This window comes from Hyla sarda, chromosome 5, assembly GCF_029499605.1.
Source record: "Hyla sarda isolate aHylSar1 chromosome 5, aHylSar1.hap1, whole genome shotgun sequence".
Classification (NCBI taxonomy): Eukaryota; Metazoa; Chordata; class Amphibia; order Anura; family Hylidae; genus Hyla; species Hyla sarda.
Genome location: NC_079193.1, coordinates 18,722,819 through 18,866,997, shown reverse-complemented (window position 1 = coordinate 18,866,997; position 144,179 = coordinate 18,722,819). Strand labels below are relative to the sequence as shown.

The following is a 144,179-nucleotide window of genomic DNA, read 5'->3' as shown; positions in this document are numbered from 1 at the left end:
TATACCTCACTTCCCCTGCACTCCCTCGCCGGATCTTGTTGCCATTGTGCCAGTGAAAGCGTTTCCTTGTGTGTTCCTAGCCTGTGTTCCAGACCTCCTGCCGTTGCCCCTGACTACGATCCTTGCTGCCTGCCCCGACCTTCTGCTACGTCCGACCTTGCTTCTGTCTACTCCCTTGTACCGCGCCTATCTTCAGCAGTCAGAGAGGTTGAGCCGTTGCTAGTGGATACGACCTGGTCACTACCGCCGCAGCAAGACCATCCCGCTTTGCGGCGGGCTCTGGTGAAAACCAGTAGTGACTTAGAACCGGTCCACTAGCACGGTCCACGCCAATCCCTCTCTGGCACAGAGGATCCACCTCCTGCCAGCCGGCATCGTGACAAGGAATTTGTGAGCCAAATACAGAAGGTAGACACATAAAAAGACATGTAAAGAATCTGCTTGGCCTAGTGAGTAACATATGGAAGAATATATATATATATATATATATATATATATTTTTTTTTTTTTGTGATACGTGAAACAGCAGAAATGTCCTGTGTTTTGCAAGGGGGAAGCAAACTGTGCAACACTTTCCTGGGATAAGCCTAAAGAAATGAATGAATGCACCAGAACAGAATATGTGTTAGACCGGGTTCACAATGCGGAATTTCCGGACGGAAATCCTCTGGAGATTTGGCAGGCAGCTCTAGGACCGCGAGGAGTGCATTACAGTCCCCATAGACTGCAATGCATTTCTGAGCGGATCTTTCATGAATCCAATCAGAAATGGATTGCCGTTTATTGGGGATGGTAATGCAGTCCGCGTGGTCCTAGCGCCGCCCGCGGGTTCTATGGCGGGAAATTCCATCCGGAGATTCGGCAGTGTGAAACTGGCCTTATGCTGACTTGAAATGACCATCCAATGCTGATCTTCAAACTCAAATTTGTCTGAACTTAGATCCCCACAATCAGGGCCATATATTTAAAGGGGTACTCCGGTGGAAAACTTTTTGCAAATTACTTCCATTAAAAAAATCTTAATCCTTCCATTACTTATTAGCTGCTGAATACTACAGAGGAAATTATTTTCTTTTTGGAACACAGAGCTCTTTGCTGACATCATGATCACAGTGCTCTCTGCTGACATCTCTGTCCATTTTAAGAACTGTCCAGAGTAGGAGAAAATCCCCATAGCAAACATATGCTGCTCTGGACAGTTCTTAACCCCTTAAGGACACATGACGTACTGGAACGTCATGTGTCCACTCCCGATCTATAACGCGGGGCCACGGCGTGGCCCCGCGTCATAGCGGGTCGGGCCCGGCCTCTAACAACGGCCGGGACCCGTGGCTAATAGCGCGCGGCATTGATCGCTGTGCCGCGCGCTATTAACCCTTTAGACGCGGCGTTCAAAGTTGAACGCCGCGTCTAAAGTGAAACCGAAAGCATCCCGGCTAGCTCAGTGGGCTGTTCGGGATAGCCGCGGTGAAATCGCGGCATCCCGAACAGCTGACAGGACAGCGGGAGGGCCCCTTCCTGCCTCCTCGCTGTCCGATCGCCGAATGACTGCTCAGTGCCTGAGATCCAGGCCTGAGCAGTCATCCGGCAGAATCGTTGATCACTGGTTTCTTATGAGAAACCAGTGATCAACATAGAAGATCAGTGTGTGCAGTGTTATAGGTCCCTATGGGACCTATAACACTGCAAAAAAAAAGTGAAAAAAAAAAGTGAATAAAGATCATTTAACTCCTCCCCTATTAAAAGTTTGAATCACCCCCCTTTTCCAATAAAAAAAAAAACACAGTGTAAATAAAAATAAAAATAAACATATGTGGTATCACCGCGTGCGGAAATGTCCGAATTATAAAAATATATCATTAATTAAACCGCTCGGTCAATGGCGTGCGCGCAAAAAAATTCCAAAGTCCAAAATAGTGCATTTTTGGTCACTTTTTATATCATTTAAAAATGAATAAAAAGTGATCAATAAGTCCTATCAATGCAAAAATGGTACCGTTAAAAACTTCAGATCACGGCGCAAAAAATGAGCCATCATACCGCCCCATACACGGAAAAATAAAAAAGTTATAGGGGTCAGAAGATGACAATTTTAAACGTATTAATTTTCCTGCATGTAGTTATGATTTTTTCCAGAAGTCCGACAAAATCAAACCTATATAAGTAGGGTATCATTTTAATCGTATGGACCTACAGAATACATATCAGGTGTCATTTTTACCGAAAAATGTACTACGTAGAAACGGAAGCCCCCAAAAGTTACAAAACAGCGTTTTTTTTTTCAATTTTGTCGCACAATGATTTTTTTTCCCGCTTCACCATAGATTTTTGGGCAAAATGACTGACGTCATTACAAAGTAGAATTGGTGGCGCAAAAAATAAGCCATCATATGGATTTTTAGGTGTAAATTTGAAAGAGTTATGATTTTTTAAAGGCAAGGAGCAAAAAACGAAAATGCAAAAACGGAAAAACCTCCGGTCCTTAAGGGGTTAAAATGGACAGCCGAGAGCACTGTGTTCCAAAAAGAAAATAATTTCCTATGTAGTATTCAGCTTCTAATAAGTACTGGAAGGATTAAGATTTACAGTGAAGTGATTTACAGATTTGTTTAACTTTCTGGCACCAGTTGATTTAAAAAAGAAAAAAAAAAAAGTTTTCCACCGGAGTACCCCTTTAATTAGACACCAAGGGCAAGTGCCTGGGGTAGCAGTGTTTGTGGGTGGCACTTAAAGGCGTGCTCCGCTGCTCAGCATTTGGAACAAACTCTTCCGCATGCTGGAGCCGTTGCTGGGAGCTTGTGACGTCATAGCCCCACCCCCTCATGATGTCACACCCTGCCCCCTCAATGCAATTCTATGGGAGGGGGCGTGATGGCATGAGGGGAGGGGCTATGATGTCATAAGCTCCCGGCGCCAGCTCCAACAGTTTGTTCGAAACGCTGAGCAGTGGAGTACCCCTTTAAATGAATGGACAAAAATAAGTTGTTTTGTTTTGCTGAAAATAGACCTTAGTTTGTTTCCTATTTAGATCCTCCCCCACTTGCTGCCCTCCTGCCAGTGTTCTAGTTGGTAGAAACAAATGTCTTGGGCATGCTGGGAGTTGTAGTTTTGACAACAGCTGGAGCCACTCTGGTTGGGAAACGCTGCACTATAAACCAAGCAATATCTACCCGTATCATATAAACTTGGTGAGAAACTCGCCTCTGCTACATCTGGTCTGACTTTACAGGAATTTGTAGTTTTGTAACAGCTGGAGGCACTCTGGTTGGGAAACACTAGTCAAACACTGTGCAAAAAAAAAATAGTATTATGTGGCACACACCAATTCATAAATTTGCGCAAATGACAGAAAGCCCCCTGAATAGTGCAAATAAACTCCCACACATTCACAGGACTACATTTGAGCAAAATGTTTTGGTGCTAGTGATTAAATTCAGCGCACCAGCCAGTGCACGTGCAAACCGCGACCCCCATCACCCACACACACACGAAAACCGGCGTACGCCAGCTGATAAATCCCCCTCCCCCCCCCCCATATGTTCTCAAACGTTGCCTGATGCACATTATATACTGCAGTGTTTGCCAACTGTTGCAAAACTACAACTCCCAGCATGCCCGGAAAGCCAAAGGCTTCCCGGGAATGCTGGGGGTTGTGGTTCTGCAACAGCTGGAGGCACCCTGGTTGGGAAACACCAGGCTGTAGAATGAACTGACAGAGGATGGAGAAAGTGAGCGAGAAACAGAGAGTGAGAGATTGATAATAGCTGAATTTTGTAGTTGTGTAGTTCTTTCCAGTCTGACCACAGTGCTCTCTGCTGTCACCTCTGTCCATGTCAGGAACTGTCCAGAGCAGCATAGGTTTGCTATGGGGATTTGCTCCTGTTCTGGACAGTTCCTGATACGGACAGAGGTGTCAGCAGAGAGCACCTTGGTCAGACTGGAGAGAACTACACAACTTCCTCTAGAGCATACAACAGCTGATAAGTACTGGAAGGATTAAGATTTTTATATAGAAATAATTTACAAATCCACCTAACTTTGTGGCACCAGTTAATTTGAAAACATTATTTTTTCCTCCGGAGTACCCTTTTAAATGTTAGCTTTTGTTATCTGTTATCAGCCACTTAAAGGGGTACTGCCGTGGAAAACTTTTATTTTTTTATTTTTTTTATCAACTGGTGCCAGAAAGTTAAACAGGTTTGCAAATTACTTCTATTAAGAAAAAATCTTAATCCTTCCAGTACTTTTTAGGGGCTGTATACTACAGAGGAAATTCTTTTCTTTTTGCATTTCTCTTCTGTCACAACCACAGTGCTCTCTGCTGACCTCTGCTGTCCATTTTAGGAACTGTCCAGAGCAGGAGAAAATCCCCATAGCAAACATATGCTGCTCTGGACAGTTCCTAAAATGGACAGCAGAGGTCAGCAGAGAGCACTGTGGTCGTGACAGAAGAGAAATCCAAAAAGAAAACCATTTCCTCTGTAGTATACAGCCCCTAAAAAAGTACTGGAAGGATTAAGATTTTTTAATAGAAATAATTTACAAATCTGTTTAACTTTCTGGCACCAGTTGATTAAAAAAAAAAAAAAAAAAAAAAAAAAAAAGGTTTTCACCGGAGTACCCCTTTAAACAGATTTGTAAATCTTAATCCTTTCAGTACTTATGAGCTGCTGAAGTTGAGTTGTTCTTTTATAAGTTTGAGTTGTTCTTTTAAAAGTTTTCCACGAGAGTACCCCTTTAATTACTGCATTATGATCTGAGTTTACTAGAAGACAGTTTAGACATTTGCATAATTCTGTCTCTGATATATTGACAATTGTAACTGCTGAGATTCCAGCCAAGGACTGTGCTGAGGGAGAACAACAAGTCTCAGCAGGGGCTGAGCTGTAACATGCTGAGGGTTGTGGTTCTAAGAAGGGCATTTGTGACAGTAATGGCCGGTGGTGTGTTTTTTTTTTTTCCAAAATTTGCTTTTTTTTACATTTCTTTTGTGTTTTTTTTTTTCCCCAAAATTTGCTTTTTTTTTTACATTTCTTTTGTGTTTTGTTATTGTGTGAGAACTACAAGAAAGAAGTAGGTTTACGGGTGAGAGAACAGAGTTGCTGCAGATGGCGATAAAAGGAAATGGTCCCGATAACGGATCTGCAGAATTGTTATGAACATTTGTTCAGCTGTTACAGTCGGATGTCATCTTCCTGCTCACCTGCTCACAACTAGGCTTACTAGCTAAATTATGAGCCTGTACCTTTAAGAGAGGAACCAGAAAATTCTATTTAAATAAAAACATGACCCTAAGTTAAATAACTTCCTAATATAATGTTATCACAAATTGTACTGGCTTCAGCATGATCTAGCAGGATTCACCCCTGACAGGAAGTTGTGTAGTCTGTTCAATGTCAGTGTGGTGTTGTCTCAGCAGCCCGCCCTCTCTCCTGGCAGGAAGTTGTGTGGTCCTCTCATTGTCAGTGTGGTGTTATATATATATATATATATATATATATATATATATATATACAGTGGTCCCTCAAGTTACAATATTAATTGGTTCCAGGACGACCATTGTATGTTGAAACCATTGTATGTTGAGACCATAACTCTATGGAAACCTGGTAATTGGTTCTAAAGGCATCAAAATGTCATCCAAAAATAGGAAAAAGTGAGAATTAAAGAAAAATAAGTAGATAACTAATAAAGATATATCAAGTCCTTACATATAAAAAAGTAATAAAGATCTGCTGGGAGCTGTAATCACTGTCTATGTCAGTGTTTTACAAGCAGGGAGCCTCAAGCTGTTGCAAAACTACAACTCCCAGCATGCCCGGACAGCCAAAGGCTGTCCGGGCATGCTGGGAGTTGTAGTTTTGCAACAGCTGGGGGCACCCTGCTTGGGAAGCACTGGTCTATGTAGAGGACAGGAGCTTCTTCGGGGTCCTGTACAGTACACAGTGTCCTAAAAAAAGTAACATGGATCCCCCCTCACCTGGTGTCCAGCAGCTAACCCTGGCCCAAAGAGTAGTACAGAACATGTAATACCTCCCTGTACTGTAGGGGGCGCTACCAGACACCAGTCAGTGCATACGCTTCAGTAATACAGGTATTTTACCAGTGAATGCCCATTCTGATTGGTCAGTTCATTGACATGATTCACAGATCGGGACTGTTCATAACATTGTATGTTGAGTCTAGTTTCAACTTACAATGGTCCAGAAAAGACCATTGTTTATTGAAACTATTGTATGTTGAGGCCATTGTAAGTCGAGGGATCACTGTATATATCTTTAATGGGTCCTTTAGGTAGAATGAGGTGTTTTTTTTACAGCATGCTGCCTTGTGCTGAGCAATGCCATAGACAGATGAGCAGTAAGGAAATGAATACAGCAGGTGCTGTAACTTCACTGATTATGCAATATTCTGCTGTGAAATGTGATGTTCTTCAGCAGCTCTGGGGGGGGGGGGTTGAGGGGAGTGACAAGAGTGCTGTAGGAGGGAAGTAGGCAGGATGGGATGACTGTGATGAAGAACTGAGGGAAGGCAATGCATTCTGGGAAATTATAGTGCTGAGCAACTACTCAGCCAGGAAGTAAAACCAGAACGTGATGCCATGAGATAATGTGAATTGATCCATAAATGAAAAAGAATGACTCTTTGATATAATGAGAATGACCCTATACATGGAAGAGAAATCATATGAAAGAAATGACAATGAAATTCTTTTCTTTTTGAATTTTTTTTTGTCTTGTCCACAGTGCTCTCTGCTGACACCTCTGTCCGTGTCAGGAACTATCCAAAGCAGGAGAGGTTTGCTATGGGGAACTGTTCCTGCTCTGGACAGTTTCTGAGGTGTCAGAAGAGAGCACTGTGGACAAGACAAAAAAAGAAATTCAAAAAGAAAAGAATTTCCTCTGTAACATACAGCTGCTAATAAGTACTGGAAGAACAAATATTTTCTTAATAGAAGTAATTTACAAATCCGTTTAACTTTCTGGCACCAGTTGATAAAGACATCACAGCTTTTTCACAACCCACCATTCCAGTCTTAGATTTACAGATTTATTCAGTCGCGGATATTTTCGTGCGCGGTCTTGGCATGTTTTCCCAAGCCGCGGTCTCTAATCTCTGCATTCATAGTTATGTGAGTGCCATTGAGAAGCTGCAGGACAGTTGCACCCGGCCCTCGGACTATATTGACTTTGCACAGTTCGCATTCCGTGGAATGGATACTTGTTCGTTTTGCCAAAGCAACCTCTCATCTTATCGCCTAAAATAGCTGGAACATTAGTCATGAGAGTTTGCAGTTTTTTTTACACAAAGACAGATGGCATCGCACCAGCGTGAAAACTGTAAACATTTGCCGTTGCGGATTCGTTCTGACGTATTCTGCATGTACAGACTAGCTCATTGTAAGGGCACTGGCGGAACGGATAGGATTCAATACAGACAAGAATGCTCTTCAGAGGAAATGAAACCCACAGGAGGGTAATGTTTATTCCATCACAGAAAATCGTATCCACGACCGGCCAATCGTACGAGACTACGTCATGCGCTATAAATTACCTAAAGTGCAACTCCAGTCACAGCAGATTAAAACATAAGCAATGATGAAAAGACAAAGTATGCTAAGTACCAAATGTAATTTTATTAGCACCTCCATCGTATTTCAGGATGGGGCACAGATTCAACTTCACCTTCACTGTGGGTGAAGCTTTCCTATAGCTACTGTAATACTGCCCCCTATGTACACGTATATAACAACTGTAATACTGCTTCCTATACACACAAATATAAATACTATAATACTGCTCCTATGTACAAGAATATAACTACTATAACACTGATCCCTATATACATGAATAATACTACTATAATACTGCCTCCTATGTTCAAGAATATAACTACTATAATACTTCTCCTATATACAAGAATATAACTACTATAATACTGCTCCTATGTACAAGAATATAACTACTATAATACTGCTCCTATATACAAGAATATAACTACTATAATACTGCTCCTATATACAAGAATATAACTACTATAATACTGCTCCTATATACAAGAATATAACTACTATAATACTGCTCCTATATACAAGAATATAACTACTATAATACTGCTCCTATATACAAGAATATAACTACTATAATACTGCTCCTATATACAAGAATATAACTACTATAATACTGCTCCTATATACAAGAATATAACTACTATAATACTGCTCCTATGTACAAGAATATAACTACTATAATACTGCTCCTATGTACAAGAATATAACTACTATAATACTGCTCCTATATACAAGAATATAACTACTATAATACTGCTCCTATATACAAGAATATAACTACCATAATACTGCCTCCTGTGTACAAGAATATAATTACTATAATACTGACTCCTATGTACAAGAATATAACAACTATAATACTGTCTCCTATGTACAAGAATATAACTACTATAATACTGCTCCTATGTACAAGAATATAACTACTATAATACTGCTCCTATGTACAAGAATATAACTACTATAATATTGCTCCTATATACAAGAATATAACTACTATAATACTGCTCCTATATACAAGAATATAACTACTTTAATACTGCCTCCTATATACAAGAATATAACTACTATAATACTGCCCCTATGTACATGAATAGAACTACTATAATACTGCTCCTATATACAAGAATAGAACTACAATAATACTGTCTCCTATATACAAGAATATAACTACTATAATACTGCTCCTATATACAAGAATATAACTACTATAATACTGCTCCTATATACAAGAATATAACTACTATAATACTGCCTCCTATATACAAGAATATAACTACTATAATACTGCCCCTATGTACATGAATATAACTACTATAATACTGCTCCTATATACAAGAATATAACTACAATAATACTGTCTCCTATATACAAGAATATAACTACTATAATACTGCCTCCTATATACAAGAATATAACTACTATAATACTGCTCTTATGTACAAGAATATAACTACTATTATACTGCTCCTATGTACAAGAATATTACTACTATAATACTTCCTATAGACTTGTGTGGTGACTGGGTGAGGCAATAGTGTTACAGGGTCTGGTGGTATTAACCCTTGATTTGTCGTTACGCCAGGGTGCGGTTGCTTTCTGAATAATGCCCTGCTGACAACCGGCCCAAAAACGGCAGGAAATAAATGGAATGTCCACAGCAGGATGTATGAGGTAACTGGAACTTTTACTTAAACTTCTTAGAGAACAGTCTTTACAATTATGCAGTTTCTCTTGAGGTAACCGCGATGCAGGATACCTCACAGGCTTTGCTGGGACTTGTAGTATTGAGATTTATGCAGACCACTGTGCTACTAATTATATGCTTTGAGTTGAATAGTAGTCACTAAGAATTGTAGATAGGGCTTGATAACTCACAGTTTTGTAGTGGCTGCAGGTTCCTTAGGCTTCGGCCTAGTTGAGAGGAATTTAGTATATATGCTGCTGGAGTGTACAGGATGAGAAGCAGGAACCAAGAGAGAAGAGCAAGAGAGAGAATTTAGAGACTACAGCCCCTTATATACTGGGGGGGGGGGGGGGCTGGACTAATCCCATTGGTAGTCAAGCCTGGAGGTTCTGTACCCAGGGAACTCTGAGTACATCACATGACATTATCACATGACCTAGAAAGGTCCTAAACATTTATACCATCTCTATGTACATACTGAACAATAGGTACAATACATTTATAATGCATTATATGAGGGAGTAATTGATAAGCAAGGGGGAAACAGCCCTGCAAGAGAGCCCTGGGGAATGGAGTGACTCTAACTGAGGAACAGGACAAGGGCCTGTACCGGGACACCACAAACCCCCTTACTTAAAAAGAGTCGTCCTCGACGTAGGTCCCCTTAGGGAGAGGAACGGAATTACCATAGGGTCGGATGCAGTCCTGAAGCATTAATCCAAATGTCCAAGTTCAGGCTGATGACAACAAAATGATGAAAAAATATATAGAGTCTCTGTACATTTAGATAATGTCCATACATGCTCTAGAACTGATACATGAACAGGTTTAGCTAGAATGTATTCACGAGCAAGATATAACAGAATGATGGGAACTCATTTGCGAAAACGATGGTACTAGCACTTACTCACAAACAGGATGAACAGTATGGGATAAGTAATTTTCTCTTTACAGCTTACTGAATGATATTAGCAATACTAATTATCAGATTATTGGTGTTACTACTATGTTCAAACCTTTGGTATCTTTACTTTACTTTGGTTTATTAGTTTATGCATCTAATGACTATGCATGAAATGTAATTAGTTATATTCTAGCTATAACATCCATCTATAGCTGAAAATGTTATCAACACATGACATTTGATATTTGACTTATGTCTGACATTTTACTGACATGTAGATATTTGACTATAAAATCTCTGACTGATACTTACCATAAAGTATGTATAATTACTTTAATGCTTCTACATACTGAAATTACCGTATTTATCGGGGTATACCACGCACCGGCCTATAACACACATCCTTCATTTTACCAAGGATATTTGGGTAAAAAAATGTTTACCCAAATATCCTTGGTAAAATGAGGGTGTGTGTGTGTGCGCGTGTATACCCCGATACACTGTTTCTGACCCCGCAGAAGCCCTCAGGAAAGGCAGGGGGAGAGAGGCCGTCGCTGCCCGCTTCTCTCCCCCTGCCTTTCCTGGGGTCTAGAGCCCTGCTGCTGCCGCTTCTCTCCCCCTGGCTATCGGCACCGCTGCCCCATTGCCTCCCCCATCCCCGGTTTTATAATTGCCTGTTGCCGGGGTCGGGTCCGCGCTGCTTCTGGCTCCGGTGTGGCATATCCTGTGTCGTTGCTATGCACTGCGAGGCGCAATGACGAGTGACGTCTTCAACCCGACGTCACTCGTCATTGCACAGCGCATAGCAACGACGCAGGAGACGCCACACCGGAGCCAGAAGCAGCACGGACCCGACCCCGGCAACAGGTAATTATAAAACCGGGGATGGGGGAGGCAATGGGGCAGCAGCGCCAGCAGTCTCAGGACCCCAGGATAGGCAGGGGCAGAGAATCGGGGAGCCTTTTTTTCTGGGGCTAAAAATTTTAGCCCCAAAAAATTGTGTTATACGCAGATAAATATGTAATTCCACTGTTACCTTTTTATTGACATGCATTTGATATAATACCACATATTATTTCCATTTGTTATACACTGGTTGCGGATTGGTTTGCCTGAGGCTTTCTGCCCAATGCCTTAGCTATCGGTACTACACACTTACCCCTAGAACTCTGGATCTGTTACCTTACTGGATATGTGTATTTTTTAGTTAGCTACAGGAATACCTTCTGGCCAGAAGGTACCTGCTGTTGGTGTGCAAAATTTTGTGCACAAAAATATATTACCATTATAAAATTTACATTAACGGTCATGGAAGGATCTACAGTCCACCTACATTATAGAGTCCTGAAGGAAGACACAGCTATGCCGGATGCCGGGTACAAACTTACTAGAATCTCCTCAGGCAAGGAGTCTCTCGGCCAGGGGCTGGGCACAAACTTGTGAAGGTGGTTACGTTGCTTAACAGGTGAACTTCTGGGCATAGTCCTGCCAGGCACCTCATCTTGAACGGGTTACAAAACTGGAAAAAATCTGTAACACAAGAGGGTACTAAAAAAATACCACACAGTTAGCGATGAGCATAACACTTTAGAAATAGGATTTTCTTGACTCCCAACCTCGCCTATAAGCGTGCTTCCTACTCTGTGACATATAGCGAGGAGCACAAGGTTGGGATTCCCTGATGGGATTTACGGTAGTGTCCCAAGAAACATTTGTGAGCCGGGACTGTGCCACTGATGGACTGACGCTCACAACAACATTAATAGCAGCGGCTGAGGCCACTGGGACTACAGTTGGTGCCGGTTGGTTCGGCCTCACCTCCTTGGGTGAAGTAGGCCGTGGCACATCAGTCGGTGCCTGCTGGTTAGGCAACACCTCCGGGACTGGAGTAGGCCTAGGCACATACGTTGGTGCCCGCTGATTAGGCCTCACCTCCTCATGGGGAGTAGGCCTGGGCACGTTCTCTGTTACAGATGATGCTGAACTGGACCTTGACATGTACTTGGGATCCATGATGGGCTCTTTGTACATTTCCTCTTCACAGGCTGTGTTAGGTAACCTCATCGGCCGAATTCCATGGGGATCTGCGTCCCATTCGTCCGATGGGAAGTATGTGAAGGGCATCTGTGTTGGATTCTTGGGCCTAGTTATGGCTGAAGCCCATTCACCTCACAGACTCTTGACTGGGGTGTACTCCACAATCTCCCCTCTCTCTAGGGAGTGGTGTCTTCTGGGGAGGTAGTCCCGCTGAATGGCCCTTCTATTGACTAATATGGTCCCTCCATGCCGGCAGCCCTGGAGGGTACCAAAGCCTCTGACTTTATCAAATTTGACAACTGTGGCGCGTCAGCGCTCTAAGGGTGGCTCACCCTTTTGAGGATAGTCCAGCTGTGGGGACCGGTGGTTGGGACCTCCCTGGCTGGGGAAGGACGTGGTCCCGCATGTACTGTATGAGCGCAGGCTTGTTGCCGAACACCCATTTTGGGAAACGGGTTGATCGCAGGCGTGCACTGACTGGAACTACTTGTGACAAGGGGACCTCTCTCTCTGGGCTTGAGGAAGAAGAAAAGACGGCTTCGGCCGGTGTACTTACGTCGTATTCTTCGGTAGGAATCTCGGCCCAGGATCCCCATGTCCTGTGGTGAGGGGACAGTCTCACCAGTGATGTCGTCGCTGGTGTCCCTGGTGATGCCCCTTTCAGGGTAGCTGGCCACTCATCATCCTCTGGTAGCAGGGGCAGGTCGCAGGCCTCCTCGGCCGCAAGAGACAACAGCTGCAAGTGGTCAACGAGTTCCTGGAATAGTTGCGCCGCGGCGACTTTCGGCGCCATCTTAGGACTCTCCTCACATGTCTTGGTGGGCTCTGCAAACTCTGTACTCCTTGCTGCCTGTTCCAGACTGGAGAGCGCTGGCCACGTATCTTTTATAAGAGGCTCTGACAAAATGGCGGCCGGCCGGAAGGACGTCATCAGTGCAGCGCTGACTTCCTGTCCCCCGGCAAACACAAACAGAAGATAACAGTTCCACTTCGGCATAGGAACAGCTACACGATGTCCACGCCCAGGGGCGGGACGCAGACCAGCGCGGGACATTTTTGCGCGTTTTTTAAGTAAGTCATTAACTCTTGCTGCATGGCTTCGCTGCGGATTTTGCACATGGCCACAGAAAGACAATCTTCACCTCCCCCCTTACTTTTTGTAGCGCCCCAGTTAAGCACAATTTCAATAGCAATGTCCCGCACACTTATGGGTGCAATTTTAATCGCTACTTGCGATACTTCTGGGCAGTTCATAAAACACATGCATAGGGGGAGGACTATGGCTCTTGCAATAACGGTATACACCTGTTTTACGTTGCAGGTGATCAGGGTAGCAAAGTTATTAAAGGCACACCCCCGTATCCTGTTCGTAGGATGCCAAAAGAGTTGTTGTGAATGGGTGAGGCAATGGTGTTACAGGGTCTGGTGGTATTAACCCTTGATTTGTCATGACGCCAGGGTGCGGTTGTTTTCTGAATGAGGCCCTGCCGACGACCGGCCCAAAAACGGCAGGAAATAAATGGAATGTCCACAGCAGGATTTATGAGGTAACTGGAACCTTTACTTAAACTTCTTAGAGAACAGTCTTTACAATTATGCAGTTTCTCTTGTGGTAACCGGGATGCAGGATACCTCACAGGCTTTGCTGGGACTTGTAGTATTGAGATTTATGCAGACCACTGTGCTACTAATTAAATGCTTTGAGTTGAATAGTAGTCACTAGGAATTGTAGATAGAGCTTGAGAGAGAATTTAGAGACTACAACCCCTTATATACTGGGGGGGGGGGGGGGCTGGACTAATCCCATTGGTTGTCATGCCTGGAGGGCCTGTACCCAGGGAACTCTGGGTACATCACATGACATTATCACATGACCTAGAAAGGTCCTAAACATTTATACCATCTCTATGTACATACTGAACAATAGGTACAATACATTTATAATGCATTATATGAGGGAGTAATTGATAAGCAAGGGGGAAACAGCCTTGCAAGAGAGCCCTGGGAAATGGAGTGACTCTAACTGAGGGGACTTAGGACAGGAACAGGACAAGGTCCTGTACCGGGACACCACACTTGTATTGAGGGGGCATGGCCGTGACGTCACGAGCCTCCACCCCGCATCGCCAGTCATCCAGCATGGAGCAAAGTTTGCAGCTGAAATTGTGAGGGTCCCCAGCAACGGGACCCCCGCGATCAGACATCTTATCCTCTATCCTTTGGATAGGGGATAAGATGTCTAGGGGCGGAGTACCCCTTTAATCAAGTTCCTCAAAGATTTCTATTAAAGTCTATGGTTGGATTCACACAACGTAAATTTCTGTTGCATATTGTATGCTAATGCTAATTTGCATAATTAATTATATATGTGTAACATGACAGGATACACCTATGTGGGGAAAATGTTATCCTATTCTGGCCTCTATAACTTTTTATTTCTCCTTATATCCTCTGTATGAGGGCTAATTTTTTTATGTGACTTTTTGATGTTTATTATTTTTTTTCTTAAATTTGTTAATAACTACAACTCCCATCATGCCCTGATACAGCCTGTGGCTCAGCAGCTGCCCCAAATTAAAACTACAACTCCCAGAATGTTGGACCATATAGTAGTATATAGTATAGGTCAGTGTATCCCAACCAGGGGTGCCTCCAGCTGTTGCAAAACTACAACTCCCAGCATGTTGGACTATATAGTAGTATATGGTATAGGTCAGTGTTTCCCAACCAGGGGTGCCTCCAGCTGTTGCAAAACTACAACTTCCAGCATGTTGGACCATATAGTAGTATATAGTATAGGTCAATGTTTCTCAACCAGTGCGCCTCCAGCTGTTGCAAAACTACAACTCCCAGCATGTTGGACCATATATTAGTATATAGTATAGGTTAGTGTTTCCCAACCAGGGTTGCCTCCAGCTGTTGCAAAACTACAACTCCCAGCATGTTGGACCATATAGTTGTATATAGTATAGGTCAGAGTTTCCCAACCAGGGGTGCCTCCAGCTGTTGCAAAACTACAACTCCCAGCATGCCCGGACAGCCGTTGGCTGTCCGGGCATGCTGGGAGTTGTAGTTTTGCAACAGCTGGAGGTCCTCTGGTTGGGAAACACCGGTATAGTATATGGTGCAACATTCCAGGAGTTGGAGGATTGGTTGAATAAATACCGGTGTTTTAAAACTGTGTTTTAATATCTTGTCCCTGAGCTGAGATATGATCACAAGAAGTTACAGGCCTGAAGCCTGAGGCTGCACTACTGTGACATTCTGATGACATCACATGTCAGGTGTTGTGCTCACCTGGAAATGTTGGGCCCAATTTACCGAAAACTCTCTAAAACATAAACCGTCCACGCAGCCAATCAGAGCTCAGCTATCATTTCGAACACTGCTCTTGAAAAAGCTGTGTGGTGATTGGTTGCTATGGGCAACTAAGAAATCTTTTCAGAAAATGTTATACATCTGCCCCCATAACTGGTTCATTTAAAGGGGTACTCCATTGCTGGGGACCTAAGCGATCTCCCTGCTGCATCCAGCGTTCGTTTAGAGCATCAGGTGCAGCGCCGGAGGCTCGTAACGTCATGGCCATGCCCCGCTCTTGAGGTCACAGCCACGCCCCCTAAATGCAAGTCTATTAGAGGGGGCGTAACAACTGTCACGCCCCCTCCCATAGACTTGCATTAAGGGGGTGTGGCTTTGACCTCACGAGCGGGTCGTGACCGCAACGTCACGAGCCTCCTCCCCACATCGCCAGTCATCCGGCACAGAGCGAAGTTCGCTCCGTGCATCGGATGTCTGGGGTGCCACAGCCGAGATCGTGGGGGATAGATGATAAGATGTCTGGGGGCGGAGTACTCCTTTAACTCACGATCTCCAGCACTATTTCCATACTTTACCATAGGCGATGCCATGTTTCTATGTGGGGACATTGATGTAGGGAACGTTAAAGGGGTATTCCACAGGATATGCCATACTGTAGGTGTCTAATGGATGTAGGCCCAACCTATCTAGAGACACCAGGCCGCCCGGCCTCTTGGGAGTTCCAGAAACAGTATAGCTTGTCGTGCCGCGCTGTTTACACAACTACCATTAATCTCCATGGGAATTGTCTAAAGTGCGTAAAACAGTCAGCGTGGCCCTTTCTGCTTCCCAACAGCCATACACAGGCCGGAGGAGGCCCTCAATCCCGAGATAGTATGAGGATTTATTATATGTGTATAGGATTAGGTCATATGGGTGGACAGTATGAGCAGGACATGATATATGTGTATATAGTATGAGGGCATATAATAAGGGTGTATAGTATGAGCAGGACATGATATATGTGTATATAGTATGAGGGCATATAATAAGGGTGTATAGTATGAGCAGGATATGATATATGTGTTTATAGTATGAGGGTATATAATAAGGGTGTATAGTATAAACAGGACATGTTATATAATATTGTGTATAGTATAAGCAGGACATGATATATGTAATATTGTGTATAGTATAAGCAGGACATGATATATGTGTATATAGTATGAAGGCATATAATAAGGGTGTATAGTATGAGCAGGATATGATATATGTGTTTATAGTATGAGGGTATATAATAAGGGTGTATAGTATGAGCAGGACATGATATATATACAGTATACTATTGTGTATAGTATGAGCAGGACATGTTTTATATAATATTGTGTATAGTATACGCTGGACATGGTATATATAATATTGTGTATAGTATAAGCAGGACATGGTATATATGATATTGTGTATAGTATGAGCAGGACATGTTATATAATATTGTGTATAGTATAAGCAGGACATGTTATATGTAATATTGTGTATAGTATGAGCAGGACATGTTATATGTAATATTGTGTATAGTATAAGCAGGACATGTTATATGTAATATTGTGTATAGTATAAGCAGGACATGTTATATGTAATATTGCATATAGTATAAGCAGGACATGTTATATATAATATTGTGTATAGTATAAGCAGGACATGTTATATGTGATATTGTGTATAGTATAAGCAGGACATGTTATATATAATATTGTGTATAGTATAAGCAGGACATGTTATATGTAATATTGCATATAGTATAAGCAGGACATGTTATATATAATATTGTGTATAGTATAAGCAGGACATGTTATATGTGATATTGTGTATAGTATAAGCAGGACATGATATATGTAATATTGTATATAGTATAAGCAGGACATGTTATATGTAATATTGTATATAGTATAATCAGGACATGTTATATATAATATTGTGTATAGTATAAGCAGGACATGTTATATGTAATAGGGATCGACCGATATCGTTTTTTTAGGGCCGATACCGATAATCGGTGCAGGTTAGGGCCGATAACTTATACCGATATTCCGGTATAAGTTATCGGCTATTTAACCCCCTGCGACACCGCTGCAGATCATTGATTTAAAGCGGGCGCTTTAAATCAATGCACTGCAGTGGCTTTTGCAGGGCCATAGACCGCCGCCGCCACCACCCGCTTCTCTCCCCTACCTGTCAGGGTGGTCCGGGCCATCCATCCATCGTTCATGTAGTGTCCGGGGGCGTTCCGGGTGGTCCGGTCCGGGCTGTCCTTCTTCTCCCACGGTCTTCTTCTCCACTCCGGGCAGGCTCCGGCCTAGGACGCTGCATAGACGTCGCTGCACAGTGACGCCCGTGCGCAGCGATGCACCTGACGTCACGGCGTAGCGGCGTCTATGCAGCATACTAGGCCGGAGCCTGCCCGGAGTGGAGAAGAAGACCGTGGGAGAAGAAGGACAGCCCGGACAGGACCACCCTCCACCCGGAACGCCCCCGGACACTACATGAAGGAAGGATGGCCTGGACCACCCCCATTACGGGTAAGTTTAATTTTTTTATTGACTCGGAGGGTGGGGGAGGGGCCCGACCGGTATAGCGGAATGGGAGAAAATCCATACCGGTATACCGCCTAGCATTACGGTGGGTCGGGGGTGCGGTGCGGCGGGTCGAGGGGGTGGCGGTCGCGGTGCTGTGGGGGCGGTGCGGGGGGCGGGGCATTATCGGCTTATCGGCAAGATAATTGCCGATACCGATAATGCCCAAAATCGTGATTATCGGCCGATAATATCGGCCATACCGATAATCGGTCGATCCCTAATATGTAATATTGTGTATAGTATAAGCAGGACATGTTGTATGTAATGTTGTGTATAGTAGAAGCAGGTCATGGTATATGTAATATTGTGTATAGTATAAGCAGGACATGTTATATGTAATATTGTGTATAGTATGAACAGGACATGTTATATGTAATATTGTGTATAGTATAAGCAGGACATGGTATATGTAATATTGTATATAGTATAAGCAGGACATGTTATATGTAATATTGTGTACAGTATTAGCAGGACATGTTATATGTAATATTGTATATAGTATAAGCAGGACATGATATATGTAATATTGTATATAGTATAAGCAGGACATGTTATATGTAATATTGTATATAGTATAAGCAGGACATGTTATATGTAATATTGTGTATAGTATGAGCAGGACATGTTATATATAATATTGTGTATAGTATGAGCAGGACATGTTATATATAATATTGTATATAGTATAAGCAGGACATGTTATATGTAATATTGTGTACAGTATTAGCAGGACATGTTATATGTAATATTGTATATAGTATAAGCAGGACATGTTATATGTAATATTGTGTACAGTATTAGCAGGACATGTTATATGTAATATTGTGTATAGTATAAGCAGGACATGTTATATGTAATGTTGTATATAGTATAAGCAGGACATGTTATATGTAATATTGTGTATAGTATGAACAGGACATGTTATATGTAATATTGTATATAGTATAAGCAGGACATGTTATATGTAATATTGTATATAGTATAAGCAGGACATGTTATATATAATATTGTGTACAGTATTAGCAGGACATGTTATATGTAATATTGTGTATAGAATAAGCAGGACATGTTATATGTAATATTGTATATAGTATAAGCAGGACATGATAAATGTAATATTGTATATAGTATAAGCAGGACATGTTATATGTAATATTGTGTATAGTATAAGCAGGACATGTTATATGTAATATTGTGTATAGTATAAGCAGGACATGTTATATGTAATATTGTATATAGTATAAGCAGGACATGATATATGTAATATTGTATATAGTATAAGCAGGACATGATATATGTAATATTGTATATAGTATAAGCAGGACATGTTATATGTAATATTGTGTATAGTATAAGCAGGACATGTTATATGTAATATTGTATATAGTATAAGCAGGACATGATATATGTAATATTGTATATAGTATAAGCAGGACATGTTATATGTAATATTGTGTACAGTATGAGCAGGACATGTTATATGTAATATTGTGTATAGTATAAGCAGGACATGTTATATGTAATATTGTGTATAGTATAAGCAGGACATGTTATATAATATTGTGTATAGTATAAGCAGGACATGTTATATGTAATATTGTGTATAGTATAAGCAGGACATGGTATATGTAATATTGTATATAGTATAAGCAGGACATGATATATGTAATATTGTGTACAGTATTAGCAGGACATGTTATATGTAATATTGTATATAGTATAAGCAGGACATGTTATATGTAATATTGTATATAGTATAAGCAGGACATGATATATGTAATATTGTATATAGTATAAGCAGGACATGATATATGTAATATTGTGTATAGTATAAGCAGGACATGTTATATGTAATATTGTATATAGTATAAGCAGGACATGTTATATGTAATATTGTATATAGTATAAGCAGGACATGATATATGTAATATTGTATATAGTATAAGCAGGACATGTTATATGTAATATTGTATATTGTATAAGCAGGACATGTTATATGTAATATTGTATATAGTATAAGCAGGACATGTTATATGTAATATTGTATATAGTATAAGCAGGACATTTTATATGTAATATTGTATATAGTATAAGCAGGACATGTTATATGTAATATTGTATATAGTATAAGCAGGACATGATATATGTAATATTGTATATAGTATAAGCAGGACATTTTATATGTAATATTGTATATAGTATTAGCAGGACATGTTATATGTAATATTGTATATAGTATAAGCAGGACATGATATATGTAATATTGTATATAGTATAAGCAGGACATGATATATGTAATATTGTGTATAGTATAAGCAGGACATGTTATATGTAATATTGTATATAGTATAAGCAGGACATGTTATATGTAATATTGTATATAGTATAAGCAGGACATGATATATGTAATATTGTATATAGTATAAGCAGGACATGTTATATGTAATATTGTATATCGTATAAGCAGGACATGTTATATGTAATATTGTATATAGTATAAGCAGGACATGTTATATGTTATATTGTGTACAGTATTAGCAGGACATGTTATATGTAATATTGTATATAGTATAAGCAGGACATGTTATATGTAATATTGTATATAGTATAAGCAGGACATGTTATTTGTAATATTGTGTATAGTATAAGCAGGACATGTTATATGTAATATTGTATATAGTATAAGCAGGACATGTTATATGTAATATTGTATATAGTATAAGCAGGACATGTTATTTGTAATATTGTGTATAGTATAAGCAGGACATGTTATATGTAATATTGTATATAGTATAAGCAGGACATGTTATATGTAATATTGTGTATAGTATAAGCAGGACATGGTGTATATATAATATTGTGTATAGTATAAGCAGGACATGTTATATGTAATTGTCAGGATTCGGCAGGCTGGAAGTGGATCCTCTGTGTCAGAGCGGGATTGGCGTGGACCGTGTCGGTGGACCGGTTCTAAGTTGCTACTGGTTTTCACCAGAGCCCGCCGTAAAGCGGGATGGTCTTGCAGCGGCGGTAGCAACCAGGTCGTATCCACCGGCAACGGCTCAACCTCTCTGACTGCTGAGATAGGCGCGGTACAAGGGATTAGACAAGAGCAAGGTCGGACGTAGCAGAAGGTCAGGGCAGGCAGCAAGGATCGTAGTCAGGGGCAACGGCAGGAGGTCTGGAACACAGGCTAGGAACACACAAAGAAACGCTTTCACTGGCACAATGGCAACAAGATCCGGCAAGGAAGTGCAGGGGAAGTGAGGCAATATAGGGAAGTGCACAGGTGAACACACTAATTAAAAACCATGCGCCAATCAGTGGCGCACCGGCCCTTTAAATCGCAAAGAACCAGCGCGCGCCCTAGGGAGCGGGACCGCGCTCGCCGGGACAGCACAGACGGGGAGCGAGTCTGGTAAGCGGGTCGGGATGCGCACCCCGAGCAGGCGCGTCCCGCATCGCGAAGCGCATCCCGGTTAGGGACATTTTCGCAGCGCACCCGGTCAGCGGGTCTGACCGGGGCGCTGCGAACAGGAGAACGCTGTGAGCGCTCCGGGGAGGAGCGGGGCCCCGGAGCGCTCAGCGTAACAGTACCCCCCCCCCCTTGGGTCTCCCCCTCTTTTTAGAACCTGAAAATTTGTAGATAAGGTCCTTGTCAAGGATGTTATCTTCGGGTTCCCATGACTTTCCTCCGGGCCGCAATTCTCCCAATCTACAAGAAATTTTTTTTTTACCTCTGACCGTCTTGGATGCCAGAATTTCTTTAACCGAGAAGATGTCTGAGGACCCGGAGACAGGAGTAGGAGCAACAACCTTAGGAGAGAAGCGGTTAAGGATAAGTGGTTTAAGGAAAGAGACATGAAAAGCATTGGGAATACGGAGAGAAGGAGGAAGAAGGAGTTTGTAGGAGACAGGGTTGATTTGGCATTTGATTTTAAAAGGTCCAAGATAAGGTGGTCCCAGTTTATAACTGGGGACACGGAAGCGGATATACTTGGCGGAGAGCCACACTTTGTCTCCAGGAGAAAAGACAGGAGGAGTTCTTCTTTTTTTGTCAGCATGTTTCTTCATCCGGGATGAGGCCTGTATGAGAGATTTTTGAGTCTCTTTCCAGATGGTGGAGAAGTCCCGAGTCACCTCATCAACAGCGGGCAAACCAGAAGGCATGGGAGTGGGGAGGGGGGGAAGAGGGTGATGGCCGTACACCACAAAGAATGGGGATTTAGCGGAGGACTCAGAGACTTTGAAATTGTACGAGAATTCGGCCCATGGTAGGAGATCGGCCCAATCATCCTGGCGGGAGGAAACTAAATGTTGCAAATAGTCACCAAGAACCTGATAAACTCTCTCCACTTGCCCATTGGATTGGGGATGATAGGAAGACGAGAAGTTTAATTTGATTTTAAGCTGATTACAGAGGGCCCTCCAGAATTTCGACACAAATTGAACGCCTCTATCCGAGACGATATGCGTAGGAAGCCCGTGAAGGCGAAAAATGTGCACAAAAAATTGTTTCGCCAACTGTGGCGCAGAAGGAAGACCTGGAAGAGGAATAAAATGTGCCATCTTGGAGAAACAATCAACGACCACCCAAATAACTGCGTTGCCATGGGATAAAGGTAAGTCTGTAATAAAGTCCATAGCAATCTGAGACCATGGTAGCTCAGGAACAGGCAGAGGATGAAGGAGACCGGCAGGCTTCTGGTGAGGAGTCTTGTCCCGGGCACAGACTGTACAAGCCCGAACAAAATCAGCAACATCTGCTTCCAGGGTAGGCCACCAATAAAAACGAGAGATGAGCTGGATGGATTTTTTGACGCCAGCATGGCCGGCGAGGTGTGAGGAGTTTCCCCACCTGAGAATCCTGAGGCGCTGGCGTGGAGGGACGAAGGTCTTTCCAGGAGGAGTTTGTCTGATGGAAGCTGGGGAAGCAGAGATCAGACAGTCAGGAGGAATAATGAGTTGCAGGGAGGCTTCCATTTCAGAGGCCAATCCAACACGGCTGATAGTTTATCTGGGTCCATTTGGAGTCCCTGGCCAGAGACTAAATATCCTAGGAAGGGAAGAGATTGGCATTCAAAGAGACATTTCTCCATCTTGGCATATAACTGATTGTCCCGAAGTCTCTGAAGAACCATGCGGACATGCCGGCGGTGTTCTTCTAGGTTAGAAGAAAAAATCAAAATATCGTCCAGGTAGACCACAACACAGGTATATAATAAATCACGAAAAATGTCATTTACAAAGTCCTGGAAGACAGCAGGGGCGTTGCAAAGCCCAAAGGGCATAACCAGATATTCAAAGTGTCCATCTCTGGTGTTAAACGCGGTCTTCCACTCGTCCCCCTCCCTGATGCGGATGAGATTATATGCACCTCTTAAATCCAATTTGGTAAAGATGTTGGCGCCACGTAGGCGGTCAAAGAGTTCCGAGATAAGAGGCAGGGGATAGCGGTTTTTTATAGTGATTTTATTAAGACCGCGGTAATCAATGCAAGGGCGTGAGGAACCGTCTTTTTTGGAGACAAAGAAGAACCCTGCTCCTGCAGGGGAGGAAGACTTGCGGATAAATCCCCTTTTTAAATTTTCTTGCATGTACTCCGTCATGGCTTGTGTTTCCGGAGCAGACAGAGGATAGATTCTGCCCCGGGGTGGAGTAGTACCAGGGAGGAGATCAATAGGACAGTCATAAGGCCTGTGAGGAGGCAAAGTCTCTACTTGTTTTTTGCAAAAAACATCAGCATAGTCCAGATAGGAATTGGGGAGACCTGGTATCGGAGGAGCCATAGGGTTTTGACTGGCAGGACTGGGAACAGACATAAGGCATTTTTTGTGGCAAGAAGTACCCCAGTTCTTGATTTCCCCGGTGGTCCAGTCAAGGGTAGGGGAATGGCGTTGTAGCCAAGGTAGTCCAAGAAGAATTTCAGAGGTGCAGTTAGAAAGTACCAGAAATTCAATCTTTTTGTGATGCGGTCCAATGCACATTAAGAGGGGTTCTGTGCTGTAACGTACAGTACAGTCCAATCTTTCACCATTAACAGAGGCGATGTAGAGAGGTCTGGCGAGACTGGTCACTGGGATGTTGAACCTGTTAACGAAAGAGGCCAAAATAAAATTTCCTGCAGATCTGGAATCCAAGAAGGCCACAGCTGAGAAGGAGAAGGTAGAAGAAGAAATCCGCACAGGCACAGTAAGACGTGGAGAAGCAGAGTTCACACCTAGAGCTGTCTCACCTTTGTGCGGAATCGGAGTGCGTCTTTCCTGACGTGGAGGTCGGATAGGACAATCCTTCAAGAAGTGTTCGGTACTGGCACAGTACAGGCATAGGTTCTCATTGCGGCGGCGTGTCCTCTCTTGAGGTGTCAGGCGAGACCGGTCTACTTGCATAGCCTCCACGGCGGAAGGCACAGGAACAGATTGCAGCGGACCAGAGAAGAGAGGAGCCGGGGAGAGCAACCGCCTCGTGCGAACAAAGTCCATATCCTGGCGGAGCTCCTGACGTGTTTCGGAAAAACGCATGTCAATGCGGGTGGCCAGATGAATAAGTTCATGCAGGTTAGCAGGGATTTCTCGTGCGGCCAGTACATCTTTAATGTTACTGGATAGGCCTTTTTTGAAGGTCGCGCAAAGGGCCTCGTTATTCCAGGACAATTCGGAGGCGAGAGTACGAAATTGGATGGCTTCCTCGCCTACTGAAGAATTACCCTGGACCAGGTTCAGCAGGGCATTCTCGGCAGAAGAGGCTCAGGCTGGTTCCTCGAAGACACTTCGAATCTCCGTGAAGAAAGAGTGTACAGAGGCAGTGACAGGATCATTGCAGTCCCAGAGCGGTGTGGCCCATGATAGGGCTTTCCCAGACAGAAGACTGACCACGAAAGCCACCTTTGACCTTTCAGTTGGAAATTGGTCCGACATCATCTCCAAATGCAGGGAACATTGCGAGAGAAAACTACGGCAAAGTTTAGAGTCCCCATCAAACTTGTCCGGCAATGATAAACGGAGGCTGGATGCGGCCACTCGCTGCGGAGGAGGTGCAGGAGCTGGCGAAGGAGATGGTTGCTGTAGCTGTGGTAGAAGCTGTTGTAGCATAACAGTCAGTTGAGACAGCTGGTGGCCTTGTTGCGCTATCTGTTGCGACTGCTGGGCGACCACCGTGGTAAGGTCAGCGACAACTGGCAGCGGGACCTCAGCGGGATCCATGGCCGGATCTACTGTCAGGATTCGGCAGGCTGGAGTTGGATCCTCTGTGTCAGAGAGGGATTGGCGTGGACCGTGTCGGTGTACCGGTTCTAAGTTGCTACTGGTTTTCACCAGAGCCCGCCGCAAAGCGGGATGGTCTTGCAGCGGCGGTAGCAACCAGGTCGTATCCACCGGCAACAGCTGACTGCTGAGATAGGCGCGGTACAAGGGATTAGACAAGAGCAAGGTCGGACGTAGCAGAAGGTCAGGGCAGGCAGCAAGGATCGTAGTAAGGGGCAACGGCAAGAGGTCTGGAACACTGGCTTGGGATACACAAGGAACGCTTTCACTGGCACAATGGCAACAAGATCCAGCAAGGAAGTGCAGGGGAAGTGAGGCAATATAGGGAAGTGCACAGGTGAACACACTAATTAAAAACCATGCGCCAATCAGTGGCGCACCGGCCCTTTAAATCGCAAAGAACCGGCGCGCGCGCACTAGGGAGCGGGGCTGCGCGCGCCGGGACAGCACAGACGGGGAGCGAGTCTGGTAAGCGGGTCGGGATGCGCACCGCGAGCGGGCGCGTCCCGCATCGCGAATCGCATCCCGGTTGGGGACATTATCGCAGCGCACCCGGTCAGCAGGTCTGACCGGGGCGCTGCGAACAGGAGAACGCTGTGAGCACTCCAGGGAGGAGCGGGGCCCCGGAGCGCTCGGCGTAACAGTAATATTGTGTATAGTATAAGCAGGACATGGTATATGTATTATTGTGTATAGTATAAGCAGGATATGATATATGTAATATTGAGTATAGTATAAGCAGGACATGTTATATATAATATTGTGTATAGTATGAGCAGGACATGTTATATATAATATTGTGTATAGTATGAACAGGACATGGTATATATAATATTGTGTATAGTTTAAGTATGAGCAGGACATGATATATGTAATATTGTATATAGTATAAGCAGGACATGTTATATGTAATATTGTGTACAGTATAAGCAGGACATGTTATATGTAATTTTGTATATAGTTTAAGCAGGACATGTTATATGTAATATTGTGTATAGTATAAGCAGGACATGTTATATGTAATATTGTATATAGTATAAGCAGGACATGTTATATGTAATATTGTATATAGTATAAGCAGGACATGATATATGTTATATTGTATATAGTATAAGCAGGAGATGTTATATGTAATATTGTATATAGTATAAGCAGGACATGGTATATGTAATATTGTGTATAGTATAAGCAGGACATGGTATATGTAATGTGTGTATAGTATAAGCAGGACATGATATATGTAATATTGTATATAGTATAAGCAGGATATGTTATATGTAATATTGTGTATAGTATAAGCAGGACATGTTATATGCAATCTTGTGTATAGTATAAGCAGGACATGTTATATGTAATATTGTGTACAGTATAAGCAGGACATGTTATATGTGATATTGTGTATAGTATAAGCAGGACATGATATATGTAATATTGTATATAGTATAAGCAGGACATGTTATATGTAATATTGTATATAGTATAAGCAGGACATGTTATATGTAATATTGTGTATAGTATAAGCAGGACATGTTATATGTAATATTGTGTATAGTATAAGCAGGACATGATATATGTAATATTGTATATAGTATAAGCAGGACATGATATATGTAATATTGTGTATAGTATAAGCAGGACATGTTATATGTAATATTGTATATAGGATAAGCAGGACATGATATATGTAATATTGTATATAGTATAAGCAGGACATGTTATATGTAATATTGTATATAGTATAAGCAGGACATGTTATATGTAATATTGTGTATAGTATAAGCAGGACATGTTATATGTAATATTGTATATAGTATAAGCAGGACATGTTATATGTAATATTGTATATAGTATAAGCAGGACATGTTATATGTAATATTGTATATAGTATAAGCAGGACATGATATATGTAATATTGTATATAGTATAAGCAGGACATGATATATGTAATATTGTGTATAGTATAAGCAGGACATGTTATATGTAATATTGTATATAGTATAAGCAGGACATGTTATATGTAATATTGTATATAGTATAAGCAGGACATGTTATATGTAATATTGTGTATAGTATAAGCAGGACATGATATATGTAATATTGTGTATAGTATAAGCAGGACATGTTATATGTAATATTGTGTATAGTATAAGCAGGACATGATATATGTAATATTGTATATAGTATAAGCAGGACATGTTATATGTAATATTGTATATAGTATAAGCAGGACATGTTATATGTAATATTGTATATAGTATAAGCAGGACATGTTATATGTAATATTGTGTATAGTATAAGCAGGACATGTTATATGTAATATTGTATATAGTATAAGCAGGACATGATATATGTAATATTGTGTATAGTATAATCAGGACATGGGGGAGATGTATCAAAACCTGTGCACAGGAAGAGTGGTGCAGTTGCCCATAGCAACCAATCAGCTCGCTTCCAACAATTTTAGAGAGGCCTGTGAAAAATGAAAGAAGCGATCTGATTGGTTGTTATGGGCAACTGGAGAACTTTTCCTCTGGACAGGTTTTGATAAATCTTCCCCATGGTGTGTATATATAATATTGTGTATAGTATAAGCAGGACATGGTATATATAATATTGTGTATAGTATAAGTATGAGCAGGACATGGTATATATAATATTGTGTATAGTATGAACAGGACATGGTATATATAATATTGTGTATAGTATGAACAGGACATGGTATAAATAATATTGTATATAGTATGAGCAGGACATGGTATATATAATATTCTGTACACTATGATCAAGCCATGTTATATATACACTATAATGAGGCCATATTCTACTTTATATTACACTCTGTATACTATATATGCTATATGTGTGTGTATTATACTGTATATTATACTATATGTGCTATATGTGTGTGTATTATACTGTATATTGTACTATATGTGTTATACGTGTGGTATTATACTGTATATTATACTATATGTAGTGTGGTATTATACTGTATATTATACTATTATACTGTATATTATACTATATGTGTTATACATGTGGTATTATACTGTATATTATACTATATGTGCTATTTGTATGGTATTATACTGTATATTATACTATATATGCTATTCATGTGGTATTAAACTGTATATTATACTATATGTGTCAATCGCGTGTTATACTGTATATTATACTATATGTGCTATATGTGTGTGTATTATACTGTATATTGTACTATATGTGTTATATGTGTGGTATTATACTGTATATTATACTATATGTGTTATACATGTGGTATTATACTGTATATTATACTATATGTGCTATTTGTATGGTATTATACTGTATATTATACTATATATGCTATTCATGTGGTATTAAACTGTATATTATACTATATGTGTCAATCGAGTGTTATACTGTATATTGTACTATATGTGCTATATGTGTGTGTATTATACTGTATATTGTACTATATGTGTTATACATGTGGTATTATACTGTATATTATACTATATGTGCTATTTGTATTGCATTATACTGTATATAATACTATATATCCTATTCATGTGGTATTAAACTGTATATTATACTATTTGTGTTCTTCGTGTGTGTTATACTTTATATTGTACTATATGTAGTGTGTATTATACTGTATATTATACTAAATGTAGTGTGGTATTATACTGTATATTGTACTATATGTAGTGTGGTATTATACTGTATATTATACTATATATGCTATATGTAGTGTGGTGTTATACTGTATATTATACTATATGTAGTGTGTATTATACTGTATAATATACTATATGTAGTGTGTATTATACTGTATATACTATATGTAGTGTGGTATTATACTGTATATTATACTATATGTAATGTGATATTATACTATATGTAGTGTGTATTATACTGTATATTATACTATATGTAGTGTGTATTATACTGTATATTATACTATATGTAGTGTGGTATTATACTGTATATTATACTATATGTAGTGTGTATTATACTGTATGTTATACTATATGTAGTGTGGTATTATACTGTATGTTATACTATATGTAGTGTGGTATTATACTGTATATTATACTATATGTAGTGTGTATTATACTGTATATTATACTATATGTAGTGTGTATTATACTGTATATTATACTATATGTAGTGTGGTATTATACTGTATATTATACTATATGTAGTGTGTATTATACTGTATATTATACTATATGTAGTGTGTATTATACTGTATATTATACTATATGTAGTGTGGTATTATACTGTATATTATACTATATGTAGTGTGTATTATACTGTATATTATACTATATGTAGTGTGTATTATACTGTATATTATACTATATGTAGTGTGGTATTATACTGTATATTATACAATATGTAATGTGATATTATACTATATCTAGTGTGTATTATACTGTATATACTATATGTAGTGTGGTATTATACTGTATATTATACTATATCTAGTGTGGTATTATACTGTATATTATACTATATGTAGTGTGTATTATACTGTATATTATACTATATGTAGTGTGTATTATACTGTATATTATACTATATGTGTAGTGTGGTATTATACTGTATATTATACTATATGTAGTGTGATATTATACTGTATATTATACTATATGTGTAGTGTGGTATTATACTGTATATTATACTATATGTAGTGTGGTATTATATTGTATATTATACTATATGTAGTGTGTATTATACTGTATATTATACTATATGTGTAGTGTGGTATTATACTGTATATTATACTATATGTAGTGTGTATTATACTGTATATTATACTATATGTAATGTGTATTATACTGTATATTATACTATATGTAGTGTGTATTATACTGTATATTATACTATATGTAGTGTGTATTATACTGTATATTATACTATATGTAGTGTGTATTATACTGTATATTATACTATATGTAGTGTGGTATTATACTGTATATTATACTATATGTAGTGTGGTATTATACTGTATATTATACTATATGTAGTGTGTATTATACTGTATATTATACTATATGTAGTGTGTATTATACTGTATATTATACTATATGTAGTGTGGTATTATACTGTATATTATACTATATGTAGTGTGTATTATACTGTATATTATACTATATGTAGTGTGTATTATACTGTATATTATACTATATGTAGTGTGGTATTATACTGTATATTATACTATATGTAGTGTGTATTATACTGTATATTATACTATATGTAGTGTGTATTATACTGTATATTATACTATATGTAGTGTGGTATTATACTGTATATTATACAATATGTAATGTGATATTATACTATATGTAGTGTGTATTATACTGTATATACTATATGTAGTGTGGTATTATACTGTATATTATACTATATCTAGTGTGGTATTATACTGTATATTATACTATATGTAGTGTGTATTATACTGTATATTATACTATATGTAGTGTGATATTATACTGTATATTATACTATATGTAGTGTGGTATTATACTGTATATTATACTATATGTAGTGTGATATTATACTGTATATTATACTATATGTGTAGTGTGGTATTATACTGTATATTATACTATATGTAGTGTGGTATTATACTGTATATTATACTATATGTAGTGTGATATTATACTGTATATTATACTATATGTGTAGTGTGGTATTATACTGTATATTATACTATATGTAGTGTGTATTATACTGTATATTATACTATATGTAGTGTGTATTATACTGTATATTATACTATATGTAGTGTGTATTATACTGTATATTATACTATATGTGTAGTGTGGTATTATACTGTATATTATACTATATGTAGTGTGATATTATACTGTATATTATACTATATGTGTAGTGTGGTATTATACTGTATATTATACTATATGTAGTGAGGTATTATATTGTATATTATACTATATGTAGTGTGTATTATACTGTATATTATACTATATGTAGTGTGTATTATACTGTATATTATACTATATGTAGTGTGGTATTATACTGTATATTATACTATATGTAGTGTGGTATTGTACTGTATATTATACAATATGTAATGTGATATTATACTATATGTAGTGTGTATTATACTGTATATTATACTATATGTAGTGTGTATTATACTGTATATTATACTATATGTAGTGTGTATTATACTGTATATACTATATGTAGTGTGGTATTATACTGTATATTATACTATATCTAGTGTGGTATTATACTGTATATTATACTATATGTAGTGTGTATTATACTGTATATTATACTATATGTAGTGTGTATTATACTGTATATTATACTATATGTGTAGTGTGGTATTATACTGTATATTATACTATATGTAGTGTGGTATTATACTGTATATTATACTATATGTGTAGTGTGGTATTATACTGTATATTATACTATATGTAGTGTGTATTATACTGTATATTATACTATATGTAGTGTGGTATTATATTGTATATTATACTATATGTAGTGTGGTATTATACTGTATATTATACTATATGTAGTGTGTATTATACTGTATATTATACTATATGTAGTGTGGTATTATACTGTATATTATACTATATGTGTAGTGTGGTATTATACTGTATATTATACTATATGTGTAGTGTGGTATTATACTGTATATTATACTATATGTAGTGTGGTATTATACTGTATATTATACTATATGTGTAGTGTGGTATTATACTGTATATTATACTATATGTGTAGTGTGGTATTATACTGTATATTATACTATATGTAGTGTGGTATTATACTGTATATTATACTATATGTGTAGTGTGGTATTATACTGTATATTATACTATATGTGTAGTGTGGTATTATACTGTATATTATACTATATGTAGTGTGGTATTATACTGTATATTATACTATATGTGTAGTGTGGTATTATACTGTATATTATACTATTATACTGTATATTATACTATATGTAGTGTGTATTATACTGTATATTATACTATTATACTATATGTAGTGTGTATTATACTGTATATTATACTATATGTAGTGTGGTATTATAGTGTATATTATACTATATGTAGTGTGTATTATACTGTATATTATACTATATGTAGTGTGTATTATACTGTATATTATACTATATGTAGTGTGGTATTATACTGTATATTATACTATATGTGCTATATGTAGTGTGGTATTATACTGTATATTATACTATATATGTAGTGTGGTATTATACTATATGTGCTATATGTAGTGTGGTATTATACTGTATATTATACTATATGTAGTGTGTATTATACTGTATATTATACTATATGTAGTGTGTATTATACTGTATATTATACTATATGTAGTGTGGTATTATACTGTATATTATACTATATGTGTAGTGTGGTATTATACTGTATATTATACTATATGTAGTGTGGTATTATACTGTATATTATACTATATGTGTAGTGTGGTATTATACTGTATATTATACTATATGTGTAGTGTGGTATTATACTGTATATTATACTATATGTGTAGTGTGGTATTATACTGTATATTATACTATATGTGTAGTGTGGTATTATACTGTATATTATACTATATGTAGTGTGGTATTATACTGTATATTATACTATATGTAGTGTGTATTATACTGTATTATACTATTATACTGTATATTATACTATATGTAGTGTGTATTATACTGTATTATACTATTATACTGTATATTATACTATATGTGTAGTGTGGTATTATACTGTATATTATACTATATGTGTAGTGTGGTATTATACTGTATATTATACTATATGTAGTGTGGTATTATACTGTATATTATACTATATGTGTAGTGTGGTATTATACTGTATATTATACTATATGTGTAGTGTGGTATTATACTGTATATTATACTATATGTAGTGTGGTATTATACTGTATATTATACTATATGTGTAGTGTGGTATTATACTGTATATTATACTATTATACTGTATATTATACTATATGTAGTGTGTATTATACTGTATATTATACTATTATACTATATGTAGTGTGTATTATACTGTATATTATACTATATGTAGTGTGGTATTATAGTGTATATTATACTATATGTAGTGTGTATTATACTGTATATTATACTATATGTAGTGTGTATTATACTGTATATTATACTATATGTAGTGTGGTATTATACTGTATATTATACTATATGTGCTATATGTAGTGTGGTATTATACTGTATATTATACTATATATGTAGTGTGGTATTATACTATATGTGCTATATGTAGTGTGGTATTATACTGTATATTATACTATATGTAGTGTGTATTATACTGTATATTATACTATATGTAGTGTGTATTATACTGTATATTATACTATATGTAGTGTGGTATTATACTGTATATTATACTATATGTGTAGTGTGGTATTATACTGTATATTATACTATATGTAGTGTGGTATTATACTGTATATTATACTATATGTGTAGTGTGGTATTATACTGTATATTATACTATATGTGTAGTGTGGTATTATACTGTATATTATACTATATGTGTAGTGTGGTATTATACTGTATATTATACTATATGTGTAGTGTGGTATTATACTGTATATTATACTATATGTAGTGTGGTATTATACTGTATATTATACTATATGTAGTGTGTATTATACTGTATTATACTATTATACTGTATATTATACTATATGTAGTATACGCGTGTATTAAACCTCCTGCTTACTTTGCTGACGTCATTGAACTATTTTGCGCTACAATCTCCACGTGGCCCCGCCCCTCCCCGCCTCTCATTGGCCGAGCCCCCTACGTCAGGCTGTGATTCCGCCCTCCCATTGGTTATGACGCGCCGCCTGCCGCCCAGAGCTCCGCCCCCTTCCTTCTCTCCGCTGTGTGACAGTCTCCGGCCATTCGGGGGCAGTGGAGGAGCTGCGTCACCGGCGGTGGCGGGGGAGACCGCGCATCTCGCCGCCGTCATGTCTTCCACTCACCCCCGAGTGAAGCGCGGCTCCGTCTCCCCTCCGAACGGCTCAGCCCGCCTCCTGCAGCCCATCCGGGCCACCGTGCCCTACCAGCTCCTGCACAGCAGCCCCAGCCGCTCCCCGTCCGCCTCCGTGGGGAGCAATACCGAACCGGGGCCCCCGAGTCCTTCCCCGCCCTCTCCGCTGCTCCCGCAGCCTCACAGCAGCCCCGAGGCGGCCAGGACCCGCAGGAGGAGAAGCACATCCCCGGACAGGAGGAACGCGGCGTCCCCCGGGAGCAGAGGTGAGGGCAGCATGGCGCCCGGCACACGTCTACAGGGGCACTACAACGCCCAGCATGCACCGGGGAGCCTGCACAGCATGCTGGGAGTAGTGCTAGCCCTGCCACAACTTCAAGTTACAGGACACAGATGACACTTTACAACTTTTGGTTCTAGAGCAGGGGGTGTGGAGCTTCCGGGTTCCAGAGCAGGTGCTGCCACATGAGGTTCTAGAGCAGTGGACATCCAGCTGTTGTGAAACTACAACTCCCAGCATGCACAGACAGCTCACGCTGGGAGTTGTAGTTGTGCAACGTTTGGGGGGGGCCCACTGTTTGGAGAGCACTGTTCTAGAGCAATCCTAAAATCTAATGGTGTCTGGAGTGGATGCTTCAACCTTTCTAGGTCAAGGTCAGGTACTAGATCTAGATCAGTGTTTCCCTACCATCGTGCCTCCAGCTGTTGCAAAACTACAACTTCCACTATGCCTAAACAGCCTTTGGCTGTCCAGGGATGCTGGGAGTTGAAGTTTTGCAACAGCTGGAGGCTCCCTGGTTGGAAAACGATGATCTAGAACAAGATTTGTACATGTAAGGCAGTGTTTCCCAAGCAGGGTGCCTCCAGCTGTTGCAAAACTACAACTCCAAGCATGCCCAGACAGCCTTCGGCTGTCTGGGCATGCTTGGAGTTGTAGTTTTGCAACAGCTGGAGGCACCCTGCTTGGGAAACACTGATCTAGTGAATGGTTTTCCTTCTCTTTTGCATGGGTAGAAGGGTCCCTCCTACTTAATAGCCCCCCTCAGGCTCGCAGCAGCTGGAGGCACCCTGTTTGGGAAACCCTGATCTAGAACAAGACTTGTACGGCAGTGTTTCCCAACTGGGGTACCTCCAGCAGATGCAGAACTACAACTCTCAGCATGCCCAGACAGCCAAAGGCTTGTCTGGGCATGCTGGGAGTTGTGGTTTTGCAACAGCTGGAGGCACCCTGGTTGGGAAACACTGATCTAGTGAATGGTTTTCCTTCTCCATGGGTATAAGGGTCCCTCCTACTTAATACCCCACTCACAGCATGCTGGGAGTTGTAGTTTTGCAGCAGCTGGAGGCACCTTGGTTGGGAAACACTGATGTAAGGGGATCTGGAGATTAAAACAGATGCACTTATGGTTCTAGACACAGTGCTTGCATTAGTACAGTAGATCTAGGTTGATCTATAGATGTACAGTAGATCTAGGTTGGGGATGTAGAGGTGCTGGCACTTGCAGTTCTAGAGCAGGGATTGCGTTAGTAACCTAAGGCTTTACTGAGGATGCTGGTCCAGGACAGTCTTGAACTTGTAGTTCTAGAACTGAGTTTGCATTAGTGATGTGAAGGTCTAGAGCAGGTGCTGGTGTTTGTAGTTCCGGAACAGGGCGTGCATTTGAAATTTTGAGCTTTTTATATAAGGATCCAAGGGTCTAGATCAGTGTTTTCGCACCAGGGTGCCTCAGCTGTCGCAAAACTACAACTCCCAGCATGCCGTTGGCTGTCCGGGAATGCTGGGAGTTGTAGTTTTGCAACAGCTGGAGGCGCTTTGGTTGGGAAATCTGGTCTAGACCAAGTGCTTTTAACTTTTTTTGACCTTATATGTAAGTAATGCAAGCACTTTCTGAGGAACTGGAGGTCTAGAAAAGGTGATGGCACTTAAAGTTCTAGAATGGTGTTTGAAATTGTAATTTAGAGCTCTGCTTGGAATCTAGAGCTGCTGGCACTTGTAGTTCTCAAAGTACTTGCATTTGTTAAAAAAAAAAAAAAGGCTATCATGGGGATCTGGTGGTCTAGAACAACTGCTTGCACCTACAGTTCTGGAACAATACTTGCACAAGTAAGGTGAGACTTTGCTAGGGATCTAGTGGTCCTGGTACTTCAAGGTCTAGAATGGAGTCTGCATTTCTAATGTCAGATTCGGATGGTGATGTGGACGCCTAGAACAAGTGCTCGCCCTTTTAGTTCTACAACTGTGTTTACATTAGTAATATAGACCTATTCGGTGCATCTGAAGTTCTGGTACTGTCACTTGTAGTTCTAGAGCTAGATGTACATTTGCAAATTAAGACTAAGGATCTGACAATCTAGAACAAGCATCGATACTTGTAGGTCTGAGTCTGCGAAAGTATTGTTAGATTTTTCTGTTGGTCTAGAACAAGTGCTTGCCCCATGGTGTTCTGGAACCAGAAGTTTCCGATCTGGAGTTTCCATTAGTAATAAGCATAGTTTGAGGACCTAAAGGTCTAGAGCAGGTGCTGGCAGTTGTAGTTCTAGAACCATGTTTGCACATTTTATGTAAAGCTTTACTTGGGTACAGAAGGGCTGGATATTGTAGTTCTAGTACAGAGCTTGCGTTAGAATCTGTGGTCTAGAACATGTATTGATACTTGTAACTCTAGAACTGGGCTTGCAATTAGGATCTGGTGGTCTAGAACACATATCGATACTTGTACTCTAGAACTGGGCTTGCATTAGTATGGCAGGCTATGTTAATGATCTGGAGGTCTCAAACGGGGGGGCAATACTAATAATTCCAGAACAGGGTGGGCATTTTATTTTATTATAGATTTTGCTAAGGATCTGGTAATCTAGAATAATTTTCGGCCCTTATGGTTCTAGAACAAACATATGTAATTCTCTGGAGGGTTCGTGGGCACTTGGATTCTGCAGTATCAGTCTAGATTACATAGTAACTAAAGTGTGTTCTAGAGCAGCAACCTGTCGCTTTACAGTAGTTGCAAAACTGCAACTCCCAGCATGCCCTGACAGCCGGAGGCTGTCAGGGCATGCTGGGAGTTGCAGTTTTGCAACTACTGTAAAGCGACAGGTTGCTGCTGGGAGTTGTAGTTTTTGCAACAGTTAAATGCAGTCGCCCCCTCCTTGTGCCTCGTGTACGCGTCGTCCCTTTAAGACTCAGTTAAACTCCCTGCAGGCGCGGAGTTCATTCATGGCGACCGTCCCGCACTTGTTCTCGTCTTAGAGCGTGTGCAGATTCGGCACAATGGTCGTCTCTGGACAGATGTAGCAGAGCGGAAACTGTCGTTTCACGCTTTGAGGCTGAAATGTGATCCCGTAAAACCACAATACAGTCGTGCCGCACCATTTCAGCTCCAATGCGTCACTATATCCCACGTGTGATCTGGTAAGTTAACATGGTACAGGGTTTCCCAACCATTGCAAGACTACAACTCCCAGCATGCCCCGACAGCTGAAGGCTGCATCCTAAACTAAGGCTAGGTTGACATCACGATTTAACCATCCGATTATCGGACGAAATCGTGTTGCAAAAAATCGTATACAATCGTATGTAAAAATTTCTTTGCTATCCGGTTTAACCCCTTAACGACCTCAGGCGTAAATGTACGTCCTGGTTTGGCGGTACTTCCCGCACCAGGACATACATTTACGTCCTGTGTATGACCGCGAGCATTGGAGCGGTGCTCGCGTCATACACGGCAGGTTCCGGCTGCTATCAGCAGCCGGGGACCCGCCGGTAATGGCCGACATCCGCGATCGCACTGATTTCTGCCAGGCCCATTAACCCCTCAGATGCCGTGCGATCTGATCATCTGTAATGGCGGGCCGGAGGTCTCCGAACCTGGCTCCGGACGTCTCCCGGCATCTTCTGCTCTGGTCTGAGATCGAGCAGAGCAGAAGACAGCCGATAATACTGATCAGTGCTATGTCCTATGCATAGCACTGAACAGTATTAGCAATCAAATAGTCCCCTATGGAGACATAAAAAGTGTTAAAAAAAATAAAAAATAAAAAAAATGTCAATAAATAAAAATAAATAAAATATAAAAAAATAAAATTAAAAAAATTAAAAATAAAAAAAAGCAAATTTTTTTTTATATAAAATATATCCCCTCCTCCAAAGAAAATAAAAATTGTCAGTCTTTCCCATTTTACCCCCCCAAAAAACGTAAATTAAATTTTTTTTATAAACATATTTGATATCACCGCATGCGTAAATGTCCGAACTATCAAAATATAATGTTTATGATCCTGTACGGTGAATGGCGTAAATGTAAAAAATGTTTAAAAGTCCAAAAATGCTGCTTTTTTTCACATTTTTATTAAAAAAAAATTTTATAAAAAAATGATATAAAAGTTTTATATATGCAAATGTGGTATCAATAAAAAGTTCAGATGACGGCGCAAAAAATTAGCCCTCATAGCGCCCTATATACAGAAAAATGAAAGTAATAGATGGTCAAAATAGGGCGATTTTAGATGACTGATTTTATACAAAAAGTTTTCGTGTTTATTTTTTTTTTTTTTTTTTTAGCGGTACAAAAATATAAAAGTATCTAGCCATGGGTATCATTTTAATCCTATTGACCCACAGAATAAAGAACACACGTCATTTTTACCGTAAATTGTGTGAAAACGAAACCCTCAAAAAAATTGTGGTTTTCATTAAAATTTCCTCCCTAAAAAATCATTTTTTTTTTTTTTTGGGTTTGCCGTACATTTTATGGTAAAATCAGATGTTTCATTACAAAGTACACTTGGTCACGCAAAAAAACAAGCCCTTATATGGGTCTGTAGATGGAAATATGAAATATGAGTTACGGATTTTAGAAGGCGAGGAGGAAAAAAACGAAAATGCAAAAATTGGCTGTGTCCTTAAGGTGAAAATGGGCTTGGTCCTTAAGGGGTTAAAATCGTATCCAAAAATTGTACAGATGAAAAATTCCATCCGATTTTCAATAAAAATCTGATCCGGTTTTTAAAAATCAATATGTATGCCAATGGCAATAAAGTTTTATATATTTGAAGTGTATGTGTTTTTGAAGTCTACTGCGCATAAGTACAAAGAAAAATTAATGTGCGATTAATCTGATACAATCGCACAGTCACACGATTCCATGCGATTTACATAGACATCAATAATAAAAAAAATCCGATTTTGAATTTGGACAAAAAATCGTGCAAAGTCGGATGCGGATGAAAACTGATGCAACGACTGTCCGGGCATGCTGGGAGTTGTAGTTTTGCAACATCTGGAGGTCCGCAGGTTGAAGACCACTGGTATAGGAGGTAATACTCACGTGTCCCCGCCGCTCCGGACCGCGACCGCGTCCCCGTGGTGTCCCCGACGCTTTGGACGTAGTCTTCCCCAGGATCCACGCTCTCCGTCGCCGTCATCAGGTCGCTACGCACGCCGTTGATGGCCGCAGGTATTCGCCGTATAAGACGTATCAACTTTCTTATACGGCGAAAAATACGGTATGTGGTTTTTTGTTACTTTTAAAGAAGTCCCGATACCATATTTATTTTTTTAATTTTTTTTTTTAAAGACCGAGTACGAGTACCGATACTTTAATTCTAGTACTCGCCGATACCAAGTACGAGTACTTATATTTTAAAGGGAATCTGACCCCAGGGTGACCCGGTTTCTGGCGCTGTTTACCGTATGATATGTGGGTCCTTGTTGTGTACAATGGAGGCGGCTGCTGTAGTATGAGACAAGATTTCTCTCTTCTCCATTGGACAGAACAGGGAATTTGCATTGACGATGAGACCGATGACCACATGGTGAGCAGCGAAAGAAACCGGGTCACCTGACCTATCTACCTATAAATTCAAGTTAGTGCAGGTGACTCTGCTGTAAGATTGTCTTTAATAGTAGGTAGTATCCCCCTTCAGACATTAGTAGCAGCTAGGGCTGGGCGGTATGACCAAATGTGTGTATCACGGTATTTTTTTTTACTTTTTGCGGTTCTACAGTATATGACGGTATTTCCTAGCCCCCCCCCCCCATATTATCAGCCCACATCCCCATCGGGGATAAATACTCACATATCACCCGCATGCGCTGCCCTCCTCGTCCTGTTTGTTACGGCCGCCGGCGCTGACACTCTATACTGTGCGGTATCCCTATACCTGGGCTGCAAAAGATAAAAAAAAAAAAAAAAAAAAAAAAAACTTTAACGCACCTACGTCGGCCTTACGCTGGGGACGGGAACGTCGGAGAACCGTCAGCCTATCACCGGCCACAGCGATGTTCCGCCTCGTCATGTAAGATGCTGGCTTCTTAAATGACAGTGGGCTCAGCCTATCTCCGGCCGAGGCAGAACATCGTTGCGGCCGGTGATAGGCTGACGGTTCTCCGACGTTCCCGTCCCCAGGAAACAAGTGAGGCTGGTACCGGACCAACGGGAGGTGAGTTAGTTTTTTTTGTTTGTTTTTTGCAGCCCGGGCATAGGGATACCGCACAGTATAGAGCAGTGGTCTCCAACCTGCAGACCTCCAGATGTTGAAAAACTACAACTCCCAGCATGCCCGGACAGCCTACGGCTGTCCGGGCATGCTGGGAGTTTTAGTTTTGCAACATCTGGAGGTCCGCAGGTTGGAGACCACTGGTATAGTGTCAGCGCCGGCAGCTGCAACAAACAGGACGAGGAGGGCAGCGCATGCGGGTGACATGTGAGTAGTACCCCGATGGGGACAGCGCTGGGATATAATTAATTGGGGGGGCAGAACAGCGCTTGCGGGTCACATATGATTAGTTCCCCGATGTGGGGACAGCGCAGTGCTGGGCTGATTCATTCATTCACGAGGGGGAGGGGCCAAACCGGTATTGCGGCATGGGTTAAAATTCATATCATGCAGCACAAAAATTTCGGTATGAACCGGTATACCGCCCAGCCCTAGTAGCAGCCCCCCTGTAGACCACAGCCCCCCTTTAGACAGTGGGCCCTCTTTTAAACAGCAGCATGGGCCCCCCGTTTAGACGGCAGCCGCCCCCCCATGTAGACATTAGTAGCAGCCCCCCTTTAGACAGTGGGCCCCCATTTAAACAGCAGCAGGGTCCCCCGTTTAGACAGTAGCCCCCCAATCCCTTTAAACAGCAGTAGGCCCCCCCCTTGCAGACAGCTCACCTGCGGCTGTCCTCTGTCGGGTGCTGCCGCTCCGCTGCCCCGTTCTCCTGTCCGCATCATGGCGTCCTATGGAGGAGCATGTGACATATACGTCACACTGCTTCCTCCGTAACGTTACGCTGGGCGCAGGGGAGGAGGCGGAGTGACGTGTGTGTCACATGCTCCTCCATAGGACGCCATGATGCGGACAGGAGAACGGGGCAGTGGAGCGGCAGCAGGTAGCGGACATGGGATCAGGCGACATTAAAAGAGTCCCCGATACCATGCAAATGGGTAGTATCTGCCCCGATACCGAAACTAATATTGGGACATCCCTAGTTACTTTACATAGGACTGCCTCTATATCCAGCTTCTTTATCATGCGTACGGTATGAAGGTAAACGCCGGTGGTTACATCTGTAGCGTTGTGGGAGATTTATCAAAACCTGTCCAGAGGAGCCAATCAGATCGCTTCTTTCATTTTTAACAAGGCCTCTGCAAAATGAAAGAAGCGATCTGATTGGTTGCTATGGGCAACTCAGCAACTTTTCCTCAGCAGAGGTTTTGATAAATCTCCCCCCTTAGTGCGTAGATGGAGCTGAGTTTGTCGTCTGTTAACACAGGAAATGCATAATAAATAGTTGAGAAACCTCGCCTTTCCTCTGTGCACTGACTTTACATAGGACTGCAGCTATATCCACCTCCACTAGCTTTACTATGAATCCCTTGTTAACATAATGCCAGGGGTATATAGCCGCAGTCCTATGTAAGGTCAGTGTTCAGATGTAGCAGGACATGGTGATCAGTTAGGGAACGTTCACACTTCGGAATTCCGCGAGTAGAATTCCGCGCAGTGAACTGTACCGTAGTGTGAATGGGTCTTCCGCGAGACCCGTTCACTTCGGAATTTCTGCGGCAGACAATTCCACCGCTGAAATTGTTCAGCGCAAAGAAAGAACATGTTCATTCTTTGCGCGGAATGCCACGAGTTCTGCATAGCCGTCAGTGGTGATGGCGCAGTGCCCGCGGTCCTACCACTGTTTTTTTTGTCGGCGGCTGCCTGACGAAATCTCCGAGTGGCAGGGGAACTCCATTGTGCTACATCTGCCAACTGACTTTACATAGGACTGCAGCTATAACCACTTGTGTTATCCGATCACTGTATGCGTAGTAAAGCTGAAGCAGGTGGGTATAGCTGCAGTCCTATGTAAAGCTGAAGCAGGTGGGTATAGCTGCAGTCCTATGTAAAGCAGGTGGGTATAGCTGCAGTTCTATGTAAAGCTGAAGTAGGGGGTATAGCTGCAGTCCTATGTAAAGCTAAAGTAGGTGTGTATAGCTGCAGTCCTATGTAAAGCTGAAACAGGTGGGTATAGCTGCAGTACAACTGGGAGTTGTAGTTTTGCAGCAGCTGGAGGCACCCTGGTTTGGAAACGCTGGTATATTGTGTAGGCATCGGTAGGCCTTCACAGGTGATGCATGGTGGTTCCAGATCTCGGCCTGTTATCTGTGACGTTACATAGGACTGCAGGTAAGCAGTGAGGCATCAAGATAAACAGTGGCCCAAGTCCGGCTCTGTTGCATGCGTCGTTGTGTATATTGCCTTGGGGTTGTCTCTTTAATTTGCTGCTACGGTTGTGACATCAGCCCAAGATGGCGTTGGCGACTCTAATAGCGCCGTGCGGCTCCGCGGTGACATCATTCATAAAACCTCGGGGACCTATTTACTGAGGTGAAATCAGAACGCTTCCTAATGACAGCGCCTCCGCTAACTAGTAGGGCTGTAACTGCGCCGCAACCACGTGGGGGGGGGGGGGGGGGGGGGGGGGGTTTATACCTTTATTATGTCTTGTTTGGTTTACATTTTTCTACGTTTTAGATTTTTTATTTTTGCAGTGTTTTGTTATACTATATTCCCATTATGCCTTGCCTACATTTTATTTTTTTGTTTTTTATATTTTTGTTTTTTTTTACTTTATTGACTTTTTTCAGTTTACTGTTAATTTTTTTTTTAGTTTAATTTTTTTTTTACTGATTTTATATTTTTAGTCTATTTTTTCAACCTAATTGCAGCGCACCACTAACTAGTAGAGCTGTAAGTTTGCCTGTGAGTAGTCTACTGCAGCGCAATGTCTTTTTTTTTTTTGTTTTTATAGATTTTTTCTTCTTTTTGTTTAATTTTTACTATTGCCAATTTTTCATTTAGTATTTTTCTTAAATTTTTTTTGCTATTTTTTTTTGTAAATGTTTTTTTACTATTTCTTAATCTTTAGATTTCTTAACTTATATATTTCTTTTACTATTTACTTTTTTAATTTTTTTACTATGTTATATTTTTTACTACTTTTATTTCACATAGTTTATTATTATTATTATTATTATTATTATTTTTTTCCCCCAATAAGACTCTTGCTTGTGTAGCATGGATTTACCATCTGCATCACTGGACTAATACGGCTACTCAAATTTACTATATGGAAAATAAAATCCACGTATCAGTGTTTCTCAACCAGTGTGCTTCCAGCTGTTGCAAAACTACAACTCCCAGCATGCCCGGACAGCCGTTGGCTGTCCGGGCATGCTGGGAGTTTGTTGTTTTTGCAACAGCTGGAGGAACAGTGGTTAATAAATGCTGATGTACAAATTTTTTATTTTTTTCACAAATATATATAATCTATCCACTATATCAACCACTGTTCCTCCAGCTGTTGCAAAAACTACAAACTCCCAACATGCTGGGAGTTGTAGTTTTGCAACAGCTGGAAGCACATATGTTGAGAAACACTGTGATACGTGGATGGGTTTAGTTCTGAGCTCAAAGTGGATACAGTGGGGGGGTCAGTTGCTGCCGAAGCATTGATGGCGCACATTCCTGGTGGTCTTCCCCCTCCCCCATGTAGATATGGAGAACCTATATCAAGTCTATACAGGTATTGATAGTCTTCCAGGTGATGAGAGTGCAGGCATAGGGGGTCGTCTTCAACCCAACATTTTTTGGGCCTGTATGGATGGATGATGCCAGTCAGATGATCCTGTGCCAAACCGTCTCGTCTATAAATATAATTCTATAAACACTGAGCCCGACGAGTTTCTGCTGGGTTCCCCTGGGATTTCAGAGGTTACGTAGTTGTGAATGGGATTTCTTATTTTGTGTGTTTTCAGCAATGCTGGTCTGCATAGTCTTCCTCCATCTTTGGGGGTGCTGTGATGGTGTGGATAGTCTTTTTCCATCTAAGTGGGTGCTGTACTGGTGTACATAGGCCTTCTCCATCTTAGGGGGGGGGGGGGGGCGCTGTGCACATGTACATAGGCTTCCTCCATCTTAGGGGGTGCTGTGCTGGTCTACATAGTCTTCCTCCTTCTTAGGCGGTACTGTGCTGGTGTGGATAGTCCTCTTCCATCTTAGGGGGTGTTGTACTGGTGTACATAGTCCTCTTCCATCTTAGTGGGTGCTGTGCTGGTGTACATAGGTCTCCTCCATCTTACGGGGTGCTGTGCTGGTCTACATAGTCTTCTTCCGACTTAGGGGGTGCTGTGCTGATGCACATGGTCCTCCTCCATCTTCAGGGGGGTTCTGTGGTATTGTGCATAGTCTTCCTCCATCTTAGTGGGTGCTGTGATGGTGTGGATAGTCCTCGTCCATCTTATGGGTGCAGTGCTGGGGTACATAGGCTTCCTCCATCTTAGGGGGGGTTCTGTGTTGTGCATACGCCTCCTCCATCTTTTTGCTGCTAGGGGTACAATACCGTTGTGCGTAGGCTTTCTCTGTCATGGCAGCTGTAAGGTTCTGGACTAGTTCCTATAGGCTTCCTCTGTGTCTGTTGCTGCTCGGGGTGCAGTCATGGTTTTTGTAGGCCCCTCCATCTAGGTTGCTGGTTTGTATAGGATCCCTCCATCTTAGGGGTGTACTGTGCGGAGTGCTTACTCCTTGGAGTATGCTCTGCTAGTTTACACAGGCTTCTTCTGATTTGGCGGCTGTGGGTGCTGTACTAGATTCCATGTGTCTCCCTCATCTTGGATGGGCATTAGGGGTGCTGCACTGGCATCCATCCACTTCCCTACTCCTAAAAAGTTTTTTAATAGATTTGATTCAGTTTTTCTGTACTTGTCTGGAGTGGCCGCTGAGGCCTTGTGCAATACTCTGCAGGCTTTTCTGCTCTTGCATTATGTGTCGGTTGCCCGTTTCCTCTTTGGCTGTCATGCAGTTTCTATGGCAGTGTTGATGTTTATTGTTTGAGGTTGTAACCGCTGTCAGTGTAATGAGGAGGTAATGGCCGGCTGAGCGGATAAGCATTGTCCTGAGTCATGACTATTCTTCGTGTTGTGTCAGCGCCTATGTGATCTCCACCCAGCTTCTCCAGTCTCCTGACAGACCTGTGTACGGTGCCCTTGAAAGTCTATAGGGTTGTTCCGAACGTATTTGATTAGGGAACATTCACATCCTACAGGAACTGGTTTCATTCATATAAATGGGATGGTGTCCTCCATTATGTGCATGAAATTCAACCATTCACACCAATAGGACAATTGCAGACATTTCTGCTACACATCTTCTCTGTGTGAATATACACATCACATCAGTTCCCCCCCCCCCCCCCCCCCCTCAACCAGTGTGCCACCAGCTGTTGCAGAACTATAACTCCCAGCATGTCTGAACAGTCTGCACTTAATGGGAACACTGCAGATATCAAAGGTTCAGCATTAGGCAATATGGAGGCTCCAAGCTCATGGCTATCCGGGTCTATCCGGCCCCCGGGAGGGCGCGCGGGTCTATCCGGCCCCCGGGAGGGCGCGCGGGTCTGTGCGGCCCCCGGCAGGGCCTGAATAGTTGGCACCCAGCTTTCCTAGGAGCAGATGACTACACTTTACAGGACATCTTTAGGGCCAGTATATACGGTCTATCCGGCCCCCGGGAGGGCGCGCGGGTCTATGCGGCCCCCGGTAGGCCCCCGGCAGGGCCCGCGGGTCTATGCGGCCCCCGGCAGGGCGCGCGGGTCTATCCGGCCCCCGGCAGTCCCCCGGCAGGGCGCGCGGGTCTGTGCGGCCCCCGGCAGGGCGCGCGGGTCTGTGCGGCCCCCGGCAGGGCGCGCGGGTCTGTGCGGCCCCCGGCAGGGCGCGCGGGTCTGTGCGGCCCCCGGCAGGGCGCGCGGGTCTGTGCGGCCCCCGGCAGGGCGCGCGGGTCTGTGCGGCCCCCGGCAGGGCGCGCGGGTCTGTGCGGCCTGAATAGTTGGCACCCAGCTTTCCTAGGAGCAGATGACTACACTTTACAGGACATCTTTAGGGCCAGTATATACGGCATTATTAAGGTGGTGGTTGTTAATCACAGTGGCATCCGCATCTCCCACATATTTAGCACGAGGGAGGCCGCACATGCCTCAGCTTGAAGTTCTTACCAGGGCACACCTCGAACAGCCCGGCGCGTTTCTGCTTTAAAATAATAGGGGGCGCCTCTTGGGGTGGAAAATGATACCGAGGTCTTTTGTGAGAAGAGAGAGAGAGAAGTCACAGGACAAGAGATAAAGTAAAAGCCGCTGGTAGGACACGTTGTTATTGGGCCGAAGCCCAAGCATAGGGTTTATGTAGCAGGGCTGAATTTGTCATTTGCGGTTGTGTTCATTCTGTGGCCTTCCAGCTGTTGCAAAACTACAACTCCCAGCATGCCCGGACAGCCAACGGCTGTCCGGGCATGCTAGGAGTTGTAGTTTTTGCAACAGCTGGAAAGTCCGCAGGCTGGAATCCTAGGGTATAATGGAGCAGTAGAGATAAGCTGCTGCCTGAGTTGTCTGGCAGCCACTTACTTGTTCCTATCAATGTGTACATCTGTGGGTAAGATCAGAGGTAAAGTCTTCATACTAACTTATGGTTACGTGTAGTCCTGATAACGCGTTAAAATAGCATCTTCAACTCGGCTCTGCTACATCTGCAGACAAGATTAGGTTCTGTCTGCTGAACAGATGGAAACCGAGACCCAAGTCAACAGATGCCGTTGATAATCCCAGCAGGACTGTCTGCGGCCTCTCAGTGGGCGCGATGTACTGCACAGATTCTTATTTATTTTTATTTATTTCTATTATTATTTTTTATTTTATTTTTTATTTACCTAAAATAACCCAAGATTGATAAATCTTTGAACTTTCGGATCTGTTTCTGGGAAAGCTGGGTGGAAATCGATATGGCTGCCATCCAACACTCCCAAATGGCAGATATGCGTAGTGGGCGCACCGCTGCATCCCATCTGCACATGCTGGGAGTTGTCGTTTTGCAGCAGCTGGAGGCACATTGATTGGAAAACATAAGGGCCTAAGGGCTTGTTCACACTGAAAATAAATAAATGAATAAAAATCACAAGGTTTGGCACCATAAATTATCTGGAATCGGCGCTTATGTCTGTGAAAGTTTTTACGCTGTCCTGTTAACAAAGTCTTCTGCCTGAATACAATGCCATAGCGGGACTTTTGATGTGCGAACAGGACCTTTAAAGGGGTACTCCGGTGGAGAACTTTTTTTTTTTTTTTTTTTTTAAATAAGTTTTCCACCAGAGTACCCCTTAATGACGCAGGACGTAAATGTATGTCCTGGTGCGGTGGTACTGAACGCGCCAGGACGTATATTTACGTCCTATACATACATATACGGAGCGATGCTCTGGTCATGCGCGGCAGGTCCTGGCTGCTGCTAACAGCCAGGGACCCGCTGGTAATGGCTGACATCTGTGATCGTGCGGATGTCCGCCATTAACCCCTCAGATGCCGTGGTCAATACAGATCACGGCATCTGCAGCAATGCGGTCACTAAAATGGATGATTGGATCGCCCGCAGCGCTGCCGTGGAGATCCAATCATCCAGAACGGCAGCCGGAGGTCCCCCTCACCTCCCTCCGCTGCCTTCCACGGGTCTTCTGCTCTGGTCTGCAATCGAGCAGACCTGAGCAGAAGATGACCAATAACACTGATCAGTGCTATGTCCTATACATAGCACTGAACAGTATTAGCAATCGAATGATTGCTATAAATAGTCCCCTATGGGGGGACTATTAAAGTGTAGAATAAAAGTAAAACCTTTTTTAAAAAATCCCCTGCCCCTATAAAAATGTAAATTGTCAGTTTTTCCCCATTTTCCTCCCAAAAAGGAAAAAAAAAAATGTTAATAAACATATTTGATATTGCAGCGTGCATAAATATCCAAACTATTGAAATATATGTTAATTATCCCGTACAGTGAACGTAAAAAAAAAGTCCAAAATTGCTGCTTTTTTATAACACTTTATTCCAAATAAAATTGATAAATGTATTAAAAGTTTTATATATGCAAATGTGGTATAAAAAAAATTACATATCATGGCGCAAAAAATTTGCCCTCATACAGCCGCTTATATGGAAAAATGAAATTGTAGGTCAGCAAAATAGAGGGATTTTAAATGCACTAATTTGGTTAAACTTTTTTTATTTTATTTTTTTTTAAGTGGTATAATAGAAAAGTTTGTAATCATGGATATCCTCTTAATCGTATTGAACCACAGAATAAAGAAAATGGGTCTATTTTAGCGTAAATTGTATGGCATGAAAACGAAACCTTCCAAAACTGTGGTTTTCTTATCAATTTCCCCACACAAATATTTTTTTTTTTTTTTGTTGCGCCTTACATTTTATAGTAAAATGAGTGATGTTATTACAAAAAACTGGCCACGCAAAAAAAAAAGCCCTCATACTAGTCTGTGGATGAAAATATAAAGAGTTATGATTTTTTATGAAGGCGAGGAGGAAAAAACGAAAACGTAAAAATCAAATTGTCTGAGTCCTTAAGGCCCAAATGGGCTGAGTTCTTAAGGGGTTAAAAACACGAAACGCTAGCTGACTACATTTGAGCCTTTGAAGTCAATGGGGCCCGTACTCGTATGGCAGTGTTTTCCCAACCAGGGTGCCTCCAGCTGTTGCAAAACTACAACTCCCAGCATGCCCGCGACAGCTGTCCCGGGCATGCTGGGAGTTGTAGTTTTGCAACACCTGAAGGGCACCCTGGTTGGGAAACAGTGGCCCATGTAAACTCTGTAAAGTAGTGCCGATTAACAAGTTTTGGCACAAAAAAGTAAGTGTAAATTTAAATCTGTATTTATTATTATTTTTTTAACGTGGTCGTATTTGCAGTTTATGGGATTTTGCAGATTACATGTAGCGGAAATTATCCGTTACTGAAAATTCTGCAGTGTGGTTACTTTTATGTATTATTTTATAGTTTTTTTTTATTTATTCACTTAAGGGTGAAATCCGCAGGTGATTCTGTAATGTAATTAATGTGACTTTTGATACGCAGTAGCTGCAGATTTGTTTTGAGATCCTCTTTTAATACATTCCACCGCCATTAAAACTCTTTTCATACATTTCCTACTAGACATCTTATCCCCTGTGTCTGATGGAGGGGGGGGAGGGCGTGATCTCCAGCCTGGCTCCCATGGTAATCCGCATGTATCCATGTGGCACGTGCCGGATTACGGTCAACCACGGCCCGAAGATGTGGCCAACCTCCATATATCTCTATGGGCGATCCGTAAATACACCCACCGTATCTCTCTCTCCCATAGACCTAAAGGGGTGGGGGGGTGTTGTCCATGGCCACTCTGAAGCCTAGCACAGCCAGCATTCTGTTAGATCGCGGGGGTCCCATCGGTCGAACCCCACCCCCGCAATCAGACGTGTCTAGTACCGGAGTTCCCTTTTAAAGGGGTTCTCCGCCCCTAGACATATTAGACATCTTATCCCCTATCCAAAGGATAGGGGATAAGATGTCTGATCGCAAGGGTCTCGCCGCTGTGGACCCCCGCAATCTCAGCTGCTGCACCCCAGACATCTGGTGCACGGAGCGAACTCCTCTCCATGCCGGATGACTGGCAATGTGGAGCGAAGGCTCATGACGTCACGGCCACACCCACTCGTGACATCACGGCCACGCCCCCTCAATGTAAGTCTACGGGAGGGGGCATGACTGCCGTCACGCCCCCTCCCATAGACTTGCATTGAGGGGCCGTGGCCATGACGTCACGAGCCTCCGGCACTGCACCCGACGCTCTAAACAAATGCAGAGTGCAGCAGGGAGATCATGGGGGTCCCCAGCAGCGGGAACCCCCCGATCAGACATCTTATCCCCTTTTGTTTGGATAGAGGAGATGATGTCTAGGGGCGGATTACTGCTTTAAAGGGGTACTCCGCTGCTCAGTGACGCTTGGAGCTCGTGATGTTATAGCCTCGCCCCCTCAATGCAAGTCTATGGGAGGGGGCGTGACAGCTGTCACGCCCCCTCCCATACACTTTCATTGAAGGGGTGTGGCGGTGCGGGACGTCATGAGGGGCGGGGCTAAGATGTCACAAGCTGCCGGCTCCGGCGTTCTGAACTGTTCCAAATGCTGAGAAGCGGAGTACCCCTTTTAAGGCTAGGTTTCCACATTTTGGCTTTATTTGACCAAATTTAAAATGAATCAAAAAAAAGTGGGGGAGATTTATTAAAGCCTGTATAAAGCAAAAGTTGCTGAGTTGCCCATAGCAACCAATCAGCTTTCTACTTTCATTTTTGAAAAAGGCCTCTGAAAGTGAAAGCAGTGATCTGATTGGTTGCTATGGGCAACTGGACAACATTTTCTCTGCACAGGTTTTGATCATTCTCCCCCAGTGTGTATTAGAATTGGCCTCCTATTTTTCCGGGCATTCTGGAAGTTGTAGTTCTGCATCAGCCGGAGCCCCCGCCGCTCTGGCCCTTTAATGAGTTGTGTGATTTAGTATAAGGCTGGTGTCGGATTTTACACTTCGCTCTCTTTTTCATGTCGTGGGTGCATTTAAGAAATACTTGCTTGACTAGTGACTAATCCAGCTTTCCTTCCTGTTCTCTACCTCGCTGGCACCTTTATTTTGCATCTCCGGAAAGCTGTAGTAATCTGTAAACCTGTCTCTTACATAAAGTTTGTAAACCGAGAGAAAAGGAGACGTCCATTAAATTTTGTGCGGGGGGGGGGGGGAGGGGGGAAGAATCTAATGACTGTCTGGAATTACCGTATTTTTCGCCATATAAGACGCTCCGGCATATAAGATGCAGCCAATTTTGAAGGAGGAAAATCTAGGGAAGAAAAAATTCTGAATCATATACAATGTATAGGACAGTGATCTTCAACCTGCAGACCTCCAGATGTTGCAAAACTACAAGTCCCAGCATGCCCGGACAGCCGTTGGCTGTCCGGGCATGCCAGGAGTTGTAGTTTCGCAACATCTAGAGGTCCGCAGGTTGAAGACCACTGGTATAGGAAGTAGTACTCGCGTGTCACCGCCGCTCCGGACCCGTCACCGCTGTCGCCACGTCCACGGGGTGTCCCCGTCGCATCGGAACGACTCTGCTGCCCGGTATCCTCACTCTCCGTCGCCGCCATCACGTCGCTACGCACTCCGCTCCTATTGGATGACGGGACGATGTGATGGCGACAAAGGAGAGCACCGGCCATGCAGGGGATCCCGGCACGGAGCAGACATCGAGGAGGCAGGTAAGATCCCTCCCGGTGTCCTGTAAGCTGTTCGGGACGCTGCGATTTCACCGCGGCGGTCCCGAACAGCCCGACTGAGCAGCCGTGTTAGTGTCACTTTCCCTTCAGACGTGGCGGTCAGCTTTGATCGCCGCGTCTGAAGGGTTAATACAGGGCATCACCGCGATCGGTGATGTCCTGTATTAGCCGCGGATCCCGGCCGCAGGGACCGCCGCGATAGGACAGGGTTTTAATGTGTATTTGCCGTATAAGACGCACCAACTTCATATAGGATTAGCATTAAAATGAGGAGTCTCGGCAATTCCGAAAATTTACTTTCTTATGCCGCTTTATTATTTAGATTTTAAGTAGAAGTTGTGAACGTGCCCTGGTGGATAAGGCCTGGTTCACATCTGCCTTGTGTTCTCCGCTTCATTGAAGTCAGTTCAAAATTTTGCATTGAAGTCTATGGTGAGTGATGTGAATGTAAGAGTATCCTGTCCCGCGGCTGTTCATTTGTCAAACTGAGCATGCTCAGAAGGTGGCAGAGAGGCCAGATCTTGTTACTTGCACCACCCTAAAAAGTAATGTGTGTGGCAATGCTTTTTACCCCTTAAAGGGGTATTCCACTGGAAAAATCAACTGGTGCCAGAAAGGCAAACAGATTAGTAATTTACTTCTATAAAAAAAAAAAAAAAAATCTTAATCCTTCCAGTACTTATCAGCTGCTGTATGCTTCACAGGAAGTTGTTTACTTTTTGAATTTCCTTTGTCACAACCACAGTGCTCTCTGCTGACACCTCTGTCCATTTTACAAACTGGGACAATTCCTGACATGGACAAAGGTGTCGGCAGAGAGCACCGAAGAGACAGAAAATAAATTAAAAAAGAAAAGAACTTCCTGTAGAGCATATAGCAGCTAAGTACTGGAAGGATCAAGATTTTTTTAAATTGGAGTAAATTGCAAATCTGTTTTAACTTTCTGGCCCCAGTTGATAAAAAAAAAATTCCCCCCACACCCACCACTACCGGAGTACCCCTTAAAGGACAACTGTAGTGGTACACATTTATATATGCCCGGGCCTCAAAAATAAACAAAATAAACTCATCCATACCTTCCTACCTTCATATATATATATATATATATATATATATATATAGTGTGTGTATTATAAAATTTATATACATATTTGGTATCACCGCGTGCGTAAATATCCAAACTATTAAAATAAAATGTTAATTATACCGTACGGTGAACGTAAGGAAGAAAAAAGTCCAAAATAGCTGCTTTTTTATAACATTTTATTCTAAAAAATATATATAAAAAAGTGTATTTAAAGGTTTTAGATAAACAAATATAGTAGCAATAAAAAGTACAGATCACGAGGTAATTTGCCCTCATACCGCCGCTTATACGGAAAAATGAAAAAATCTAAATAGGGGGATTTTAAACGTACTAATTTGGTTAAACAGTTTGCGATTTTTTTTTTTTTTTTTAAGCACAACAGTAATAGAAAAGTATATAATCATGGGTATCATTTTAATCGTATTGACCCAAAGATTAAAGAACACATGTCATTTTTACCGTAAATTGTACGGCGTGAAAACGAAACCTTCCAAAATTTGCTAAATTGCGGTTCTGTTTAATTTCCCCACACAAATAGCATTCTTTTTTGGTTGCGACATACATTTTTATGATAAAGTGAGTGATGGGATTACAATGGATTACTGGTCGTGCAAAAAACAAGCCCTCATACTAGTCTGTGGATGAAAATATAAAAGTTATGATTTTTTTTTTTTTTTTGAAGGCGAGGAGGAAAAAAACGAAAAAGTAAAAATAAAATTGTCCAAGTCCTTAAGGGGTTAAGGATGCAGGGTGTACATTCATGCCCTGCTCCCATTCTATGAAGCGCTTTCAGGAACTGTGCCGGGCTAATGCCGAACATCACCAATCAGGCTGATGTCCTGCATTAACCCCTTAGATGCTGCTATAAAAAGTTTGTGGCCTATCTAAGTGTTAATATCGAGTTTCCCCCCCCCCCCCCCCCCCCAAAAAAAATAAACTTCTGCAAAAAAAAATTAAAAGTTGCCGGTCGGTTCAGGGGTACTGATTGGGACCTTCCCAAAATCACGGGTTCATAATCTGCTGATCTGATGGCCGGAGGGTCCCTACTTGCCTCTTTGCCATCTGATCGGTGCTCCCAAGTATCCAAGCAGCCTGCACTTATGGGGGGAGATTTATCTAAACCCTTGCAGAGGAAAAGTTGGCCAGTTTTCCATAGCAACCAATCGGATCGCTTCTTTCTTTTATCAGAGTCCCTATTATATAAAATAGAAGCGATCTGATCAATGCTGGACTATAGCACAGCATTGTTCAGGGCTTGCAGTCGGAAGATTCCGTGTAATAGTCCCCTATGGGGACAAAAAATAAAATAAAATTAATCAATGTGAATAAGCTCTGCCCTAACAAAAGTTTGACTCTTCCTCCCCCCCCCCCCCCCCCCCACCCCTTTCCCGTTTTTCTAATAAAATAATGTAAGTTAACATATATATATATAAATGTCCGAAATAGTAAAATATGACCTTAAAGGGGTTATCCAGGAAAAACTTTTTTTTTTTTTTTTTTTATAATATATCAACTGGCTCCAGAAAGTCAAACAGATTTGTAAATGACTTCTATTAAAAAATCTTAATCCTTTCAGTACTTCTGAGCTTCTGAAGTTAAAGTTGTTCTTTTCTTTCTAAGTTCTCTCTGATGACACGGGAAGCGCCCAGTTTAGAAGAGGTTTGCTATGGGGATTTGCTTCTAAACTGGGCGGTTCCCGAGACACGTGTCATCAGAGAGCACTTAGACAGAAAAGAACAACTTTAACTTCAGAAGCTCATAAGTACTGAAAGGATTAAGATTTTTTTAATAGAAGTCATTTACAAATCTATTTAACTTTCTGGAACCAGTTGATATATAAAAAAAAGTTTTTTTTCCTGGAATACCCCATTAATGAAACCGCACAGTAAATGGTGTAGATGCAAAAAAAATATACCAAAATTGTGGACAATTTAATAGTGTAATCTGTTCCGCTTTGTTCCCACACCTAGAAGTGCTGTCTCTGACCTTTCCCAGCATTTAAAGGGGTTATCCAGGAAAAAAAACTTATATATATATATATATATATATATATATATATATATATATATATATATATATATATATATATATATATATATATATATATATATATATATATATATATAAAAAAAAATAATCAACTGGCTCCAGAAAGTTAAATTTTGTAAATTACTTCTATTGAAAAATCTTAATCCTTTCAGTACTTATGAGCTGCTGAAGTGGAGTTGTTCTTTTTTTGTCCAAGTGCTCTCTGATGACACCTGTCTCGAGAACTGTCCAGAGTAGAAGCAAATCCCCACAGCAAACCTCTTCTACTCTGTGCAGTTCCCAAGATAAGCAGAGGTCAGCAGAGAGCACTGTTGCCAGACAGAAAAGAACAACTTCAACTTCAGCAGCTGATAATTATTGAAAGGATTAAGATTTTGTAATAGAAGTAATTTACAAATTTGTTTAACTTTCTGGAGCCAGTTGATATAAAAAAAATTTTTTTTTCCTGGATAACCCCTTTAATGCGGCTAGAGCAGTGTTTCCCAACCAGGGTGCCTCCAGCTGTTACAAAACTACAACTCCCAGCATGCCCGGACAGCCAAAGGCTGTCCGGGCATGCTGGGAATTGTAGTTTTGCAACAGCTGGAGGCACCCTGGTTGGGAGACACTGGGCTAGAGACAATAAGTCATATGGTCTTCAGGAGGCGCGGCTGTGCTTCAGTGGGTGGATCACATTATTCAGTATAAAAAAGTGGCTCTCTATAGTGCGTACTACAACCCTCGTTAGTTTACGACAGAAGGGGGGGGGGGGGGGTAAGCGTCTTTTTATTCATTCATTCATTCATTCATTCATTCATTCATTCATAGAAATAACACCCTCCAAAAGTTGCAGAATTGTCGGACTTTTTGTAAATTTTGGCCCATAATTATTTTTTTCTTGTGGTTTTGTTGTAGATTGTGGTAAAATGTCATTACAAAGTAAATACTAAAAAAAAAATAAATAAAAAAAAGTGTAAGGCTGGGTCCACACTACGTTTTGTCCCATACGGGAGCGCATACGGCAGGGGGGGAGCTAAAACCTCGCGCTCCCGTATGTGACCGTATGCGCTCCCGTATGCCATTCACTTCAATGAGCCGACCGGAGTGAAACGTTCGGTCCGGTCGGCTCATTTTTGCGCCGTATGCTCTTTTACAACCGGACCTAAAACCATGGTTGACCACAGTTTTAGGTCCGGTTGTAAAAGCGCATACGGCGCAAAAATGAGCCGACCGAACGTTTCACTCCGGTCGGCTCATTGAAGTGAATGGCATACGGGAGCGCATACGGTTACATACGGGAGCGCGAGGTTTTAGCTCCCCCCTGCCGTATGCGCTCCCGTATGGGACAAAACGTAGTGTGGACCCAGCCTAAGGCTGCATTCACATTAGAAAACTGGGCGCTCCTGTACCCCAGCCGGACTGGCGCCGAAACCCAATGACTTTAATGAGCCGACCGGAGTCAAATACTGATTCCAGTTAGCTCATTTTTGCCCTGTATCTGGTTTTGTGACCGGACCCTAATACCGTAGGTTTTTTCACATTTTTTATTCCCTAAAAAATTTATAAGAAGCGATTTTTAAAAGTTTCATATACGCAAATGTATTATCGATTTAAAAGTACAGATCGCGTCGCAAAAAATGAGCCCTCGTACAGCCACGTATACGGAAAAATTAGAAAGTTATAGGTCAGCTAAATAGAGGGATTTTAAACATACTAATTTGGTTAAAAAGTTAGATTTATTTTATTTCAGCTATAATAGAAAATTATTTTAAAAAAAGCAAAAAAAAAACTGTAATAGAAAAGTATGTAATCACGGGTATCATTTTGAAAGTATTTACCCACAGAATGAATAAATCATGTAAATTTTACCGTACAGTGTACAGCGTGAAAACGGAACCTTCCAAAATTTGCAAAATTGCGTTTGTTTTTTTTTTAAATTAATTTTCCCACACAAATAATAATTATTTTTTTTTTGGTTGCGCCATATTTTATTGTAAAATGAGTGATGTCATTACAAAGGACAACTGATTGCACAAAAAAAATAAGCCCTCATACTAGTCTGTGGATGAAAATATAAAAGTTACGATTTTTAGAAGGCGAGGAGGAAAAAACAAAAATGCCCCCGTGTGACATCACCCCCACCCCCACTGTGCAAGTCTATGGGAGGGGGCGTGACTGACGTCACGCTCCTTACCATAGACTTGCATAGCGGGGGTGATGTCACATGGGGGCGGAGTCGTGACGTCACGATACTCCGGCCCTGTGGTCGCCACCCGGCTGTTTGTGAGCTGGCACCGTGGCGGGTGGTGAATACAAGATTGCGGGGGACCCTCGGTGGTGAGACATCTTATCCCCTATCCTTTGCATAGGGGATAAGATGTCTCAGGGCTGGAGTACCCCTTTAAGGCCAAAATAGCCTGAGTCCTTTTTTAAGGGGTTTAAAAAATAAATAAATAAAACAAGTTTGTGATCTGTTCAGCTACAAATTCTAACTGAACGTGATGTGAACTTATGGCAGTTTTGTTGCAGTTCTTCCGTGGGGAAGGGTATTGCTTTTGGTTTTAGACTATCCAGTTGTTGAGAAACTACAGCTCCCAGCAAGCAAGCGATAAGGAGTGGCAGTTTGTCATTTTATTAATTTAAAATAGGAACTTTAATATAAATGAAAAGAAATAACCCAAACGTCTTGTCTCCTGCTGCTGTCTTTGGGCTTTGCTGTGAGATTTCCTCTGTTCTGGGTATATTTGGCCTTCTCTCTTACCTCCCCCGTATACCGGCTCTGTCTGTCGGCTGCAGATATTTCTTCCAGCTCCCGGATATAATTCTCCTCTCTACATGTTACTAGAAACGTCTTCATTTTATTTTTGCAAAATGTAAGTTTAATAATAATAAATAATAATAAAAAAAAAATAATCTTTCTTTTTTTCTTTCTCTTTCTTTCTTTCTTTCTTTCTTTCTCTTAATTATTAAATATATTATGATAATTTAAAATTCTGCTTTTTTTTTTAAAGACATTTGGGATGTTTATTATAAGAAATTTATGTTCTGTATAATAAAAATTAAAGTGAAATAATTGTAATTACATTTTTTTCTTTTAATTCCTCAGCTGACCGGTCGAGTTCCCATCACCTCAGAACATCGAACACAATCAGGCGGACTTCATCCTTGGACACCATAACTGGACCATACCTGAGCGGACATTGGCCTCGGGACCCTCATGTTCACTACCCCTCATGTATGAATGATAAGGCCACCCAGGTAACGTCTTCAAGGAATCTGTCTTATACCTGCACAATATAAGAGCTCTTAGGACAGTGTTTTCCCAATCAGTGTTCCTCCAGCTGTTGCCAAACTACAACTCCCAGCATGCCCTTTGGCTGTCTGCGCATGCTAGGAGTTGTAGTTTTTGCAACAGCTGGAAAGACCCCAGGTTGAAATCCTAGGGTATAATGGAGCAGCAGAGATAAGCTGCTGCCTGAGATGTCTGGGCATGCTGGGTGTTGTAGTTTTGCAAAAGCTGCAGGCACCCTGGTTTGGAAACACTTAGGGGCACAGTCATGGGGCTTATAGCCCTAGGACATATGAAGCTGCAGGTTATTACTCCCCCTGGGACATATGATGCTGCAGGTTATTACTCCCCCTAGGACATATGATGCTGCAGGTTATTACTCCCTCTAGGACATATGATGCTGCAGGTTATTACTCCCTCTAGGACATATGATGCTGCAGGTTATTACTCCCCCCAGGACATATAATGCTGCATGTTATTACTCCCCCCCAGGACATATGATGCTGCATGTTATTACTCCCCCCCAGGACATATAATGCTGCAGGTTATTACTCCCTCCTAGGACATAGAATGCGGCAGGTTATTACTCCCCCTAGGACATAGAATGCGGCAGGTTATTACTCCCTCTAGGACATATGATGCTGCATGTTATTACTCCCCCCCCAGGACATATAATGCTGCAGGTTATTACTCCCTCCTAGGACATAGAATGCGGCAGGTTATTACTCCCCCTAGGACATAGAATGCGGCAGGTTATTACTCCCCCTAGGACAGATACAGGTGTTGCAGGTTATTGCTTCCCCCTAGGACATATGATGCTGCAGGTTATTACTCCCCTTAGGACAGATACAGGTGTTGCAGGTTATTGCTTCCCCCCTAGGACATATGATGCTGCAGGTTATTGCTCCCCTAGGACAGAGACAGGTGTTGCAGGTTATTGCTTCCCCCTAGGGCATATGATGCTGCAGGTTATTACTCCCCCTAGGACAGATGCTGCAGGTTATTACTCCCCCTAGGACAGATACTGCAGGTTATTACTCCCTCTAGGACATATGATGCTGCAGGTTATTACTCCCTCTAAGATGCAACAGGTTATTAGTGCTCTGATTCATAACTCGCATGCCAACTTGTCTAGAGCAATGTTTTCCAACCAGAGTGCCTCCAGCTGTTGCAAAACTACAACTCCCAGCATGCCGAGAGCATGCTGAGAGTTGTAGTTTTGCAGTAGCTTGAGTCACACTGGTTGGGAAACACTGCTCTATAGAGACCCATCATAGCCGCTCCAGCTAGTTGATTTTAGGGGGGGGGGGAGAGAGGGTGTGATGGGTGCACCCCTCCCCCGGGTGTGTTAGGATTGCTGGCAGCGTCCCCTGTGTCATTGCGCGCACACACACACACACACACACACACACACACACCGGCTTTTGTGATAATGTTAGAGACTTGAGAGGCTTCTTTAATATTTCACACCGGCTCACAATTAGTAATAGAATAGCATGGAGCCCTTTCTGCAGCTCCCAGCACCTCTTGCTTTGCGCCCAGTCCTTTCCTGTTACATGTTTAATGCACGACGCTGCAGACTTTTCGGGCTACTTAGCAGCTAGAATGTCTCGTCCTGAACGCTGAGCGGCTGCAAATAAAATCTCCCCGGGTTTTTGTTTACAATGTAGGGTTAGGTAACTTAGAAAAAGAAAGAAAGGGTCCAGGATTAGAAAAACTCTCTGCTTCTTTCTTGCAAAACTCAGCGCCCCTCCTGTCCACAGGTTGAGTGTAGTACTGCAGTTCAGTCCCATTCACTCTATTGGAATGGAGCTGCAATTCCATACACTACCTATGGACAGGTGTGGCGCTGTTTTTTGCAAGAAATAAGCAGTGTTTTTTGATAACCACATGTAGTAACTCATTCTTGGCCACTCATCCCGAAGGAGACTTCTCTTAAAGGGACGCTGCAGGCACAACTGAGTTATGCTGGAGGGGTATAGGCTTGACATAGGGCGAATTACTATAGAGGTAATGTGTGGCATGCTCTGTCCCCTCAGGTCCTGTACTAGGGCTGACGTCATAATGCAGTTTCTCAACTTCTTCCTTTAGGGCATTGTTTTCCAACAAGTGCACCTCCAGCTGTTGCTACTCCCAGCAATGCAGGATAAACCCCCATATAACACAGGATATAACTCAGGATCAGTACAGGATAAGTAATGTAATGTATGTACACAGTGACCTCACCAGCAGAATAGTGAGTACAGCTCTGGAGTATAATACAGGATATAACTCAGGATCAGTACAGGATAAGTAATGTAATGTATGTACACAGTGACCTAACCAGCAGAATAGTGAGTACAGCTCTGGGGTATAATACAGGATATAACTCAGGATCAGTACAGGATAAGTATTGTAGGTTAAACAACACAATGTAACTCCAAGTCACTGACACTTCTGTGAAATCACACTGTCCACTCAGGAAGAACACTGATTGACAATCAATGTCACATGGAACAGACAACAGGTGGAAATTATAGGCAATTAGCAAGACACCCCCAATAAAGCAGTGGTTCTGCAGGTGGTGACCACAGACCACTTCTCAGTTCCTTTGCTTCCTGGCTGATGTTTTGGTCACTTTTGAATGCTGGTGGTGCTTTCACTCTAGCGGTAGCATGAGATGGAGTCTACAACTCACACAAGTGGCTCAGGTAGTGCAGCTCATCCTGGATGGCACATCAATGCGAGCTGTGCCAAGAAGGTTTCCTCTTTCTGTCAGCGTAGTGTCCAGAGCATGGAGACGCTACCAGGAGACAGGCCAGTACATCAGGAGACGTGGAGGAGGCCGTAGGAGGGCAAAAACCCAGCAGCAGGACCGCTACCTCCGCCTTTGTGCAAGGAGGAGCAGGAGGTGCATGTGTCGACTCAAACGGTCAGAAACGGACTCCATTGGGGTGGTATGAGGGCCCGACGTCCACAGGTGGGGGTTGTGCTTACAGTCCAACACCGTTCAGGACGTTTGCCAATCTTTGGCATTTGCCAGAGAACACAAATTTGTCACTGGCGTCCTATGCTCTTCACAGATGAAAGCAGGTTCACACTGAGCACATGTGAGTCTGGAGACGCCGTGGAGAAGGTTCTGCTGCTTGCAACATCCTCCAGCATGACCGGTAGGGTGGTGGATCAGTAATGGTGTGGGGTGGCATTTCTTTGGGGGGGCTACACAGCCCTCCATGTGCTTGCCGGAGGTAGCCTGACTGCCATTAGGTATCGAGATGAGATCCTCAGACCCCTTGTGAGACCATATGCTGGTGCGGTTGGCCCTGGGGTTCCTCCTAATACAAGACAATGCTAGACCTCATGTGACTTTAGTGTGTCAGCAGTTCCTACAAGAGGAAGGCGTTGATGCTATGGACTGGCCGCGCGTTACCCTGAATCCGATTGAGCACATCTGGGACTTCTCGCTCCATCCACTACAGACTGTCCAGGAGTTGGCGGATGCTTTAGTCCAGGTCTGGGAGGACATCCCTCAGGAGACCATCCTCCACCTCATCAGGATCATGCCCAGGCATTGTAGGGAGGTCATACGGGCACGTGGAGGCCACACACACTACTGAGCCTCATTGTGACTTGTTTTAAGGACATTACATAAAGTTGGATCAGCCTGTAGTGGGGTTTTCCACTATAATTTTGAGTGTGACTCCATATCCAGACCTCCATGGGTTGATATAGTTGATTTCTATTGATAATTTTTGTGTGATTTTGTTGTCAGCGCATTCAACTGTGTAAAGAGGAAAGTATTTCATACGATTAGTTCATTCATATCTAGGATGTGTTATCGTAGTGTTCCCTTTATTTTTTCAGCAGTGTATATAGAGGCTTTAAAATCCTTTTCAAAGATAAACCTGCACTTTAGTTTTCCTCCACACACTTACAATTTTTCATTTTTAAGTGTTTTTGTTTGTATCCTTGTCCGTCCCTGCACTGATCGTAATTGGTTTCCAGCTCTCTTCTGGTGCCAGTTCCATTCCGGTGCTAGATCACACCTGGTTGGGGAGTGCGTGTGGCAGAGGTTGGAGTTCTGTCATTTTCCCCAGATATCAGGGACATCGGTTGAATTTCACTTTGGGTCGAATCTTCCTCTTCTGACATATCTGCTGATTACAGATCGGGGTGGTGATGATATTTCTCTTATTTTTTATTTTATTTTAATCGATTTTATTTTTTTACTATTTTTGCATCCAGTGACCTGAGCAGATACAGGACTGGGGTTCAGTGTGTGCAGTGTTTTCCAAACTGAGTTTCTCCAGCTGTTGCAAAACTAAAACTCCCAGCATGCCCGGACAGCCAACGGCTGTCCGGGCATGCTGGGAGTTGTAGTTTTGCAACAGCTGGAGGTGCCCAGGGAAAAACTCCCATAGAGAATGAATGTAGCAGTCATCGAGCATGCACATTGGTCCACCAGCAATCTTGCTTTACATTATCAGGAGGGGGGGGGGGGGGGGGGGGGGGCTAGTGTTTCGACAACCTACCCCTCACCCAGTCCTAAACAATTGTCACTATCCAGGGTGTAAGATCCCCTGATTATAAAGAATCCATAGCACTTATATAGTCTTTACATGCAAAGCTGCTGCCTGTCGCCTCATGGGTAACTGCAGCATGCACCATTCATGTGCCCAGGTGCTGTAGTGCAGGGATAGGCTAATGGAATCACAGCTCTGTGGCCCCTTCATTCTCAGGATCGGTGGGGTCCCCCACAGGCAATAATCATGGCATATCCTAGGACTCTATAAGATGAAAATGCACCCTTAACGCGGACCTGTCTGCAGGTTTTTGTCATATAAACTAAGGGCATGGCTGTGTAGGGCTTCTGACCCTCATTCCATACATGCCTCTCATTAGTTAATTAACCCCTCCAGATCCCAGATATCAGAGTTTATAAACATATGCAAATTAGGCTTTGGAGTCCTTGAGTGTTTCTCTTTTGCTCCTAGAGCCCAGCACAGCTCCTCCCCCTCACCACTTAGTCACTCCCCTTTGTGCATTCTTCTCATTTATGCAATTCCCACTTCGAGGATTTGACCACATCTGGGTACAGTGATCCCTCAACATACAATAGTTCCAACATACAATGGTCTTTTCTGGACCATTGTAACTTGAAACTATACTCAACATACAATGTACAGACAGTCCAGATCTGTGAAACATGTCAATGGCTGGAAGAACCGACCAATCAGAATGGACATTCACTGGTAAAACACCTGTATTACTGAAGTGTATGCACTGACAGGTGTCTGGTAGCGCCCTCAACAGTACAGGGAGGTATTACATGTTCTGTACTCTTTACCTGTACCAGGGTTAGCTGCTCCTTTGGACACCAGGTGAGGGCGGCTCAATGTTACTTTTTTAGGACATTGTGTTCTGTACAGGACCCTGAAGAAGGTCCTGTCCTCTACATAGACGGTGATTACAGCTCCAGCAGATCTTTATCATATATATATATATATATATATATATATATATATATATATATATATATATATATATAAAATATGTGTGTATATGGATTTGCTTTATTTATATTAGTTATCTACTTATTTTTCTTTAATCCTCACTTTTTCCTATTTTTGAATTATTTTTGTGCTGGGCGGTACACCAGTTAATTTTTCCACATACCGCAATACCGGTCGGGATCCCGCCCCCCCCCCCGCATGAATTATCAGCCGCAGCTTTCTGTTAATCATATGTTACCTGCAGGTTCTCTTTCTCCTCCTGTGAGCGCTGCACACCCTCCCCACATCAGGAAATTAATGATTTAGAGAACGGAAGCTGTCACCTCCCCCTGCAAGAGCTGTAAGCCAGTGAGCCACGGGCGCTGCAGAGCTTCTGATCCCCATCCCTTCTGATCAGAACCAGGGCTGCTGCTTCTCCCCTCCCTGGCACAGTGCAAACTTCAAACTGTAAAATTCAAACTCCCCACTGTTCTTGATGAGAGCAGGAGATTGCACCTGTGTAGTGTAACCATGGTGACCATACAGCTAAGAATATACCACTGCATGTGCAGGGAGGTAGGCTGTTAGATATGTTTATGTGTGAGTATGTTTATGTGTGAGTGTGTGTATGTAGCAGAGCTGAGTGTGTGTGTGTGTATGTAGCAGAGCTGAGTGTGTGTGTGTATGTAGCAGAGCTGAGTGTGTGTGTGTATGTAGCAGAGCTGAGTGTGTGTGTGTATGTAGCAGAGCTGAGTGTGTGTGTGTGCATGTAGCAGAGCTGAGTGTGTGTGTGTGCGCATGTAGCAGAGCTGTGTGTGTGTATGTAGCAGAGCTGAGTGTGTGTGTGTGCATGTAGCAGAGCTGAGTGTGTGTGTGTGCGCATGTAGCAGAGCTGAGTGTGTGTGTGTGCGCATGTAGCAGAGCTGAGTGTGTGTGTGTGTGTGTGTGTGTGTATGTAGCAGAGCTGTGTGTGTGTATGTAGCAGAGCTGTGTGTGTGTATGTAGCAGAGCTGAGTGTGTGTGTGTGTATGTAGCAGAGCTGAGTGTGTGTGTGTGTATGTAGCAGAGCTGAGTGTGTGTATGTAGCAGAGCTGAGTGTGTGTGTGTAGCAGAGCTGTGTGTGTGTGTAGAGCAGAGCTGAGTGTGTGTGTGTGTGTGTGTGTGTAGCAGAGCGGAGTGTGTAAATGTAGCAGAGCTCTGCATTCTGCACATACCCCCATGTGTATAGGAGTGCTATATAAAAAGTGTAAAGTAAAAAAAAAATTTAATCTTTCCCCCAGTAAAAATTAGCTCTCCCTTTTCCTATTGCTATACACAGGGGTGTGGAAATAAAAAAAAAAAAAAAACTTGTCCAAGGGACTAAAGCGGAACACAATCTACTTGTCCCCCAAGAAAATCCACTTGTCCTAGTAGATGAAATAATTTCAACCAAAATAGTACGATTCACCCCCACCCCCCCACTAGACCACCAGGGATGGATATAAGATTCCTTTAGACACTGCTGTCAACTTAGATAGCGGTGATCTAATGGTTTAATAGCGGCCACGGTGATCGCAGCATGCCAGGCTATTAGCGGCAGGAGAGCTGTAGCTAACCCCCCCCCCTCCCCCGTTTGACCCCTATAACTCCAATTTCTCCATATACAGGGATGTATGAGGGTAATCTTATGTGCCGTGATCTGTAGTTTTCATCTGAACCATTTATTATCAGAACTTTTATTAGGAAAGGGGCTTATTCACATATATACACACTTTTTTTAAAAATATTTTAATCACTATTTTTCAGTCTTCATAGGGACTTATACATGGAGACTTTTGGTTGGATAACACTGAACAGCGCTGTGTTACTGGGGGGCAGTGGGGGGGGGGGTTCTGCTTCTCCAGTTTATATGGTGCATTTTATTTACTATAACTTTTGTCAGAAAATGCTGGAAGTTGCATTTAGTTACTAGATAACTACAACTCCCAGCATGCCCTGATACAGCCTATGGTTGTGTGGGTGTTGCAGCATGGTGCACTGTATAGTAGTACAGGTAAGGTTATTGTATAACATGCTGGGAGTTGTAGTTTTGGTTTGTGTCAGCTGCAGAGCCATAGGCTGTGTCAAGGAATACTGGGAATTGCAGTTTGTAACTACAACACCCAGCATGCCCTGATGCAGCCTTTGGCTCTGCAGCTGACCCGAACCAAAACTACAACTCCCAGCATGTTACACTTTATAGTTCTAGAGTTTAGGTTATGGTGTAACATGCAGGGAGTTGTAGTTTTGGTTCGGGCCTGTGAGGCTCTTGGTCGTTGGGCGAGTATGAAGGGGGCGGGATTCTGGGGGTGCAATTTAGTGCGGGTGGCCAGAAACCACTAAATAAAAAAAAATTAGCACAACTATCAGCAGCACTTGTCAGTCCGCCCCTGTACAAAACATAAATGCATTCACATATCATACATACACATATACATACACCCGCCACTGCCCCCCCATCATATATTACACACCATACACATCACACACAGACAGACATCATACACACATAACACTCAAACCATACATATACACCATACATATGCACACATCATACATACACCTGCCGCTGCCCCCCCCAATTATACATCATATATACAGACATCATACACACATCATATATACACAGACATCATGCACACATCATACATACACCCGCTGCTGCCCCATTATACATTACATACACAGACATCATACACACAACACATCATACACACATCATATATACAGACATCACACATCTTATATACACAGACATCATACACACATCATATATACACAGACATCATACACACATCACACATACAGACATCATATATACACAGACATCACACATCATATATACACAGACATCATACACACATCATATATACACAGACATCGCACATCATATATACACAGACATCATACGCACATCATATATACACAGACATCACACATCATATATACAGACATCCTACGCACATCATATATATACACAGACATCCTACGCACATCATATATATACACAGACATCCTACGCACATCATATATATACACAGACATCCTACGCACATCATATATATACACAGACATCCTACGCACATCATATATACACAGACATCATACGCACATCATATATACACACTAGGGATGTAAGAAAAAATTGATTCGCGCGATTATCGCGATTTTTTTCATTTGCCGATACTGAATCGATTCAAAATATTTTTGAATCGATTCTTTTAGGGATGTGGAATTTTTATCTCCTGATGCCCGGAACAGCATGTCCTGGGCATCAGGAGATACAAGTTCCACATTTGTGGAGCCGGGCAGGCCGGATCTGACACGGCGTCGCTCTGGGTGTATGGAGCGGGCTCCGACTCGTGCCCGCTCCGTACTCTGCGACCCCCGGCTGATTTCAGTAGCCAGCATGTGGCGATCGCCGCGGCTGGCTATTAAAGGAGTAGTCCGGTGCACACTTATCTCATTTTATCCCGTCCGGGCTGCAAAATAAAAGAAAACACACTTTCTCTTACCTGCCAACGAGCCCCCGGAGCTCCGGTACAGGTGTTCGGTCCCCGGGCTGTATTCTTCTTACTTCCTGTTAGCCCGGCACGTCACACGGAGCTTCAGCCTATCACCGGCCGCAGCAATGTCCCGCCTCGGCCAGTGATAGGCTGAAGCTCCGTGTGACGTGCCGGACTAACAGGAAGTAAGAAGAATACAGCCCGGGGACCAAACACCTGTACCGGACTGTACCGGAGCTCCGGGGGCTCGTTGGCAGGTAAGAGAGAGTGCATTTTCTTTTATTTTGCAGCCCGGACGGGATAAAATGAGAAAAGTGTGCGCCGGAGTACTAGATCGCCGCTGTCAAAGCTGACAGCGGCGTCTATTGGGATCTATGAATGCTCCCAGGTGGGCGATGTATCGGGATATATCGTGATGTATCGTCACCTAGCCGGTATCGCGATATATCGGGATATATCAAATCGCCACACTGGTATCGCGATTCAAATCGTATCGCCAAATTCTTGGGGATTCACACCACTAATACACACATCACACACACATCACACACACATCACACACACACATCATATATACACAGACATCAGCCACACATCACAAATATACACAGACATCATACACTCACACCATACATATACACCACATACATATGCACACATCATACATACACCCCCCCCCCCCCCTAATTATACATTACGTACATATACAACCACCCTTGCTGCCACCTGCATGCTCGGCGTCCTTACCTGAGCTACACAGCCCCTCCCCCACACACAGCTCCTCCCCCTGCTCTGTTTCCACAGGACCTAATCTACCACGGAGAGGCTGCAAGTTTGCACGGGGAAAACACAGAGCAGGGGGGGAGAGGATAGACTGCACTGCACGGGGCTGAGTATTTCTGTGTGTGAGGAGGACAGACTGCACTGCACGGGGAGGATTGGGGGGGGTTCTCTGAGCAGCGGCCCCCGGCTACTGAAATCAGCTGGGGGCCGCCGCCCCCTCCATACACTCTGAGCGCCGGTGTGAGGTGTAGACTTGCATCGGCTCCTGCGCCTCACACCGGCATTAAAGAAAAATAAGGGGGAAGTCTGTCTGTCCCTGCCCGATACAGGGCTAAATCTATGAACAATTCACCTGCCCGGTGCCCAAAACTACTTGTCCCGGGCGTCGGGCGATAGGATTTCCACATCCCTGTATACAACATTTTTTTTTAAAAATATATATATCTGATACTGTCGCATGGCTAACTGTCTGAACTAATAAAATTAAATGTTACTAAATCATTAACATTTTATTCTAATAGTTCAGACAGTTACCCATGCGGCAGTATTTATGCTGGTTTCTGTATAGGATTATTAATAAATTGCTGCTGTTTGGTCACATCACATGCTAGAAACTTTTAATATGGCCATTGCACATAATTTTTCAGGAAGATTTTGATTTTGACATTTTTTTTCCCGATAAATCAATGAAATAATCGGCAACTAATCGAATATTAAAATAATCGTTAGCTGCAGCCCTAATCAGAACAGAAGCCCTACAGTGCAGCGCTTACAGGGGTAGGTTACAGCTTCCGTTCTCCAAATCATTCATTTCCCGACATGGGGAGGATGTGCAGCAGCGCTCACAGGAGGGGAGAGAGCGCCTGCGGGTAACATATTATTAGTCCCCCGATGGGGACATCGCTGCGGCTGATAATTCATTCGGGGGGGGGGGGGGGGGTTGAGGCAGAGCAGCGCCCGTGGGTCATATATGATTAGTTCCCCAGCCCGAAGGGGGGGGTTGGAAATGAGTAGAAAAAAAAATACATTTAAATACCGTGAAACCACCATAATTTGGAAAAATACCGTGATATCCATTTTTGGCCATACCGCCCAGCACTATATTTCTGTGGCTTCAGAGCCAATTACCAGGTTTCCAGAGAGTTATGGTCTCAACATACAATGGTTTCAACATACAATGTTCATCCTGGAACCAATTAATATTGTAACTTGAGGGACCACTGTATTCACTTATTTTGCTTTTCTTTTTCTGTAGACGCCTAGCTGCTGGGGAGAAGAGAGCACAGAGAAGAAAATAAGCCATCAACGCTCTGCGTCATGGGGCAGCGCCGACCAGCTTAAAGAGGTACACACACTTGTTTGTTTGTGTTGGTTAGGTCTTGAAAAGTTGATAAGGAGACTGGAAAATGTCCAGAAATCTGGTTTTATGCAACCTAAGCTCCTGAGCAGACCCATGTGTTGCCACGGTTACAGACTACAAACAAACCTTTTTGTAGTCTGAACCTGGATTGCTGTTACTCTTCCGGTTTTCCCCTTTTTCTCCTGTCTGTAGTATGTCTGTGTAACCCAGGAGAGCAGGATCAGAATACATAGGGTATGTTTGTGGTATGTAACCATGGAAATGCGTATTCAGCTCCTATGCAGACCTATGTCTTCCCATGGTTACTGTCTATAAATAACCCCTTTGTAGTCTGATCCTGCCGTCCTTTGAGGTTCTCTACAGGGTGGGCCATTTATATGGAGACACCTTAATAAAATGGTTGGGGATATTAACTTCCTGTTTGTGGCACATTAGTATATGTGAGGGGGGGGGGGGGGGGGGGGAAACTTTTCAAGATGTGTGGTGACCATGGCGGCCATTTTGAAGTCGGCAATTTTGAATCCAACTTTTGTTTTTTCAATAGGAAGAGGGTCATGTGACACATCAAACTTATTGGGAATTTCACAAGAAAAACAATGATGTGTTTGGTTTTAACGTAACTTTATTCTTTCATGAGTTATTTACAAGTTTCTGACCACTTATAAAATGTATTCAATGTGCTGCCCATTGTGTTGGATTGTCAATGCAACCCTCTTCTCTATATACTGCTATATACTACTATATACACCGCAGGAGAAATGCTAGCACAGGCTTCCAGTATCCGTATACACTGCTATATACACCACAGGAGAAATGCTAGCACAGGCTTCCAGTATCCGTATATACTGCTATATACTAGTATATACACCGCAGGAGAAATGCTAGCACAGGCTTCCAGTATCTGTATACACTGCTATATACTACTATATACACCGCAGGAGAAATGCTAGCACAGGCTTCCAGTATCCGTAGTTTCAGGTGCTGCACATCTCGTATCTTCACAGCATAGACAATTGCCTTCAGATGACCCCCCAAAGATAAAAGTCTAAGGGGGTCAGATTGGGACACCTTGGGGGCCATTCAACTGGCCCACGACGACCAATCCACTTTCCAGGAAACTGTTCATCTATGAATGCTCGGACCGGACACCCATAATGTGGTGGTCACCATCTTGCTGGAAAAACTCGAACGTGCAGCTTCATTGAAGAAAAGGGCAGGGTCCAGCTCCCAGGAAAAACTAATAAAATCCAAATTTTAATTCAAGCCATTAAAAAGTGAGTGAACAAAAAAAGGGGGGATAAAATCATAGCAGAAACGCGTTTGGATGTTGTCCGTGCTTCCTACCTATACCTGAAGTCCTCCTCCTCCTCAGAACTTACATGGTGGTGAGCTGGTTTTCCTCTTTCATAGCCTTTTTGTTATGTGCAGCTTCAGTGCATAAAGAGGGAAACACATCATCATGTAGCAATTTCACATATCCAGTGGCCTTGAGGTTTCCATTGATGAAGAATGGCCCCACTATCTTTGTACCCCATATACCACACCATACCATCAGTCTTGGAGGGATCTATCCAATGTGGGTTAGTGTCAGACCAATAGCGGTGGTTTTGTTTAACTTCACCATTCACATAAAAGATTCCTCCTCACTGAACAAAATCTTCTGCGTAAACTGAGGGTCCTGTTCCAATTTTTGTTTTGCCCATTCTGCAGCCCCTGAAACTACGGATACAGGAAGCCTGTGCTAGCATTTCTCCTGCGGTGTATATAGTAGTATATAGCAGTGTATACGGATACTGGAAGCCTGTGCTAGCATTTCTCCTGCGGTGTATATAGTAGTATATAGCAGTGTATATGAATACTGGAAGCCTGTGCTAGCATTTCTCCTGCGGTGTATATAGTAGTATATAGCAGTGTATACGGATACTGGAAGCCTGTGCTAGCATTTCTCCTGCGGTGTATATAGTAGTATATAGCAGTGTATACGGATACAGGAAGCCTGTGCTAGCATTTCTCCTGCGGTGTATATAGTAGTATATAGCAGTGTATACGAATACTGGAAGCCTGTGCTAGCATTTCTCCTGCGGTGTATATAGTAGTATATAGCAGTGTATACGGATACTGGAAGCCTGTGCTAGCATTTCTCCTGCGGTGTATATAGTAGTATATAGCAGTGTATACGAATACTGGAAGCCTGTGCTAGCATTTCTCCTGCGGTGTATATAGTAGTATATAGCAGTGTATACGGATACTGGAAGCCTGTGCTAGCATTTCTCCTGCGGTGTATATAGTAGTATATAGCAGTGTATACAGATGCTGGAAGCCTGTGCTAGCATTTCTCCTGCGGTGTATATAGTAGTATATAGCAGTGTATACAGATGCTGGAAGCCTGTGCTAGCATTTCTCCTGCGGTGTATATAGTATATAGCAGTATATAGAGAAGAGGGTTGCATTGACAATCCAACACAATGGGCAGCACATTGAACACATTTTATAAGTGGTCAGAAACTTGTAAATAACTCATGAAAGAATAAAGTTACATTAAAACCGAGCACATCATTGTTTTTCTTGTGAAATTCCCAATAAGTTTGATATGTCACATGACCCTCTTCCTATTGAAAAAACGATAGTTGGATTCACAATGGCCGCCATGGTCACCACCCATCTTGAAAAGTTCCCCCCCCCCCTCACATATACTAATGTGCCACAAACAGGAAGTTAATATCCCCAACCATTCCCATTTTATTAAGGTGTCTCCATAGAAATGGCCCACCCTGTACTGACAGCATAGGAGTAAGGAGGCATACTGAAACGAGTAACGCATGATTGTGGGATCAGACTACACAGGGTTTGTTTGTAGTCTGTCACCATGGAGACACAGGGAGGGGGAAAAAAAAGAAAAAAAAGATGGCATGCAGCATTCCAACGCCTTCATAGACCTGCTTGTCTGGTACTTTGCATCTCGCTGCCGCTCCTTTGTCTGTCATGCATTTTGGGTGATATAGTGTTTACACCAGGGAACATTAAATTGTAAAATGCTCTATGTGCCTGGATGCAGTAGGTTTATAAGATTTCGGTTAAAGGGGTATTCCGGGCAAAAACATTTTATCCCCTATCCAAAGGATGGGGGATAATATGTCTGATTGCGGGAGGGCCCGCTGCTGAGACACACCACGCCCCCTCCATTCATGTCTATGGGAGGGGGCGTGACACCCCCTCCCATAGACATGAATGGAGGGGGCGTGGCGTGACGTCACGTCCCCAGTCCCGGAAACCCGGAGGTTTCCGAAACTGGAGATTCAGCACCCTGCAGGGAGATAGCGGGGGTCTCAGCAGCGGGCCACCCCGCGATCAGACATCTTATCCCCTTATCCTTTGGATAGGGGATAAAATGTTTTTGCCCGGAATACCCCTTTAAGCTTACAGGTATGTATGAGCTCAGCACTAAATGATTCCAGGTATCGGACAGGACAAGTTTGGATGCAGCTTTGGCTGTGATTGGAGTATAGCGCGCAATACGGCCATTGATGGTGCCTTGCTTCTTCCTTTCAGTATATCAGTGTTTCCAAACCAGGATGCCTCCAGTCGTTGGCTGTCTGGGCATGCTGGGAGTTGTAGTAACGTCTGAAAACTTTAACAGGGGGGATTTATTAGCTGGTCTACGCCTGTTAAATCGCACGTGCTGTACATTTGTTTTTATTTTTTATTTTTTTTTATTTATTTGCCCATTGACCTACTCCAAAGTTATTGTCCAATTTTAAGCGTGTCCTTTTTCTTGCTCCCTTACATTGGGCACAGTTTGCACATGCACCGACTTATAGCAAAAATAATTAAAATTTAGCACCAAAAATAAAGAAATGCGCAAAAGTACTTCAGTGACCGCTGGCGTATAAATGTGTGGGAGTTTATTTACACTATCCCGGGGGCCTTTCTGTCACAAATTTATCAATTGACGTGTGTCACATTCCAATAATTTTATTTATTTTTGGCGCAGCAGCTAGATAAACCACACATTTGCGCAGCAGGTTTTGCATGCCGCAGTGACAAATTCAGTCACCGTTTTTCGGGCAGTTTGTGACATCTCACGAGAAAAGTTGCCGTTATCTCCAACTTTTTTTTTTTTTTGCAGTAAATGTTATTCCAGGTCAGAATCTATTAAAATCCAGAACAACCCCAATGTGTCATCTCCAATAAGAGAGCTGCGCAGCCTGAATAAAAGCACAGTTTGAAAATTACTATGTGTCATAACGCGCCCACGCCCGTAGATTTACACTTCTCGCTACTTACTTGACGCCCACTCTCCGTAACCTAGACATTGGCTTTGTTCTGGTGGGCTTAATTGCAAAGAGCATGTGCGCGTCTTCAGCGTGTCACGTCAGCGTCTCCGGACAGGCTTTATGGAGTCTCTGTTGTGAGGGGCGGCTATTATCGTTTTACCAGGCTCCGTTTATACTGTATGTGGAACTGGTTAAAGGGGGTTATCCAGGGAAAAAAACTTTTTATTTAAATATATATATATATAATCAACTGGCTCCAGAAAGTTAAACAGATTTGTAAATTACTTCTATTGAAAAATCTTAATCCTTTCAGTACTTATGAGCTGCTGAAGTTGAGTTGTTCTTTTCTGTCTAAGTGCTCTCTGAGGACACGTGTCTCGGGAACTGTCGAGATTAGAAGCAAATCCCCATAGCAAACCTCTTCTACTCTGTGCAGTTCCCGAGACAAGCAGAGATGTCAGCAGAGAGGACTGTTGCCAGACAGTAAAGAACAACTCAACTTCAGCAGCTGATAATTATTGGAAGGAGTAAGATTTTTTTAATAGAAGTAATTTACAAATCTGTTTAACTTTCTGGAGCCAGTTGACATAAAGAAAAAAAAAGGTTTTTCCGTGGAATACCCCTTTTAACACCTTAAGGACGTACTGGTACGTCCTGAGTCCTTTCCCTTTCTATAACGCGGGGCCATGACGTGGCACCGCGTCATAGCGGGTTTGGCCCGGCCTCTAACAACGGCCAGGACCCGTGGCTAATAGCGCGCTGCAGTAATCGCAGTGCCGCGTGCTATTAACCCTTTAGACACGGCGTTCAAAGTTGAACGCTGTGTCTAAAGTCAAAGTGAAACCATGCCGGTTAGCTCAGGGAGCTGTTCGGGATCGCTGCAGTGAAATCGCGGCGTCCCGAACAGCTGCAGGACACGAGGAGGGTCTCCTACTTGTCGCCTCGCTGTCCGATCGCCGAATGACTGCTCAGTGCGTGAGATCCAGGCATGAGCAGTCAAGCGGCAGAATCATCGATCACTGGTTTCCTATGAGAAACCAGTGATCAATGTAAAAGATCAGTGTGTGCAGTGTTATAGGTCCCTATGGGATAACAATTATCAGTATAAGAGATCAGTGTGTGCAGTGTTATAGGTCCCTATGGGATAACAGTGATCAGTATACGAGATCAGTGTGTGCAGTGTTATAGGTCCCTATGGGATAACAATGATCAGTATACGAGATCAGTGTGTGCAGTGTTATAGGTCCCTATGGGATAACAATGATCAGTATAAGAGATCAGTGTGTGCAGTGTTATAGGTCCCTATGGGATAACAATGATCAGTATAAGAGATCAGTGTGTGCAGTGTTATAGGTCCCTATGGGAGCTAAAACACTGCAAAAAAAAGTGAATAAAGAGCATTTAACACCTCCCCTATTAAAAGTTTGAATCACCCCCCCTTTTCCCATAAAAAAAGTGTAAATAAAAATAAACATATATGGTATCGCCACGTGCGGAAATGTCCGAATTATAAAAATATCGTTAATTAAACCGCACTGTCAATGGCGTATGCGCAAAAAAATCCAAAGTCCAAAATGGTGTATTTTTGGTCACTTTTTATATCATGAAAAAATGAATAAAAAGCGATCAATAAATCCTATCAATGCAAAAATTGTACCACTAAAAACTTCAGATCACGGCGCAAAAAATGAGCCCTCATACCGACCCATACGCGGTAAAATAAAAAAGTTATAGGGGTCAGAAGATCACAATTTTAAACATATAAATTTTCGTGCATGTAGTTATGATTTTTTTTCAGAAGTGCGACAATATCCAACCTATATAAGTAGGGGATCATTTTAATCGTATGAACCTACAGAATAAAGATAAGGTGTCATTTTTACCGAAAAATGTACTGTGTAGCAACAGAAGCCCCCAAAAATTACAGAATGGCGTTTTATTTTTCAATTTTGTCTCACAATGATTTTTTTTTTTCGTTTCGCCATAGATTTTTGGGTAAAATGACTGTCACTGCAAAGTAGAATTGGTGGCACAAAAAATAAGCCATAATATGGATTTTTAGGTGCAAAATTGAAAGGGTTATGATTTTTTTTTAAAGTTAAGGAGGAAAAAAACGAAAGTGCAAAAACTGAAAACCCCCTGGTCCTTAAGGGGTTAAGGAATGTTCAGTCAGAGTCCTGTAGTAAACTTTACCAAAGTAGCATAAAAACTTACATCCTCCCCAGTCTGCTATCACTTTACCCAGTAATCCAAAAAACGTAGGTGAGAGGGCTCCATAGTGTAATTCACACGGTAAATGCACAGTAGTAAAGTGTAATCGTCTGCCGCCCTCCGGCTGGAGTACAATTGTAGATGTGGTAGGCTTCATCAGAAAGAGCCGGCTCAACGTGGTACTAACGAAACTCTGGTACGCACAGCAAGGTTAAATGAAACACAGCTTTAATACCAGGATGCAACGCGTTTCGCTGCGCATGCGCAGCGAAACTCGTTGCATCCTGGTATTAAAGCTGTGTTTCATTTATCCTTGCTGTGCGTACCAGAGTTTCGTCAGCGCCTCCTTGAGCCGGCTTTCTGCTGAAGCCTACCCCATCTACAACTCTACCAGTAGTCACAGCAGGCCCAGCATTTCCCTATAGATCCCAACATCCCATCCCATCCAACATCCCATCATTCTCAGTGAGATCTCCCACCACCTTCAAGATACTTTTACCTAGGGATGTCCCGATACAAGGTTTGGTACAATACTTCTTTACAAGTACTCACTGATACCAATTACTAGTTCTTCCGTGACTCTGAGGCTTGAGGCATAAGTCGAACATGAAGCCCTCACTGACACTCATAATTAACACATGCCCCCAATAGTTAGGTAGGGAATCCTCCCGCTATTAGGTAGGAGCCCCAGTAGTTAGGTAGGGAATCCTCCCGCTATTAGGTAGGAGCCCCAGTAGTTAGGTAGGGAATCCTCCCGCTATTAGGTAGGAGCCCCTGTAGTTAGGAAATCCTCCCGCTATTAGGTAGGAGCCCCAGTAGTTGGGAAATCCTCCCGCTATTAGGTAGGAGCCCCTGTAGTTAGGTAGGGAATCTTCCTGCTATTAGGTAGGAGCCCCAGTAGCTAGGTAGGGAATCCTCCCACTATTAGGTAGGAGCCCCAGTAGCTAGGTAGGGAATCCTCCCGCTATTAGGTAGGAGCCCCATTAGGTAGGCAGGGAATGCTCCCCCCCTATTAGGTAGGAGCCCCAGTAGGTAGGTAGGGAATCCCACTATAAGGTTGAACCTCCCCAGTAGTTAGGTAGGGAATTCCCCTATTAGGAAGAAGCCTCCCCTATTAGGTAGAAGTCCTTGGTAGCTAGGAATTATTCCCTCAATTAGGTAGAAGCCCCCAGTATTTATATAGTTAATTCTTTCACTATTAGGTTGAAACCCCAGTAAGTAGGTAGGAACCCTCCCCTATTAGGTTGAAACCCCCAGCAGTTAGGTAGGGAATTCCCACTTCCACCCCTCCAAACCCCCCCCCCCCCCCCTAATTAGGTAGAAGTCCCCAGTAGGAAGGCTTTGAAACACTATAACCTCCAGTGATGCTGGGAGTTGTAGTTTTGAAACAGCTGGAGGCACGCTGTTTGGAAAACCCTGCCTTATGGACTGGTGAGACATTTGTATATGTGTGTCGGATTAGATGTTTTATCCCTGTAAAACGAGGCAATTGTTGATGAACACCTAGCTTTCCTAGGAACAGACGAGCCTAATGATTTTCTAGCAATGAGAGATGGACAAGCGCCCATCCTGGACCGCGCAGCGGCTGCTAATTGTGGAAATCTCGAGGGCGTCTGGTGGAAGCCGACATCCTTCTCTATAAAGCCAATGTATTTTTTTCTTTTTCCCGTGCAGCGCAGGAATGTGCCAAATGTGTTCCCAGAGCAATATTATGAAGTGCTGGCACGTCTGCACGCTGCCTAGAATACGCCCACAGCGAGGGATTCTAGAATAGTCAGCTGGTGGGGACAGATCCGTGGCCAAAATGGCTTCGTTTTTATGGAACATAGTGGAGTAAGAGACATAAAGTTGGCTGCTATAAGTATAGTCCTCAATTATAGTATGTGTATGGACAAGATCAGTGCAACACAGCAGAAGGAAAGTATAATACAGGATATAACTCAGGATCAGTACAGGATAAGTAATGTAATGTATGTACACAGTGACCTCACCAGCAGAATAGTGAGTACAGCTCTGGAGTATAATACAGGATATAACTCAGGATCAGTACAGGATAAGTAATGTAATGTATGTACACAGTGACCTCACCAGCAGAATAGTGAGTACAGCTCTGGAGTATAATACAGGATATAACTCAGGATCAGTACAGGATAAGTAATGTAATGTATGTACACAGTGACCTCACCAGCAGAATAGTGAGTACAGCTCTGGAGTATAATACAGGATATAACTCAGGATCAGTACAGGATAAGTAATGTAATGTATGTACACAGTGACCTCACCAGCAGAATAGTGAGTACAGCTCTGGAGTATAATACAGGATATAACTCAGGATCAGTACAGGATAAGTAATGTAATGTATGTACACAGTGACCTCACCAGCAGAATAGTGAGTACAGCTCTGGAGTATAATACAGGATATAACCCAGGATCAGTACAGGATAAGTAATGTAATGTATGTACACAGTGACCCCACCAGCAGAATAGTGAGTGCAGCTCTGGGGTATAATACAGGATATAACTCGGCATCAGTACAGGATAAGTAATGTAATGTATGTACACACTGACCTCACCAGCAGAATAGTGAGTACAGATACAGGATATAATACAGGATATAACTCAGGATCAGTACAGGATAAGTAATGTTCATTATAAGTATATATAAGCTGTTGAACCTGCACTTTTCGTACATGTTTTGTTTGTATCCTTGTCCGTCCCTGCACTGATCGTAATTGGTTTCCAGCTCTCTTCTGGTGCCAGTTCCATTCCGGTGCTAGATCACACCTGGTTGGGGAGTGCGTGTGGCAGAGGTTGGAGTTCTGTCATTTTCCCCAGATATCAGGGACATCGGTTGTATTGCACTTTTTGGGTCGGGTCGTTCTCTTCTGACATATCGGCTGATAATATAGTTAATAAGAAATGTGCATCCAGCAGCCTGTATGGAGCAGATACATGACTTGGGTTCAGTATGTGCACTGCTTCCTTAGAGCAGTGTTCCTCCAGCTGTTGCAAAACTACAACTCCCAGCATGCCTGGACAACCATTAGCTGTCCGGGCATGCTGGGAGTTGTAGATTTGCAACAGCTGGAGGCACACTGTTTGGGAAATGACAGCCTTAGAGGCTGCTGGAGGAATATGGATGAGCACTTTTTTTAATTTTTTTTGTGTAAACTTTTTGTTGTCTCTACAGATCGCCAAGCTGCGACAACAACTCCAGCGAACCAAGAACAGTAGTCGACATATCAGGGAGAAGGACAGTTCATCGCCCCTCCAGGGAAATCATATAGCAATCAGTCATACTCAGGTGAGCCGTAATGCCCTGATATAAAGGGCTCGCTATACAGAGTAATGTGCACCACGTACCCAACATAATAGATCTGCCATCTCACACGTGTGGGACAGCAGGTACGTGTCACAGTAACATCTACAAGACCAGGACACGTGGTTTCTATTAGAACATCGTCTATCGCATTGCCCCTGGCTTGTCTTCTTCCCATAATGCATCCTGGTGCCATCGCTTTCCTAGGTAAGTGACGCATACGTACCCGGCCATCCACATGATGGTCATCCATCAGACCAGGCTCCTTCTTCCATTGCTCCAGTTCTCATGCTTAGGTTCCTGTTGTAGAACCTTTTGGTGGTAGACAAAGGTTAGCATGGGCACTTTGATTGGTCTGCAGTGACACTGCCCCATATACTGAAAGTGCAATGTCCTGTGTGATCTGACAACGTTCCATCATAGCTGTTCTGTAGGCTCAGACCACAGGTTAGCCTTCACCACCTCACACACATTAGTGTGCCTTTGGTGGCCATGGCCTTTGGTGGCCATTACTCTGTCCATCCTAGGCCCCCATGACCTGGTCACCGGTTGTCCATCCTCTGCCCCCATGATCCTGTCGCTGCTTGGCCATCCTAGGCCCCCATGATCCTGTCGCTGCTTGGCCATCCTAGGCCCCCATGATCCTGTCGCTGCTTGGCCATCCTAGGCCCCCATGATCCTGTCGCTGCTTGGCCATCCTAGGCCCCCATGATCCTGTCGCTGCTTGGCCATCCTAGGCCCCCATGATCCTGTCGCTGCTTGGCCATCCTAGGCCCCCATGATCCTGTCGCTGCTTGGCCATCCTAGGCCCCCATGATCCTGTCAGATGCTTGGCCATCCTAGGCCCCCATGATCCTGTCGCTGCTTGGCCATCCTAGGCCCCCATGATCCTGTCGCTGCTTGGCCATCCTAGGCCCCCATGATCCTGTCGCTGCTTTGCCATCCTAGGCCCCCATGATCCTGTCGCTGCTTGGCCATCCTAGGCCCCCATGATCCTGTCGCTGCTTGGCCATCCTAGGCCCCCATGATCCTGTCGCTGCTTGGCCATCCTAGGCCCCCATGATCCTGTCGCTGCTTGGCCATCCTAGGCCCCCATGATCCTGTCGCTGCTTGGCCATCCTAGGCCCCCATGATCCTGTCGCTGCTTGGCCATCCTAGGCCCCCATGATCCTGTCGCTGCTTGGCCATCCTAGGCCCCCATGATCCTGTCGCTGCTTGGCCATCCTAGGCCCCCATGATCCTGTCGCTGCTTGGCCATCCTAGGCCCCCATGATCCTGTCGCTGCTTGGCCATCCTAGGCCCCCATGATCCTGTCGCTGCTTGGCCATCCTAGGCCCCCATGATCCTGTCGCTGCTTGGCCATCCTAGGCCCCCATGATCCTGTCGCTGCTGGGCCATCCTAGGCCCCATGACCCTGTCCCTGCTTGTCCATCCTTGGTCACATGATCTGTCCGCGCTTGTCCATCCTTGGTCACCGTGACCCTTTCCCTGCATGTCCATCCTTGGGCCCCCATAACCCTGTCGCCACGTGTCCATCCTTCGCCCCCATGATCCTGACCCCTGCTTGTCCATCCTTGTCCGCCATGACCCTGTCTCCCGCTTGTCCATCCTTAGTCCCCATGACCCTGTCGCCTGCTTGTCCATCCTTAGTCCCCATGACCCTGTCGCCTGCTTGTCCATCCTTAGTCCCCATGACCCTGTCGCCTGCTTGTCCATCCTTGGCCGCCATGACGCTGTCGCCTACTTGTCCATCCTTGGCCGCCATGACCCTGTCGCCTACTTGTCCATCCTTAGTCCCCATGACCCTGTCGCCTGCTTGTCCATCCTTAGTCCCCATGACCCTGTCGCCTGCTTGTCCATCCTTAGTCCCCATGACCCTGTCGCCTGCTTGTCCATCCTTGGCCGCCATGACCCTGTCCCCTGCTTGTCCATCCTTAGTCCCCATGACCCTGTCGCCTGCTTGTCCATCCTTGGCCGTCATGATCCTGTCCCCCGCTTGTCCATCCTTGGCTGCCATGATCCTGACCCCTGCTAGTCCATCCTTGGCCGCCATGACCCTGTCCCCTACTTGTCCATCCTTGGCCGCCATGACCCTGTCCCCTGCTTGTCCATCCTTGGACACTTTTGGGCGGTACTCTCCACTATGCCCTAGTAACACACAACAAGACCGCTCATTCTGGAGATGCTCTGACCCAGACGTCTACACTTCTCTTCGGCCCTGGTCACATTTGCTCAGTCCCTTACACCTGCCAATTTTTCCTGCAACCAATTTCAAGAACTGACCTGTGACTTTTCCCTAATATATCCCAACCCCTGACGGTCACCAGATAACTTGTTGTTCACGTTGCCTGGTTTTAATGTTCTGGCTGATATACATTCAGCATAAGGACATGAATAATGTATTTTCTTCCAGACTCCATCCTCCTCATCCTGCTGGCTATGAATAATGTAGGAATAATTTCCAGGAGAAGGGGGGTGGGTTATGTGTATGGAAACATTGGGTCTGAATGAACACACTTGGTAACTCTCCTAAGTAAGCCGTGCCTGGCATTTTTAGCCTGTCATCACCCCACCCTTCCTTCCCCTGCTGCGGCTGATCTTACACTGGTATAATGCATAATAATAGTCCAGCTTCTCCATGATTTTCTCAGTGGTGATCGGCATTTCCTCACTTAATCCTTGGCCATATCTGTGTGTCATTCCTCTTATGTTTTGGGGGAGAACAAAGATTCCAAGCAGCTCTTGCGTCACCGTGTCAAGGTAGTTTTTTCTTTTTATAGTCAGTGTTTTAGTCCAATTAGAAGTCTTAGACCATGACTGGGAATGTAGAAGTAACCCTTCGGCTGTTAAAAAGACTCTCTGCACGAGAAGTAACCTTTTAAAAGGGGTACTCCGGGGGGGGGGGGGGGGGGGGGGAAATAGAAATCAGCTGTGTCCAAAAGTTTATATAGATTTGTAAATGAGTTCTATTTAAAAACCTTAACCCTTCCAGTATTTGTCAGCTGCTGTATGCTCCAGAGGAAGTTGTGTAGTTCTTTCTATTCTGAACACAGTCCTCTCTGCTGACACCTGTCCTTGTCAGGAACTGTCGAGAGCAGGAGCAAATCACCATAGCAAGCCTCTGCTGCTCTGGATAGTTCCTGACATGGACAGAGGTGTCAGCAGAGAGCACTGTGGTCAGACTGGAAAGAACTACACAACTTCCTCTGTAGTTTTTATCAATTGGTGCCAGAAAGTTGAACAGATTTGTAAATTACTAATCCTTCAGATACTTATCAGCTGCTGTATGCTCCACAGAAAGTTTTTTCTCTTTTTTTGAATTTCCTTTCTGTCTGACCACAGTTCTCTCTGTCTGCTGACGCCTCTGTCCATGTTAGGAATTGTCCAGAGCAGGATAGGTTTGGAATGGGGATTTGCTCCTACTCTGGACAGTTCCTGGCACAAACAGAGGTGTCAGCAGAGAGCACTGTGGTCAGACTGGAAAGAACTACACCACTTCCTCTGTAGTATACAGCAGCTAAGTACTGAAGGAATTCAGATTAAGAAGAAGTAATTTACAATTGCAATTTTTAAATTGACATAAGTTACAATTCTGTATAACTTTCTGGCACTAGTTGATTAAAAATGTATTTATTTATTTTGTCTTTTCCAGAGTACCTCTTTAAAGAGGAGGTCTGGCTACCTGGTTGGGGAACAGTGTGCTGTTGTGTGATCAAAAATACACAGATCGTCCATTTCAGCTGTTCAGAGGTGCAGGGTATACTTGTAAGCTGTGACGTGACGTCACAGTATGCGATAGCAGTGAGCTCCCTGTCTCGGAGTGTCAGCACGGGGGCAGAGATAAGGAGGGGGCTGGTTTTAAGGCCCATTGAGGCTGCCTCATAAATTAATAAAGCTAATAAGATTTAAAACAAGCCCCCTCTTTCATATTACTGTTCCCGTGCTGACACTCCGAGACAGGGAGCTCACTGTTATCCGATGCTGTGACGGCACGTCACAGCTTACAGGGAGATCCTGCATTTCTAAACAGCTGAAATAGATGATCTAATCATTTTTGATTATATAGTTTTATTATTTGTTGCTTTATTACACATTTAGACACCATACACTGGGTTTTGTCACACATTTTAAGGTTTCTTTATATAAGGTCCAGACTTTCATGTTCATGTAAGGATTCTTTTTTTTATTTGTTTTTATTTTTTATTTTTTTTATATAGGCTTCTTCATCCAGATCCATCCCCGTGCCCACAGCAAGTATCCTGGTACCAAAATCCACAGGCTCCAGAATTTCCTGTAATGTTGAAGGGATAAGTCCTGAGCTTGAAAAAGTCTTTATAAAAGAAACAAGTGAGAAGGATGGAGTCAAGGTATTGTCCATATACATGGCCACTGATGGATTATCAGAGAAATTCTTGGTTTATCTCTTGGTCGTAGTTTCCCAACCAGGGTGCCTCCAGCTGTTGCAAAACTACAACTCTCAGCATGCCCGGACAGCCAAAGGCTGTCCGGGCATGCTGGGAGTTGTAGTTTTGCAACAGCTGGAGGCACCCTGGTTGGGAAACACTGCTCTAGGTGCTATGTGATATTTTTTAGCGCTTCAGGGTCAACTTTGAACACTACTTCATGGTAGATATTTTTTCCTTATATTTAGACGTTGAGTAAACGAAAATATTGATTGCCTTATCTTCTGTAAATGCAAAGTTGCGTCATGTAAAAATTATTTTCTACACAGATCCATTCACAAATTCTACAGTACAAAACTCTCAGTATGACGTGCTTGTTCTATAATACAGGATCAGTACAGGATAAGTAGTGTAATGTATATACACAGTGACCTCACCAGCAGAATAGTGAGTACAGGTCTGGAGTATAATACAGGATATAACTCAGGATCAGTACAGGATAAGTAATGTAATGTATGTACACAGTGATCTCACCAGCAGAATAGTGAGTACAGCTCTGGAGTATAATACAGGATATAACTCGGGATCAGTACAGGATAAGTAATGTAATGTATGTACACAGTGATCTCACCAGCAGAATAGTGAGTACAGCTCTGGAGTATAATACAGGATCTAACTCAGGATCAGTACAGGTTAAGTAATGTAATGTATGTACACAGTGACCCCACCAGCAGAATAGTGAGTACAGCTCTGGGGTATAATACAGGATATAACTCAGGATCAGTACAGGATAAGTAATGTAATGTATGTACACAGTGACCTCACCAGCAGTATAGTGAGTACAGCTCTGGAGTATAATACAGGATATAACTCAGGATCAGTACAGGATAAGTAATGTAATGTATGTACATAGTGACCCCACCAGCAGAATAGTGAGTACAGCTCTGGAGTATAATACAGGATATAACTCAGGATCAGTAATGTAATGTATGTACACAGTGACCTCACCAGCAGAATAGTGAGTACAGCTCTGGGGTATAATACAGGATATAACTCAGGATCAGTACAGGATAAGTAATGTAATGTATGTACACACTGACCTCACCAGCAGAATAGTGAGTACAGCTCTGGAGTATAATACAGAATATAACACAGGATCAGTACAGGATAAGTAATGTAATGTATGTACACAGTGACCTCACCAGCAGTATAGTGAGTACAGCTCTGGAGTATAATACAGGATCTAACTCAGGATCAGTACAGGATAAGTAATGTATGTACACAGTGACCTCACCAGCAGAATAGTGAGTACAGCTCTGGAGTATAATACAGGATATAACTCAGGATCAGTACAGGATAAGTAATGTAATGTATGTACACAGTGACCTCACCAGCAGAATAGTGAGTACAGCTCTGGAGTATAATACAGGATATAACTCAGGATCAGTACAGGATAAGTAATGTAATGTATGTACACAGTGACCTCACCAGCAGAATAGTGAGTACAGCTATGGAGTATAATACAGGATATAACTCAGGATCAGTACAGGATAAGTAATGTAGGATTTAAATATACGCTTTGAAATGGTGTTAAAAGATGAACCTGCATATTATTTATTATTATTAATCCGCACTTTTAATTTAAAATTTTCAAGTATTTATTTTGTTTGTATCCTTGTCCGTCCCTGCACTGATCGTAATTGGTTTCCAGCTCTCTTCTGGTGCCAGTTCCATTCCGGTGCTAGATCACACCTGGTTGGGGAGTGCGTGTGGCAGAGGTTGGAGTTCTGTCATTTTCCCCAGATATCAGGGACATCGGTTGTATTGCACATTTTGGGTTGAGTCTTCCTCTTCTGACATAGCGGCAAATTATATACTGAGGATTTGAATAAGAATAATTAAAATAACAATAGTAATACAATTAATAGTGATGGTGATAAAAAATAACAAATATTATAATAGCAAATAATATAAATTAATATTTTTTTTTTATTTTTTATCAATGTTATTTATTATTTCCGATGACCTTTAAGGAACAAATAAATTGGGTTTTCTGTGTGCACGGCTTCCTTAGAGCGGTGTTTTCCTCCAGCAGTTGCAAAATTACAACTCCCAGCCATTGGCTGTCCAGGCATGTTGAGAGTTATAGTTTTGAAACAGCTGGAGGCACACTGATGGGGAAAACACTGCCTTAGAGGCAGCTTATGGGATGTGGATTAGAACTTTGTAAGTCACTAATACAGTATGTAACGTTCCGCCATGTTGTGCACCTCTCAGAGATCCTTGTTTAGCTGCAATAGCTTTCTAAATATGGCTCCTCTCACATGGACTCCACGTTCCTGATCGGGGATTTTTCTCTTGGGTTTTAGTGTAGGAGTTTTCCTTTCTGCAATAAATTGTGTGCGTTATCTTGGTACGGGCTAAAAATACCTCCGCGGCTGCCGCACTGTTTTCCTTAATCTGTTGTGGAAGCAGAATGTTCCACATAAAGCAAACACATCTTCATATATATAACCTGCAGCTGGTTCCCTTATTTTTAGCCCTGGTTGTATCCGTTTATTATACTGCTTGTTTCACGTGGCTTCTCCATCTGGGATCACTACAGGGGATGAGCGCTACTTTATAATAATGGGGTAACGGCGAGGTCACTCAAGAGGGTGAATAAAGGAACTTTCTAAAGAGATCTAGGCCTTCACATGTATCAGGTTTAGGAGGCAGAGGTTAGTATCCAACAATATTATATTGTTAAAGGGGTACTCAGGCCCCAAGACATCTTATCCCCTATCCAAAGGATAGGGGATAAGATGTCTGATCGCGAGGGTCCCTTGCATTGAGGGGGCGGGGCGTAACGTCACACGGGGGCGGATAAATTGTCTTGGGGCCGGAGTACCCCTTTAAAGCAAACCCCCCCCCCCCCCCCCCCTCTTCTCTAGTAGAAAAATGTTGTGTCCTTCCCCTTATTGGCCCAGTAATTTAACTTCAAGCGGGGAAAAAATTGGAAGGCAGCTTTCTCTCAGTAGGCACAGCAGTTTCCCCACTTTGCTCTCCAACCCCTAACCATCCCCCCCCCCTTTTATTTTTATTTTTCTCTCTCAACTAGGCACTGAACCCCCCCCCCCCCCCCAACCACCCCCGTATTTCAAGGGGTACTCCAGTGGAAAACTTTATTTATAATATATATATATATATATATATATATATATATATATATATCTATATCTATATATCTATCTCTAGAAAGTTAAACATATTTGTGAATTCTATTTAAAAGTCTTAATCCTTCCAGTACTTATCAGCTGCTGTATACTACAGGGGAAGTTGTGTAGTTCTTTCCAGTCTGACCACATTGCTCTCTGCTGACATCTCTGTCTGTGCCAGGAACTGTCCAGAGTAGGCACCAATTGATTAAAAAAAAAAAAAAAAAGTTTCCACCCCTTTAACCCCTGAAGGACCAGGCCCATTTTGGCCTTAACCCCTTAAGGACTGGGGGTTTTTCCGTTTTTGCATTTTCGTTTTTTGCTCCTTGCCTTTAAAAAATCATAACTTTCAATTTTGCACCTAAAAATCCATATGATGGCTTATTTTTTGCGCCACCAATTCTACATTGTAATGACATCAGTCATTTTGCCCAAAAATCTACGGTGAAACGGAAAAAAAAAATCATTGTGCGACAAAATTGAAAAAAACCCCGCCGTTTTGTAACTTTTGGGGGCTTCCGTTTCTACGTAGTAAATTTTTCGGAAAAAATGACACCTTCTCTTTATTCTGTAGGTCCATACGGTTAAAATGATCCCCTACTTATATAGGTTTGATTTTGTCGCACTTCTGGAAAAAATCATAACTACATGCAGGAAAATGTATACGTTTAAAATTATCATCTTCTGACCCCTATAACTTTTATATTTTTCCGTGTATGGGGCGGTATGAGGGCTCATTTTTTGCGCCGTGATCTGAAGTTTTTAACGGTATCATTTTTGCATTGATAGGACTTATTGATCGCTTTTTATTCATTTTTGAATTATATAAAAAGTGACCAAAAATGCAGTATTTTGGACTTAGGAATTTTTTGGCGCGCACGCCATTGACCGAGCAGTTTAATTAATGATATATTTTTATCATTCGGACATTTCCGCAAGCGGTGATACCATATATGTTTATTTTTATTTACACTGTGTTGTTTTTTTTTTTTGGAAAAGGGGGGTGATTCAAACTTTTATTAGGGGAGGAGTTAAATGATCTTCACTTTTTTTTTTCACTTTCTTTTTGCAGTGTTATAGGTCCCATAGGGACCTATAACACTGCACACACTGATCTTCATCATTGATCACTGGTTTCTCATAGGAAATCAGTGATCGACGATTCTGCCGCATGACTGCTCAGGCCTGGATCTCGGGCACTGAGCAGTCATTCGGCGATCGGACAGCGAGGAGGCAGGAAGGGGCCCTCCCGCTGTCCTGTCAGCTGTTCTGGATGCCGCGATTAGCCGCGGCTATCCCGAACAGCCCGACTGAGCTAGCGGCAACTTTCACTTTTAGCCGCGATCGGCGCTGCGCGCTATTAGAGGCGGGTCCCGACTTCACTATGACGCCGTGATATGACGCGGGTTTACGGTGTAACCCCACATTATATTAGGAGAGCAGGACCAAGGACGTACATGTATGTCCTTGGTCCTTAAGGGGTTAAAGAGGTTATCCAGGAAAAATCCTTTTTTTTTTTATTTATTTATTTATTTTTTATATCAACTGGCTCCAGAAAGTTAAACAGATTTGTAAATTACTTCTATTAAAAAATCTTAATCCTTTCAGTACTTATGAGCTTCTGAAGTTAAGGTTGTTCTTTTCTGTCTAAGTGCTCTCTGATGACACGTATCTCGGGAAACGCCCAGTTTAGAAGCAAATCCCCATAGCAAACCTCTTCTAAACTGGGCGTTACCCGAGATAGGTGTCATCAGAGAGCACTTAGACAGAAAAGAACAACCTAAACTTCAGAAGCTCATAAGTACTGAAAGGATTAAGATTTTTTTAATAGAAGTAATTTACAAATCTGTTTAACTTTCTGGAGCCAGTTGATATATAAAAAAAAAAGTTTTTTCCAGACCAATTTTATTTTTGCATTTTCGTGTTTTCCTCCTCGCCTTCTAAAAATCATAACTCTTATATTTCCATGCACAGACCCATATGAGGGCTTGTTTTTTGCCACCAATTGTACTTTGTAATTACATCACTTATTTTACCATAAAATGTCCGGCGCAACCAAACAAATATTATTCATGTGGGAAAATTGAAAAGAAAACCAATTTAGAAAATGTTGGAAGGTTTTGTCTTTCCGGTAAAAATTACATGTTTCCTTTATTCTCTGGGTCAATACGATTAAAATGATCCCCATGTTATATGCTTTTCTATAATTGTACCGCTTAAAAAAAATCTCAAACCATTTTAACAAACTTACTATGTTCTACATTTCCCTATTTTGACCACCTATAACGTTCTCATTTTTCCGTATATGGGGCGGTAGGAGGGCTAATGTTTTGCGCTATGATCGGTAGTTTTTATTGGTACCACTTTTTCTTAGGTTAAAAATGTTTTCATAAAAAAATTTTTGGGGAATAAAATGTGACAAAAAAGCAGCAATTTTGGACTTAAAAAAAAAAAAAAAATATTAAAAAATTACGTTTACGCCGTTCACCATACTGGATAATTAACAATATATTTTAATAGTTCAGACTTTTACGCACGCGTAAATGTTTTTTTTTTATTTATTTTATTTTATTTTTTACACTTATATTGTTCCCATAGGGGGACTATCTATAGCATTCCTTTTGATTGCTAATACTGTGCAGTGCTATCGGCCATCTACTGCTCTGGTCTGCTCGATCTCAGACCAGAGCAGAAGACCCCGGGAGACAGCCGGAGCCAGGTGAGGGAACCTCCGGCTGTCATGCTGGATGATTGGTTCCTCGCGGCAGTGTTGCGGGCGATCCGATCATCCATTTAAAGTACAGCAGATGCCGTGATCTGTATTGATCACTGCATCTGAGGGGTTAATGGCGGACATCCGTGCGATCGCGGATGTCCATTACCGGCGGGTCCCTGTCTGCTGATAGCAGCTGGGACCTGCCGCGCAGGTCATAGCGCAGCGTAAATGTACGTCATGGTGTGTAAGTACCATGTCACCTTGACGTACATTTACATCCATTGTCGTTAAGGACGCAGGGCTTTTCTGTTTTTGCACTTTAGTTTTTTTTTTCCTCCTTACCTTCTTAAAAATCATAACACTTAAAATTTTTCACCTAAAATTCCATATTATGGCTTATTTTTTGCGCCACCAATTCTACTTTGTAATGACATCAGTCATTTTACCAAAAAACCCACAGCGAAACGTAAAAAAAAACATTGTGCAACAAAATTGAAGAAAAAAATGCGTTTCTACGCAGTGCATTTTTTGGTACAAATAAGAAGTTATCTTTATTCTGTAGGTCCATATGATTAAAAGGATATCCTACTTGTATAGGTTGGATTTTGTCTTGCCTCTAGAAAAAAAAATCATAATTACATGCAGGAAAAAAATGTATATGTTTAAAATTGTCATCTTCTGACCCCTACAACTTAAATTTTTCCGCATACGGCCCGGTATGAGGGCTCATTTTTTGTGCCGTGATCGGTAATTTTTATCGGTACCATATTTGATTTGTTTAAGCTTTCTGATTCCTTTTTTTTTAATTTATTTATTTATTTAATTTTTTTGCTATAAAAAGTAACAAAAAATACTCTATTTTGGACTTTGGAATCTTTCTTGCACTTATGCCATTGGCTGTGTGGTTTAATTAACAATATATTTTTTATAGTTCGGACACTTCCGCACGCGGCAATACCACATGTTTGTTTTTATTTCCGTTTTTTTTTTATGGGAAAAGGGGGGTGATTCTTACTTTTATTAAGGGGTTAATTAATCATTTAGTAACTTTTTTTTTTATTTATTTTTTCCACTTTTTTTTTTTTTCTCTGTTATAGCTCCCTCTAGGGGCTATAACATGCATTACCTTGATTCCTAACACTGATCATCGGCATAGAACTGCATGCGGATGTTCAGTGTTATCGGGGCTTGACGTCTACTGCCTGGATCTCGGGTATGAAGAAGTCAAGTTGATCGGATGCCGAGAAAGCAGGTAGGGGACCTTCCTTCGGCGTCCTAGCTGATCGGGACACTGCGGTGTCACTGCAGTGTTCCTGATCAGCCCGACTGAGCTGCCGGGATGCAATTTTTTATAACTCTATACGCGGCGATCAACTTTGATCGCTGCATCTAAAGGGTTAATAGCCTGAGGCACAACAATTGGTGCTGCACGCTATTAGCCCACGGTCCCGGTTTTCATTAGCAACTGGGACCGACCCGCTATGACTTGGGGTCACGCTGTGACTTCGCGTTATAGACCAGGACCGGGCACAGGGCATACAGGTACACCCTGCGTCCTTAAGGGGTTAAGGACACAGCCAATTTTATTTTTGCATTTTCATTTCCTCCTCGCCTTCTAAAAATCATAACCCTTATGAGGGCTTGTTTTTTGCGTCAAGTTGCCCTTTGTAATGACATCACTAATTTTACGATAAAATGTACGGAGCAACCAAATATTATTTATGATGGGAAATTGAAAGGAAAACCGCAATTTAGCGAATTTTGTAAGGTTTTGTTTTCACACCGTACACTTTACGGTAAAAATGACGTTTTCTTTATTCTGGAGGTCAATACGATTAAAATTATCCCCATGTTATATGCTTTTCTATAATTATACCGCTTAAAAAAAAAAAAATCTCAAACCATTTTAACAAAATGTGTATGTTTTAAATTGCCCTATTTTGACCACCTATAACTTTCTCATTTTTTCGTATATGGGGTGGTAGGAGGGCAAATTTTTTGCGCTATGATCACTAGTTTTTATCGGTACCCACTTTTGCTTAGGCTTTTACATTTTTTTAAAATGTTTTCATACTTTTTTTTTTTTTTTTTTTATAAAATGTGACAAAAAAGCAGCAATTTTGAACTTTAACATTTTTCTTTTACATTTACGCCATTCATCCTACGGGATAATTAACAATATATTCAGACTTTTACGCACGCGGGGATACCAAATATGTGTATACATTTATTTTTTTACGCCTTTTTCGTGGTAAAATGGGAAAAACTGACGTTTTACCTTTTTATTGGGGGGGGGGGATTTTTCAAATTAGTTTATTTTTATTTTACATTTTTTTACTTTACACTTTAATAGTCCCCATAGGGGACTATTCATAGCAATCATTTGATTGCTAATAATGTTCAGTGCTATGCATCAGTGTTATCGGTGATCTTCTGCTCTGTTCTGCTCGATCTCGGACCAGAGAGACGGCCAGAGTCAGGTGACGGGACGTACGTCTGCCGCTCTGGATGATTGGATCCCTGCGGCAGCACTGCGGGCGATCCGATGATCCGTTTTAAGTACCGCACTGCCGCAGATGCGGTGATCTGTATTGATCACGGCATCAGAGGGGTTAATGGCGGACATCAGCACGATCGCTAATGTCCATTATCGGCGGGTCCCTGGCTGCTGATAGGAGCCAGGACCTGCCGTGCATGATACAAGCACCGGTCCGGTGCTCGTGGTCATTGCAGAGCGTAAATGTACATCATGGTGCGTTAAGTACCACCGCACCATGACGTACATTTACGTCAATTATTGTTAAGGGGTTAAACCAGTTCCTTCACTTTTTTTCCCTCCACCTTCTTAGGCACAACAGAATTACGATAATTACAGATCATTGGTCTTGTTCCCTCCCATATTGTTTGAATAGGCGGGCTCAAAAAGTTTCCATACCCCCGGAAGAAATCGTGACCTTTCGCCATTGATGGAAAATGACTGATTATGCAAAACAAATGATCGCAGCAATGGCACAAATCGCCCTGATGAAAAGTCTACATACCCTTCGATGCTTGGCTTTGTTAAAGACACCGCGTGTCTGTATAAGTCAGCCTTTCCCACCCAGGGTGCCTTCAGCTGTTGCAAAACTACAACTCCCAACATGCCCGGACAGCCAACGGCTGTCCGTGCATGTTGGAGTTGTAGTTTTGCAACAGCTGGAGGCATTCCCCCTGCCCCATTGTTAAATGCTGGTATAAGTAGTGTGTAGAGTGGATGTACTAAACAGCCAAGATACTGAACCCATGGGGAGCAGAAAAGAACCGTCACCTGCAAAACAAGGTCAGGAATTGTATATAAACAGGGAAAAGGACTCTTAAAAGATATCCAAAGACTTGAAAATTCCGATCAGTACTGTTAGGAATTAAGTGGAAAATTGGGGAACAAATTTCAGCCACGACTGCCAGAAGAATTGTACGCTAATCCCCCCCACCCTTTTCTCATATTTTTACCCAGCACCCATTGGAAACGGTCCAATCTGAACCTCTAGTGACTATATTGGTTTTGTCATTTTACATGTGTGATGTGTTCTTACCATCTTCTCCCATCCAGCCTTTGGAAATCCCAGACGGGCGCAGAGCACCGTTGCCGTCCACCTACCGTAGCAGCAGCACGCGCAGCATCGACACCCAGACCCCGTCGGTCCAGGAGCGCAGCAGCAGTTGCAGCAGCAGCCATTCCCCCTGTGTGTCCCCATCGTGTCCCCCCGAGTCGCAGGAAGGCAGCCCCTGCTCGACAGACGACCTGCTCTTCGACCGGGATAAAGGTGAGCGCCCCCCCCAAAAAAATGGAGGCTGTCTCCTGGTATTCGGCTTTGTGTCACTTTCACCGTAGATCCTGTCTGTTAAGTCACTTTTTTTTTTGTTTCCGCTTCATCTCTGCATCTCATAACCATTGCTTCCTATAAAACACCTTCTATACGCACAATAGATATCACTAAGCTCTCTGCCCTGTCCCAGTAGCGGTTGAATGACATCCATTCTGTCGCTGCAATTTCTTGTCTGCCGCCTAAGGCTCTGTTCAGATTGATCAGCGTGCACCCTACAGTAGTGATGGAAATTTTGTTAATATTTCCTTGCTTAGTTTAGTTTTTATTAACTTTTATATTGCAAAGAATGCAGTTGTTTGCGCCATTACAGTGATTGTACGTCCCTTACTAGTCGTAGTCTAAGGCTAGGTTCACACTGCAGAATTTCCGGGCAGAATTTCTGCCGCAGATGGAGCCAGCGGCACTAGGACCGCACGGACTGCATTGCTGACCTCGTAGACGGCAGTGCATTTCTGGCTGGATCTTTTGGGAGATCTGCTCAGAAATACATTGCCATCTATGGGGACGGCAATGAAGTCCGCGCTGTCCTAGTACCGCCGGCTCCATCTCCGGCAGAAATTCTGCCCGTAAACACTGCTGTTTGAACCCAGCCTAAGAGTCTATTCACATGGCAGAATGTTCGCTTGCGAAATTCTGCCTCAAACTAAAGCCCACAGACTTCTAAGGGATTCCGCACCCCCATTCACACTTCTGAATTTCCGCAAGCGGAAATTCAGAAGTGTAAATGGGAGTGCAGAATCCCATAGAAGTCTGTGGGCTTTAGTTTGAGGTGGAATTCCGCAAGCGGAAATTCAGAAGTGTGAATAGACTCTAAATATAATCTGCAGGGAAGAGGAAAGGTGGTGTATGGGCTAGTCTGGTGGTCTCCAAACTATCTCTTTAAATTCTCACATGCACGCTTGGCTTGAGTGTGCATGTTCTTTTGGGAGAAGGGAGGTAGCTGATCCCTTTGACTGCAGCAACATGCCTGACTGTTCTCTCCTCCTTTCCAACATCTGCCATCAGCAAAGAGTTAGGCGGACCCTATACAAGCTAGGTCTCCAAACAGTGGACTTCAGCTGTTGCAAATCTACAACTCCCAGCATGCCCTGACAGCCATTGGCTGGGCATGCTGGGAATTAATGTTTTGTGGTAGTTGGAGGCACACTGGTTAGGAGACGCTGATCTAACACAAGTGTGTCCAAGCTTTGGCTTAATAACTAGAGACTTGACAGCTATGTTGTAGTGCAGGGCTCGACAAATCCCCAGGCGCCAGGTCGAGAATCTTATCCTGGCGTCTAGAAGGTAAAAAGGTTTTAGAGGGTAAAAGGTTGTAGAGTTGCTGAGCCTTTAATGTTAAGGGAGTGTTAGGACCCTCATTTCGAACATTGGGGTCTGAGCCTTTATTATTTTAAGGCAGGGAGTTGTGTGAGATTAGAAAACAGCGGCTCTCGATGTGCGGGTGGTGTAGTGTATTGCTGAAATCGTGTGAAGGGGGGTTGAGCTGCACCCAGAAGGATGGGTGTAGAGCAGCCGTGTGTGTGTATGTGTGTGTGTGTGTGTGTGTGTGTGTGTGTGTTGGGGGGGCGGGCGGGCGGGATGTTTATTTTAATTTAATTTATTTTTGGTGTATTTTGTTTGTATCCTTGTCCATCCCTGCACTGTTCGTAACTAGTTTCCAGCTCTCTTCTGGTGCCAGTTCCATTCTGGTGCTAGATCACACCTGGTTGGGGAGTGCATGTGGCAGAGGTTGGAGTTCTGTCATTTTCCCCAGATATCGGGGACATCGGTTGAATTGCACTTTTTTTGGGTCGGGTCGTTCTCTTCTGACATATCGGCTGATAATATAGTTAATAAGAAATGTGCATTCTGCAGCCTTGAGACTGTCTCTGTAGAGGCTAAGAGGATGAGTCCTCCCATCAGAAAACAAAAAATTGCAGCACAAGATGCAGTATTGCATTTAAAAAAAAAATTTTTGATTAATTTTTTTTATACGGGATTCCAGCAATAATTTTTTTTTTTTATTAAACAAAGCCACATCTGTACTCAGGTTGTGTGTGGTATTGCAGCTCCTTGCCATTGAAGTAAATAAAGTCAAGTTGCAATACTACGCAGAACCTGAGGACAGGGGTGGTGCTGTTTATGAAAGAAACAACCCCTTTAGACTCCATTCACATAGTGGAATTTCTGAGCAGAATCCAGCAGAAAAATTTAGCTCAGATATTCCGTTGCAGAAGAATCCTATTTTCTTTTTTCAGTGGGATTCCTCTGCTCTGTGCACACGACAAAATTCCCACGACTGAAACACCTGCAGCGTTGACCTGTCAATTATTTATTTCGGAATCCACTCGGAAATGCAACTTTCAATGCCCTCTATGAAGACGGCGCATTCCTCCGTGTGAATGGCCCAATCTTAAAGGAGATCTGCAGCCCTAGACACTTATCCCCAATTCGCAAGATATGGGATAAAGGTCTGATCACGATAGGTCCGAAGGCTGGGACCCCCCCTTAGCGATCTCCTGTACGGGGCCCCAGCTCTGCCCTGGAGGAGGCAAGTTAGCCACAGCATGACTCCACGGCTGACACGCCTCCTCCATGGATCTCTATGGGAGAGGCTGGGATGCAGCGTTTGTGCATCTCCCACAGAGCTGCCAATAACTGGTCCCCGTACCGGAGATCGGAGGGTTCCCAGCTTTAGGTTCCCCCACGATCAGACACTTATCTAAGTGTCTAAGACTGCAGATCTCCTTTAAGGGGGTACTCTACTGCTCAGCGTTTGGAACAAACTGTTCTGAGCGCTGGAGCCGGCGCCGGGAGCTTAATCCCCCTCCCTATGCCATTTATTTTGCACAGGTGGATAGAGGGGCAATAAAATGGCAAGGGGGGGGGGGGGGATGATGAATTCTCACAGTGGGCAATAAATGGAAAATTGAAGGGGTAGTCCAGTGGTGAAAAACGTATCCCCTATCCTAAGGATAGGGGATAAGTTTGAGATCGAGGGGGGGTCTGACCGCTGGGGCCCCCTGCGATCTCTTTGTACGGGGGTCAGGCTCTCCGGCCAGATAGCGGGTGTCGACCTCCGCACAAAGTGGCGGCCGACACACCCCCTCAATACATCTCTATGGCAGAGCCGGAGATTGCCGAAGGCAGCGCTTCGGCTCTGCCATAGAGTTGTATTGAGGGGGCGTGTCGACCGCCACTTCGTGCGGAGTTCGACACGCCCCCTTCCCGCGGGCTGTCGGGGCTCCGTACAGGAGATCGCAGGGGGCCCCAGCGGTCGGACCCCCCGCGATCTCCAACTTATCCCCTATCCTTAGGATAGGGGATAAGTTGTTCACCACTGAGTCACCAGTGGACTACTCCTTTAAAAAGCACAGGGGGGAAGGGATTAAGAGAAAATGTGGTAAAGGGGGGGGGGGGGGAGATTTGGTACAGGGGAATAAAGTGGCACAGGGGGATCAGGGGAGGGGAGGTGAATGATTATATATTATCATTATTATATATTATTGATCATGCCGATTATTATAGTACGGGTGGGGTGGGGGTAGCGTGGTTTTGCTGGATGGGCGGGTGCTTTGGATGCTGGCTAACTTTATTACAGTAGGCAGAGTGGTGCCCCTATCAAGAGGGTGTTCTAAGCAGCTCTAACCCCCTCCCGTAGGCTTGCAGTGAGGGGTGGAGGCGTGACGTCACACGGGGGCGGAGGCGTACTTAAAGGCTTACAGTAAATTCGATTTGTCACGAACTTCTCGGCTCGGCAGTTGATGACTTTTCCTGCATAAATTAGTTCAGCTTTCAGGTGCTCCCGTGGGCTGGAAAAGGTGGATACAGTCCTAGGAGACTCTTTCCTAGGACTGTATCCACCTTTTCCAGCCCACCGGAGCACCTGAAAGCTGAACTCATTTATGCAGTAAAAGTCAGCAACCGCCGAGCCGAGAAGTTCGTGACGAATCGAATTTACTGTAAGTTCGCTCATCTCTAGCGGGACCCCCGCGATCAGGCATCTTATCCCCTATCCTTTGGATAGGGAATAAGATGTCTAAGCACCGGAGAACCCCTTTAAGGAAAGTGACTTTTCAATCACCCACACACAGTTGCCAAAAATCTTATATTATCCTTTTTTGTGATCTATATAAATCTCTCCTCCTTTCTAATAACATGTGCGTCTGCTTGTACTTTACTAATCATCTGTATACAGTCACTCGTATGCTTTTGGCTTCTGCTTGTGGTTGCCACTGCTATGTGTTCGTTTGGTGGTGGGGGGGGGGGGAGGAGTCTCCAGCCTTTCTTAAAAGGGCACTCCGCTGGAAAACTTTATTTAAAAAAATTTTTTTTTACTGGTGCAAGAAAGTTAAACAGATTTGTAAATTGTGTCTCTATCAAAATCTTAATCCTTCCAGTACTTATCAGCTTCTGTATGCTTCACTGGAAGTTTTGTAGTTCTTTCCAGTTTCACCACTGTGCTCTCTGCTGACATCTCTGTCCGTGGCAGAAACAAATTCCCATAGCAAACCTCTCCTGCTCTGGACAGTTCCTGACATGGACAGAGGTGTCAGCAGAGAGCACTGTGGTCAGACTGGAAACTACACAACTTCCTCTGGAGCATACAGCAGCTAAGTACTGGAAGGATGAAGATTTTTATATAGAAGTAATTTACAAATCTGTATTACTTTCTGGCACCAGTTGATTTAAAAAAAATAATAAAAATGTTTTCCAGCGGCGTACACTTATTAATCAGGATTTTAAATAAATAAAATAATTTTGCAATAAAAAAACTTAGTCTGATTATTCTGCTGCATCTATTTCCAAAATCTGTGGTTCTCTGTTTTTGCAAAACTAAAACTTCCCCTCTGTTTGGGCATGATGGGAGTTGTAGTCTTGCAATGTCTGATGCACAGGTATATAGGGACATCACTCTACTGCAGAGTTTTCCCAACCAGGGTGCCTCCAGCTGTGGCAAAACTACAACTCCTAGCATGCCTGGAGAGCCTTCGGATTGTTCTTGTTCCTTGTCGTTGTGCCACAGCTGGAGGCACCCTGTTTGGGAAAACTCTGCTTTACAGGTTTGCAAGTTGTAATTTTTTTTATTTTTTTCCCTCCAATCACTGGTACTATCCCTCTTTAAATTTTCAGACAGTGGCAATAGCTCTCCGCTGCCCAAGTATGCCTCCTCTCCCAAACCCAACAACAGCTACATGTTCAAACGGGAGCCCCCCGAGGGATGCGAGCGGGTCAAGGTCTTTGAGGAAATGTCGTAAGTAACGCCTTTCTAGTCAGCTGGCGGCTGCGTAAGCGGGTGTAGGCTGCCTGTGGCTGTCCAGTAGCGGGAGGGCGGCAGGGGGGGATCCCAGGTCCTAAGAGCAAGCACCTGCTGGACTGCTACCGCCAGCCTATCCCTCCACCTGTGGGTGTTGTTTTTACTGTTGTTCGTCCTCTAATATAAGATGTGCATAAAGAAGAACTCTGATTATCTGTTAGAACAGCGCCCCCTTGCTGCTTCTCTGGTACTGTCACCTTTGTGCTTGCTGCTGTGCCCATCTGGTAACGGATAGCTGTAAATTTAGTTTTTTTTTTTTTTTTTTTTAATTCCCCCCCCCCCCCTGTTTTTTTGTTTATGCTTTTTATTTAATAATTTTAATTATAATACAGTGAAACTTCTTTCAGGATTGCCAAAATTGCATTGAACAGTGGTCTTCTTCTAAATGATAGTCAATATGCATATAATGCCTTAGAAATAAATACCGGTCAGTCTGGATAGGGGTTGGTCTTTTAGAGAGGTTTGAATTTATTTATTAATTTTTACTTTGAATATAAAAATATTACATTTTTGGCTTTGAATATATATATATATATATATATATATATATATATATATATATATATATATATATATATATATATATATATATAGAAAAAAAATCATCATTTAAAGTTTTTTTTTTTACAATTTGAAGATTTTTTATTTACTTCAATTTGATTTATTGAGATATATATATATATATATATATATATAATTTTTTTTTTTTTTTTTTTTTTTTTTTTTTTTTATAGAGGTGTTCAGAGAAAAAATATATTGAAATTAATAATACAGAAAACCATTTTGGCTATGATTTAAATTTTAGATTTATTTAGTGAGCTATTTTATTCATGATTTGACTATTTCAGATCGCCTCCTAGTTACTAAATGATAAATCACAAGGATTTTATTTGCATTTGAGTAACAGGAACTGAAGAATAGAATGAGCTTTGACCCTTTTGACTTAATTTTTCTCAATTGCTCAAAATTTTAGGAAATTTTGTTAATAAGGGCGTGCTTTTAAAGATCCTTTTAATGGCTTAGAGCAGTGATTCCCAACCAGGGTGCCTCCTGCATGTCCGGGCATGCTGGGAGTTGTAGTTCTGCAACAGCTGCAGTCACACTGGTTGGGAAACACTGCACTAGCGAGTAACATGATTTCTAGATAATATAAAAGTAGTCTAAAGATCTTTAGGCTCTGAATAGTGTTTCCCATTCATTTAAGGATATCTTCAATAAATAAATATATTTATTTAGTCCTTTTATTTATATATATTGATATTATGGAAAAAACATATATAATAAACTAAAAAAAACTAATAAATATTTATTATTTTGTGTTTATTTATATTATGCAATTTATATTCATTTAGTTTTTTTATATACTTATGAAAAAATGTGTGTGTGCGCGTGTGTATATATATATATATATATATATATATATATACATACACATATTTTTTCATAATATAAGTATATAAATAAAAAAACTAAATAATAAATATATATATATATATATATATATATATATATAAATGTCATAATAAATACCGTATATAGATTTCATAATATAAATAAAAAACAAAAAAATATTAGTTTTTTATTTATATATTATAATATAAATATATAAATAAAAAAAACTAAATATGTGTAATTTTTATATTCAATAAAAAATATATATCTTTTATATAAAAGAGAAAATCTTTTTACATTAATATTAGAGATGAGCGAACTTACAGTAAATTCGATTTGTCACGAACTTCTCGGCTCGGCTGTTGATGACTTATCCTGCATAAATTAGTTCAGCTTTCCGGTGCTCCGGTGGGCTGGAAAAGGTGGATACAGTCCTAGGAGACTCTTTCCTAGGACTGTATCCACCTTTTCCAGCCCATCGGAGCACCGGAAAGCTGAACTAATTTATGCAGGAAAAGTCATCAACTGCCGAGCCGAGAAGTTTGTGATGAATCGAATTTACTGTAAGTTCGCTCATCTCTAATATAAATATTTTATATTTATTGCATACATAGATATATATATATATAATTTATTAATATAATTTTTTTTTATTGTTGGGTATGCAAATGTTAGGTTATAGAATGGTTAAATATTAGGCAAATTTAATGTTGCAGATGTGTAGAAAGGGGGGGGGGGGGGGCGGCCTGACTCTCATTTATTTTATTTTTTGGTTTCCTCATTGGTAAAAATGACTAGAAATTAGCTTATGAAAACGGATTTAGTGCCCCCTGTCTAGGTTCCTGCTCCAAAACATTGGTAATATCACTGGTTTATTGGCCACTGATTTATTGTTTAGCCTCTTCTTGCACTAAGTAATGAAGGATGTTTCCCATCAAACCAGTCTTCATATCTCTTGATATCCATATCATTGACGTGAAATCCATATTTTTTTATTTTTTTAAATAAATCCTTCCATCTAAATTTTTTTTTTTTTTTTTTTTTTTTAAACAGGGGAAAAAAAAATCTGATTAATAGTGCTTAGAGCAGTGTTTCCCAACCAGGGTGCCTCCAGCTGCTGCAAAACTACAACTTCAAGCGTGCCCGGACAGCCAAAGGCTGTCTGGGCATGCTGGGAGTTGTAGTTTTGCAACAGCTGGAGGCACTCTGGTTGGGAAACACTGGCTTAGAGAATACATCCTGACTACGAAATTAGGACCACAGTCACAAACATGGAGGGTGTTTCTCGTCAGACTAGTCGTCACATCTCATTGACATAAATGTCATCTTATGTGAACATATTTTCTATCTTAAAGGGGTACTCTGGTGGAAAACTTTTTTGTTTTATTTTAATTAAATTATTTTATTTTTAACCAACTTGTGGCAGAAAGTCAAACAGATTTGTAAATTACTTCAATTAAAAAATCTTAATCCTTTCAGTACTTATTTGCTGCTGAATACTTATCTGCTGACATCACGAACACAGTGCTCTCTGCTGACACCTCTGTCCATTTTAGGAACTATCCAGAGCAGCATATGTTTGCTATGGGGATTTTCTCCTACTCTGGACAGTTCCTAAAATGGACAGAGATGTCAGCAGAGAGCTCTGTGTTCCAAAAAGAAAATAATTTCTTCTGTAGTATTCAGCAGCTAATAAGTACTGGAAGGATTAATATAATTTTTTTTTTTTTTTTTTTTTTTTTTTTTAAATAGAAGTAATTTACAAATCTGTTTTAACTTTCTTGCACCAGTTGATTAAAAATAAATGCATTAAAAAATTTCCACCGGAGTTCCCCTTTTAAGATTTATTTAAAGGAGAAAAAAAATCTGATTACTAGTGCTCAGTTGGAGAATGACATGGCCGCCTGTTTCCCAGCTACTTTTTCAGTTCGTTGCTGACTTGGCACTAAACTGAGGTCAAAGGTTTGTTGTTGCCCTTTTGCACTTTTTGTGGCCTTGTTAAAGGGGAAAATCAACTGGCTCCAGAAAGTTAAACAGATTTGTAAATTACTTCTATTAAAAAATCTTAATCCTTTCAGTACTTATGAGCTTCTGAAGTTAAGGTTGTTCATTTCTGTCTCTCTCTGATGACATGTGTCTCGGGAACCGCCCAGTTTAGAAGAGGTTTGCTATGGGGATTTGCTTCTAAACTGGGCGTTTCCCGAGACAGGTGTCATCAGAGAGCACTTAGACAGAAAAGAACAACCTTAATCCTTTCAGTACTTATGAGCTCCTGAAGTTAAGATTTTTTAATAGAAATAATTTACAAATCTGTTTAACTTTCTGGAGCCAGTTGATATATAAAAAAAAGTTTTTTCCTGGATAACCCCTTTAATCAGATTTTTGTAATTAAAAATTTTTTTTTTTCATGTTTTTACCTTTGCAATGTTCTGTCCTCTCCATAAATCCCATGATGTAATTTCCTCCGCAGGTCCCGTCAGCCGGTCCCTACAGCTCTCCTTTCATGTCCTGACAAAAACAAAGTTAACTTCATTCCCACAGGATCGGCATTCTGTCCTGTAAAACTATTGGGCTCTTTGCTCATAGCGTCAGACCTAACCCTGAAGACCCTTCCTAACCCCGCCCAAAGCTCCGCCGTGAGCGCCGTGACTATCGAGCACCTCTCATCTCAGGTCTCTTCTTCTTCCCTGACCGATAACGCCACCAGCAAAGTAGACAACACTGAAACCAATGGCCACGCCTCCTCGCAGGATCAGCAGAACGGGGAGGAGCAGTTGTCGCCATCTCCTCCCCCCTCTCCTCACAACCACATTGTAACCTAACGCCCCCGCAGAGCCGGCCTCTGTGACCGTCAACGCTGACTTGAAGCCAGATTTTTACAACTTCTGCATGTGGTTTGGTTAACGCTGTCTGATCAATATTAAGAATTCACCATTAAAGAAGAAAAAAAAAGTACTGCTTCGCTTAAATTATCATATCTGCCAATGTTTATCCAGGATCGGGACAACTTTTTTAGTTTTTCCTTTCCCCGCCCACTTTATTCCCTTCCCAAAGACGAATTAGCACAAATTTAGCCATCTCTACGCGTGGACTCGCTGTGGACTATGCATTTCAAGTCTGTCACACCACGTATAGTTAAAAAAAAAGCTTTCTCTGTTTAACATTTGAAATAAGTTTTTTTTATATATCCACAAAAAATTCAATTTATATTTTGTGTTGTCCAGAGGATATAAGCTTTACATTTCCTCCAGGTTTTTTATTTTTTGGCAGATGTAAATCTTATAAGGGGGGGGGGGGGTTGTCTTGTATGAAGGGACGCCCTTCACCCCCCCCCCCCCCCCCCAAATTTGTAATGGAGAGGAGGGTAGAAAAAAAAAAACGTAAAATGGCAGAAATTACCCAGACTCCCCATTGGTTGCACAGTGCCCATCTTAAGGCTTGTTTTTCAGGTACTTCAGCTGAAGTCTAAATCTCAGGTAACTTGGAATGTAAACCACATTGAAGATCTCATTTCTTAAAATTTACAATTTTTTGTTTTTGATTTTTATTTTTTGTACATTTTTTATTTTTTGTGACCTTTCCACTCGGATCGGGGGACATGGGTCACCACCAGTAAGAGCCAGAATGCCTTGTAGAATGCATCAATGTACAGTGGTCGTCAATAGAGATGAGTGAAGTGTTTGTGATTCGATTCGTCAACGAACCTCGCGGATCGGCGGTTGATGACTTTATCCTGCATAAATTAGTTCAGCTTTCAGGGGCTCCGGTGGCTGGAAAAGATGGATACAGTCCGAGGAGAGAGTCTCCAGCCCCTGAAAGCTGAACTAATTTATGCAGGATAAAGTCAACAACTTCTGAGCCGAGAAGTTTGTGACGAATCGAATCACTGTAACTTCGCTCATCTCTAGTAGTCAACCCTCTCCCAAAAACAATACCAACCCCCCTAACACCACTGTTAATTATTGAGAGGCCCTATAGCCCGTTCTAGTGTCCAGCACAACGTAGTTCTTCTTTATGACCTGTTGCCACGTTGATTCCAGTTGATGGGTCTGTTGTCCCGTATCTGATACCTCCGGTGGGATTTTCCGGGATCTTACGAATCTGCAATTGATTCGCTTAGTCTTGTAAAAGTCATTCCACTTTTCTAAGGTTATGATTCCTCAGTCTAGAAACTCATTCCAGACTTTTCCGTGGAGTCGAAACACTTGGAACCCAAAACAACTTGTACGAGATTCCCTCAACTCTTAAAGGGGTACTCCACTGGAAAACATTTATTTTTTTATTTTTTTTAAATCAACTGGTGCCAGAAAATGTTGTCAACAGATTTGTAAATGACTTCTATAAAAAAAAAATCTTAATCCTTCCAGTACTTATCAGCTGCTGTAAACTACAGAGGAAGTTTCTTTTTTCTTTTTGAATTTCCTTTCTGCCTGACCACAGTGCTATCTGTGCTGACACCTCTGTCCATTTTAGGAACTGTCCAAAGTAGGAGCAAATCCCCATAGAAAACCTTTCCTGCTCTGGACAGTTCCTGACATGGACAGAGGTGTCAGCAGAGAGCACTGTGGTCAGACATAAAGGAAATTCAAAAAAGAAAAGAACTTCCTGTGGATGAGAAGAGCAGTAGATAAGTACTGGAAGGATTAAGATTTTTTTAATAGAAATAATTTACAAATCTGTTTAACTTTCTGGCACCAGTTGATTTAAAAAGAAAAAAAATGTTTTCCAGTGGAGTACCCCTTTAAAGCTACATTCACACTTTGGCTGAATTTCTGTCTAGAAAATTTCTAGCAGGCATTCTGCAGATAGCGGGTGCGGACAGGACATGCACAAGCTCGGACCACTAGGAAATGTGCGCTCTTCATAGACAGAAGTGCATTTCCGCGTGGATTCTGCCAAAAATGACGTGTGAATTCTTTCGGCGAAGGCTGAATTTGGGATTTCCATGGCGGATGTTTCCACAGTGTACACGTTGCAGAAGGATCCAAAGCAATCGGGCTCTGGCAGAAAAATTCTGCTTGCAAATTCTGTTGCAGCAGCTTCTGCTACTAAATTCTGTTGTGTGAACGTGACCTCGCTGTGCGCAAGAAGACGGCTGTTTTGTAGCATAAATCTATAATTTACTTGGGTGTCTGAGAATGATAATTTGGGCTATGTCCTATCCTATTAATAATAATAATAAAAAAGTTTCTAAAAATTTTTTTTTTTTTAATGTAATGTTGCCTTTAAAGGGGTTCTTTGGAAATATAATACGGCCGAACTACAGAAGTAATTCTCAATAGACTCTCCATAAAAATTTGGTTACGATCTTGCAAACTGGATCAGCAGCTCCATTGTGGATGTAGAGTATTACCATAGGGGCCTGTCTTACCCTTTAGGACCCTGGATCTGATAGTCTTAAAGGGGTATTCCAGGAAAAAACTTTTTTTTTATATATATCAACTGGCTCCGGAAAGTTAAACAGATTTGTAAATTACTTCTATTAAAAAATCTTGATCCTTTCAGTACTTATGAGCTTCTGAAGTTAAGGTTGTTCTTTTCTGTCTAAGTGCTCTCTGGTGACACCTGTCTCGGGAAACGCCCAGTTTAGAAGAGGTTTGCTATGGGGATTTGCTTCTAAACTGGGCGGTTCCCGAGACACGTGTCATGAGAGAGGACTTAGACAGAAAAGAGCAATCTTAATCCTTTCAGTATTTATGAGCTGCTGAAGTTAAGATTTTTTTAATAGAAGTAATTTACAAATCTGTTTAACTTTCTGGAGCCAGTTGATATATTAAAAAAAATAGTTTTTTCCTGGAATACCCCTTTAAAGGGGTACTCCGCTGCTCGGCATTTGGAACAAACTGTTCCGAACGCTGGAGCCGGCGCCAGAAGCTCGCAACGTTGACGTCACGCCCCACCCCCTCAATGCAAGTCTATGGGAGGGGGCGTGACACCGTCACGCCCCCTCCCATAGACTTGCATTGAGGGGGTGGGGTGTGATGTCATGAGGGGCGGGGCTATTACGTCACGAGCTGCCGGCTCCAGCGTTGGGAACAGTTTGTTCCAAATGCTGAGCAGCGGAGTACCCCTTTTAAGTGAGTCTACAGTTTGTCACCAAACCCAAAAATAGTGGAATTCAAAGGGATTCTGCTGCGCATACGGCAAAATTTCCGTGTCGGATGTTTCTGGCACGGAAATTCCAAATTTCGTGTCCGCCAAAAGTCAAATGAACCCGTTCATTCTTCGTACAGACTCCAAACGGAATGCATAGCAGTCTGAGACGGTGCGATCTTTGGCGCTGGCATATCAAGCCAGCACCCGCAATGATGTCCGCGCAGAGATTTTCTGTGCTGACGTTCCAAGATGTGAACGTAACCTTAGGCTATGTTCACATTCTAGAATTTTCGTGCGCAAATTCCTCTTGGAACTTCAGCAAAATTTACTGCCTATTCATTTTAATGGGAATTCCACCGTCTCATTCACACAGCAGACGTTCTGCCGCAGAAATTCTTCTTTCCGTGTTCTGCAAAAACATTTCACATGGCTTAAGTTTTTTGCAGAATTCCGGGCGGAAATCACATTGCGGCTTCGAATTTAGGTAGAATTCAGTTTAAGCGCAAAGAAATTCTGCCGAAAATCCGATCAAAGTCAGCAGAACTGCAAAAATTTTGCATCAAGCTTTGCCGAACAGAATTTGTGCGGAATGGCAGAATTTCCGCCATGTGAACATAGCCTTATAGTCATTCTGCTTTCCTAAACGAAATTAATAGAAACAAATCCAAATCTGTTAGTCCAGTGTTTCCCAACCAGGGACCCTCTAGATCAGAGGTCTCCAACCTGCGGACCTCCAGAGGTTGCAAAACTACAACTCCCAGCATGCCCGGACAGCCAACGGCTGTCCGGGCATGCTGGGAGTTGTAGTTTTGCAACATCTGGAGGTCTGCAGGTTGGAGACCACTGATCTAGATGTTGCAAAGCTACAACTCCCACCATGCTGAGAGTTGTAGTTTTGCAACAGCTGAAGGCACCCTGGTTGAGAAACACTGGTGGGCAATATTCATACGAAGGAATTACTTAGCGGAATCCGACAGAAACTTTGCAGCGGAAACATGTGCCCAAATTCCGGTTGCGGCCCTCTCCGGCCCAAAATTCCAGTTGTGGCCCTCTCCGGCCCCAAATTCCAGTTGTGGCCCTCTCCGGCCCCAAATTCGAGTTGTGGCCCTCTCCGGCCCCAAATTCCAGTTGTGGCCCTCTCCGGCCCCAAATTCCAGTTGTGGCCCTCTCCGGCCCCAAATTCCAGTTGTGGCCCTCTCCGGCCCCAAATTCCAGTTGTGGCCCTCTCCGGCCCCAAATTCCAGTTGTGGCCCTCTCCGGCCCCAAATTCCAGTTGTGGCCCTCTCCGGCCCCCAAATTCCCGTTGAGGTCCTCTCCGGCCCCCAAATTCCCGTTGAGGTCCTCTCCGGCCCCCAAATTCCCGTTGAGGTCCTCTCCGGCCCCCAAATTCCAGTTTCGGCCCTCTCTGCCCCAAAATTCCAGTTTCGGCCCTCGCCGCCCCAAAATTCCAGTTTCGGCCCTCGCCGCCCCAAAATTCCAGTTTCGGCCCTCGCCGCCCCAAAATTACAGTTTCGGCCCTCGCCGCCCCAAAATTACAGTTTCGGCCCTCGCCGCCCCAAAATTACAGTTTCGGCCCTCGCCGCCCCAAAATTCAGCAAAATTAATTCGAAAACGCATTATAGTCCATGGAGAAGGCGCATTACTGAGCGGTCCTATCACTGGCAGAATATCAGTCTGTGTTTTCCGGGTGGACATTCCACAAAAACTCTGCCATGTGAACATGGCCGTAGTCTGTTGCAAACTCGTAAATTACAACCCTCCATCACATATCCCACATTGTTATACAGAGAGGGGAAAAAAAAGTTACAAAAACGTCACAAGCAAAAACAGTGTGAACAGAGCCTTAATAGAAGCCGTGTTCGTGCGTTCTCGGAGAGCCCCTTTACTCCGTTTACCCACTTAATGACATTTCAAAAAAAAAAATTTGAAAAAAAATCTATAAATTAAAATAAAAATTTAAATCTAACTTTCCGATCCTCTAGCGAAAAAAGCTACTAAGAAAAAAATGCATTTTGAAAACTTAGCACAAGCAATACACTGAACTTTTGCGAATTAAAAAAAAAAAATTGTAAAGCCCACCCCAGAGGTGAGATCTATTTTTCTAGTTTTTGATTGTTCACTTTCCTACAATCGGATCGTTTAAATCATTTTTTTTTAATATCTGTACTGCCCCCCCCCCTCCCCCCGCGCATTGCCAATGTTTGTAACACGCGGCCCAGCGCGCCGCAGCCCGTACCAAAACTTCTATTAGTATTTTTTTATTTTTCCCTTTTTATTTGTTTTTGCACACTTTCAATGTAAACAAAACTTTTTTCCCTTTTTTATTTCCTTTTCATGCATTCTCTTCGATCTTCCTCTACAATGTTGCCTTTTGTCCGTTTCTCAGATTCCCTGTTGCTGATGTTTTTGAATGATTGTAAAAAAAAAAAAAAAAATTACAAAAATTTCCATTATATTATTGACCATAGGTGGAGAATTGAGATATTTAATTTTGTTTTTTCTATTTATATTTTTATACTTGTTTAAACCTTAGTAGCAGTAGGTTTATGGGTTTTTTTTTGTTTGTTTTTTTTATTTTTAAAATTTTTTGCTAAAGCCAGTTCCTACAGTATTTAGAGAAACACTGCAGAAAGAAATGGCACTTATTGCAATTAATCTCAGGTCTTTAATGAAAAAAATATAAATAAAAAAAAAAATAATAGAATGTCTGAAGACGACTGTGGATAGATAAGGACTTCTCATCCGGAAGTGCAACTTTTTTTTTTTATTTTAATATTTTTATTTTTTTTATTCTCCCCCCAAACTTCACGTTTTGTACAGTGATCTGCAATTCCCGATAAGATCTATTACACCATTGTACATTTTGAATGTCGCGCAGAATAACGCTGACTTCTCCCGATATGTTGCACCTCCCGAGATGCTGAATTTTCTCACTTTTTGTTTCCTCCTCCTTATCGCCCCCCCCCCCCCTTCTTTTTTTTCTTTTTCTTTTGACCTCATGCATTGTGTTAAATCAAGATGGTAGAAGAATTTATTCCGATATTCCGTAAACGTTCTAGCAATCTTCGCTCTCCGGTCTATCCTAAGCCGTAGACTTTTTTTTTTTTTTGTTAAATATAAGACGAGAGATTTGTACATAGTCGTACTGTTATTTTTAGCCGACGTGCTTTGCAGTATTCCAGTTACCACACAATATTGCTTCGGAGAAAAAAAAATAATAAATAAAAGACGTGTGGCTTTTGTTTTGTATTTTTTCGGTATACAATTTCTTGTGTCTTTATTTAAATAAAGTTATTAGTTAAAAAAAAAAAAAAAAAAAACTTGTGTCCTGTGTCTTATTCCATTGAATCTTATAAAAAAAATAAAAAATAATAGTTTAAATGTGAATGTGTGAACACTGCGTAAATCTCCCGATGTGTTTTTATCCATCAAGCTCTCCTATACAGTAAAAACTCTCCTGAAGACCACTTGATCATTTTGAGATCCCCCCCTTAAAGTAGTAGTGTGCACATATTTGTGCAAAATTTTATCAAGACACATAAGGTTTTTATCAATTTTGCTCAACAATTAAGTATGCAAAAAAATCGAAAAATTTCCCGCACTTCCTTTTACCTTCTTGGGTTGAGTATAATCTGCATCGGGGGTACTGGAGTACAAAAAAATTTAATTAAATAAAATGTGCAAATGATTAAAGGGGTACTCCACTGGAGAATTTTTTTTATTTTTTTAAATCGACTTGTGCCAGAAAGTTTAACATTTTGTAAATGACTGCTATTAAAACAATCTTAATCCTTCCAGTACTTATTAGCTGCTATTTGCTTCACAGGAAGTTCTCTTCTATTTGAATTTCTTTTGTGTCTGACCACATTGCTCTCTGCTGACACCTCTGTCCATTTTAGGAACTGTCCAGAGTAGGAGAAAATCCTCATAGCAAACCTCTCCTGCTCTGGACAGTCCCTAAAATAGACAGAGGTGTCAGCAGAAAGCACTGTGGTCAGGCAGAAAGGAAATTCAAAAAGATAATAACTTCCTGTGGAGCATATAGCAGCTAAGTACTGGAAGGATTAAGATTTTTAATATAAGTAATTTACAAATTTGTATAACTTTCTGGCACAAGTTGATTTAAATTATTATTATTTTCCAGTGGAGTACCCTTTTAATCTTACTGAAATACATGCCAAGTAGAAACCGCACCTCCATTATTTGGATAATGTAAACCATAGCGCGCAGAGCACAATTACTACATAACACTTGTACAAAAATCATAAATTTGGCAGAAACAAGATTTACTGCAACCCAGCCTCGGGGTCCATTCACACAGCAGAATTTCGGCCTCAAATTAAAGCCCATAGACTTCTATGGGATTCCGCACTCCCATTCACACTTCTGACAAGTCTATGGGCTTTAATTTGAGGCTGAAATTCTGCTGTGTGAATAGACCCTTACTCTAAGAACATGGGCATCAACCTAAATGAATGCCTGATAGAAGGGGACACGTGAAAAGAATAACCCTATCCACGTCACAGGATGACACCTTGAAGCACTACACCATTCTAGGTCAGAACATATGGCTGCTTGTGAATTATAGATTAGTCATTGATCAGGTCAGACATCTTTAAATGGGAACTGTCGAAATCAAAAACTTTATATGTTGTACATCTTGGCAAAACCCCGGGATCTCCGCTGCGGCACCTACCTGTAGTGGCTTCCAGAACCGCTGGAGGTCCTCATGCTAAGTCCATCCGGACCACGGGGGCTGAAGATCGTGACGTATCCTTTGGATAGGGGATAAGAGGTCTAGGGGCGGAGTACCCCTTTTAACCTTTCTAATATACATTTATAAGAAGTATCTTATTTCCTTTTTATAGAAATCATAGCTTCTAAGTCCACTGTCCGGATGCAGAATCATCAGCTGAAGCACAGGCACGGACAAAGTCCAGGAAGTGAGGGAAGGACTAGTACTCCTCTGTGCTCACTCCCATCAGACTGCAGCATGAAAACAGAGAGGAGGGGTTACAGAGCAGCCTGCAGGGATTGGATGAAGAGACACACAGCACAGCAGACTCAGGGAGGAAGTGAGTTCATGGTGCATGAGGGAGAGTTCAGTTCTTGCCTTGGCATGCCCTTTCCTGAGCAGTGGATGTCCGAATGAGTGAGTAGCAGAACAGAGGGATTTGTGAGCCAAATACTCACTAGGCCATGCAGATTCTTTGTCTTTTTTTCTGTATCTACCGTCTGTAACAGTCATTATTTCTTTCTCTCTGATATGACGGGTGCACTTTAAGGCAGGAGACGGGTATGTTCACACTTGGCAGCATTGTTGAACAAAAATTTGGTAAAGATGGCCAACTGGGTCGTACCTGGACGTCTTTTGATGATGCTCCTAACTTTGCTCCGTTTCCTTGATACACCCTGCAGCTGAATGGTCGCTCATAGGAAACTTTCTGGTCATGTGGAACAGAGCAGTAGGTTCAGTGGTAGGGGCACCATTGGTGTTTCTGATATGGGGGGGCAATAACTGGATGATCAGTAGGTTAAGAAGGTAAGTGCACCATGGATGCTTTTGAGATTGGGGTAGTATGTTAGGGGGTAAGTGCTCCATGGATGCTTTTGATCATGGGGTAATAATAACTATGGTCAGTACATTTTGGAGGGCAGTGCTGCATGTATGCTTCTAATATAGGGGCAACAACTAGATGGTCAGTAGGTTAGGTGATAAGTGCCCGATGGTTGCTTCTGATGTACGGCCAATAACTGGAAAGGGAATAACTATGTTAGTCCCCCTAAATTCCATGCCTGAGTCTATTCTTCACTAAGTGGCCAATGAAGAAGGGTGCTCTTTAGGGGGTGGCATTATAGCAGCCATATTACAACTGCCCAACCTGGTGCTACTATAGTTCAACCAAGCCGAGACCACCATAGTGCCAATGGGCAATATACATTTGGTTTGGTAGAACCATGTGGATATAATAGATAAATAAAGAGATGGATACAGTCATGGCCATAAATGTTGGCACCCCTGAAATCTTTCAAGAAAGTGAAGTATTTCTCACAGAAAAGGATTGCAGTAACACGTTTTGCTACACACATTTATTCCCTTTGTGTGTATTGGAACTAAACCAAAAAAGGGAGGTAAAAAAAAGCAAATTGGAAAGTGCCACACTAAGCATGGACAACAGAAAGAGGAGAGAACTGTCTGAGGACTTGAGAACCAAAATTGTGGAAAAATATCAACAATCTCAAGGTTACAAGTCCATCTCCAGAGATCTAGATTTGCCTTTGTCCACAGTGCGCAACATTATCAAGAAGTTTGCAACCCATGGCACTGTAGCTAATCTCCCTGGACGTGGACGGAAAAGAAAAATTGATGAAAGGTGTCAAAGCAGGATAGTCCGGATGGTGGATAAGCAGCCCCAAACAAGTTCCAAAGATATTCAAGCTGTCCTGCAGGCTCAAGGAGCATCAGTGTCAGCGCGAACTATCTGTCAACATTTAAATGGAGACCCAGGAGGACCCCACTATGGAGGAGACCCAGGAGGACCCCACTGCTGACACAAAGACATAAAAAAACAAGACTACATTTTGCCAAAATGAACTTGAGTAACCAAAATCCTTCTGGGAAAATGTCTTGTGGACAGATGAGACCAAGATAGAGCTTTTTTGTAAAGCACATCATTCTACTGTTTACCGAAAATGTAATGTGGACTACAAAAAAAAATCACAGTACCTACAGTGAAATATGGTGGAGGTCAATGATGTTTTGTGTTGTTTTGCTGCCTCTGGCACTGGGGGATTGAATGTGTGCAAGACATCATGAAATCTGAGGATTACCAACAGATTTTGGGTCGCACTCTACAGCCCAGTGTCAGAAAGCTGGGTTTGCATCCAAGATCTTGGGTCTTCCAGCAGGACAATGACCCCAAACATACGTCAAAAAGAGTCAAGATCTAAATCCTATTGAACACCTGTGGAGAGATCTTAAATATGCTGTTGGGAAAAGGCGCCTTCCAATAAGAGACCTGGAACAGTTTGTAAAGGAAGAGTGGTCCAACATTCCGGCTGAGAGGTGTAAGAAGCTTATTGATGGTTATAGGAAGACACTGATTTCACTTATTTTTTCCAAAGGGTGTGCAACCAAATATTAAGTTAAGGGTGCCAATAATTTTGTCCAGCTCATTTTTGGAGTTTGGTGACATTATGTCCAATTTGCTTTTTTCCCCTCCATTTTTTGGTTTAGTTCCAATACACACAAAGGGAATAAACATGTATATAGCAAAACGTGTTACTGCAATCCTTTTCTGTGAGAAATACAAGAAAAATTTCAGGGGTGTCAACATTTACGGCCATGACTGTGTATGTGAATATATAATATATATAATCACAGTGGGCTACAAACTCTCTGGCCCTCCAGATGTTGCAAAACTACAACCCCCAGCATGCTGGGAGTTGTAGTTTTTCAAAATATGGAGGGCCATAGCTTGGAGACTACTGGCCTAAGGGCTTCACCCCTTATGTACCCGGTAGAATTATCTACAGAAGAGAAGGATAATGGAATTATATTACATGCCAATTCTCTTAGAGGCAACAAACATAGCAAAAGAAAAGAACCTAAACCTGGCGTGAGATCTATGGAGGAGCTCGGTGTCATCTAATGCCCCTCTGAGGAGGGTAACGTATCCAATCGATACCGGCTTAAAGATGAGGTTGACATCATGGTCATTAATAATAAAATATCTGAAACCATTCTCTCTATATCTGATCTCCATCCCGGGACTCGATAGAACACGTGATGGACTCTGGACGTCCGAATACAGAAGTTCTACCTCGATTTTTACCCCCGTGTTCTCCTCATTCCGTGTGGCATATGGCTATAACCGGGCTTGACAAATTTGTTTGGAATCTAGGAGCCAGGATTAATTAATTCATTTAATTTTAACTTATTTATTATTATTTTTATTTTATTAATTACATTTTTTTGCACCATGAAGTTTTTAATAGTATCATTGTTGCACCGTATATGATTTTTTTCTGGGTTGTGATGTGAACAAAAATCAGCAGTTTTGGTGTTTGGAATTTTCTTCACGTTTACGCCATTGACTGAGCGGAATCAGGAATATGATCATTTAGTCATTTGGACAATACCAAATATATATTTTGTATTTTTTGGGGGGAGGGGGAAATGGGGGTGATTTGAATTTACATATTTACATTTATTTTTTTCTACACTATTATAAGCAATTGGTTGATTGCTTATACAGATCAATGTAATGCCTAAGCATGAGATTGGTCCTCTATTGCTACAGCTTGCCTAGGAAAGGCTGTATTGACTGCCGCTGACTTACAGCCTGCACCGTGGGCTGGCCTGAGGACCGATCGGCACCCCAAAGAGCCATCGGACCACTGGACCAACAGGTGTGTATGTCATAACTGTTTAAATGCTGTCGATTTAAAACAGTTAAATGACGGACATCAAAGTAATCTATGCTGTCACTTTTTACTTGCGGGTGTGAGCTGCACATAGCAGCCCTTACCTGCCGGGTGTGAGGTGGACCCAGCTCCCTTATGTACATCATACTTCCTATCCCGAACCATGATGAAAATGTATGTCATGGGGTTAATGGAAAGGGCTGATAAGAAAGAAAACCTAGGCACCAGGACGAAATTCTCAGTTGACCTGGCGCCTAAAATATGTGGATTCCTATTTTGACCATCTCTAACTTTTTCATTTTTCCGTATACGGGGGATGTATGAGAGGTCATTTTCTTTTGCCATGACTGCCAGTTTTGTTAGTGCGACTTTTTCCTATATGTGACTTTTTGATTGCTTTTTATTTAAGGTTTTTTGCAATGTGATGTGACAAAAAAGCTGAAATGTTTTACTTTTTTTTTTTTTTTTTTTTTTTTTTTTAATGTTTATGCCATTCACTGTACTAGATTATTAACATTATATTTTGGACATTATGCTTTTTTTTTTCTTAAGTGTCACAAAGATTAAATATTTTGTTTTTCAGTGTAACTCATGGATGTCATTGGGGGAGATTTATCAAAGGATTTAGACTGGTTTTTCCTGTCTAAATTTGTCGCACAGAAAATCGCAGTCTAAATATGTGCGACTTTTCTGCGACTTTTGCTGTAGAGGATTTTTAGAACATGATGCATGCAAGTCTATTTTAGACGGAAATGCATTGGTGCTGAATTTATCAAGTGCGACTTTTGTGCGACAAGTCACATCTGCCCAAAATACGCTGAAATGTCCGACCATGTTGGAGCAGGTCTAAATGCAGTTTAAGATGTAGACCCTGAAGTCTGAGCACAGAATTTATCAAGGGCTGTGAGACATTTGATAAATTAGGAGCACAATAGACAGGAGACGACCACATACGCTGGTCTATAAGCATACCCAGAATAGACTAGATTAGGAAATGTCCCCCATTGTGTCTCAGGCTCTTTTGATCACTGAAAACAATCTCAGACACCTATGATAATTAGATTGCCAGGTGAGCTCAATTTAAGGAAAAACTACTAAAGGTGGGTGTTCCACATTATTAATCAGACACCATTTTCAAGCAATATGGGGAAGAAAAGGGATCGCTCTGCTGCCAAAAGAGTGAAATAGTTCAATGCCTTGGACGAGGTATGAAAACATTAGATATTTCATGAAAACTTAAGTGTGATCATCATTGCACTATTAAGAGATTTAATGGCACATTGAGGAAGATTTCCTCCAGATCCATGCATCAGATCAAGAGAGCAGCTGCTAAAATACCATTACATAGCAGCAAACAGATATTTGAAGCTGCTGGTACCTCTGGAGTCCCACGGTGTCAAAACCAAGGCCTGATTATTAAAATCCTATATGTGTATTATAAATTATAACAGTGTGTGATGGATCATCCAAGCCATGGGTGAGAGGTCATTCAGACTGTGTTTTGTGTATTGCATTTTATTGGGGGGTCTGGCTGTTTGTTTACATCTCCTTTGAAGTCAAAGGCTTTTTTGAAGTCATGCACTCTGGTCCTATCATATAATCAAACAGATAAGGGGCCAGGAAGAGAGAAGACCCCCTAGTGGGATCAGAGGGGAGGGGGGAATGGAGTCTCCCTCCCAAGAAAGCAGATATGATATTTAAAACAATGCTTGACTATGTGTGTTCAAGGCTGTGCAACAAGCTGACAAGACCATCCTAAGAACAGCGGGACTCTCACTCACTCATGGGCTGCTATACCATCATGCTGTAAGAACTTCATTTTTGTTTTCTGAACTTGTCTTGCTAAACTCTTATATATTGTTATACCTGTATGTCCTTAGTTCCTGTATTTTTTATATATAGTCAGCACTGTGATAGCTTTTATCAGATTAAATGTTTAATTAATCAGCACTGGTCTTTGATCTCTAAATATATGAGCTCACCTTTCTGAAGGAGGCTCTGGTAAAACACGTTTATCTAAGGGTTAATTTGGTGACTTGCTGGGACTAGTAGTGGATACCCAGAGGTCTGGCGGCTTTAACCCTTGCACCATCACACTCTCTCTAGCGTCTTAGCTGGACCGATAGGGTGTGATCGTGACACATGGACATCAAGGTGTAGAGTTCTCCAGAGTCTTGCAAGTGTGCATAAACCTATTCGGTCCTCACTAACCAATGCTCAAAAGCAGAAACGGCTGCATTGGGCAGAAAAATACATGAAGACTAGTTTTCAAACAGTCCTGTTCACTGATGAGTTCCGTGCAACCCTGGATGGGTCCAGATCGATGGAGTAGTGGATGGTGGGTGGGCGGCCACCCTGTTCCAACAAGGCTGCGACATCAGCAAGGCAGAGGAGGAGTCATGTTTTGGTCTGGAATCATGGGAAGAGAGCTGGTTGGCCCCTTTAGGGTCCCCGAATGGGTAAAGATGACCTCTGCAAAGTATGTGGAGTTTCTGACTGATCACTTTCTTCCCTGGTACAGAAGGAAGAACTATGTTTTCCGTGATAAAATCATCTTCATGCATGACAATGCACCATCTCATGCTGCAAAGAATACCTCTGCATCAATGGCTGCTATGGGGTTAAAAGGAGAGAAAGTCATGGTGTGGCCTCCATCCTCCCCTGACCTCAGTCCTATTAAGAACCTTGGGAGCATCCTCAAGCAAAAGATCTATGAGGGTGGAAAGCAGTTTACATCCAAACAGCAGCTCTGGGCGGCTATTCTGACATCTTGCAAACAAATTCAAGCAGAAACTGTCCAAAAACTCACAAGTCCAATGGATGTAAGACTTGTGAAGCTGCTATCAAATAAAGGGTCCTATGATAAAATGTAACGTGACTTGTTAAAATGTTTAAATGTTAAAAGTTTGATTGAAATTGCTTTTGATGTCAGTAAATATGCTGCAAACACAACAAATGACAATTTTCAGTTCTTTACAACCTATAAAGGGTTTTAAAACTTACAATGCACTGTTCCAAATTATTACGTACAGTAAGTTTTTTTTATGTATAAAATAATAATAATCATTAGGAGGTTTGTTCAATAAAATTGTAATTGTTCTCTTAACAGTTGATAACATGAGAATTATGCTGACTGTTATTTACATCAATTATTTAGGTAAATGAGAAAAATATCATTTGCATAATAATTTGGAACATAGTATAAAACTTTATTGGGGGAGGGGCTTTTTCCTTGGTCCGCCAGGGGGTAATGGCGGACATCAGTGCGATCGCTGATGTCTGCCATTACCGACTGGTCCGTGGCTGCTGACAGCCGCCGGGACCTGCCGTCCATGAAGTGAGCGCAGCTCCAGCACTCGCTTCATAGCCGCGGCAAGAATGTATGGCGCTGTGCACGAAGTACCTTGCTGTAGTGCCGTACATTTACGGTGCATGTCCTTAAGGGGTTAAATAAGAAATATATATTTTTATTTAAATACATAAAAAATATACGTGTGTGTATGGATGGATGGATGTGTATTTAGTTATATATATATTTATATTATGTATGTGTGTATGCATTAGCCGGATTTGTGGAAGGGACAGCTCCCCTCCATATAAGCCGCTAGTTTTCCCCTCCTACCAGTGTCATCAGGCAGGTTTCTCCCACCCTCCAGGCCCCTTTTTTTTAAATTCTATTTCACTACACGGTATGTCCTCTTTTCAGGTATATCTATCTTAGCAGTTATGGCACAACTTATTTAGTGATGGGTAGGTAGGTACGGGGCTCATTTCTGATAGTTGTTCTGACCATAAATAAATAAATATATATATATATATATATATATATATTCTCTTTATACACACACACAAATTTGTGTGTGTGTGTATATATATAATGTTTGCAGATATATATATATATATATATACGTGTGTGTGTGTGTGTATATATATATATCAATTTCCAATGGTTTCACCCTCCTCCACTGCATTAGTCTGTTATCGGCGTGCACATATTGCACTGAGCTCGCAGCCGCCCTCGTTCCCACTATGGTGCCATCTCGTGTCATCCTTTCAGGCTTGTGACCCATTTTGTGGTGAATATGTTATCTCTTCTTACTCATTCAATACGAGTCAACAACAGATGCTTCTCGTCCCCTGAAGACAACAGAAAATGAGCTGAGGCCGTGCCAGGGCTATGAGACTGTATCCGCAGAGAGTTCCTGCCCGGCCAGATCTGCCTCTCGCTGATAGGGAGGAACAGTTGGTGCGCTTATTTTCTGACTCAAAAAACGTTTATAGGGCAACATTTCCCTGATTCGGTGTTCTGGCTGTAACATCCATTTTAAAGGCTAAATGCATCATGGAACTATTTATGATGAAAATTGTCCTCAGATCTTCCTGTCCCCTTGGCTTGAGCAGCGTCACACAAAATAATAATAATTCTTCATTTTATATACGGAAACACAAGTTCCACAGCGCTGTACACTCAAATTAGTCCCTGACCCCATTGGGGCTGACAATCTAAATTCAGTAGGTTTTTGGAGTGTGGGAGGAAACTGATGCAAACGATGGGAGACCATACAAACAGATGTTAGCCATGATGGGATTTGAACCCAGGATTCCAACAGTGCAAGGCAATAGAGCTAACCACTGAGCTACTGTGCTGCCTTACATCTACAGGTAATTATACAGGTAAAATTAGAATGTCGTGCAAAAGTTAATTTATTTTAGTAAAGGTGAAACTAATATATGAGAGAGGCTCATTACATGCAAAGCAAGAGAGTTCAAGCCGTGATTTGTCATAATTGTGATGATTATGGTTACAGCTCATGAAAACCACAAATCCACAATCTCAGAAAATTAGAATATGGTGCAAAAGTTCATTTATTTCAGTAAAGGTGACACTAACAGCAGAAAACCATCATTGACACCCTCCGTAAGGGAAAGCCTCAAAAGGTAATTGAAAATGAAGTAGGATAGTCCCAAAGTGCTATATCAAAGCACATTAAGGCTGCATTCACACCACGATTGCAGCCTACGGTTTCCGGATCCGGCTGGGGAAGGGGAAAACCGGGCACTCTCAAACCCCAGCCAGACCGGCGCTGAAATCCATTTAATGAGCCGACCGAGTCAAACAGTGACTCTGGTTGGCTCATTTCTGCCCCGTATCCGGTTTTGTGACCGGACCTGAAACCATAGTATACTACGGTTTTAGTTGCGGTCACAAAACCGAATACGGGGCAGAAATGAGCCAACCAGAGTCAGCGTTGACTCCGGTCGGCTCATTAAGGTAAATGGATTTCAGTGCCGGTCTGGCTGGGGTTTGAGAGTGCCCGGTTTTCCCTTACCCAGCCGGATCCGGAAACCGTAGGCTGCAATCGTGGTGTGAATGCAGCCTAATAGAAAGTTATGTGGAAGGAAAAAGTGTGGAAGAAAAAGGTGCACAAGCAGCAGGGATGACTGCAGCCTGGAGAGGATTGTCAGGAAAAGGCCATTCAGAAGTGTTGGGGACTTTCACAAGGACTGAGGCTGGAGTCAGTGCATCAACAGCCACAAACTGACAGATCCTGGACAAGGGCTTCAAATGTTGTATTCCTCTTGTCAAGCCGCTCCTGAACAACAAACAACGTCAGAAGTGTCTTACCTGGGCTAAAGAAAAACAGACCTGGTCTGTGCTAAGTGGTCCAAAGTCCTCTTTTCTGAAGTTTTGCATCTCATTTGGAAACCAAGGACCCAGAGTATGGAGGAAGAATGGAGAGGCGCACACTGCATGATGGAAGAATGGAGAGGAGCGCACTGCACGATGGAAGAATGGAGAGGAGCGCACTGCAAGATGGAAGAATGGAGAAGCGCGCACTGCAAGATGGAAGAATGGAGAGGCGTGCACTGCAAGATGGAAGAATGGAGAGGCGCGCACTGCAAGATGGAAGAATGGAGAGGCGCGCACTGCAAGATGGAAGAATGGAGAGGCGCGCACTGCAAGATGGAAGAATGGAGAGGCGCGCACTGCAAGATGGAAGAATGGAGAAGCGCACTGCAAGATGGAAGAATGGAGAGGCGCGCACTGCAAGATGGAAGAATGGAAAGGTGCACACTACAAGATTTTAAGAATGGAGAGGCGCGCACTGCAAGATGGAAGATTGAGAGGTGCACACTGCAAGATGCAAGAATGGAGAGGCGCGCACTGCAAGATGGATGAATGGAGAGGCGCGCACTGCAAGATGGATGAATGGAGAGGCGCGCACTGCAAGATGGATGAATGGAGAGGCGCGCACTGCAAGATGGAAGAATGGAGAGGCGCGCACTGCAAGATGGAAGAATGGAGAGGCGCGCACTGCAAGATGGAAGAATGGAGAGGCGCGCACTGCAAGATGGAAGAATGGAGAGGCGCGCACTGCAAGATGGAAGAATGGAGAGGCGCACACTGCAAGATGCTTGAAGTCCAGTGTGAAGTTTCCACAGTCTGTGTTGATTTGGGGAGCCATGTCATCTGCTGTTGTTGGTCCACTGTGCTTCATTAAAGGGGTACTCCACTGGCCAGCATTCGGAACTAAATGTTCCGAACGCTGTTTTTTGTGCTGCCGGGGTCGGCCATGCTCCTCTTGACATCACGACCCCTCAATGCAAGTCTATGGGAGACGGCGTAAGGGCCGCCATGCCCCCTCCCATTGACTTGCATTGAGGGGTGTGGCCGACCTCCGCAGCACGAAAACAGCATTTGGAACATTTAGTTCCAAACGCTGGCCAGTGGAGTACCTCTTTAAGTCCAAGGTTGACGCATCCGTCTACCAGGAGATTTTGGAGCACTTCACGGACCTCATTTTCCAGCAGGACTTGGCACCTGCCCCCAGTGCCAAAAGCACCAAAACCTGGTTCAATGACCATGGGATTATTGTGCTTGATTGGCCAGTGGACTCACCTGAACCCCATAGAGAATCTATAAGGCATTACCAAGAGAAAGATGAGAGACATGAGAACAATGCAGAAGAGCTGAAGGCCATTCTAGAATCATCCTGGTCTTCTAGAACACCTCAGCAGTGCCGCATTGAGGCAGTAATGGCTGCAAAAGGGGCCCAACCCAAGTACTGAGAACATATGCTTATACTTTTTAGAGGTCAGATATTGTTCTATATATAATCCTTGTTTTCTTGATTGCTTGTAATATTCTCATTTTCTGAGATTGAGATGGTTGATTTGAGATGGTGGATTTGGGGTTTTCATGAGCTGTAACCATAATCATCACAATTATGACAAATCACGGCTTGAACCATCTTGCTCTGTATATAATGAGTCTCTCTCGTATATTAGTTTCACCTTTTAAGTTGCATTACTGAAAGAAATGAACTGTTACACGATATTCTAATTTTTTGAGTATCGCCTGTATTAAGCTTCTATGTGTTACGTCCAAAAACAGTCGTTAGGCTCTTTTTTTTTTTTGCCTTTAACGGCCGTAATCTGGTGGATCCCATCAATTATAATAGGGTCCGTCAGGTGCCGTAGTTTTTTAGCGAGAGAAAAAGGTGGCGCATGCAGTAATTTTTCTTCCACTGTTCTCCCGTTTTTTTAACGTCTGCTGACTGCCAGGTCACAATGGCTGTGTGAAAGGAGCCTTACCAACATAGCTATAGGGGGTGCCGAGATAGCCGCAACACCTATGTCCTGGTGACTGAAGGAGCCGCAGATCCCACTGTCATTTAGAAGGTGAAACATCTTTTGTGTCAAGGCTGTGGACCCGCCACATTATCATATGTGGGGTAGAGCTTGTAGCCACTCCCTGTGCTGGAGCCGCCAACTGTGCCAAGCACTGGCTGCACCGGCTGAGCATGCCTGGATAGGGCTTGGCAGATAGGGCAATGTTGGCACAGGGAGCAGGTGCCATCTTGGATTCTGAGCTCCCGCATGCACCTCCACACCAAGAACTAGTGGAAATATTAAAGCTCAGTGTTTTCAAACCTGGGTACCTCCCAATAGTTGCAAAACTACAACTCCCAACATGCCCAGACAGGGCTTGGGAGATAGGGTGGTGCCGGCACAGGGAGTGGGTGTCATCTGTGCACCTCCACACCTAGAGTTAGTGCTTTGAGAATGGAAATATAGCTCAGTGTTTTCCAACCAGGGTACCTGGGACGGGCACGGGTTGACTAGAAAGGGGGCTTGAGCCCCTGCCCTTTTGATGTTACTCCTAAAAGTGCCCTGGGCAGTCTGGCATCATTATGTGGACATTTATATAAATAATTACGGGAAGTGGCCTTTTTTTCAATTCAGACCCTGTCCCCCTAAATGTCTGTGCACGTCCCTGCAGGGTTCCCTCAGTTGATGCAAAACTACAACTCCTAGCATGCCCAGATAAGTTGGTGCCGGCACAGGGAGTGGGTGCCATCTTGGATTCTGAGCTCCCTTTGTGCACCTCCACAGCTGGAGCTAGTGCAGCGAGAATGGTAATATTATAGATCAGTGTTTCCCAACCAGGGTACTCTCAGTTGTTGCAAAACTACAACTCCCAGCATGCCCGGACAGCCAAAGGCTGTCCGGGCATGCTGGGAGTTGTAGTTTTGAAACAGCCTGAGGCATCCTGGTGGGGAAACACTGGTATAGCTGGTTGACTCCAGCATGTGGCTGAGGCCTTTGGTGCCACATCTACCCCTTCTATGCACCATCCCCGCGGGCGGCCATATTGAAGGCACTCTTTCTGTATTATCTGTATGTAATGTAGTTTGTGCAGTAGATTGAAGTCAACAGAGAAATGTCATAGATTATTAGTGTCCAGGAAGTGAAGTGGGTGAAGTTCCTCCATAGACCAATGAGTCACAAGGTGGGGGTATAGAGAGGGTCTTATCTGTGTGCATGGTATCACTAGCCTGTTTTATCTAGGCCTCCAGTTGTACACCAGAGCTGCCATTACCTCACCCTCTAATGATAATGAAATGACTCTGCTCATTTTGTCCCAGTCTATACTACAAAGCAGCATCTAAAAGGTACCCGGCGTTAGCCGCAGGTCCTGGGTGCTCGTAGCAACCGGGACCCACCGGGTTAAACCCGTTCTCCGCTGGTGAGAATGGTTTAAACCCGCTAAATGGGACCAGGGTGTACAGATGCGACCTGTGTTCTTAAGGAACGGGGATGCAAGGCGTACCTGTACGCCCTGCGTCCCCAAGAGGTTAAGAGTCTCCTCTGTCCTTCACTCGTTACCTGTATTAATGGCTCCTGTTTGAACTTGTTATCAGTATAAAAGACACCTTTCCACAACCTCAAACAGTCACACTCCAAACTCCACTATGGCCAAGACCAAAGATCTGTCGAAGGACACCAGAAACAAAATTGTAGACCTGCACCAGGCTGGGAAGACTGAATCTGCAACAGGCAAGCAGCTTGGTGTGAAGAAATCAACTATGGGAGCAATTATTAGAAAATGGAAGACATACAAGATCACTGATAATCTCTCTCAATCTAGGGGATAGGGAGAATGTCATATGGTCAGATGAAACCCAAGTAGAATTTTTCGGTAAAAACTCAACTCGTCGTGTTTGGAGGAGAAAGAATGCTGAGTTGCATCCAAAGAACACCATACCTACTGTGAAGCATGGGGTGGAACCATCATGCTTTGGGGGTGTTATTCTGCTAAGGGACCAAAACGACTGATCCCTGTAAAGGAAAGAATGAATGGGGCCATGTATTGTGAGATTTTGAGTGAAAACCTCCTTCCATCAGCAAGGGCATTGAAGATGAAATGTAGCTGGGTCTTTCAGCATGACAATGATCCCAAACACACCGCCCCGGGCAACAAAGGAGTGGCTTCGTAAGAAGCTTTTCAAGGTCCTGGAGTAGCCTAGCCAGTCTTCAGATCTCAGCCCCGTAGAAAACCTTTCGAGGAAGTTGAAAGTCCATGTTGCCAGCGACAGCCCCAAAACATCACTGCTCTAGAGGAGATCTGCATGGAGGAATGGGCCAAAATACCAGCAACAGTGTGTGAAAACCTTGTGAAGACTTACAGAAAACGTTTGACCTCTGTCATTGCCAACAAAGTGTATATAACAAGGTATTGAGATTAACTTTTGTTATTGACCAAATACTTATTTTCCACCATAATTTGCAAATAAATTCTTTAAAAATCAGACAATGTGATTTTTATGGATTTTTTTTCTTATTATGAAACTAGTTTTGCTCCCTAGGAAGCTTTATCCAGCTAATGATGGCACATTAGCTGGATAAAGCTCCATAGGGAGCGAAACTAGTTGCATCTACTCTCCTCCATGTCCTCTGCCTGTCCCAGATCTCCATCTACCCGGTTGAATAAAGATTTTCCTTGGTTGCAGCACATCGCAGTGGGTGAGTGCAGTTTCTTCTACACATGGATTTATGAATGGACTGCTTTCATTTAAACTTGCACCACCCAACATATGTCTGCTTACCCGGTCTCCTCAAAGGCATTTACTACATCCAATCCTCTTTTTGTGTATTCTGGACAGTGCCATTTCACTCTACACCGCTTATAGTAGTTATATTCTTGTACATAGGAGCAGTATTATAGTAGTTATATTCTTGTACATAGGGGCAGTATTATAGTAGTTATATTCTTGTATATAGGAGCAGTATTATAGTAGTTATATTCTTGTATATAGAGGCAGTATTATAGTAGTTATATTCTTGTATATAGGAGGGAGTATTATAGTAGTTATATTCTTGTAAATATGAGCAGTATTATAGTAGTTATATTCTTGTATATAGGAACAGTATTATAGTAGTTATAGTCTTGTATATAGGAGCAGTATTATAGTAGTTATATTCTTGTACATAGGAGCAGTATTATAGTAGTTACATTCTTGTACATAGGAGCAGTATTATAGTAGTTATATTCTTGTATATAGAGGCAGTATTATAGTAGTTATATTCTTGTATATAGGAGGGAGTATTATAGTAGTTATATTCTTGTAAATATGAGCAGTATTATAGTAGTTATATTCTTGTACATAGGAGCAGTATTATAGTAGTTACATTCTTGTACATAGGAGCAGTATTATAGTAGTTATATTCTTGTATATAGAGGCAGTATTATAGTGGGTATTTATACTTACCGTAATTCTACTTTCCTCGAGTCCCGAAGGCAGCACAAAAGGGATATTCCGGTCTCCAGACCGCCCACCAGGACCGCCCATCTAGAATTAACATGATTAATTAGAACCAACCCCCTGGTCCTATATAGTATCCCCAAACACCATACACATTGTGTAATAAAATAGACCAACTGATGCAAATCACACTTTTATTGGGAGGGTATATGTGTGCTGCCTTCGGGACTCGAGGAAAGTAGAATTATGGTAAGTATAAATACCCACTTTCCTCTTCGTCCCTACGGCAGCACAAAAGGGACATATCATAGAAATCAAAGGGGGGGAATTTTAATATCTGGTAACCGCAGACAAGACCCCGGTGCTGAAGGCTGGGCTCCTGCTCTGTACGTCCAGACGGTAATGTCTAGCAAAAGTAGACGATGAGGACCAAGATGCTGCTTTACAAATCTCCAATACCGACACCTGCTCCCGTTCTGCCCAGGAGGCTGATGTTGATCGCGTAGAATGTGCTTTTAGTGGATAGGGAGGATCCTTCCCTTCCTTGGCGTACGCCTCTACAATAGTGGTCCGAATCCATCGTGCCAAGGTATCCTTGGAGGATTTAAGTCCTTTCCTGTTTCCAGTAGGTATAATGAATAAATTTTCATCTATCCGGAAATTTTCCACTCGCTGGAGATAGCAGATGAGAGTTCTCTTCACATCCAATTTGTGAAACCTTTCTTCTTCTTCTGAAGACGGGTTTGGGAAAAAAATTGGCAAAAAAGACTCCCTGTTTATATTTTCTGAGGTGCCTACTTTAGGAATGAATGAGGGCATAGTTCTCAATCGAACACCGTCCGGCAGTATCCTAAGGTAAGGCTCTTTGGAAGACAAAGCCTGAATTTCACCTAACCTTTTCGCTGATGTAACAGCCACTAGAAAAAGAAGCTTCATTGACAGCCATTTTAAGTCTACCGTGTCAATGGGTTCGAATGGAGAAGACATTAATGTGTTGAGAACAAGCGTCAAGTCCCATGATGCTACTGGAGGCCTAATGGATGGACTCAATTTCTTTAGTGCTTTAAAAAATCTACCGATGAGAGGCTGATTGTTAAATTTTCCATCAGTCATGGCGTAAGATGCTGTAAGATGCACCTTCAATGTGTTCGCCTTGAGACCTTTTTCATAACCTGCTTGCAAACATTGGAGCACAGATGATAAAGATAGTTGAGATTTAGTTTGAGAAAGCCATGACTGAAATTTTCTCCAAAGTCTGGAATATGTAAAATTTGTTGAGGCCTTTCTTGATGCCAGTAATGTCTTAACAACCTCGTCGGATAGTCCTAACTCTTTTAACCTCTGCCCTTCAGGAACCATGCAGTTAGCTGGAGACGTTCCGGTTGAGGATGGAAAAACCCCTTCTGAAGTAGAAGGTCTGGAACTACAGGAAGCTTCCAGAAGTTCCCTTCTGACCGCTGCAGTAGGAGGGAGAACCAGGCCCGACGTGGCCAAAATGGCGTTATCAGAATGACTGAAGGAGATTCTAGAATAATTTTTCCCAGAACCTTGGGCAATATCGGAAGTGGAGGGTAGAGATAAAGAAACTTGTTCTTCCATTGTAACGAGAACGCATTGAGCACATCTGGACAATCCTGTCTCCTGAGAGAACCGAAGGCTTTCAACTTGCGATTGTCCCGCGTCGCCATTAGGTCTAGTTCCGGAACTCCCCATCTGTCTGTAATCATATTGAAGTATTTCTGGTTCAAAGACCACTCTGTTGCCTGTAGGGTCTCTCGGCTGAGAAGATCCGCTTGTCGATTGAGCTCCCCTTTTATGTGTACTGCTCGCAGATCCAAGACTGTGCTTTCTGCCCACTGCATGATCTTTGCACAGAGTTGTTGTAGGGATTGACAGCGCGTACCGCCCTGCTTGTTGACATAATAAGCCGCGGTCGCGTTCTCGGTCTGCAATAAGACTGATTTTTGTTGCACACAGGGACCGAAGTGTAGGAGGCCCAACTGGATTGCCTTCAATTCTCGGAAGTTCGAAGACTTCTTCGCCACCGTGGGTGCCCACTTGCCTTGGATCCACGAGTCCCCTGAATGGGCACCCCACCCTATGGCAGAGGCATCTGTTGTGATAATTACCTGATGGTAACTGAGGAAACTTTTCCCTTTCACTAAATTGGATGTGGTCATCCACCATAGCAATTTCTTCCGCACCACAAGGGATACCTTCATTTGTGAATCCAAAGATCGAAGACGTAAGCTGGCTGAAATAATCTCTGCTTGTAGGTCCCTGAAATGGGCCTTTGCCCAAGGGACCGCTTCTATTGCTGCTGTTAGAAGACCCAGCACACTCATAGCCTTCCTGACTGACACGACTGGTGTATGGTATAGATGCTGGATGGCTTTCTTGATCTGGACAATTTTTAGCGCTGGAAGGAAGATCTTCATCTGATATAAATCTATGATTAGACCTAGAAACTGGATTTGATGAGTCGGTGTCAATTCTGATTTCTGGGTGTTCAATAGAAATCCCACCTTTGTTAGTAATAGAACGCAGGCCTGAATATGATTGTGCAGTATTTGTGGTGTGGCGGCTATGACAAGCCAGTCGTCCAGATATGGCACAAGTCTTATGCCTTGAAGGCGAAGTGTTGCAACTAGAACAATAACTACCTTGGTAAATATTCTTGGTGCTGGTGATAGACCGAACGGCAATGCTCGGAATTGGAAAAGCAAAACTTTGCTTCCTGATTTTACTGCGACCCTTAAGAACCTTCTGTCCTCTTGCCTTATTAGAATGTGCAAATATGCATCTTTTAGATCTAACGAGGCCATGACTTCTCCGCACTGGACTAAATTGTAAACAGATCTTATGGTTTCCATCTTGAATTTTGTATTTATCAGACATTTGTTTAAGAACCTGAGATCTATGATTAATCTCCACTTGAGATCTGGTTTTGGTACTGCGAACAGCCTGGAGTAAACTCCTTGAAATTTTTCCCCTTCTGGCACCGCTTCCAAAGCCTCCTTGGCCAGAAACTCTGCCAGTAAAGAGAGGACTCTTTGGTCCTTGTCCAGATTGAGATAAAATCTTTCTCTTGGAGGATGAAGAAATTCTAGAGCATATCCTGTACGTATGATCTTTAGCACCCAAGCATCCGTGGTGACTTCTTCCCATTCCTTTATGAATCTTGAAAGTCTTGCCCCCACAGGAATCACACCTCTGGCGTCAGAATTCCGTTTTCTGGTTTGTTGGCCCTGTGGGTTTTCTATTTCCTTTGGCTTGGAATCTAGGACGAAATGTTCTATCCGGTTTGTCTTGGAATTGTCTTTTCCGAAAATTACCTTTTCCTTTCTGAGTCCGTGGTCCCTTAAACGGTTTACGAAAGGAATGTGGTAATACCAGCACTTTATCTCTTTTGTTTTCTTTTAAGACTTTATCTAATTGTTTACCAATTAGACGGCCAGGTTCATATGGAAAAGCACAAAAATGTGTTTTTGTAGAGTTGTCCCCGGACCATGGTCTTAACCAGACTGCTCTTCGGGCTGAATTGGCCACAGCCATAGATTTGGATGCGATCTTTAATACATCTAGTGAAAAATCGCAGAGAAACTCAGTTGCTGTTTTAAGTGAGGATAGATGATCTTTCACTCTACGCTTAGATTTTCCCTCTTTAAGGTCACTTGACAACTGGCTTAGCCATAACCTAACGGCTCTAGAGATTGGTACGGTAGACAATGCTGCTTTATTTAATGCAGCCATGCTACCATGAACCCTTTTTAAAAGGGTTTCTGCCTTTTTATCCATCACGTCTTTTAGAAAGACTGACTCATCCGCAGGAAAAAAGGCACTCTTAGAAACTCTTGCCACCGCTTGATCCACTCTGCCTGGTAAATCCCATTTTTCAGATACCGCGGGATCCAATCTATACATTTTTTAAATCTGGATCCCAAGTCTTACCGTTTATCCGTTTTTTTCCATTCTTTCTCCATTATGTGTTCTAACACTTGATGACCGGGTAACACAGTGGATTTCTTTTTAGGAAAATAAAAGAGGCTTTCTTTATTTTGTACTGACTTTTTACGTTTACCCGTTTCAATACTCTTTTTCACTTTTTTTTATTAATTTTTCTGCTCCCTCTGTTTTAAATAGGTAGTAATCCTCTGAAACATGATCAGAGTCTGAATCTGAAGAGGAGGAATCAGAAGAAGTAGAAGCAGAGGAACTAGAAGTAGAAGAATCCTTTTCATACAACTTCTTCTTCTTGTGGGATGGACCAGGCGAGCTTTCAGAAGACGATAGAATCTTCTTATGCTTACTGCCCTGCTTAGCTTTTTTAGATCTTGGCTCTGAGTCAGAAAAAGAAGAGGAAGATGAAGATGATGATATCTTCTTAGCATGTCGTTTTTTAGATCTTGTACTAGGAACCGCCATGCGTTTCCGCATCCAAGAAAAAAAGCTCCTAGCTTCATCCTCAAACTCAGGCTTATCTGGAGGGGCACAAACTGTGCACATATTAGATAGCCAATCCTCATGTAATGGCTGCAGACAGCTAATACATCTTTTAGCTTTATTACTCATCTCTGCTACATTTTCCCCTTTGTAACAGATATCACAGTTGTCAAAAGGGAATTCATCTGGTAATGGCTCATCACAGGAGAAGCAGCATCTATGCTTGCTCTTATTCCTTTTCTTCCTGCCAATTTCAGACATCTGAAAAGACAGGATGAAAAGAGCTTTAATAACCTGTAATACATGTTATAATCACTCCATAGGAATATGAGGAGACTTTTACCTTAGTACAGCAAGAGCCCGGCTGCCCAGCAAGAATGAGGCCGAGCAGCACGAGCTCCTGCACTAATAACCAAGTGCCGGCCCCCCTGCGGCGCCTGGACCGCGTGACGTCACAAGCGCGCGCCCAGGATGCAGGGGAAAACCGCTGGAGCCGTGCGCCCCGCTGTCTATACACACACAGCTGCCGGAGGTGCCGTACAGAAAACATGACCGGAAACAAGGTAAGAGACTTACCGCACACCGCAGCTCGCCGGGACCCTTAGGATTTTCAGCCAGGATACCGCACCAGCATAATCGCGATCCCCGAAGTCAGGAGATAACTTTACAAGGATCCCCGGCCTCTGCTCCACATCTGGTCATGCGCCTTTAGCCGGGATACTTCACCAGCATAACAGGCCGGCACATAAGGCTCAAGGTGGTAATCGCAGGACACCGCACCACATTTTTACACACCTATTATAGCCTGACAATACCGGGACCACGCACCGTTTTTTTCTCTGCCATATGTGTGTATACCAGGCACCGCACCGGCAAAATATGGCAGAGATTTAAGTGCCAGGACCCCGCACTGGCTCATACTTACTAACATAGTTGCAGCCAAGACCCCGCAGGGCTGAATTTTATGGGCAAAAAAGAAAAATAACCTTTTCTTAGTCCTAATGCAGAAGGAGGACCAAAAAAAACACAATGTGTATGGTGTTTGGGGATACTATATAGGACCAGGGGGTTGGTTCTAATTAATCATGTTAATTCTAGATGGGCGGTCCTGGTGGGCGGTCTGGAGACCGGAATATCCCTTTTGTGCTGCCGTAGGGACGAAGAGGAAAGTAGTTATATTCTTGTATATAGGAGGGAGTATTATAGTAGTTATATTCTTGTAAATATGAGCAGTATTATAGTAGTTATATTCTTGTATATAGGAACAGTATTATAGTAGTTATAGTCTTGTATATAGGAGCAGTATTATAGTAGTTATATTCTTGTATATAGAGGCAGTATTATAGTAGTTACATTCTTGTACATAGGAGCAGTATTATAGTAGTTACATTCTTGTACATAGGAGCAGTATTATAGTAGTTATATTCTTGTATATAGGAGCAGTATTATAGTAGTTATATTCTTGTATATAGAGGCAGTATTATAGTAGTTATATTCTTGTATATAGGAGGAAGTATTATAGTAGTTATATTCTTGTAAATATGAGCAGTATTATAGTAGTTATATTCTTGTATATAGGAACAGTATTATAGTAGTTATAGTCTTGTATATAGGAGCAGTATTATAGTAGTTATATTCTTGTATATAGGAGCAGTATTATAGTAGTTACATTCTTGTACATAGGAGCAGTATTATAGTAGTTATATTCTTGTACATAGGAGCAGTATTATAGTAGTTATATTCTTGTACATAGGAGCAGTATTATAATAGTTATATTCTTGTATATAGGAGGCAGTATTATAGTTATATTCTTGTATATAGGAGCGGTATTATAGTAGTTATATTCTTGCACATAGGAGGCAGTATTATAGTAGTTACATTCTTGTACATAGGAGCAGTATTATAATAGTTATATTCTTGTACATAGGAGCAGTATTATAATAGTTATATTCTTGTATATAGGAGGCAGTATTATAGTTATATTCTTGTATATAGGAGCAGTATTATAGTAGTTATATTCTTGTACATAGGAGGCAGTATTATAGTAGTTATATTCTTGTATATAGGAGGAGTATTATAGTAGTTATATTCTTATATATAGGGGCAGTATTATAGTAGTTATATTCTTGTATATAGGAGCAGTATTATAGTAGTTATATTATTGTATATAGGAGCAGTATTATAGAAGTTATATTCTTGTACATAGGAGGCAGTATTATAGTAGTTATATTATTGTATATAGGAGCAGTATTATAGTAGTTATATTCTTGTACATAGGAGGCAGTATTATAGTAGTTATATTCTTGTATATAGGAGCAGTATTATAATAGTTATATTCTTGTATATAGGAACAGTATTATAGTAGTTATATTCTTGTACATAGGAGGCAGTATTATAGTAGTTATATTCTTGTATATAGGAGCAGTATTATAGTAGTTATATTCTTGTACATAGGAGGCAGTATTATATTACACACACTGTACAGGGCAGAGGCATCATTCCATGTCTAGTCCCACGCTGTAACAGATTGGATCCTGACATCATGGAAACAGGACAATGAATGGTGTCCTCTGGATACTGAGGCTTGTAAAGTTGTACTTAGAGTGTTCCTGTTCATACTGTATGTTCATAACGTTCTATGTAATGAGCGCAGGTTAAATATTTAATGTTCTCTCTTCACTGAACATTTTCCGCAGGGTGAACAGATAATGGATGTTATTTCTCTGCTGGTGGAGCCAGTGCAGCGAGGATGGAAATATTAAAGCTCTGTTTCCCAAGCAGGGAACCTCCAGTTGTTGCAAAACTACAACTCCCAGCCATTGGCTGTCCGGGCATGCTGGGGGTTGTAGTTTTTTTGCAACAGCTGGAGGCACCATGGTTGGGAATCACTAGTAAAGCTGGTTGGCTCTAGCATGTCTACCTCCTGTTCCACCCCATATCGGGTAATGGGGGAGATCTATCAATCTGGTCCCGTCTTTTTTTTTGGGGGTGCAACAAGGCGCAATTTTGACCAATTTTTTTAAATAGACATTTTTTGGAAAAACTGGCTGTGGGTTGCAGGGCTGTGCAGTTTCACATGCAGTGGGCAGTATTTATTAACTGCGCCTTTGTAAAAAAGGCGCACATTTTTGCACAAATTTAGAAGTTATATTCAAATACGATATTCTGATACCGGAATACCCCTTTAAGTTCACAAAGAATTTCCAAGAATGGATTGAACTGAACTGTAGCAACCTTTAAACGGGTTATCAAGGAGTAGAAAAACAGAGCAAATTTCTTCCAAAAACAGCACCACGCCTGTCCTGTGCGGTATTACAACCTTGCTTCATTTACTTCAATGGAACTGAGCTGCAATACCCCGCATCACCTGAGAACAAATGTGGTGCTGTTCTTTGAAGAAATCAGTTCTGCTTTCCTAACCATTAATAACTCCTTTAAAAGGAGTACAAAATATAGGGGATATGTAGCCGATTTCTCGGGGGGGGTGACCTCAGCCCTCACAGTGAGTAGCGTGTATAGTCTACCAGACGGCATACGCTCCATTCGCCAGGTCCCGTCCCAGTCATCGCGGGGGTCCCCAGCTGTCGGACCACCACAACACCCCCGCAATCAACTACTTATTAAATATCCTGTGAATACGTTATTTTTTGCCGGAGATCTCCTTTAGCTGTCACCTTTCAATACTAAGTCAGAACATGTTTCCAGCCCCTGACAATGTTCCCACTGACAGCTAGCAGAGATATTGAAATTTACAAGGAATTGAAACACAAGTATCTTAGAATGCTGCACAAGTTTTCACCATGCTTACGCTTCATGTAGATAAAAGAGTCGGGGACCATCTGACTATGAAAGGACGACTCCTCATCTCTGGCAGAAAAAACAAAATAGAAGATAGATTTTATTTGCTGAAGTTGCAGACATGCTCAGTGTGGAGAGGGTTAATACTTCATCCTGCAAAGTGACAAATCTCAAGAAGAAAATGGAAGCAAGAAAACAAAATATAAGTCAATATTAAAAGGGGTTATCCAGGAATTTTTTTTTTTTTATATACATTAACTGACTCCAGAAAGTTAAACAGATTTGTAAATCTTAATCCTTTCAGTACTTATGAGCTGCTGAAGTTGAGTTGTTCTTTTATAAGTGCTCTCTGATGACACGTGTCTCGGGAACTGTTCAGAGTAGAAGCAAATCCCCACAGCAAACCTCTTCTACTCTGTGCAGTTCCCGAGACAAGCAGAGATGTCAGCAGAGAGCACTGTTGCCAGACAGAAAAGAACAACTCAACTTCAGCAGTTGATAATTATTGGAAGGATTAAGATTTTTTAATAGAAGTAATTTTCGAACCTGTTTAACTTTCTGGAGCCAGTTGATTTTATATTATATATATAAATATAAATATATATATATATATATAAAAAAAAAAAAAAAAAAAAAATATATATATATATATATATATATATATATATATATAAATAAAATGTTTTTTTCCGGAATACCCCTTTAAAGAGACCTGCAGCTTTAAAATGCAGAATTTTGCCTGCGCACCCCCCTGCCTTATGGAGGACGCAGATCACCCTCCAGTATAAACATATATAGGAAAGGAGATATGCAAAACTACAATTCCCAGCATGCACGGACAGCCAACGGCTGTCCGGGCATACTGGGAGTTGTAGTTTTGCAACAGCTGGAGGTGCACTAGTTGGTACAACCTGATCTTGATCAGTATTCACCAACCTGTGACTCTGCGGGTGTTGAAAAACTACAACTTTTATCATGGGCATGATGGAAGTTGTAGTTCTTCTATGTGTTAAACACTTGGTACACTTGTTGAGTCATTTAGGAAAGATGGATGACATCTTGAGTGACGAGTCCATTATCTCATTCTGTAGCAGAACTAGGAAGCTTTGCTGTTCAGTAGTGTAAGAAAAGCTGGGTGATCCGCAACGGTACGGGTTGTCACTTTGTTTACCCATATCAACAGAAGAGGACGTCTTGGTGACTACTCTTCAATCCAGAAATAGAAAAACAAAGCAAAAAAAAAAAAAAAAAAAACAGCACCAGGTTGTGAGCGGTATTACATCTCTGCTCCACTCGCTTCAATGGAACGGAGCTGCAATACCACACACAACCTGAGGACAGGGGCGGCGCTGTTTTTTTTTTCCTAATCCAAGATAAACTTTTTCAACTATAACCCAGATATGAAAACAGTGCATGCTGGGGGAGATGATCCTTCCCTGTTATCCTCCAATGAAAGATTTTTGCTCCCATCCAAATAAATTATTCTGAACAGAAAAAAATCCCATTTCATCCATACGAAAAAAACACAAAAAAACAAAACTAAAATCCTGTATTAGAGCCAAGCATATTTTGGGTGGAAACACAATGATGACGATATGACTGAGTAGAAAAATAGCTTCCGAATAATTTCCCCCTTTAAAAGTTTGGCAGCGAGTCCGGCAGGTGTTTTGGCAAACAGGGTAACTTATCCGAAGGGACGTCGCCCGCCTCCCGCCTCCTCCATTACGCCCAGAGAAGAAAGAAGAACATTTCAGGGTTAAATCAGTAGTGGCACGTGTGCTGCGCTCCCTTCTCTGTGCCCGTCGGCTTGGTGTGGGCAGTGATGCGGCCTCTTCTTAGGCGTTGAGAAGTTCGTGTTCCTTATCGGTTTTCCCCACGGCGTCTGGGTTGGATAAAGGGTCGAGGTCGGCGAAAAGGTTGTACCAAGTAGACAGATCTTTTGTGCTTTTTGATGCATCTAAGGAGGAAACACAAAATTATTGGGAGTCAATAAGACAGAAAAGTGTCAATAGACTATTACAGTATTATCTCTGTGTATGGAAGTGTTTCCCAACCAGTGTGCCTCCAGCTGTTGCAAAACTACGCCTCCCAGCATGCCTGGGCTGCCATTGGTAGGGGTACAGTCGCGAAAAAGGCTGAGAACCACTGATCTCTCTCTCTCCTATCTATCTATCTAATCTATCTCATATCTATCTATCTATCTATCTATCTCATATCTATCTCATATCTATCTATCTATCTCATATCTATCTATCTATCTCATATCTATCTATCTATCTATCTATCTATCTCATATCTATCTATCTCATATCTATCTATCTCATATCTATCTATCTATCTCATATCTATCTATCTATCTATCTATCTCATATCTATCTATCTATCTCATATCTATCTATCTATCTATCTATCTCCTATCTCTCTCATATCTATCTCTCTCATATCTATCTAATATCTATCTATCTATCTATCTATCTCATATCTATCTTTCTATCTCTCTATCTATCTATCTATCTATCTATCTATCTCATATCTATATATCTATCTATCTATCTCCTATCTCTCTCATATCTATCTCTCTCATATCTATCTAATATCTATCTATCTATCTATCTCATATCTATCTTTCTATCTCTCTATCTATCTATCTCATATCTATCTATCTATCTCCTATCTCTCTCATATCTATCTCTCTCATATCTATCTCTCTCATATCTATCTAATATCTATCTATCTATCTATCTATCTCATATCTATCTATCTATCTCATATCTATCTATCTCATATCTATCTATCTCATATCTATCTATCTATCTCATATCTGTCTATCTATCTACAAACAGATAAGCAGCAGCAACACCGTTTTAAAGTGCAAGATAGTGTCTTTATTCACACAACGTGAGGCGACGTTTCGGTTTGCTCACCAAACCATTTTGCTCACCAAACCATTTCAAGCTTGAAAATGGTTTGGTGAGCAAACCGAAACGTCGCCTCACGTTGTGTGAATAAAGACACTATCTTGCACTTTAAAACGGTGTTGCTGCTGCTTATCTGTTTGTATCTACGTGGACCCCTGGACCTGGGATCTCGCTGACAGCACCCGTGCACTTTATCTGGGATGTGCGGCTTTCCTTGTTGTTTTTGTATCTATCTATCTATCTATCTCATATCTCTCTCTCTATCTCATATCTATCTCATATCTATCTATCTCATATCTATCTATCTCATATCTCTCTCTCTATCTCATATCTATCTATCTCATATCTATCTCATATCTATCTATCTCATATCTATCTCATATCCATCTATCTCATATCTATCTCATATCCATCTATCTATCTCATATCTATCTATCTATCTCATATCTATCTATCTATCTCATATCTATCTATCTATCTCATATCTCTCTATCTCATATCTCTCTATCTCATATCTCTCTATCTCATATCTCTCTATCTCATATCTATCTACCTATCTATCTACCTATCTATCTCATATCTATCTATCTCATATCTATCTATCTCATATCTATCTATCTATCTCATATCTCTCTCATATCTATCTCATATCTATCTATCTCATATCTCTCTCTCTATCTCATATCTATCTATCTCATATCTCTCTATCTCATATCTATCTATCTCATATCTATCTCATATCTATCTCTCTCTATCTCATATCTATCTATCTCATATCTATCTATATCTCTTTGGGGAGTGTTTCCCTAATCAGAACGGCTTCAGCTGTCTGGGCATGCTGGGAGTTGTAGTTTTGTAGCATCCTGGTTGGGAAACCCTGTATTAGGCTATGTTCAGATTCCAGACTAGACATGTCTGCTCTTTTTGCGCATGCCAGATAATCAATGGGGATTTCCACAGCAGAAACATGAAACAGGAACTGCCGCACATTGCAGCAGAATCCCATGGAAATCAATGGGATTCTGCTGCAGTGGAATATCTGTGTGAAATAACCCAGCAGAATTCTGCACAGACTAAATCCGGGTGAATGCTGCACTTTAGGGTACAACTCATAGAAGAATGGATGACTACAGAATGACTGCCTACCTTTCATCGGGTTCCTGTTTATATTCTGATTGAGGTTAGAGGGTGGGGATGGGAAACAGGATGGTGAAGAGGATGATGATGGTGGTGGTAAGAAGGCCCCAGTGTTGGCTGACCAGCCTGGAATACAGCGACATGGTAATGATAATCATGGATGAATACAAACTTGGGAGAAAACTTTTTTTTTCACACACAGAAAACAAAGCAAATGGGAACTCGTCCACTCAGGAACCATGTACAGATCGAATCTGAGAATTTGCTGCAATTGTATCCAGTCAGGACAATGCTCTGTAAGCTTAAAAGCCGATATATTTCCCTGGGACTGCTACAATGTAGCGAATTGTAAAGCGATCTGTGCTGTTTCCTTTATTTGGCTCACAGACTAATTGTCTAGACCAGTGTTTCCCAACCAGGGTGCCTCCAGATGTTGCAAAACTACAACTCCCAGCATGCCTGGACAGCCAAAGGCTGTCCAGGCATGCTGGGAGTTGTAGTTTTGCAACACCTGGAGGCACCCTGGTTGGGAAACACTGGTCTAGACTGAATATATAATTTCTCCAAATGCTCAGCTGTCAGAGGTATTAGGTCTGTACTTGTTTTCAGTATCTGGATAAAACGGCCCTCTGCTTGCTGTCAGTGACTTAAGTACATTACAAAGCTGCAGAACTAGAAAAGCCAATCAGAAATGTCCTTGAAATAACTTTTCTCTCACCGTTTAGCACCTTGTAACATGTATTCTGTACCTGCAAAGTTTAAGTACAAACACGGTCGTCTTAGCACTAAGTGTGCACTTCCCCTTTAAGAGAGCCGTACAAACCTTGTAATGAAGCCTGGAAGCCACCAAATTCTTGGTCCAGCAACTGTGAAGGAAGGAAACCAGATGAGGATTCTGCTTTCTGCTCTGGTTCTGGAGGTGCCGGGCTTAAAGGCTGAGCATTATACAGGGGCTCTCCGAACATGGCCGTCCACTCTTTGCCGAGGTCACTGCTATCCAAGGAAGACGCACTTAAGATCTCGTTCAACAGACGCATTTCATCCTTCTCCAGAGAATCAGCCTCAATGGGATCTGCAAGTAGGTCATTGGATGTGGCTGAAAGCAGAAAACACAAGACACCTCTTGTTATAACTATACTGGATGTGATGGAGACATATTGCTGCCCCTATGTACAGGAATACAACTGCTATAATACTGCCTCCTATATACAAGAATATAACTACTATAATACTGCCCTATATACAAGAATATAACTACTATAATACTGCCTCCTATATACAAGAATATAACTACTATAATACTGCTCCTATATACAAGAATATAACTACTATAATACTGCTCCTATATACAAGAATATAACTACTATAATACTGCCCTATATACAAGAATATAACTACTATAATACTGCCTCCTATATACAAGAATATAACTACTATAATACTGCTCCTATATACAAGAATATAACTACTATAATACTGCTCCTATATACAAGAATATAACTACTATAATACTGCTCCTATATACAAGAATATAACTACTATAATACTGCTCCTATATACAAGAATATAACTACTATAATACTGCTCCTATATACAAGAATATAACTACTATAATACTGCTCCAGTGTACTAGAATATAACTACTATAATACTGCTCCTATATACAAGAATAGATCTACTATAATACTGCTCCTATATACAAGAATATAACTACTATAATACTGCTTCTATATACAAGAATATAACTACTATAATAATGCTCCTATATACAAGAATATAACTACTATAATACTGCCTTCTATATACAAGAATATAACTACTATAATACTGTTCCTATATACAAGAATATAACTACTAGATTACTGCTCCTATATACAAGAATATAACTACTATAATACTGCCCCCATATACAAGAATATAACTACTATAATACTGCCCCCATATACAAGAATATAACTACTATAATACTGATCCTATATACAAGAATATAACTACTATAATACTGCCTCCTATATACAAGAATATAACTACTATAATACTGCTCCTATATACAAGAATAACTACTATAATACTGCTCCTATATACAAGAATATAACTACTATAATACTGCCTCCTATATACAAGAATATAACTACTATAATACTGCCCCTATGTACAAGAATATAACTACTATAATACTGCTCCTATATACAAGAATATAACTACTATAATACTGCTCCTATATACAAGAATATAACTACTATAATACTGCCTCCTATGTACAAGAATATAACTACTATAATACTGCTCCTATATACAAGAATATAACTACTATAATACTGCCTCCTATATACAAGAATATAACTACTATAATACTGCTCCTATATACAAGAATATAACTACTATAATACTGCCTCCTATATACAAGAATATAACTACTATAATACTGCCTCCTATATACAAGAATATAACTACTATAATACTGTTCCTATATACAAGAATATAACTACTATAATACTGCTCCTATATACAAGAATATAACTACTATAATACTGCCCCTATATACAAAAATATAATTACTATAATACTGCCCCTATATACAAAAATATAACTACTATAATACTGCTCCTATATACAAGAATATAACTACTATAATACTGCCTCCTATATACAAGAATATAACTACTATAATACTGCTCCTATATACAAGAATATAACTACTATAATACTGCTCCTATATACAATAATATAACTACTATAATACTGCCCCTATATACAAAAATATAATTACTATAATACTGCCCCTATATACAAAAATATAACTACTATAATACTGCTCCTATATACAAGAATATAACTACTATAATACTGCCTCCTATATACAAGAATATAACTACTATAATACTGCTCCTATATACAAGAATATAACTACTATAATACTGTCTCCTATATACAAGAATATAACTACTATAATACTGCTCCTATATACAAGAATATAACTACTATAATACTGTCTCCTATATACAAGAATATAACTACTATAATACTGCTCCTATATACAAGAATATAACTACTATAATACTGCTCCTATATACAAGAATATAACTACTATATTACTGCCTCCTATATACAAGAATATAACTACTATAATACTGCTCCTATATACAAGAATATAACTACTATAATACTGCCTCCTATGTACAAGAATATAACTACTATAATACTGCTCCTATATACAAGAATATAACTACTATAATACTGCCTCCTATATACAAGAATATAACTACTATAATACTGCTCCTATATACAAGAATATAACTACTATAATACTGCCTCCTATATACAAGAATATAACTACTATAATACTGCCTCCTATATACAAGAATATAACTACTATAATACTGTTCCTATATACAAGAATATAACTACTATAATACTGCTCCTATATACAAGAATATAACTACTATAATACTGCCCCTATATACAAAAATATAACTACTATAATACTGCCCCTATATACAAAAATATAACTACTATAATACTGCTCCTATATACAAGAATATAACTACTATAATACTGCCTCCTATATACAAGAATATAACTACTATAATACTGCTCCTATATACAAGAATATAACTACTATAATACTGCTCCTATATACAAGAATATAACTACTATAATACTGCTCCTATATACAAGAATATAACTACTATAATACTGTCTCCTATATACAAGAATATAACTACTATAATACTGCTCCTATATACAAGAATATAACTACTATAATACTGCTCCTATATACAAGAATATAACTACTATAATACTGCTCCTATATACAAGAATATAACTACTATAATACTGCTCCTATATACAAGAATATAACTACTATAATACTGCTCCTATATACAAGAATATAACTACTATAATACTGTCTCCTATATACAAGAATATAACTACTATAATACTGCTCCTATATACAAGAATATAACTACTATAATACTGCTCCTATATACAAGAATATAACTACTATATTACTGCCTCCTATATACAATAATATAACTACTATAATAATACTAAGAATACATCTTTGTGGTTTATACAATGCTATTACGGCATTTTTAGGTTATATAGACCCCGCTATTAGCCACAGTTCAGTACGACCTTCTGTGTGTATTGAATGGTGACCTATTGATTCTGTGTAATGTTGCGCTCGCGGTGCGGTAGAATACTGAGCTGCGACACCAGGTTGGTGATCGCAGGGAGACTTACCACATTCCTCAAAGATAAACTTCTCCTCGGCTTTCATATCTAACAAGTCGTCCAATGTACCTGGAATATTAAAAAGCCGCCATCACAAAGCTGTAACAATGCAGGGACCCTACACGTATACATACACCTGGGCCCCTCTCTCCCTTCTTACCATCAAACGTGGGGGTGTTCCCTTTATCCAGTTCGGCTTCAAAAGACAACATGAAAGAAAGAAAAAGAGAAAATCAAAGAGGTTTAGACAGACAAGATCACAGATATCCCCCTCACAAGCAAACAAAATAAATAAAATCCTCCCCTTTGTATATAAGCAGATGGCCTTCATTATATGCACTGGATTTGTTCTCATTGTCAGAATATACTCAAATTATAATTTCTTATATTCACCATTGTGTCATCAGAAAATTACTCATGGTTTAAATTAAGTTTTTATGTTAAACATATTTTTTTTTAAGAATTTTGGGTGTTTTCCAAATTTTCCATTTTTCTATATACAGTACAGTGGTCCCTCAACATACGGTGGTAATCCGTTCCAAATGGATCATCGTTTGTTGAAACCATCGTATGTTGAGGGATCCATGCAATGTAAAGTATAGGACAGTGGTCTACAACCTGCGGACCTCCAGATGTTGCAAAACTACAACACCCAGCATCCCCGGACAGCCGTTGGCTGTCCGGGCATGCTGGGAGTTGTAGTTTTGCAACATCTGGAGGTCCGCAGGTTGAAGACCACTGGTATTGGAGGTTATACTCATCTGTCCCCATCGCTCCGGACCGTCACCGCTGCCCTGGATGTCGCCGTCCATCACTGTTGCCGCGTCCCCGAGGTGTCCCCAACGCTCCGGCAAGGCCTCTGCTTCCCCGGCATCCTCGCTCTCTGTCGCCGCCATCATGTCGCTACGCACGCCGCTCCTATTGGATGACGGGACGGAGTGCGCAGCGACGTGATGACGACGATGGAGAGCGCCAGCGATGCAGGGGATCCCGAAGAGGACGCTCCGGAGCCCTGAGGACAGGTAAGTGATCGTCAGCGGACCACACGGGGCACCGTAAACGGCTATCCGGTGGCAGCTGAAGCAGTCTGCGCTGCCGGATAGTCGTTTATGCGATGGCCCCGACATACAAAAGCATCGTATGTTGATGCTGCATCCGAGAGACAATCGTATGTTGAAATGATCGTATGTCGGGGCCATCGTAGGTCGGGGGGGTGTCACTGTATATTTTAAAATCCTGAAATCTTGCAGTTTCCATTCCGACCACTAGGTCTAAAACAGGAGCTGAGACTTCCTGCTCTGTACAGATCACTTCCCAGCAGTCTCCTCCTTATCATCACAGACAGGAGTACAGTGGAAGGTGACACCAGTAGAAAACAGAGGTGTACACAATGGTTCTCACAGATCAGCCTCCCACCCCTTCTTAAAGGGGTACTCCGGCCCCAAGACATCTCATCCCCTATCCAAAGGATATATGCCCCCCCTATAGGTTTTTTATGTGATTGAAAAACGTCCACTAGGTGGCTTTGTTCTGTTCCCTGCATAAGTCAAGCAGTTAGTTTGGTCTCCGCCCGAACATACAGAAGTCCAAAAATAAAAAGCATAACAAAATAAAATAAAAAAGTTATGAAAAAATTGTTTTTCACAGAAATAACCCTTTAAAAAGAATATCAGCTGGCTCCAGAAAGTTAAACAGATCTGTAAATTACTTTTATTTAAAAAAAAATCTTAATCCTTCCAGTACTTATCAGCTGCTGAAG

General features: G+C 42.0%; 3 protein-coding genes across 8 annotated transcripts in view; 2 read left to right on the top strand and 1 right to left on the bottom strand.

Moving 5' to 3' along the window:
- The first annotated feature begins 34,253 nt into the window (after positions 1 to 34,253).
- On the top strand, positions 34,254 to 103,595 carry GLCCI1 (glucocorticoid induced 1). The gene is made up of 8 exons (XM_056518928.1): positions 34,254 to 34,694; positions 58,320 to 58,471; positions 69,536 to 69,625; positions 79,316 to 79,429; positions 83,662 to 83,811; positions 93,350 to 93,563; positions 98,739 to 98,859; positions 102,785 to 103,595. The coding sequence occupies exons 1-8, from the start codon at positions 34,271 to 34,273 to the stop codon at positions 103,134 to 103,136; spliced, it is 1,617 nt and encodes a 538-aa protein (XP_056374903.1). The 5' UTR covers positions 34,254 to 34,270; the 3' UTR covers positions 103,137 to 103,595.
- A 3,607-nt stretch (positions 103,596 to 107,202) lies between these two features.
- LOC130272922 (uncharacterized) lies at positions 107,203 to 109,683 on the top strand. Its single transcript, XM_056518929.1, has 2 exons — positions 107,203 to 107,718; positions 107,779 to 109,683. The coding sequence occupies exons 1-2, from the start codon at positions 107,263 to 107,265 to the stop codon at positions 108,355 to 108,357; spliced, it is 1,035 nt and encodes a 344-aa protein (XP_056374904.1). The 5' UTR covers positions 107,203 to 107,262; the 3' UTR covers positions 108,358 to 109,683.
- Positions 109,684 to 135,001: 25,318 nt separating this feature from the next.
- ICA1 (islet cell autoantigen 1) overlaps positions 135,002 to 144,179 on the bottom strand; it is an 89,804-nt gene continuing 80,626 nt past the window's right edge. For 5 of the 6 annotated variants that reach the window (XM_056518922.1, XM_056518924.1, XM_056518925.1 and 2 more), the window contains 5 exons: positions 142,581 to 142,616; positions 142,430 to 142,489; positions 139,005 to 139,277; positions 138,191 to 138,307; positions 135,002 to 136,083 (listed from right to left, as the gene is read on the bottom strand). In XM_056518922.1, the coding sequence (XP_056374897.1) occupies positions 135,962 to 136,083; positions 138,191 to 138,307; positions 139,005 to 139,277; positions 142,430 to 142,489; positions 142,581 to 142,616 (608 nt within the window). In that variant the 3' untranslated portion in view covers positions 135,002 to 135,961. The remainder of the gene's footprint in view (positions 136,084 to 138,190; positions 138,308 to 139,004; positions 139,278 to 142,429; positions 142,490 to 142,580; positions 142,617 to 144,179) is intronic. The other variant, XM_056518926.1, reaches the window with a different exon arrangement.

What these genes read in the sequence shown, in the direction of transcription:
- GLCCI1 (XM_056518928.1), top strand. Translation starts at nt 34,271, where the DNA reads ATGACGCGCCGCCTGCCGCCCAGAGCTCCGCCCCCTTCCTTCTCTCCG. An exon ending in GGCGTCCCCCGGGAGCAGAG is followed by an intron (nt 34,695 to 58,319) that starts GTGAGGGCAGCA and finishes TTAATTCCTCAG; the next exon opens with CTGACCGGTCGAGTTCCCAT. An exon ending in TAGCAATCAGTCATACTCAG is followed by an intron (nt 79,430 to 83,661) that starts GTGAGCCGTAAT and finishes TTTTTTATATAG; the next exon opens with GCTTCTTCATCCAGATCCAT.
- LOC130272922 (XM_056518929.1), top strand. Translation starts at nt 107,263, where the DNA reads ATGTTGCAAAGCTACAACTCCCACCATGCTGAGAGTTGTAGTTTTGCA. An exon ending in GCCCCCAAATTCCCGTTGAG is followed by an intron (nt 107,719 to 107,778) that starts GTCCTCTCCGGC and finishes ATTCCCGTTGAG; the next exon opens with GTCCTCTCCGGCCCCCAAAT.